Source organism: Hyperoodon ampullatus, assembly GCF_949752795.1.
Source record: "Hyperoodon ampullatus genome assembly, chromosome: 4".
Lineage (NCBI taxonomy): Eukaryota > Metazoa > Chordata > Mammalia > Artiodactyla > Ziphiidae > Hyperoodon > Hyperoodon ampullatus.
This window is the reverse complement of record NC_136917.1, coordinates 112,829,512-112,960,441: the sequence shown is the minus strand read 5'-3', so window position 1 is coordinate 112,960,441 and position 130,930 is coordinate 112,829,512. Positions and strand designations below refer to the sequence as shown.

Sequence of the window (130,930 nt, the reverse complement as noted above, 5' to 3'; positions counted from 1 at the left end):
AAAAGGGGAATTGGGTAAGATAGTGAAAAAAAAAGTCCTGACAGCTCCTTGGCATAACATGCAAAAATGCTCTCTGTGTACATGAACTATCATCTACCTTGCAAGAACACTATGGAAAAAAGTAAGCCTTCACCATTTTAACACAAATTAGGCCCTCGTAGTCAGAATCCCGGCATCCTCAGGCAACCAGAATGTGGCCTTGAGTTTGGACATGAGGAAGATCATTTCCTGGATAATAAGGAGAAGAGATGTCACAAAGAATTTTAGTTTGTATCCATGAACTATCCTGGAGCTGGATCCTATTTAGTATAAAATTAAATGAGGCTATCAATTGGATTATCTGGTGTCACCTGCTAGTTCTTCTCTAGTTTACTTTGGACCTTTCCTCATGGGCTCTTTTCTAATTCCATTTTCTCTGCACACCCTTTTACATGTCAGGGCTTTCCAGGGCTCTGGTCCTGTAATCCTCACCCTCTGTTTGATTTCATCTACTCATGGCTTCACCAATAGCCTGTTTTCTGGTAACTTTCAAATTCATTTCTTCAGCCTACACTTCTCTCCCAAGCTTCAGATCCATGAGGCTTCTGGAGAAGTACCTCAAACTCACCAGATCCAAACGGAATTTATCTTTCTTCAAACCCAATCTGGAAACCTAGAAGTCCTCGACCGTTACCAAGTCCTGCAATGTCTACTGCTAGTGGATACATTTTCCCAGGCCACAACTAGAGTGTGCAAAGAATATAATTTTGTTCTAAAATACATTCTGCATAGCAGCAGAAACATTGTTTTTGTCAATTCAACATAAATGCAGCCAATCAGAGTTTCCCTTCTACCACCTCCTCCCTGCAGTTACAATTAAGTTTCACCTCGTATCAAGCGCTTGGGGGGGGCTTGGAGAGTATGGGTCCTTGCTCTTTATCCACTTCTGTTGATGCTGCATTTGCTTACATGGCTGGGTTCCCTCTGGCCCTCGTCACTGGCATGTTTCTGTACCAGCATCCACTGAGATGTCCATCTGGTCGTTGGTGCCGGATCCACGCAGGTGACCCTCTGTCCCGATTCACTGGCTCCTTTGCCAGTGGCTTCTGTGCCTGCTAGAGGGTGAGGCAGGGGAACTTCTCAGCTGCTTCCTATGCCACCCTGGACCCCCAGGTAACTTCCAGGCAAAACTTGGAAACTGAGGCAGAGCTGTCTTCTGCACTTGGATCCTCCATCCTCTCTGGGGACTCACTTATTTGTCCCCCGAACTCTCACCTCAGGCAGTGTTGGTGGGAGGGCCAGTGCTCGGGGCTCCTTCTTGGTGATACTTGCCGCCCTCTCATTGTCTTGTTTTCCTTCCATTCCTCTTCCTTGACATGAGGAGGGAGGGTCTTTTTAAAAAAACCTCATTTGAGGGGAGAAATTCAAAAGGAGGGAGTTGACTCTCTCATTACTACAGTAACAACCCAATCCTGAGGGCCAGGGAAGAGGATGTTTTTGCTGTTGCCTGAACTGCTGAGAGTGCAGGGGAGGGAAAGGAACAATAAATGTCAGGAGAGGAAGAGAAACTAAAAATGTCAAAATATCACCCCAACACGTATCTCTTGAACATCTCATATTTAGTTCAGCTGTTTTTGCATCACTTCCTTTTTTTTTTTTTTTGTCTCTTACCTGGATTGCTACAATTGGGGGGGAAAAAAAAAAAAAAGCCACCCTGAACCCTGAATCTGGTCTTGCAGAACGTTTCTTTAACCCATTCTTTTCCCCAGCTTTACTGAGATATAATTGACATGTAACATTGTGTGAGTTTAAGGTGTACAACGTGATGATTGGATACATGTATATGTTGTGAAATGATCACCCGGATAGGGTTAGTTAACACCTCCATCACCTCACATAGTCTTGAATTCATTCTTGATACTGTGGCCAGAGTGACTTACTTTTTCTAAAATGTAAATCCAGTCCCATTACTTCCTTCCCCTGAGGTTTCAGTGGCTTTCCACTCCCTTTAGGAAGTGTCAGAACTGCAGAGAACACAAAACAAGGTCCCATCTGGAATCTGTCCACCGTTGTCTGCTCTGATGCTCCAAGCTAAGCCACTGGGCATTAAACTGAATTTGAGCACGTCTCTCTGTTCTTGTAATGAGCCTTTCTCCTCGGCTCTCCATCCGTTCACCTGATCTTCAAAGTGGACTGCTATTCATCTTTTACATTCAAATGCCACCTCCTCAATGACACTGACTATCTCCCCTCTCTGTATATTCCCCAGAAGCTATGCCTCCTTTCATGATAAGGTTAATGTCTTATTGCACTTACTGGCTAACATACATGCTTCTTCCTTCACTACAGTATAAGCTTCTTGAGGGTAGGGACTCTGTCTTATCATCTTTGTATTTCCAGGGCCCAGCACAGTCCCTTGTGACACTGCAGATGCTCAAAAAATCTTTCACTGAATGAATAGCCAAATGGCAGGGGATGGACCAGAAGCAAAGCCACCAATAAGGTGAAAAAAGGCTCCTGGCATAAGAGGGAGACAGTAGCTGGATACACCACAGTTTAAGCATCTCCTTATTTCTCCTTTCCTTTTGAAACTTATGTCCTTCTTCCCCACTTTGAAGGCTATAAAGCACAGCATTTTGGGTTTTAAACTGTCCTACACAGCCTTGGGGGTCCTCCAGGCATCCCCAGATGGTGGCCCTGTACAGTGGTTGGTGGACCAAGTCACTAAGCAAAGGTAAACATTTACACTAAGCATCTTCTCTAAGACAGTAAGCGTGTTCAGTCATGCAGCACATTTACTGATGACTACATCCAAAGCATGTTGCTGGTTGCTGCGTGTAGTGTCATTTAGAAAGATTTTCATCAAGACCGGTTAAAAATTTTTTGGAGTTTTAGTTTTTAGGAAAAGTTATTTATCCAGAGTTCATTCTGACTCCCCGGAGACACGAGAGGGACTATGGAACGTTTGATTTGATTAACTGAGTATTAATCAACTTGAATATCCCTAACACTTGAAAAAGTAGCATCAAGGTCAGAAAGAAGGGGGTAGAACAAAAAGTAAGAAAAAAATATGGAAATGCTTAAATAAACCATCATCCACCCATAAAATGTAATACTCTGAAGAAGCTAAAAAGCATGAGGTAGGTCTATGTGTACCAACTTGGACAGATCTTCCCAAGAGATTAGGTAAAAAAAAATAGCAAATTTATAACAAGACATACCATTTGATGAAAGTTATGTACTCCCTCCCCTCCAAACAACTAGTTATTTCTATAAGCACATATATGTTGTACATAAATGCATATAAAAATGCTGGAGGGACATACATGGAATAGATTACACTAGTAATTTCTAGGGCTGGAACTGAAAGATCAAGGGTGACAATTGCTTTATCTGTACTTTTAAAGACATTTGAAAAAGGAAAGCATACATGAACCACTTGCATAATTAAAATGAAAATAAAGGGGTCTTTTTTCTAAAAAAGGAGAGAAGCAGGGAGATAAGCATTCAAAGACATAATACCTTGGTGAAATGGAAAACGAACGATTTTTCTCATTAAGTGACAGATTGTTAAATATCGTGAGTTGATAAAGTTTTGTACCTGCCTTCTTACAAAAGGTCTGCCGTTCATAGTTCAGACACGACGGAGTGGGAAGGGAACACGATTAGCGGGCAGAGCACCTGTGTTCTACTCTTCCTTCTGCCTCTTACTTGGCCCATCACTTAATCGTGCTGAATCTCAGACTCTACAAAATCTATAAAATGGGGATAACAATAACACTTAGGTCATGACATTGCTGTGAAAATTTGTTGTGAGCTGTTGTGAGATGGCCACGTGCCATAGACGGTGACATTCCATTTTAGACTATTATATTGAACATGGGATTTTAATGCACAGAATATATTCTAAAATAAGGGCTCTGCCAAAGGAGACCAAGATTAATCACTACATAAGAAAAATATGAACAAAGGTGGTTGAAAAGTTAGAGTTTATTTGACAATTCACAAGTGATTTGCAAGTTTTATGGATTAGTTGGAGCCAAATTTGAAAACCAGTAGCTCCTCTTTTCTTCCTGGAATGTCTAACATGCTCTAATTTGTTGCCCAAGTAGTGCAAGCCGTGTCTACTCAAGGAATTCAAGCTAATTTTAACTTAAACTAGAAATAAAAATCAAATATACCACACAGCATTCTAAAACCAAATACAGAGAGTATTTTGTGGTTGTTGTCCTTGTTTGAGATAATTTCTACCAGAGATAATTTGCATACAGTTATCTGTTTATGAATCAGTATGAAAAAAAGAGTAAGGATCATTTAAGATAACAGAAATATTAACTCTCAAAACTTTCTATAGCAATGCAAACACAAACGCCATCTGGTCCTAGTGGTGAATTTAGTATCAAAATAACACATTTAAAAAGGTACATGTAATACACTTAAGCGTCTAGAACTTGACTTTGAGGTGAGGCAGCTGAGCCACAGAAAGATAATAAGCCAAGTTCTACTAGGAAACAGTGACCCCCACCCCTGTAACCTTTTAGAAATGACAGCCACCTGGAAAACCAATATATTAACAGAAAAAATGGTATGTAACATTTAATTTAATAAGTCAATAAGAAAAGTGAAGTTATTTTCATAAACAGCATTTGAGACTGGGTTTACAGAAGACAGACATTATCTTACGTAGACCCTATTTCCGTATTTTGTTTCAGTTGCACAGTATTGAAAAAGTCCTGATTCACATTAAGAAATGGTAGCAGTTCTTTAACAGCTCACCTTGAAATACCAAGGCGCTCTTCAGTTTACCAGAGATGGCTTTATTCTGGCATCTGCACAAAAAGAGTTAATCTGGTACTGATGTTTGCTGGATTTCAGTATTTTAAAATGTTATAAACTGCGTATCTGAGTTTGTTGGCTTTTAATTTTTACGTTCAAATGTATTTATCAAATATTAATGGTCTCAACAGAACACAGCTGGAATATCATTGCCTCAAGACATGAGTTGATTTGTTGATTTATTTATTTGCGTGTGAAATCTGGCTACTCTACTCTGTGCTTCCACGAGTCCCTCACTCTGTCTACTCACTGCTGTCGGTCATTCCTTCTGTCTCTTTCAGAAGCTCTTGTCCTGTACCTGGCTCAAAGTGACATTTTCATTTTGTAATCTCCCCATTTCTCATGCTCTCAATTACAATTATCAATACATATGCCGACAATTCCCAAATATCTATCTCCAGCTCATATTTTTCTCCTAAGCTCCAACTAGAACTACATTTCTACTTGGATATTCCATAGGCATCTTAAACTCAAAACAGATCTAACCCATCATTCATCTTGCTTTGTCTTGCCGCCACCAAAACTAACCCTTTCCCCATGTTGAATTCACTATCTGAGTAAATGGGATGGTAACACCTGGCTGTCCAACTCAAGAGATCTAGGAATCATCCTACGTTCTTCTCTTTTCTTTGCCATCTACTGATTCCACCAAGAAGCCCTACTCATTCTACCTCGCAATACTCTCTGAATCCATTTCACCTTTTCCATCCCAGTACAACCACCATAAAGCAGCTTCTCAACAGAGACTACTATGATTTGCAGAACTAACTAGACATTTAAACCATATATTTTAACACTATATCACTTCTTAACAACAACAAAAATCCTTCAATATCTCTAGATTTTCTTCAGAATAAATCCCAAATCTTTCATATGACTTACAAAGTCTTCCCTGATCTACCCTTCGCCTACTCCTCCATCACCATCTTTTGCCATATACCTTTCCCTAACACCCTGTATGTCAGTGCACTAACCCATTCTAACCTTCTAAATGTCTCAATGCTTTCATCCCTCTAAGCCTTTGCACACGACACATTCTCTACAATTCTCTCACACCCCTTCAACTAGCTAGCTCTTATTCCCCCACCCAAACTCAGCTAGGTATCATCTCTTCTGGAAAAGATTTCTTGACTCTTCTTCCCTCTGGGCTCCCTCATGCTAGTCCTCTTGATCAGAGTACTTATGCACTGTAAACTGTCTGTGTCCTGCATTGAAGTATGAGCTTCTCTTTTGTGTCTCTATTCCTGGGATATACCATGTGCTCAACAAATATTTTAGGTAAGACAACAGAAGCCATGACTTAAGAGGCCAATGGATCACTTACGGGCCTATTAACAAAATACTAACCCCACAACTGTGATTTCCCAATGAGAAGGCACCTTGCTCTATGAGTCTTTTTAATTAATTCAATTCAAACCCAACCCTTCCTTAAAAAGTTAAACATAGAATTACCATATGATCCAGCAATTCCACTCCTAGGTATATATTCAAAGAAATGAAAGCAGGACTCAAATATTTGTATATGAATGTTCACTGCAGAATTATTCACAATAGCCAAAACGTGGAAATGACCCAAATGTCCATCAATAGATAAATGGATAAACAAAATGTGGTATATCCATACAATGGAATATTCAACATTGAAAGGGAATGAAATTCTGACATAAGCCACAACATGGATAAACCTTGAAAACATTATGCTAAGTGAAATACACCAAATACAAAAAGACAAATATTATATGATTCCATTTAATTGAGGGCTACCACCCACCTAAAGAACCTAGGGCCATGAGTCACTTCTATGAATGATCTAATGGCCTGATCAGTCACAGAGGCCTTAACTTCTGTGGAAACAGAATTGACCACAAAGTTACCTAGTAGTGACTGCAAAACCCACATCCTGCTGAACTATTATTAAGTGTTGGAGGATGAGTTATACAGGTTTACCACTTATTTCATTAGGAAACTTAAGAGATAAATTGTCTTCCCAAGGCCTTTATAAACAGTTTGCTACTTAAATTTTATAGACTGAAATTCTGCATATGAAACTTACTTTCCTTGGATTATCTGAAGCCTGTAAGTTTAAAAAAACTGGGGAGTAAAACATATTGCATAAATATAACACCTGCAAACAAAGTATGACTTGCAACTGAATGATGACAAGCATTGTAAACACCAAAGGAGCCTGAAGGAAAAAGTTCAAGAAGAGCAAATATAAAATATATAGTTAAGAAGTGTCCTAACAGAGATATTCCAGACAGGCAAGCTCAAGGGAAAAACGGTACCAGCAACATGAGTAAGATCTCCACCTTCTGACAGTGGACTGGATGACCAGACTGACTGCTGTGGGAACATAGCAGGTATAATCATTTGAGCCTTTTCCCCTCATCCCCCCTCCAAAGGAAAACCCCTGGCAGGGACCCTATACATAGAAATGAAATGTCAAACAGTACAGTGCCTGTCACATAGCAGATATTCAACAAATACCCATTTCTATTCCATTTTATACTGAAGTTGTTGAGAAAGCATTTACTTCAAGTATGTCTGCTTTCTAGCCCTGTTTTCTGAAACAGTCGTTCCACTTAAGGTATAACAATCAAATAAGTCATATACACAAGTCATATAGATATGACTTACTATATATATATATATATATATACACACATATATATGCCTATATAGTAACATAGTTATAAAACACGGATAACAAGATAAAATCATGAATGTAGTTAGAAAAAATACCCACAAAAGAAATTTTTCTATATTACAGAAATGGGCTTAATTTTGGGGGGCACCCATTGTCATCTTAATTTGGTTTTATTAGGAGAAAACAGAGTAACATTTCTGTCCCTGGGCAGATCTGACGTGAAAATAATTGACAAAAGTAGGTCAGAATCCCATGGACTGGTGAGGTCTGAATGTTAGGTGTCTTATATTAGGTTATAAATCCTGACAGGCAATAATGACAAGATCTTCTGAAAGCCTTTGAAATTCACTAGGGCAGTCCCAACTTGTTTAGTTAAAAGCAGCAGCAAGGTAGGAAATAGAACTTCATGTGACTCTGGCTACCCTGATGTGTCTTAGATAAAAACTGAAGTCATCATGCTCCTACTCTTTTTGCTGGCTTTGTTTTCACAAAAAAATATCCTCTCCTTACCCACATACACTTCTGGTAGCCTTTGGAATGTGTCCTTTAATCTAAAAGATGAAAAGCGTACTTAAAGAGATCAACGAATTGACTAGAAATCTGTTGGGAGCTTATGGCCTTTCCCCTATTCTAGATACAATTTCTCTCCCTGGGTCACCTGTTTTTGGTAAAAATAACTCAATTCTTTTTTATCTAATATACTAAGCAGAAATCACTTGGCAGTGTAGTGCTGACTGAGTTTTTCCTTGGATAAAATTGTTAGCAACTTGTAGCTACTTTACTAGGTAATATCAATATATAAACAAAAAGAGAAAAACATTCATTTCTTTTAATTCATTAACTATGCTTACTTGTGTGACACCTATATATTGGTTTCCCATAGAGAAAAACTGCCATAAAAATTTAAGGTCCAATTTAACATGAATATTAGTTAAAAATACACTTTCACAATTTAGAGTAAGGTGAATGATACATCTGTTTCCATTCTAAAATGATCCTTTTCTAGTAATTTTTACAATATTTTCTCACATGAGAATTATCTTCTCAACCAATACTTATAGCATAGTATCCTACTTGAGAAAATTTTTTTAAATGTGTCATTCTCAACTACTTCTTACCTGAAAGTTTTCCTCTTTAAGATTTATATAAATTAATTGACTTCATGAATGATAAAGGAACAATGTTAAATATCCAGAAGAAAAAAGTTCAATGAAGACTATTTCATGGCTTCAAGCACTGAATATCAGGATGTTAAAATCATTTGATATCAAATAAACAAAAGGATTTCTTTAAAAAACAAGAAACCACTGCCACCAAACACATTTTCCCAAACAGCCTGCCTCGCATTCCAGAGCTGACAGAAAATCAGGTCTGCGAGGAGACAGCAGCTGAGCTGCATACTCCAGAGTTAAGTAAAAACATGGGAGGCCGGAGCACACATGTGAAAGAATACATTTAATTTTAACAAGGCAAAGAAATGAGTTTTAAAAGGTGGTGGTGGTTTAACTGAGTGTCTCTTTTAGTTCCACTTGAAAAAAAGGTGTAAGTTTTTCCTCTAACTGCTTCCCAACAGTTCAATGACAGCAAAACTTTAAATCTATGGTGGTGCTGGAGTTCTTCTATTAGGGACAGGAAGGATGCAACTTCATGAACTTTTTTTAATCTGCAGAAGGAAAGGGGGAGGAAAAAAAAGACAGAGAGAAAGAGAGAGAGAGAGAGAGAGAGGAGAAACAAAAACTAATTTTCCAGGCAGGGAAATACTTATAAAACCTTTTATGTCAAAGTTAGGATTTCACAACATAACACTAATGCAAAATCCAGTAGCACCTGTAAGATTTAAGTAAATGCTGCCATCACTTAAATGCTTTTTAAAAAGTATCTGTAAAAGACTGAAGGAAAAAAAGATACATTCTCCAGAGAACAACAAATGTATTTCAAAATAAAAACTGTATTTTTGTTTTTCTTTTTTTCAATTGTTTTTTTGTACAAGAATTCATAGTTATCATATAATAACTTACACACAATGGGATCAATCTCTGCTCTCCTTTTCTGTGTCACTTCAAGTCCACATGTTCAGGCTATAGTCCCCAACATTATTTTCTGATAAATATATTACCACAGTTTGATCTAAATATACATTATATAATACTTGTCTCTGGGAAAAATCAAATTTTAATATGCAAACTTTTACTTATATAATACAGAAATGAAGAAAACTACAGTAGGCACACAACCTAATTATGACTTGTAGATGATGATTTCTAGATACTCTCCTACTGTAAATGAATGTTTAAAATAGTCTTAATAAGAAAATTTTATTTATATGTGCACTTGTGTCCACCTTATCCCATATACTGTACACGTCTAATGACAATCTGGGAATTTAAAGGTGCAGCCCTCAAGAAATTGTTGAATCACTAAAAAAAGAAAAAATTAGACTCTATCGGAAAGGAAAAAACTCACAAAATTTCCAATTTTAGATTTCATGTCCATAGGAAAATATTAAAAATAATTTTCTGTATATACATATGAGTATATGTATATATTGAATTACAGATGTCTCATATATCAATACAATTCAAGTGGAGACATTTTGGTGAGTTATTTTCCCATTAAATGACAACTATGTCAAAATTTAAAAATATCTTATTACATCATTAAAATAATTCACTTACCATTTCAACAGCTTACCCTATTTTTTTTTGAATTTTTAAGTCTTCATAACCAAATTTCCTGATCCCTAGTGTTAAATCCCCTATTTAAATTAAAATCTGGTGCTCTGTTACTCAGAAACTGATGGATAAAATCACATATACTTCAAAATTCCATCAATCAAATAAATTTTATTACCTGATTTATCAGAGAAATAGCTCTGAGCTTGTGTACCTAAATTATCCTCCCTATTATAAACAGGTGAGGCAAATACCCTAAAATAGATGGAGGTAACTTACATGATATTATAGCACATATAATACAAGATGATTAAGTGTCTGATATAAACTTTTCAGAGACACCTGAAAACTCACTTTAGAAACTAACTTTAGAAACAAACCATTTATTTTTCACTCTAATATAAATTAATATGTATGTAAATACATACATACACATACATATATATAAAACAAAATTGTCTAGTGTTGATTAGCTGTTTGTGAGTGAAAAAATGGTTACAAATTGATTAACCAGCTTAATTCTGTACTTAACAATTCAACTGTTTTGGGGTACAAACAAAAAGTCAGTGCATTTGTAAACTCCATGGAGTCAGATACTCAAGCATACACTTTAAATAAGAACCCTCCTCAACATCACAAGCATTGGACAGCAAGAATATATGGACTCTTGATGCAGTTCCTACTCCATAAGCAGACTAGACAGCACTTGACTTACTTTTAAAACAGTTTCTTAAAAGAAATATATAAAGAAATGCATGTTTGCTAAAAGTCCTTTAAAATTACCTCAAAACAACATTAAATCCTGTTCACTGAGAAGAGCCTGCTGAATTGAATTCCTGTTTTGAAATGCCTAGTTAACAGTTTAGAATATTGCCTTGTGAGGATTGACTAGAGACGTGGTTGGTGTGAAGACCCAGACAGAGTACACGGCTCCAATCCCAATAGTCCTCTGATTGGTTGCTTGATGGAAATGGATCGCCTTTAAAATAGCTATACACCTTAAAATGATCTATAATAAACAGTTTCCCAACAACCATTATTATTTGTAAATTGAAATGCATTAATCATTCAGAAAAGATTTCTTGCAAAATATATAAATAAATGTAACTGCATATTCTGTAAATATACTTAACATTGCTAGACCAGACCGCCAGTGACGGGCTGCTGTATTTCAGTACTGTGTGTCAAATTTATTAGAAATTTAAAAAGAAAAATTTTGGAGGGACTCAGCTGCCTTCATTTAGTTGGCTTTAAAATGTGTAATAAAATGGGAGACAATATCTTCTCATAAATACATGGAATCAATATGGAAAAGTAAACTATACAGCAGACAAGATTAGAGAACACCAGAGTGTACCAGAGTGGTCACCAGAGTGAAATATCTTCCAGTATAAAAAAAGGGAAGAACTCTATACACCCAGTTATAGTAAGTATGTTTCAATTAAAGATGCAGCTCACTCTCACTCCTGGCAAGAATTAATTGGTAATGGCACTGCTGCCAGCAGTGCAAAAATATCCTGAGAAATTATTCAGATTACAACAAAAGACAGGGCTTTCATCACTAAGTTTTTGCACAAAACACAGCTTTAGATATCATAAATAAATTAATTTAAAAAGCAGATAACCTTCACTGTGTTGAACACAAAAAGGGGATATGACCCAGACATTTGTTAATTCTCCCATTGGCTAATATCAGAAAGAAAGATTGCATTAAGTGTCTGTTTATAACTTTCTAGTTAACTATGGCCAATAATATACATGGAGGTAATCTGTAGTTCAAGTTTTTCATCTCTTTTTCCCCAACTAGCTACAAGCTCAACTCTAAAATTTACACTGAAATATACAATTCCAATTTTCAAAAGATCCTCCTCCTGGACAAGGGATATTCAATTTTTTTGTGCAATCTTGATGCAGAGCCCAAACAGTCCTATGAAGAGAGACAGTATATTTTTTAATCAATTGGCACTGAAATTTAACTTTCCTTAGCTGCGTTCTAGTAGCTTGGCCAAGTTATCTCGTAATTCTGTTAGTTCAAAGATTTTTCCATCAAGAATTTCTAACAGTGTCTTCAGGTTATTGCGAAAAGCTTCTTGTTCATTCTGACTTTTCTCCAGACGTTGCTCCAAGTCAGACAGTTGTCCCTCCAGGTCTTTGTTCCGAATTTCTACTTCCTTTAGAAACAAAAGTGTGATATATATATGTGTGTCAGTTTAAGACTTAAGAAACAATATAACTTTTGTTATGACTAATATTGTGGTAGTTAATGCAGTTTGATAATTAGGATGACCTTCTGAGTCTCAATAAAATTTAAGGAGGTTTTTAGATTTTGCCATCTGAGAAATCCATGTGGTTTTATTGATTGGTTTGTTCATGAATACATCTGTCCCCCCAACATAAATTTCCTGACTGCTTGCTTTGTGCCAAGCAACACTAGTCTAGGCACTTCAAATACTGAGATCGGATGAAAACCCATTTTGTGGATTATCTCCGTCTCTTTTCTATTTCTGCCCATGTTCTTTTCCTCTGGCACAATTGTTAGCAATCTCAGATGAAAGCAGGCAGAGAAAAAGAGAGAAATTAATTTTTTCTCCTTATTGGAAATTTTGGAGAAAAATTTAGAGACGAAAAATGACTCAAATAAGGTTTTAGGATCCTCTGAATGTGTTAATTATTCTTTGTTTCGCCTCAATATCAAATGAATGCATATGGTAGAGAATATAGCTCACCTGCTAAAAACTGTAGTGAAGATATATAATAATTGTACACATAAGAGAATTATACAACTAACAATTCCAATATACTGCAGATTAAGGAAAGAAAAAAATGACAAAAGGGAAGTAAAAGTTCGTGACAACAAAAAAATTTTTAACTTTTTAAACAGAATAAAATCTGGCATACTTAAAAATTATTTAGAAGTTACTATATTATATCTGAAGGACAGTAGATTGTTTTTAAAAAATTATTGAAAGGCAATCTGGTAAACGTTAAATGGAAATAACAGAACACGAAGCAGCACACTGCAACGAGGCAAAAATTTGTATGCATGAGGACAAACAATGGGAATTAAAGTACACACAGAAAATAGGAAACAGTTCTGGTTGTTGGGATTATGAGCACTTCTTTCCAAAATGTATTTGTCCTATAATACCAGCAAAATTAAACTTTTGAGAAAAATAATTGGAAAATTGACTTGAATACATATAAGAATGTAACCATTGATTTAGCATTTTCAACACAAAGAAATATTCACATGTTTAACTAAGAGCAAAGCTCAAGCAAAAGGACACCACAGATGAGTCGAAGAGCCTGGGAAAATACAAAAAAAGGAAGAAAGCAGTTATAATGACTTATAAAGAAAGAATTTACGGAATTCCAATCTAATCTTAAAGTATTTACTGTTAGATGTTAACCAGGTATGTTTCTAATCTTTTTCCTTTGAATAATCTACAAGGTGAAGATAAGTAAACTGAGAGCAGATTCTGAAACCAATAAAATATTTATAAATTCAGAAGCCAAGTTCATGGAGGCTCTAAACTATGGGGGAGAAAACAGACCCTGGGATCAAATGTAAAAATTCCACTCATGATTGCACAGCATGCTCTCTTGCCTGCTTAAACAATAAGCTTAAGAGTACTGTAGAATGTTTCCAACTGTAAAAATAGACCAAACGTCATTCACTAGAAAACACCCACTTCACCAGGCACCGCCCAGTTTGCCCTCTAAAGCTGTCCTTAAAAATGAAAGGCTTCCTTGTTCTCCTTGCCAATCAATGAAACATCCAACCATTTTCAGTGGAAGCAAGCAAAACACCAAATTCCCTCAGCTATTAAAATTGAGCTGTTCTCTCCAGGAGTCTTGTGCTCTAAGCCATTTCTCTGATGGAGGAATTTCACTAGGCCCCTAACAAAAGGGATCCAATACAATGCTGTTGGTGCTGGTCTATTCTGAGGCAGAGAATAAGATCCCAGAGGAAGAACAGACAACCCAGGATCAGTATGAAGCAACCTGATGGTGGCATGTCCCAGTTTTCTACCTTCTGTCTATATTTTCCATCCCTTCTTCTTGACTTTTATTCTCCCTCCCAACTCATTCTTCTGCTTATTATCATTTTTGTGCTACTATTTCCCCTTCTCCTTTACCGATATGTGAGCATATGCCAGGGGCACCAAGATAAAGCACTAGGCCAGAATTTGCTAAATCCCTTTTGAGTGCTTTAAAAGGCAGTAACTGAAAGTATATAAATACAAATGCTCTGTATTTGTTAGATATAGAGTCTACAACACTACAGTGATTGAAAAAATGTAAACAATTATTACCGCCATCAATGGGACCAAGTCAGGTTATAAATTTAAATCTTGCATCATTTAATCTAAATAAAAGCTACAAAAAATTGTCTTTATTGATATCTGATTCACACCTTAAACTCTTAAAAGTAAAATAAATTATTGTTCTATTAGATTATTAACCTTCATATATAACATGACATAAATCATCAAAACAAGTATTAATAGTTCAACAGAAAAATGGGTAAAAGAAGAAGTTATTCAACAATTATTTACTGAGTGTCTTCTACATACTAGGCACTGAAGATAAAGTAGAAAATAAAGACAGGCCCTGTTTTGATGGAGCATGCATTCTAGAAGGAAGATACTGGTAACAAAGAAGTCAACAGAACAGACATCTGTGTAACCGAGGAAATCACTGTGCGCACTGAAATCTTTCAACCATCTTTCCAAACTGTGTAAACCAATAATAACAACAAATAAAATGACACGAATTCCACAACTTCAACTAGAAGAAAGAGAACAATACAAACTTCAAGTTACCTATAATTAGGAGATATAAGCACCAGTTTCTAGCAAAGATATTTCTCAAGTTCTTACTCTCTTCGCAGAGGGCAAGGCAGGGTTGTGGGGAAATGCACAGAAGAAGGAAGAGGAGAATGAAAGGCCTAAGAATGAACTCTAATAATCCAAAGAAAGAGAAAGACCACTGAAAGTGCCAAAATACTGGTGGAAAACAAAACGTCCTGGTAGACCAGAGCAGCCTACAAGAGGCAAATTCACAGTGTACAGGACACTCGAGAAGGCAACCTTGGAAAGACATACTTCTGAGAGTAAAAAGAAGAGAAAGGGACTTTGGGGATAGCTAATCATAAAATAAATGGTCCTTCCACTGGGAAATTCATTTAGAAAGTCCAAAAATTATGATATGGGCAAAGGTATACCAGGCAGGGGTTGTAATAGTGGTAGAAAAAGTGGCGAAGAAAGACACCTTTAATGCTAAAAGTGACAACACACCATGAAGATATAACAATTATGTTTATGTACCAAGAAACACAGTAGCCACCTTTATAAAGTAGAAACTACAGTAGGTCTAAGGAGACATAGAAAAAAATACACTGATAAGAGCTTTTAATGTTCCACTCTCAATATAGGACAGATCAAGAGGAACAATAACAAAAAAGGTAAGGATATAGAAGGCTTAAACTACAAAATCAATAAAGAGCATTCATAAAATTGATCATATGCTAGATTACACAAAAAAATCGGTAAATTATGCAAAGCAGAAATTACATAAACAAACCCTTGTGATCACAATGCAGTAAAACTAGAAATAAGTAACTAAATCATAAAACTAAAAGGCCCTTCCACAAGCAAATTAAAACACGTTCTTTTAAAGACTTCTAGCGTGAAAGAGAAATAAAACCAAAATTACAGAATTTCAAGAAATAATGATAATGGAAACACTGTCAGAATCTACTGGACACATTAAAGCAATGACCAGAGAAAAACCTATAGCCTTAAACACAAATAAATAAAAATGAAAATAAAGGAATTAAATTCCCTTCTCAAACTGCTAGAAAAAGAATAAAAAAGTAAACCAAAACAAAAGGCAGAAATAAAGGTAAAAGTAAAAATTCATTAGGTAGACGACAGAAAAAGAGTAACACTAATTAATAAGTCAAAATCTCCTTTCGCAAAAAGCTTAAAATAGACATATCATTACTTAAGAAAGAAAAGAAAAAAAAACTATATAAAATAAGAAATTATAAAAGTTCCCACTGAATATTTGAAAACCCAGATGTAAAGCTTAAACAGCCCAATATCTGCAGAAGAAATAGAGAGTAATCATGGAATTACTCCATAAAAAGCACCAGGCCCAGATGGTTTCAAGGGGAAGTTCTATTAAACTTTCAAAGACCAGACAGTTCCAATATGACATAAATTATTCCAGAGCATAGAAAATAAACAAAATCTTCCAAATTATCTTATGAAGCTAGTATAGCCTTGATACCTAAATCTTATAAATTCAGCCCCCACCTGAAAAAGGAAGAAAGTTACAGACCAATATTACAAATGAATATCATGTAAAAACTGTAAATAATAGGGAACAAAAATCTGGTACCACATTAACAAAATGATACACTACAGCTAGGTGGTATTTATTCTAGGAATGCAAATGTGGTTCAGTTTTAGAAAATCCATTAATAAAATAAACCATATTAATTGATCTGGGGAGAAAAACTATGATTATCTAGATAGATACTAAAAAAGCTATTAACAAAATTCACTCATTCATGGTAAAAACACTCAAGAAAATAGGAATAAGCCATTCTCATAATATGGTAAGATATGTATATTTTAGTGGTAAAGCCAGCATTTCAATTAATGGAAAAATATTAGAGGCATTTCCACAAAGATCAGGAACAAGATAAGTCTGTCACCTCCACTATTGTTTAACACTGTACCTGTATTTTTGGTTTGTTTGTTTACTCCTCAGTGCATGAGATCTTTTTTTTTTTTTTAACATCTTTATTGGAGTATAATTGCTTCACAGTGTTGTGTTAGTTTCTGCTGTAAAACAAAGTGAATCAGCTATATGCATACATATATCCCCATATCCCCTCCCTCTTGCATCTCCCTCCCTCCCACCCTCCCTATCCCACCACTCTAGGTGGTCACAAAGCACAGAGCTGATTTCCCTGTGCTGTGCAGCTGCTTGCCACTAGCTATCTATTTTACATTTGGTAGTGTATATATGTCCATTCCACTCTCTCACTGCATCCTACCTTACCCTTCCCCCTCTCGGTGTCCTCAAGTCAATTCTCTCTGTGTCTTTATTCCTGTCCTGCCCCTAGGTTCATCAGAACCATTTCTTTTTAGATTCCATATATATATGTTAGCATACATTATTTGTTTTTCTCTTTCTGACGTACTTCACTCTGTATGACAGACTCTAGGTTCATCCACCTCACTACAAATAACTGAATTTCGATTCTTTTTATGGCTGAGTAATATTCCATTCTATATATGTGCCACAGCTTCTTTATCCATTCATCTGTCGGTGGATACTTAGGCTGTTTCCATGTCCTGGCTATTGTAAATAGTGCTGCAGTGAACATTGTGGTACATGACTCTTTTTGAATTATGGTTTCCTCAGGGTACCTGCCCAGGAGTGGGATTGCTGGATCGTACTGTAGTTCTATTTTTAGTTTTTTAAGGAACCACCATTCTGTTCTCCATAGTGGCTGTATCAATTTACATTCCCACCAACAGTGCAAGAGGGTTCCCTTTTCTACACACCCTCTCCAGCATTTATTGTTTCTAGATTTTTTGATGATGGCCATTCTGACCAGTGTGAGATGATATCTCATTGTAGTTTTGATTTACATTTCTGTAATGATTAATGATCTGGAGCATTCTTTCACGTGTCTGTTGGCAATCTGTCTTTTTTGGAGAAATGCCTATGTAGATCTTCTGCCCATTTTTGGATTGGGTTTTTTGTTTTTTTAATATTGAGCTGCATGAGCTGCTTGTAAATTTTGGAGATTAATCCTTTGTCAGCTGCTTCATTTGCAAATATTTTCTCCCATTCTGAGGGTTGTCTTTTCATCTTTATGGTTTATGGTTATGGTTTATGGTTTCCTTTGCTGTGCAAAAGCTTTTAAGTTTCATTAGGTCCCATTTGTTTATTTTTGTTTTTATTTCCATTTCTCTAGGAGGTGGGTCAAAAAGGATCTTGCTGTGATTTATGTCAAACAGTGTTCTGCCTATGTTTTCCTCTAAGAGTTTGAGGGTGTCTGGCCTTACATTTAGGTCTTTAATCCATTTTGAGTTTATTTTTGTGTATGTTGTCAGAGAGTGTTCTAATTTCATTCTTTTACATGTAGCTGTCCAGTTTTCCCAGCACCACTTATTGAAGAGGCTGTCTTTTCTCCACTGTATATTCTTGCCTCCTTTATCAAAGATAAGGTGACCATAGGTAAGTGTGTTTATCTCTGGGATTTCTAACCTGTTCCATTGATCTATATTTCTGTTTCTGTGTCAGTACCACACTGCCTTGGTTACTGCAGCTTCGTAGTATAGTCTGAAGTCAGGGAGCCTGATTCCTCCAGCTCCGTTTTTTGTTCTCAAGATTGCTTTGGCTATTCGGGGTCTTTTGTGTTTCCATACAAATTGTGAAATTTTTTGTTCTAGTTTTGTGAAAAATGCCAGTGGTAGCTTGACAGGGTTGCGTTGAATCTGTAGATTGCTTTGGGTAGTACAGTCATTTTCACAATGTTGATTCTTCCAATCCAAGAACACACTATATCTCTCCACCTGTTTGTATCATCTTTAATTTCTTTCATCACTGTCTTATAATAAGTTTTCTGCATACAGGTCTTTTGTCTCCTTAGGTAGCTTTATTCCTAGGTATTTTATTCTCTTTGTTGCAATGGTAAATGGGAGTGTTTCCTTAATTTCTCTTTCAGATTTTTTATCATTAGTGTATAGGAATGCAAGAGATATCTGTGCATTAATTTTGTATCCTGCTACTTTATCAAATTCATTGATTAGCTCTAGTAGTTTTCTGGTAGCATCTTTAGGATTCTCTATGTATAACATCATGTCATCTGCAAACAGTGACAGTTTTACTTCTTTCCCGATTTGGATTCCTTTTATTTCTTTTTCTTCACTGATTGCTGTGGCTAAAACTTCCAAAATTACGTTGAATAATAGTGGTGAGTGTGGGCAACCTTGTCTTGTTCCTGAACTTAGTGGAAATGGTTTCAGTTTTTCACCACTGAGAATGATGTTGGCTATGGGTTTATCATATGTAGCCTTTATTATGTTGAGGTAGGTTCCCTCTGTGCCTACTTTCTGGAGAGTTTTTATCATAAATGGGTGTTGAATTTTGTCAAAAGCTTTTTCTGCATCTCTTGAGATGATCATATGGTTTTTCTCCTTCAATTTGTTAATATGGTGTATCACATTGATTGATTTGCATATATTGAAGAATCCTTGCATTCCTGGGATAAACCCCACTTGACGTGGCATATGATCCTTTTAATGTACTGTTGGATTCTGTTTGCTAGTATTTTGTTGAGGATTTCTTCATCTATGTTCAACAGTGATATAGGCCTGTAGTTTTTTTTCTTTGTGACATCTTTGTCTGGTTTTGGTATCAGGGTGATGGTGGCCTCGTAGAGAATGAGTTTGGGAGTGTTCCTCCCTCTGATATATTTTGGAAGAGTTTGAGAAGGATAAGTGTTAGCTCTTCTCAAAATGTTTGATAGAATTCGCCTGTGAAGCCATCTGGTCTTGTGCTTTTGTTTGTTGGAAGATTTTTAATCACAGTCTCAATTTCAGTGCTTGTGATTGGTCTGTTTATATTTTCTATTTCTTCCTGGTTCAGTCTCCGAAGTTGTGCTTTTCTAAGAATGTGTCCATTTCTTCCAGGTTGTCCATTTTATTGGCATAGAGTTGCTTGAAATAATCTCTCACGATCCTTTCTTTTTCTGCAATGTCAGTTGTTGCTTCTCCTTTTTCATTTCTAATTCTATTGATGAGTCTTCTCCCTTTCTTTCTTGATGAGTCTGGATAATGGATTATCATTTTGTTTATCTTCTCAAAGAACCAGCTTTTAGTTTTATTGATCTTGCTATCGTTTCCTTCATTTCTTTTTCATTTATTTCTGATCTGATCTTTATGATTCCTTTCCTTCTGCTAACTTTGGGTATTTTTGTTCTTTCTCTAATTGCTTTAGGTGTAAGGTTAGGTTGTTTGAGATGTTTCTTGTTTATTGAGGTAGGATTGTATTGCTATAAACTTCCCTCTTAGAACTGCTTTTGCTGCATCCCATAGGTTTTGGGTCGTCATGTTTTCATTGTCATTTCTTTCTAGGAATTTTTTGATTTCCTTAGTCATCTCTTGGTTATTAAGCAGTGTATTGTTTAGCCTCTATGTGTTTGTATTTTTTACAGGTTTTTTCCTGTAATTGATATCTAGTCTCATAGTGTTTTGGTTGGAAAAGACACTTGACACGATTTCAATTTTCTTAAATTTACCAAGGCTTGATTTGTGACCCAAGATATGATCTATCCTGGAGAATGTTCCATGAGCCCTTGAGAAGAAAGTGTATTCTGTTGTTTTGGGATGGAATGTCCTATAAATATCAGTTAAGCCCATCTTGTTTCATGTGTCATTTAAAGCTTGTGTTTCCTTATTTACTTTCATTTTGGATGATCTGTCCATTGGTGAAAGTGGGGTGTTAAAGTCCCCTACTATGATTGTGTTACTGTCGAATTCCCCTTTTATGGCTGTTAGCATTTGCCTTATGTATTGAGGTGTTCCTATGTTGGGTGCATAAATATTTACAGTTGTTATATCTTCTTCTTGGATTGATCCCTTGATCATTATGTAGTGTCCTTCGTTGTCTCCTGTAATAGTCTTTATTTTAAAGTCTATTTTCTCTGATATGAGAATTGCTACTCCAGCTTTCTTCTGATTTCCATTTGCATGGAATATCTTTTTCCATCCCCTCACTTTCAGTCTGTATGTGTCCCTAGGTCTGAAGTGGGTCTCTTGTAGACAGCATATGTATGGGTCCTGTTTTTGTATACATTCAGCCAGTCTATGTCTTTTGGTTGGAGCATTTAATCCATTTACATTTTTTTTTTTTTTTTTTTTTTGCAGTACGCAGGCCTCTCACTGCTGTGGCCTCTCCTGTTGCGGAGCACAGGCTCCGGACGCGCAGGCTCAGTGGCCATGGCTCACAGGCCCAGCCGCTCCGCGGCATGTGGGATCTTCCCGGACCGGGGCACGAACCCGTGTCCCCCACATCGGCAGGCGGACTCCCAACCACTGCACCACCAGGGAAGCCCAATCCATTTACATTTAAGGTAATTATCAATATGTATGTTCCTATTACCAGTTTCTTAATTTTGGGGGTTTGTTATTGTAGGTCTTTTCCTTCTGTTGTGTTTCCTGCCTAGAGAAGTTCCTTTAGCATTTGTTGTAAGGCTGGTTTGGTGGTGCTGAATTCTCTTAGCTTTTGCTTATCTGTAAAGGTTTTAATTTCTCCTTCGACTCTGAATGAGATCCTTGCTGGGTAGAGTAATCTTGGTTGTAGGTTTTTCCCCTTCATCACTTTAAATATGTCCTGCCAGTCCCTTCTGGCTTGCAGAGTTTCTGCTGAAAGATCAGCTGTTAACCTTATGGGGATTCCCTTGTATGTTATTTGTTGTTTTTCCCTTGCTGCTTTTAATATTTTTTCTTTGTATTTAATTTTTTATAGTTTGATTAATATGTGTCTCGGTGTGTTTCTCTTTGGGTTTATCCTGCATGGTACTCTCTGTGCTTCCTGGACCTGATTGACTATTTCCTTTCCCATGTTAGGAAAGTTTTCTACTATAATCTCTTCAAATATTTTCCCAGACCCTTTCTTTTTCTCTTCTTCTTCTGGGACCCCTATAATTCAAACGTTGGTGTGTTTAATGTTGTTTCAGAAGTCTCTGAGACTGTCCTCAATTCTTTTCATTCTTTTTTCTTTATTCTGCTCCCTGGCAGTTATTTCTACCATTTTATCTTCTAGCTCACTTATCCATTCTTCTGCCTAGTTATTCTGTTATTGATTCCTTCCAGAGTATTTTTAATGTCAGTATTTGTGTTGTTCATCACTGTTTGTTTGCTCTTTAGTTCTTCTAGATCCTTGTTAAATGTTTCTTGTATTTTTTCCATACTGTTTCCGAGATTTTGGATCATCTTTACTATCATTACTCTGAATTCTTTTTCAGGAAGGTTGTCTATTTTGTCTTATTTATTTGGTCTTGTAGTTTTTTACCTTGCTCCTTCATCTGTAACATTTTCTTTTGTCGTTTCATTTTTGTTTTTTTTTTGATGGGTGAGCCTGTATTCCTGTCTTACTGGTTGTTTGGTCTGAGATGTCCAGCATTGGAGTTTGCAATCAGTTGGAAAGAGCCAGATCTTGGTGCTGAGGTGTGGACCTCCGGGAGGCCTCACTCCAACTGATATTCCTTGGGGTCTGAGGTTCTCTGTTGGTCCAGCAGTTTGGACTTGGAGCTCCCACCACAGGAGCTTGGGCCCGATCTCCAGCCTGGGAACCAAGATCCTGCAAGCCAGTCACTGGGGGTTCCTCCCGTCCCTTTAGGTGTCCGTGGTCCCCCACTGGTGCCTGGTAGGTGACCTAGTTGTGAGGAGACGCGAATTCCGCGTCCTTCTAGTAGGCCATCTTGACTCCACCTCTGTACCTGTATTTTTTTTTTTTTTTTTTTTTTTTTTGTGGTACGCGGGCCTCTCACTGTCGTGGCCTCTCCCGTTGCAGAGCACAGGCTCCGGACGCGCAGGCTCAGCAGCCATGGCTCACGGGCCCAGCCGCTCCGCGGCATATGGGATCCTCCCAGACCGGGGCACGAACCCGTATCCCCTGCATCGGCAGGCGGACTCTCAACCACTGCGCCACCAGGGAGGCCCTGTACCTGTATTTTTAACAGGTGTAATTCAACAGGAAAAATCAACAGAGGCATAAGAACTGGAAGAAAAGAAGTAAAATTATTTCTATTTGCAGATTATATGTTAGTATACCTAGGAAATCTTAGAGAATAAATGGAATAAATGACAAAACTAGTTCAAACAATGAAATAATTTAGTAACGTAGAGGGATATAAAATTAGCCAACAGAATTCAACAGCTTTCATATATTGGGATGTCCAAAAAGCTCATTCCGGTTTTCTGTAACATCTTACGGAAAAACCCGAATGAACTTTTTGGCCAACCCAATATATAAACAATATTCAATTAAAAGATACGATAGTAGAGAAAACCCCATTTTCAATAGGAAAAAAGAAGATTAAATATTTACAAATAAACAAGAAACATGCCAAATTCACAACATGAAAACCCTAAAATGCTCCTGAAAAACACAAAAGTAGATGTGAACAAATAAGAAGACATCCCTTGTTCTTGGATAGGATGGAAACCACACTTCTGCTAAACTAGCATTATAAATTTTAAGCAATCCCAATGAAATTTTTTATAGAGCTAAACTTTTCATTGACACTAAAATTGGTACTAATGTTAATACTAAAATTTGTATGGAAAAATAAACATATAAGAATATACTAAAAAAACAATGAAAAAGGAATGCTATGAGGACTGATTGGCCTTATCAGATATTAAAACATACTGTAAAGCCTCTACAATTAAAGCAGTGTGGTACTAGGAATAGATAAGAGTGACTAGTAGAATAGAATAGGAAGTCCAGATATACACCAAAACACACATGGAAATTGAATATCTCAAATCTCTGGAAAAAAGGATAAAGTTTTAAATAAATGGTAGTGATAAGTAGATAGACATTTGGAAAAAGATAAAATTAGATCCATATCTCACACCACACAGAGAAGGAAGAACCGCAAATGACTCAGAGATATGAATGTAAAAAATGAAACCACAGAAGTACTAAAGGGAAATATTGATGGATTCCCATATGATTTGAGTTTGGAAAAGAGCTATCTAACTATGATTGACAACTAGAGCAATGAAAGAAAAGAATGATATATTTGACTACTACATAAAACAACACCACTATCTTACGCAAAGTCAAAAACATTGACAAACTGGGAGAAAATACTTGTAACATATAATTGCAGATATATAAAGAACTCTTGAAATTTGTGGAAGAAGGATCAAAAAAGGGCAAAGACAAGAATACACAATCTACATAGGTACAAAAAGATACCGAAATGGCCTTTAAGCTTATGAAGGATGTTTAATCTCACTCATAATATGGGATACACAAATTAAAACTATCATTTCACACCTATTATACATTGCCACAAGTTAAAAAAGTAAGAGAACACATTTTGTTGGTGAGGCTGTGGAGAAACATGCATTCTCTCACACTGATGATACAAGGGAAAACTGGCACAACTCATCATGGACAGGAATTTGACTACATGATCTTCTCACTTAGAAATCTCACTTCTAAGAGTCCACCCTGAAGATATACCTCCAACAATAACAAAACACCTATGCACAAGATTACTCATTATAGTACTGTTGCAAAATACTGGAAACAACCTAAATACCCATATAAAGGAGTGTGGTTGAAAAAACTATCACACATGCAAAGGAAGTACTATACAGCTAAAAAAAAAGAATGAACAAGGTCTCTATGAACTGACAGGACATAGAGTGATTTCCAGAACATACGTTAGATTAAAAAAAAGCAAAGTGCAGAAGAGTAGTCTAGATATGTTATCATTTGTATAGGAAAAAAAAGGGGAGGAAATTAAGAAAGAGACATATGTGTTCATTTGTGTAAAAAGAAACACAGAAAGGATAAACCAGAAACTAATGAGATTGGTTACCACAGGGGGCAGCTGGGAATGGGGGGCAAGTATGGGGGTAGACTGGATTGGACAGGATGACGTGTCCCTGAAGATATCTTCCTGAATAGTTCTGATTTTTAGAACCATGTTAATGTTTCATATGCTCTGTAAATGCATACAAATACAAAATAAAGAAGAATGGGGAAGAAAAAACTAAAATGGAATTATAATAAGATACAAATGAATATAAATGTGTTTCAAATGAATAACTAGCCAATTGAAAAGGGGGAGTGGAAGAACTAACCTAACTTTTGAACACAGGCTAAGGACAAAAAGAATACTGATCTCTAGTTAGTAGGGTTTTGTTGTTGTTGTTGTTTTGGCAGTGGTATGAATTAGAAACTACTTTCTGTGCTTTCAAGGACTAAGCAAGCAAATAAACATATTGTGGTTTCTTTTTTTGTGTTTTATTTATTTAACATCTTTATTGGAGTATAATTGCTTCACAATGGTGTGTTAGTTTCTGCTTTATAACAATATTGGGGAAAGGAGTTACTAACAGGAAAATGGGGAAGGCTAAAATGAACTCCATAGTACTGGACTGCAGTGGAAGGTATGAGTATGATTTCAGGTTTGTTTTTTTCAATATAGCTGTTGTAATGGACATAATGTGCTATGTGTGTACTTCTAGCCCTGATCATTAATAGGGCCTAGAAACAATGACATCTCAATAGTAAAAGGTGTATCTTGTGCCCAGAACTTGGTTTCTAAATGCCAAACTTTGCTAAAAGAAATTTTTCTTTGAAGAAATAGCTAATTTCAAGGCTGAAGCTGATAAATACAACTAGGAATATCTAGTTGAGTTAAAACATGAAGTTCTTTAAAAAATGATAGGGTCACATCCAAAGGACAGAGAAGCAGGATTAAAAAGGTTCCCACTTGCCAAATCTGGGACCATTTAAACAACAAAATAAATAGACATGACAACTGAATACAACTTGTGATCCTGGAATGAATCCTGGACCAGAAAAACAATTTTTAAAATTTTGTTATAAAGAGGACTATTAGGACAATTATGGGAATTTGAATAAAGTCTTTAGATAATTTCTTGATTTTGATGGTTATCAAAGAGACTGTCCTACTCTTAGAAAAAACACATTGAAGAGATTGTCCTACTGAGTGAAGTCAGACAGAGAAAGACAAATATCATATGATATTGCTTATATGTGGAATCTAAAAAAATGGTACAAATGAACTTATTTACAAAACAGAAATAGAGTCACAGACGTGGAAAACAAACGTATGGTTACCAAAGGGGAAAGGGGGTCAATAAACTGGGAGGCTGGGAGTGACGTATACACACTACTCTCTACAAAATAGATAGTAAGAGCCCACTGTATAGCACATGGAGCTCTACTCAGTACTCTGTCATGACCTATATGGAAAATAATCTAAAAAAGAGTGGATATGTATATTATAACTGACTCACTTTGCTGTACAGCAGAAACTAACACATTGTAAATCAACTATACTCCAATAAAATTAATTTAAAAATTAAATATGAAAAAAAAGAAAATATACATTAACGTGTTTAGCGGCAAAGGGATAGCATATTTGGAACTTATTCTCAAACATTTAGAAAAAAAATATGAATATATACAGAGAGAGTTCCATAATGATAAAACAAATATGGCAAAGATGTTAACATCTGGGGGATGTGGGTGAAAGGTACATGAAAAATCTTTGTCTTATTCATGCAACTTTTCTGTAAGTGTGAAATTTCTTCAAAATAAAAAGTTTAAAAATAAATTTAAAAATCAAGATCATTGGGACTTCCCTGGTGGTTGAGAATCCTCCTTCCAATGCAGGGGATGCGGGTTTGATCCCTGGTTAGGAAACTAAGATCCCACAGGCCGCAACTACTGAGCCTGTGCACCACAACTAGAGAGCCACGTGCCACAACTACAGAGCCCACGCGCTCTGGAGCCCGCGCACTCTGGAGCCTGCGCACCACAACTACAGAGAAGCCCACATGTTACAATGAAAGATCCTGCATGCCACAACTACGACCCGATGCAGCCATAAATAAATAAATAAATAGATATTTTAAAAATTAAAAAAAAACAAGATCTTTTCATATGGTAATAACTGCTACAAGGAAAATAAGACACGGTAATATTATAAAGAGTACTGGGGGAGGGGGCGTGGCGGCCTGCAAAGTAGTGCTTAAATTGGGAAATCAGAGAAATTAACATGTGAGCCAAGATGTAAATTACGTTGGAAACCAGTGCATTTGAAGATATGGGGGCTCAGACCTCCAGGCAAGGATACGCCAGGTACTCTAAGGTGAAAATGTACTTGGTGCCTTCAAGATACAGAAAGATGACAATAAGCATATGGAAGACTCGTAGTCAAAAAAATGATAATACTAAAAAAATAGTAAGCTACCCCTTTGTTCCTTATCAGAAAGCAAAGATGGGAGGAGACCAATATCCAGAGGGTATCCTGCTGTTCCTGACATCAATTTCTCAGCATAAGTAATTTTTTTTTTTTTTTTTTTGCGGTACGCGGGCCTCTCACTGCTGCGGCCTCTCCCGCTGCGGAGCACAGGCTCCGGACGCGCAGGCTCAGCGGCCATGGCTCACGGGCCCAGCCGCTCGGCAGCATGTGGGATCTTCCCGGACCGGGGCACGAACCTGTGTCCCCTGCATCGGCAGGCGGACTCTCAACCACTGCGCCACCAGGGAAGCCCTCAGCATAAGTAATTTAAAAACATTGACAACTAGTAATTCTTCTTAAAAAGCTCATCTTAAAGAAATAATGAGAAAGGCAAGGATTATGTAAAAAGATTCATTATGACATTATTTATTATAGCTAACATGGAAAACAAATAACCATCCCTGTAAGAATGTTGGAAGAAAATTATGGTATATCTATATAGGAGAACACTATACAGCCATATAACATATGCAGCTTATGACATAATGTTAAGTTAGGAAAGTAAGACAACAAATTGGTACCTATATGTCTCACATAAAGAAAAAGTTATCCAAAGAAACACTAGGGGAAGAAAACTCTAAACACTTTGCCTTAGGATGATGGGATTATGGGGTTTTTTCCCCTGCTAAATTACATTTTTCTAAATTTTTTACAATGAGCATATGTTACATTGACATTTGAGGAAAAAAACACTTGCAAATTGGAAAAATCATATCATACTATTTTTAATTTACCCATAACTACAAATTTTTTATCCATATCCATACCTACAATCCAAATCCATGCACTGCAATTTCAAAGTTCCTCTACCATTCCAAATATTTAATGATCCCAATTTTTTGGACTGAATTTATGAATGGAGGTTCAAGAGTGTTGGAACTTTTGACAAGCAGATGTTTAGGTGGGAGGGGCCAGGCTATAAAGGAGGAACTTTCTTCAAATTGGAAAAAATACAAGTTATTTCTGTGGCTTGGCCTTTTAGAATTCACCCTTAGGTTTTCTGAAAGTTTCCCTGTCCTATTCCAGGTAGGCTGTCTTGATAAGTATTTCTGATATTCAGTGCAAGAACAGGTAAGAATTAACAGTCACAATTCTAGGTGCCAACTGTAAGATTCAATTACTGCTCAATCAATGATGAAATACATTTAGAAGCTTGATATGAATAAATCATTTCTCAGTTTCTCTGGGACAATGTAAATGTATACATAACTGAAAAAAAATTTCCCAAGAATTGTTAGGGATGGCTTGGATGCTTGGCTGCTGAAACAGTGTGGTAATGCAGAAAGAACAGAGATTTTAGATTCAAAACAAATCTAGGCTTCACTACTTTCTAAGTGCTTTAACTAAACTTGTTAACACCTCTAAACTGCGGCCTTCTCTTTGAAAATGGGGATACCACGCCTATTACTGTGAGAGTTAGAGCTAATATATATAAGTGCTTAGTAACTGCCTGTATCAAAGCAAGTAATTAAACAATGGGAGCCAAACCAAAACAAAAGACAAAACTAGCCTGCATTTCCCCCATTTCTTCCAGCCCTGATTACATGCTTCATATTTTAATTCTACACCAAGGTTTTCTCAACTTTGGCACTCTTGAAATTTTGGCTGGATAATTCAATGTTCAGTAGCAACCTTGGCTTCAATTTACTAAATATCAATTCCACTACCCTAGCTGCGAAAATCAAAAATATCTCCACAGGGCTTCCCTGGTGGCGCGGTGGTTGAGAGTCCGCCTGCCGATGCAGGGGACGCAGGTTCGTGCCCCGGTCCAGGAAGATCCCACATGCCGTGGAGCGGCTGGGCCCGTAAGCCATGGCCGCTGAGCCTGTGCGTCCGGAGCCTGTGCTCCGCAACGGGAGAGGCCACAACAGTGAGAGGCCCACATACCGCAAAAAAACAAAACAAAACAAAAAAAAAAAAAATAAATAAAAAAAAAATATATATCTCCACACACTGCTGAATGTCCCCTGGGGCACAAAACTACCCCCAGTTGAGAACCACTAATCTACACAAATGGTTAATTATAGGAACACTGTTTAATAGGGCAGACCAAAACAAGCAACTTCATTTTTCCCAGACTGCTGAAAGTCAGTGATGGGAGAGAAAGAAGGAAATATCTCATTTCATATAAAGAAACTGTTTGTTTTATGAAGGGTCTCTGTTACAGAATGTGCTCATTTAAATGTAGGTTGGACAAGTTAACTTATCCAAGCCTTGGTTTCCTCATATGACTGTTCTATGGATTAAATGCATAATATAAGTAAAGCACAGTATCTGGTACATAATAAGCACTCAATAAATGTTGTTCATTCTTATAATAATCTAGGTACTCTTTCCAATCCTAGGCTTTCAGGTCCTACTTATCATCCTTTGTCCCAAATTCATCACTTTATACATACATTTATAACTACTCCAAGCCCTGAAGTGGTCCTAACCCTTCTTGAGGTCATGGGGTATAAGAAAAATGCCTGAGCTGGCAGCAGGAGATTTTGGTTGTAATTTTGAGAAATCTTCCCCAACCAAGGCTGATTACCACTGACAAAGGATATGTATATGTGAATTAGAGTCAGGAAGCATACTATTTATGCAGAGAAAAGTGAGTAAAATTAGTTAGGGCAAAGAAAGAAAAAGAACACTACCTTGATTTCCATTAGGGCACAACTACTGCTGTAATTCATACATTAGTTCAGAGTGAAAAAACATGAGCAGAATTCCAAAACTGAATATAATCCATCTGAGAAATTTTCTTTAAGTTCAGAGTACTTTTTATGTTAAAAAGTAGACATTTCTAAAATAATTTACTAAAGACAATTTATAAAATGACCGTCTATGATGATAAGCTATGTAGATGAAGTTATCAAGTAATTTTTGAAAAATCAATGATCAGGCATGAATCAGAAGTCCTGGAAAAGAAAAGTGACCAATAACCTATAAAATGGAGTTGCAGAAAAAAAGTCATTACTAAGTGAAAGAATGATTGATGACTCTCATTTATGCAGAAATGAATAAAAAATTTTATTATAGCTCACCTGTAGTTTCTGAGTCAAAGAGTCCCTCTGTTCTTGTAGTTCTCTGGCATTATCAATTTCTTGTTTTAATCTTTCTATTTCCTAGAAAAAGTAGAGCAATGTCTTTAACAATATTTTAACTATATCAAGGAAAGAGAAGGCCTTATTTTTCCCTGAAATTATTGTCCCAGTCCTTAGAAAAAAGATGACTTAAAAAACATTCCTTTATACTGATTTCAAGGGGTAAATTCATCTTTATGGGTATGTTGTCTAGTACAGCATAATCTTAAGCAACAAATCAGCTTGGTTGCTTTGGTACAGCACTGCTTAGAAACAGCAGTCTGAACATTTTAAGGTTGCTTCAAGCTTTGTGGATATAATTCTTTCCTGGGATATTAAACCTTTTGACTGGAAACTAGACAAAGGAACAGCTTGTAAAATTCATTTAACTTCTAATGGTTTTCTGTTGTTTGTATGAATGCAATTCTCATTACAGAAGGCAAGAGGCAGTATCTCAGTCTGACTGCCTCACTGTAGTTCATAACAGACACAGGGATGGGAAAAATATGAACAAGCTTAATATCACTCAAGAAAAATTTCATCCTAAAAACACCCCACAACCCGACCTTACTGCATAAAGTACCTTTAAATCTGACATAGACTGTAATGTTTTTACACATATTTTAGTGAGATTACAGACAAGTGAGAAGTAGCAAATACCTCTTCCTTCACTTTCAGCGTCTCTTCCAATTCTTGTATTGTCTGATTTAATTCTGTCTTATGGGTATGTACTGCATTTGCTTGACTACTAACACATTCAAGCTCAGTAACCTAAAATTAAATGAGAACACAGATTAAATTACACAATTTCAAAGGATTTCTTGCTGAAGACATATAAGTCCCTGATAGGTGACTAATGAATTTTGAATCAATATATCAAAATTAATTTTGAGAAATATTGACAGGGTAGAATGAATAGAATTGATTCTTTAAAAATATCAATTTAGGGGACTTCTCTGGTGGCACAGTGGTTAAGAATCCTCCTGTCAATGCAGGGGACACGGGTTCCACCTCTGGTCCGGGAAGATCCCACATGCCATGGAGCAACTAACCCCTGTGCCACAACTACTGAGCCTGCACTCTAGAGCCCGAGAGCCACAACTACTGAGCCTGTGTGCTGCAACTACTGAAGCCCATGCGCCTAGAGCCCGTGCTCCGCAACAAGAGAAGCCACCACGATGAGAGGCCCGCGCACCACAACAAAGAGTAGCCCCCGCCTGCTGCAACTAGAGGAAGCCTGCATGCAGCAACGAAGACCCAACGCAGCCAAAAATAAATAAAATTGAAAAATTAAAAAAAAAATCAATTTAGGACCAAGGAAAAAGAACAAAGGAAATAATTAGACCTGGTCATGAAAAGGTTAGGAAAACTTAAATTAAGTGATTAATGACAGTAGAGAACCCCTGTAACGAAAGTCTTCTTTAAAAATTTCTTCTGAAAACAAATTCAAAATCAGCCATCTGCCCTCCATCTGTAGCCTTCAAATTAAATATGGGTTCTGAAAACTGGCCTTGCAGAAGTGAAAAAGTTTTCAAGGACATTTCTAAAATGTAAAGGAATCTGGAAGAAAAGATATGTTTAAAATACAACTTAAATCATTTGATACTAGAATATCTTCATATCAATTTGTTCTTAGAGCAAAAGAGAACAGTTCTCTACTCAATACAAATTTACTGAGGGTCCAGAGAGCAACATAACTTCTAATGTGCACTTGCTATTTTTTGAGAGAGCAGAGAACGGCATTATCCTTATAAGTTATACCATCCAAAAACAGTCAAAATAGACAGAAGTCAACGTAAACACACACACACCTTATCAAAGCTCTCTACACATTTCAGGATCTCATACATTTTGATTGACTAGAATATAATAAATTGTAGACTACTAAGGAAACAGCAAATCTCTCTCCCTCACATTTTCCAAGTATTGAATTAACCCCCATATTCTGTCACTCTACCTCTCATATCACTTTCTTGCTTTCTATTCATGCTCTAATAGCCTTGTGCAGACCCTTATCATCCAGGTGTAAACAAAAACAATGACCTGCCAGTGGACCTAATTATATCCTTTGTCTATTTTTATCTCTTCTGCAAACTGCTAATATCCATCTTTCATTGTGTGACTGTCCCATTAAAAGCCTTTCAATGGCTCATCTTTTTCATAGCATCAAATCTAAACTCTCAGGTCCTCCATAAGCTAGTCACAAACTACTTAAACATCTCATTGCCCAAGACACCGAGTTATGCACTTTCAGCTAAAAGCAGGCAAATCTCCCTGTCCTAAGAACAAACCATGCTTATATCCATCTTGTTGACTTAACTAGAATGTCTTCTCTTACCTTTGAAAACCATTCAAAACTAACCAAACCCTCAACTCTCAGCTCAGAATGCACTTCTCTAGAAAGCCATTCCTATCTACTCAAGTGCTCAAGGCTCTCCTGACCTCTGGTCCACAACACTGAACATCTGTTCAAAAATCGTGGGAATTATTTCTCTATTGTTTAATATATATTAGTTTTCTTTGCTCAATTAGGTAGTATATTCCTCATGAGGAGTTCTAGTTTTGATGATGATGGAGTAGCTTTTACTGGATCACCTTTCCCTCAGATAACAATTGCAAATCATGGGCAAAATGTAAACATCAACTGTTAGAAGGCCCTGGTGAATGACCAAATTGGGGCAAAAGACTGAAAGAAAGCATCATACTGGGTGAGATACACATTTACACATCTTTTTGCCTGAAGGCACTGTGCAGTCTGGCTGAGTTGCTTGACTAGAACTCAAGCAAAAACCTGAGATCTTATTTTCTCAAGGAGTCTGAGGAGTTGGGGATGCCTCAGAACAGCTTAAGCAACTAGAAATTCAGGGAACTGTATGAAAAAATGACCTCTAAAAAGCATATAGAAAGCCCTTAAATCTTTGGCTGACTTCTGAACTGAACATGTAAAAGTAGGAATCCAAGGAGTTCAGCGGTATAGGAGAGAAGCTAGAAGGCTGAAAGAGCTAAGCCGTGGTAGTGCTCACCACAGAGAAGACACTTTGAGGTTAGAGTCCCACCAAAGTAGGTCTTAGCAAGCACCTTAAGCTTCCCACTGAAACCCCAGAAGGGTTATGCCTTAGAAATAAAGATTTTCCAGGACTCAAGGATTCACCCTAGAATTAAGAACAAAACGGAAATAAACCAACTAGTAAAGCATAAGTCTATACCTCCCAAACTTCAAAGTACAGTCAGCCCTCCATACCCACAGTGGCTGTGAAACCTGTGGATACAAAGGGACGAATGTACTATGCCATTTTATATAAGGGACTTGAGTACTTGTGGATATTGGTATCCAGGAGGTGGTTGGTGGGGGTGGGGGGGGTCCTGGAACCAATCCCCCTCAGATACCAAGGGATGACTAAACAAGTCATTTAGCTGCTCGCTGAAACAAAATTCAACTCTGAATATTCAGAGAGAGATAACAGAATCTATGGGCTCTATAACATCATCTCATTTAACATATCCAATATACAACCAAAAATGACTAGACATGTGAGGAAATAGGAAAACACAACCTGTAGTAAAGACAAAATATATATGTATATATATTTATAAATATATATAAAAAATGCTAAAGGAGGTTACTCAGGCTGAAGGGAAATGGTACCTGATGGAAATGCAGACCTACAGGAAGGAAAGAAGAGTACTGGAGATTATAATTATGTGAGTAAATAAAAATACTTTGTTTCTTAAATTCTTTAAAATTCAATTGACTACTTAAAGCAAAAATTCCTCAAGGGCAGGGAATACATAAAAAGGATAGCTCCTCAATGAATGTTTTTTGGATTATGAATCAGTTGTCCTAAGTTAATTTTTTTTATTGTGGTAAAAAACAATAAAAAACACAGTAAAAGTTTATCATCTTAACCATTTTTAAATGTACAGTTCAGTAGTGTTAAGTATATTCACATTGTTGTGAAACAGATCTCTAGAGCTTTTCATCTTGCAAAATGGAAACACTATATTCATTAAATAACAACTTCCCTCTTTCCCCCTCATGAGTTGACTTTTATACTTAGGATAGAATGGTGTTTACTCAGGGTTCTTACTCTCCCTCCTGTCTCTACTCAACTTCTATCTTACTTCCTTGGTCATCCTGGTCCACTAAGTACACTCCTCAAACTGTGCTGTAAGTCCATTTCCTCTTGTCTGTGGGGTTCACTTCTTTGGCAGCTGTTTGAAAAACAGAAACTAGTGGCATCTGCTTCCTACCGGGTGAATGCATATGCTTTGAATAAAATAATTCTTTATTAAGTAATTGTTTAGTCTTCTGATATTAATGGTATTGCGATGTCTGATTTTTCTTTTACTGCCCCATATTTGTATTGTTACCAACTTTTATAAAGAATTTTCTACCTGTATTTTTCAAATTTACTGTTGTTTCTTTAAGAAACAACAATAAAATAAAATAATAAAAGCATTATCATTAACTCTGGAATTACATGTCAATTCAGTATCTCAATTTTCACAGGTATTACAGAGTCTATGTTATTATTCCTATTTTATAGATGAGACTACTGAGTAGAAAGTGGGGAACAACTTACCAAAGGTCAGACAGCTAATAAGTGGCACAACAGGAATTTGAAATCAGGTATTTGGACTCCAAAAGCTGCATATTCTTCATTCCCATTAAACTGCAGAAAATATTTTTCTTAACCAATAAACATATAATACAAACCATATATATGTTTTGATAACCAACAAAAATCTCCATAAGATGTTCCTGTGCTGAATCTACATGTAAATTTCCTCTGATCAAGAAAATCTGTTAGCCATAAATCCTTACCAATAGCAGTCCTGAACTTACCCGTTTGTGCAGACGTTCTGCTTCCTCTTGATATGCAGCAAGTTGCTGTTTCCATTGTTTCACATTGGCAGTGGACTCCAAGAGGGCTGCAGTGAGTTTGGCATTATTTCCTTTGAGGGTAGCCAGTTCAGCCTCCCAATGTTTGCTGATTGCTGAACTAAAATAAAAGAAAATTCTGTCCATTATGCTGAATATTGTTACATTGAAGAGACAGCAGTACTCACTTCTATTATTTGGTTTATAACCCATGAATGTTTCAAAAACAACCCAAAAAGAATAAAAACACAAATATTTCACTGAAATGTTCCTAGTGAATAAAACCTACCAAGTAAAGAAATATAAAAGCTACCAAAGTAGAAGGCTTAATATGGAAGAGTTCCCTTCTTTATGTCAGATACAAGTATCTACAGAAGAGATTCTACCCATCCTCTTTTGAGGAATAAACATTATATCTTGAAAAATATCTATAAACAAAACCTAACAACGTACTATATTTTTTAACAGCGTCAAAGCCCGAAGTACAATTTCATTCCTTAATATAAAACATATGAGGATGCTTCAATGTTAATAAGTTCTGGAACATGTAATACAGTATTTCTTTTGAAATTGTTGATTTACGTCATCTTATTCAGAATTTTTAAATGCCCCAAATACAAAATTTGCTGTAATAAATTGAATTCAGGTCATATGATAGGCTAGACCTAGAAACTGGTTCTAAAAACTTAACTTCTGATAGAATTCCAGTGTCACTTATAGAACAAAACTAAAGCAATCACCTTTTTCCTCATTTAATGTTCTACTTGATAAGTTACCCAGAGTTAAGTATCTCAACCAAGATAATTTTCTATTACAAAGACAATTCCATTAGGTGAGAAGACCCCTCTCTTGATAATTCCTTCTTAACTTTCCAATGAAGAAAGAATTACCTCATTTGAAAGAAAAAGATGGTTTCTCTTTCTCATTATTGAACAGTTTATTCCTATTAGTGAAATTCTACTAACTTCATCCCATTAACTAGTGATGATAATAGCTTTCTTTAATCAGCATTTTGGGTTTTAAAAAGTCATTTGCATCACAGAGCAAATGTTTTGGTGGATTGATATTTTATAGTAATCTTAATATATATTGTATAAAAGAAAGCATCATTTCAATCATGAAGATTTCTAGAGCTCATCACCAGTAAGAAGACATATCAGCATAACAAGATCATTTCTGTGGCATTCTTCCCAAAAATGCATAGCCATCATTAAAATTTTGAAAAAACATCATATATATTCTACAAAATAACTGATTGGCACAATTCAAAAGTGTCAGAAAAAGGTAAGTTTGAGAAACAGAATGGAGGAGACTAAGAAGAAATAATTAAATGCAATGTGGGATCCTGGATGGGTTCCTAGAACAGAAAAGGGACACTGGTGAAAACTGAGATCTGTAGTTTAGTTAGTAGCATTATATCAATATTAATTTCCTGATTTTGATAATTATATTATGGTTACGTAAGATGTTAACATGAAGACAAGCTGGATGAGGGTATATAAGGATTCTCTGTACAGTTTTTGCAATTTTTCTGTAAGTCTAAAATCAGTTTTAAATGAAAAGTTAAAAAATTTTCTAAAGTTTACAGAAAAAACTTCATCAACCATGAAAGGACAAAATCAAACAATAAGTTAAGCTATTAATTTAACAATCCATTTCTATCCTTAAAAGGAAAGCTCTTTCCATTTCTTCTTTTGTGGAATGATTTTCCAGGTTCAGATTTTCTGAGTAAACCATGCACCAATTCACCTGCCCTAACTGAATTATAGATTTTTAAACCATCTACCAATTTTTTCTGCTACAGATGTTAGTTTTATTTAAATGGACTCTATAATCTGACAACAAAAATATTACTGAACTAATTTAAACACTTGATACATGCAAATATCAAACCTCTTAAAAATTAAAGAGCAGAAAAAATGATTTTGAATATTTCTAAAACACATTTGTTGAAAATTTCACAATTATAAATAAGATTACTGTCTTTATAAAAGGAAAAAGAACAAAAATGAGAGTGCTTTATTTTTTATTTCTCTAGGTTTTATCTTACAATCTGTATGTAGCAAAGTCCATTAAGAATTTGAGAACTCAGCCTACATCACAATTATTTCAGTCATTATTTGTGTATTGTCCAAATGTTAGCCGCTAGCTGCATGTGGCCATTTACATTTAAATTGCTCAGAATTAAAGTAAAAAATTCAGCTTCTCAGTCCCTTTGGGCACATTTCATATGCTCAACAGCCACACATGACTAGTGGCTACCATACTGGACAGCAAAGATACAGAACTTTTCATCATCACAGAAAGTTCTACTGGACAGTACTGTCCTAGATGATCTCTACATTTCTGGTTTTTTTCCCAATTCTTTGCATTATGGGCTGAATTGTGTCTGCTCACGAATGAATGTGTTAAAATACTAACCCCCAGTACCTCAAGATATGAGTATATTTGAAGACAGGGTCTTAAAAGAAGTAATTAAGTTAAATGGGGTAATTAGAGTGATCCCTGATCCAATATGACTGGTGTCCTTATAAGAAGATGAATTAGAACACAGACATACACTGAGGAAGGTCATGTGAAGACACTGGAAGAAAGCATCTGTAAGCCAAGGAGAGGTCTCAGGAGAAACAACCCTATCAACACCTTGATCTTCAGACTTCCAGCCTACAGAAAATAAATGTCTATTGTTTAAGCCACCCAGACTGTGGTGTGTGTTAGGGCAGCCCTAGCAAACAAATTAATACTACATATGACTTAAAAAAAAACCCACTATATATCTGTAATATTACGATTTATAATAAACATACATTTTGGTCTTTGTCCATGGTTCCTAGTTCAACAGTTCCCCAAACCCTTAGACTTTCCTAAGTAATAGAGCAATGGGAGCATCTTTTTTATAATATTTGGTCTTTTGTCCTTGGTTCCTGAAACTGATACAGAGCCATAAAGGTGAAATGTGTCTTGTTATTCATAATAAGCCCTGTTCAGCCACAAGTAAGTTTATGTTAATGAGGTGACTTGGGGAAACCCCTAAAGATGGGGGGACTGGCTGCTAAGGGAATCAACCATGAGAACAGAGTTGGAACTTTCAGTCCCAATCCTTGATTTCCAGGGAGGGAAGAGGGGCTGCAGACTGAGTCAATGACTAATGGCCAATGAGTTAATCAATTATGTCTACATAATGGAGCCTCCATAAAAACCCAAAAGGATGAGGTTTGGAGAGCTTCCATGTCAGTGAACCAGAATGCATTCACATACCACTGTGCTGGGCCCCAAACTTCACAGTGACAGAAGTTCCAGGGATCCTTGGGTGAGGGAAGAGGCCACCACTGTGGAAAAGCCACAAAGCATGGTCAGGATTCTTTTCCTCTATGGAAACAAAGCCTTAAATCACTGGGAGAAGGGGAGAAACTCTTGTTACCCCCCACCCTCCCAGACACAGATGAAGACCCATGATGGCTACGGGAAAAGCAGGGAATAAAACTCTATAACCCTGTGAAAAGAACAAAAAACAGTCCTAGACTACTGGAGGTCCTAGACCCTTAGAGGTCTCCAACCCTGGGGGATGGGGCAGGAAACTCCTGCATAAGACTGTTAGATTTACAAGGATGAATGTCTGCTACTTGGAGGGGTACAGGATCACTGAGAGAACCCCACCCTGATACCCCAGGACAGAGGGCCTGCCCAAGATTGAGGCTGGACAAGGACAATAGAGAAACCTACCCTATCCCCTACCACCAAGCTGATAGCAGCCTTCTACTGGGGAGAGGTCAAGAGACAGACCCCCTCTGAGGCAAAGGTACACAGAAAAGACCAAAAGCTGAGGGTGGAGTAGAAACAGTAAGAAAACCTTCCAGCAACCCAAACCCAACTCTAAGCACATAGTAATGCTAGACATGTTTAAAGCCTGTGATGTACTCATGGTAACCACAGCAACAACAAATTCCAAATCCAGGTCAACCCCTGAATAAACCAGCTTAACCTTCCCACTAACAATCTAGCAGAAGAGTCAGGCCCATCTCCAGGAGTAAATACTATTTATCTTTATTGAATGCCTTACTTTTGGCATTCAATAAAAAATTATAAGACATACCAAAAAGTAAGGGAAAAAACCTACTGCCAAGAGAGAAAGCAGTCAACGGAGTCACACCCATAGATGACCACAATGTAGTATTTATCAAACAAGGAATGTAAAATAGCTATGCTAAAGGTTTTAATGGAAAAGGAGGACACCCTGTATCATCAGATGTTGAATTTCAACAGAGATGGAAACTATAAGAGTCAAATGGAAATGCTAGAAGTAAAGAACATGATAATAGAGATGAAGAATTCTTCTGACAAGCTCATCAGTAAACGTGACATGGCTGCATAAAATTCAGTGAACTTGAAACCAAACAGAAATTAGCCAAACTGAAACACAAATAGAAAAAAGAATGAAAAAAGAAACAAGGTATTCAAGATGTGGGGTAATATCAAACTGTTCAACAAATGTGTAGCTGGAATCCCAAAAGGAGAAGAGAGAAAAAGGCAGAAGAAATATATATATATATATATATATATATTTTTTTTTTGCTGTACACGGGCCTCTCACTGTTGTGGCCTCTCCCGTTGTGGAGCACAGGCTCTGGACGCGCAGGCTCAGCAGCCATGGCTCACGGGCCTAGCCGCTCCGCGGCATGTGGGATCTTCCTGGACTGGGGCACGAACCCGTGTCCCCTGCATCGGCAGGCGGACTCTCAACCACTGCGCCACCAGGGAAGCCCCAAGAGAAGAAATATTTTGAAGAGAATCTGCCTAAGAATTTTCAAAAAATAATAAAAGACATTAAACCTCAGATCCAAAAAACTCAAAAACATGTAACATATAGAAGAACAAAAGTAACAATTACAGTAGGTTTCTGATCACAAACTAAGTAATTCAAAAGACAATGGAGTGACAGTCATGAAAGAAAACAATTCTCAGCTCAGAATTCTACACACAACAAAAATACCTCTCTAAATGAAAGTGAAATAAAGAGTTTTTCAGACAAACAACAGATGAGAGAATTCATTAACAGCAGACATACACTATAAGAAATATTAAAGAAAGTTCTTCAGGTGAAAGATTATGATACAAGAGCAAAATCTGGATCTCCAAGGGAGAGAGGAAAGACAGGAAAATATCTGAAAATGATTAAAATGAAGATAGTTATAAAGGGTCTAAGACAATCCAAAGGAGAAAGAATAGTCTTTTAAACAAATGGTGCTGAAACAACTGGATAACCACATACAAAAGGAAAAACAAAGAATCTTGACTCATATCTCATATTCAATACAAAAATTAACTCAAAATATAAAACTATAAACTTCTAGAAGAAACCATAGGAGAAAATGTTTGTCTCCCTCAGTTAGGCAAAGGTTTCTTAGATACAACACCAAAAGGATGATCCATTTTAAAAAACTGAGAAAAGGGATTTTATAAAAATTGAAACGTTCTCTTTGAAAGACACTATTTAAAAATGAAAAGAGATTCTGGAATGCAAGAGTGGATCAACAAAGCAAAAATCAATATAGCATACCACATTAACAGAATGAAGGGGAAAAAAACCATGTAATCATCTCAATTGATGTAAAAAAGGCACTTGACAAATTTCAACATCCTCTTGTGATTTTTCAAAACCCTCAATAAACTAGGAATAGAAAGAAACTACCTAACATAATAAAGTCCATGTAAGAAAAGCACATAGCTAGTATCAGACTCAAAGGTGAAAGACTGAAGCCTTTTCCTTTAAGACCAGAAGCAAGAGAAGGATAACTATTTCACCACTTTAAATTCAATATGATACAGGAAGTCCCAGCCAGAGGAATTAGGCAAGAAAAATAAATAAAAGGCATTTAAATTGGAAAGGAAGAAATGAAATTATCTCTGTTGCAGATGACATGATCTTATATGTGGATAACCCTAAAGATTCCACAAAAAAAGCTGTTAGAACTAACAGATGAGTTCAGCAAAGTTGCAGAATACAAAAATCAGCACACAAAAACTAGTTGTGATTCTATATACATGGAACAATCTGCAAAGGAAATTAAGAAAACAATTCTGTTCACAATAGTATTAAATAGGATAAATTACTTAGGAATAAACTTAACCAAGAAGGTGAAAGACCTGTACAATGAAAACTATAAAATGTTGCTGAATGAAATTAAAGAAGACACAAATAAACAGAAAGACATACCATGTAGACGGACTGGAAGATTTAATATTGTGAAGATGTCAATACAACCCAAAGTGATCTACAAATTCAATGTAATCCCTATCAAAATCCCAACAGTGCTTTTTGGAGAAATAGAAAAATCCATCCTAAAGTTCATATGGCACCTCAAGAAACTCTGAACAGATAAAACAATCTTGAAAAAGAAGAACAAAGTTAGAGGTCTCACATTTCCTGATTTCAAATGTATTATAAAGCTACAGTAATTAAAATAATGTGGTATTGACATAAAGGCAGACATATAGACCAAAGGAACAGAGAGTCCAGAAATAAACCCTCACATATGTGGTCAAATGATTTTCACATACATGGTTGCCATGGCCATTCAATGAGGAAACGACAGTTTTTTTCAACAAATGGTGCTGGGAAAACTGGATATCCACATGCAAAAGAATGAACTTAGTTCTGTGTCTCACACCATATGCAAAAATTAACTAAAAATGGATCAAGCATAGGAGCAAAAACTATAAAACCCTTAAGAAGAAAACATATGTGAAAAGCTTCATGACATTGGACTTACAATGATTTCTTGGATATATCACAGAAAGCACAGGTAATAAAAGAAAAAAATAGATACAGCTGGAGTATGGCAAAATTTAAAACTTCTGTGCATCAAAGGATACAATCAAGAGAGTTAAAAGGCAACCCACAAATTGGAAAAGATATTTGCAAATCATATATCCAGAATATATGAAGAATTCCTACAACTCAACAACAAAAAACAAGCAGCCTGATCAAAACATGGGCAAAGGACTAGAATAAATATTTCTCCAAAGAAGATACACAAACGGCCAGTAAGCACTTGAAAAGATGCTCAACATTGCTAATCATTAGGGAAATGCAAATCAAATTCAAAATGAAATACTACCTTACACCCATTTGGATGGCTACTGTCAAAAAAACAGAAAATAACAAGTGTTGGTGAGAATATGAAGAAATTGGAACCCTTGTGCACTGTTGGTGGGAATGGGGCAGTTGCCGTGGAAAACGGTATGGCAGTCCCTCAAAAAATTGAGAATAGAATAACCATATGATCCAGTAATTCCACTTCTTGGTAAATATCTAAAATATATTTGCATAACAATGTTCATAGCAGTATCATTCAAGATAGTTAAAAGGTAGAAGCAACCCAAGAATCCACTGATGCATGGATAAACAAAATGTAGTAAATACATCATACATACAGTGGAGTATTACTGAGCCTTAAAATGGAAGGAAATTGGGACTTCCCTGGGGGCACAGTGGTTAAGAATCCACCTGCCAATGCAGGGGACACGGGTTCGAGCCCTGGTCCAGGAAGATCCCACATGTCGCAGAGCAACTAGGCTCAGGCACCACAGCTACTGAGCCTGCGTGCTGCAACTACTGAAGCCCACGTGCCTAGAGCCCGCACTTTGCAGCAAGAGAAGCCACTGCAATGAGAAGCCCACACACTGCAACGAAGAGTAGCTCTCACTTGCCGCAACTAGAGAAAGCCCGCGCGCAGCAATGAAGACCCAACACAGCCAAATCAAACAAACAAACAAAAACTTTAAAAAAAAAAAAAAAGGAAGGAAATTCTTATACATACTACGACATGGAGAAACCCAGAGGACATTATGCTAAGTGAAATAAATTAGTCACAAAAAGACAAACGCTATATGATTCCACCTATATAAGTTAGCTAGAGTAGTCAGATTCGTAGAGACAAAAAGTAGCAGGGTAGTTTCCAGGTGCTAGCGGGAAGAGAAGAATGGATAATTTTTGTTTAAAGGGTATATAATGTGTCAGTTTTGCAAGATGAAGGAGTTCTATAGATTGGTTCCACAACAACATGAATATACTTAACAATACTGAACTGTACACTTAAAAATGGTTAAGATGATAAATTTTATGTTATATATATTTTATCCCAGTTTTTTTAAAAAGAAAAAAAAGGCTACATACTGTATGATTCCATTCTTTCTTTAATGTATGATTCCATTTATACGACATTAGGGAAAAGGCAAAACTATAGCGACAGAAAACAGATCACTGGTTGCTAGGAGCTGGGGGTAATGGGGAGAGGCTGACTACAAAAGAGCAGGAGTGAATTTTGGGGGGTGATTGAACCCTTCTTTACCTTGAATGTGTTGATGTGTACACAACTGTACAAATTTGTCAAACCTCATAAAACTGTACAGTAGAAAAGGTGAATTTTACTATACATAAATTATACTTCAAATAAAAATATCACACAACTAAAAGAAAAAAAAGTCTATCAAAGCACTCCTCGATACTCTTTCTATGACTTGTAGGATTACAAATAATAGGAGCTCTGGAAAGTCAGGTCTTCTTAAAATGGGTAGAATGGTCTCTAAGCTGCTCCACTCATGTCTGTATTTGTTGGCATAGGAAGAGACTGGGTGGGCAGGAAACAGAACAGCTGTGACACATAATAAGAGAGTTGAAAATTAAAAGGAAGGAGATGAGGGCAACTGGAGATGGTGATAAGAAGTAGATAGGAGAAATAGGGTTAGAGAAGCAGAGATATACACAAAGGAAAGGAATGGGACATAGACAAGGTATAATTAAAATTGATTTGGGCAGGAAAAAATTAAAACAATGCCTCTGGAACAGGAAAGAAAAAGATGAACAAAGTTTTGATATACTATAGCTTGTTTACTTCATATCCCTGAACATGTTTTGAACCTCTAATGTATTAAGTAGTGATGTCTGGCCACAGATAAGCTGATCAATGGATTCCCATTAACCTTTTTCTTATTTCCTCTGCAGAGCCCAAAGTACTGCTGATTGCACTAAAAAACAAATGTTGAAAAAACTGTCATATCAAATACTTTTACGCATGTTGCACAAGAGTACAGTAAACTATAACAATTTGAGACTTAATAGTGCCGAAATGAATACTACAGCAGAGCAGTTCAATGCTAAGTTTTTGTTTCTGTATTTTTTTATACTTGGTTCCAAGGTAAATAAATATGTGTTGTTACGGCTATTTTGCCGTAACATATCAACTAAAATTTCATCTTTGTTGGTAAATCTGAATCTTTCAGAACATTCTTGCTTCCTGTACTTAATGAGCTGCTCCTCTAATAATCTGTCTTTCTAGAGCACAACTTTGGAAATAAAATGTTTTTGATTTTGGTCAATCTGCCCTGTTTTCTCTCTACAGCTTCTTTAGATATTCCTTTCACCATCCAGTATATTAGAATACCTTTCACAATTTCAGTTTATAATGAATTCTAGAGTGTCCTGAAGGAAGTTCCACACGTGAGCTATCTCAGACGTGTTCAGCCCTTACATATAATGTTAAATACTTGGCACACTTTCGCAAGTTTGCAAAAACAATGTTCCTTGCTTTAGTCTACAACTCTAAGGTATCATGTTCCTGATTTTTAGCGGTAATGAATACCTTGGGATTAATTCTGATACCAACATTTTAAGTTAGCATTTTGCATTTCAGAACACTTGTTTTTTTTAAAAAATATTGGGATTCTCTGGCTACTAATTTGGTCCTTTTTTACAGGTACAGTTTTGATAGTTTCACATTAACTGTTTGCAAAGAAATTGCTTAGCTGGAGACACTGGTGAGTCAGAAGATATACTGAAATACAACTATGATCTCATGTCTGAATGCTGGAGTAAAGGGCAAAATAATTCTTTATTCTTGTGACTGTTTGGTAGAGTTTCCCTTCAAAAAGGACCAGCTGATTTCCTGTTGGCTTGAGGTCTAGAAGTCAGATGAAGGAGTTCAAAACACTCCAAAAACATCATTTGAAAGGTTCCTTAAACTGGAATTTTACTGTTTTCCTTCATCTAATGTCAGAGTTCTGCAAGAAAGTAGTAAACTTCATTAAATTAGTTACATAAAATCTAGAAGAAAAAGTACTTCAAAAGTACTATCTAACAAATAGACTGTCTAACAAAATAAGAATCTTATGCACAAACAATGCACTTATTTAACCTGTGGAGTGAATCCTCTATGTGAATGGTCAGTTATAGCATTGAAGAAAGATGCCTCTCTCCCATGCCTCCAGGGCCCAGGATCCACCATCAGAGTCTCTGGAATGGTAGCCCCTTGTATTGATATATATTTCCTAATAAGCATGTTAATTATGTAGAACTGTGAAAAATATCCAGATAAGCTTTTAAAAGAGGATTTAAGATTAGGTTGCAATAGGCTTACTTCTTGACATTAATCTTGGTAGTGAGGTCACTCCCTAACTATGAAAGTAAGAGGGCTGATGTGAGCATCCCACAATACTGCCTTGCCTCAGGACCTGCCTGCTGGTTTCTCTCCTCACTCCCTCTCCACACCTGTGGATGCAGTTGCAGCCACCATGGCGTTCAACCTGTTTGTGTGCCACTTCTGGGCTATGTGCTCTCATGCCCGCCTATTGGCCCCAAGCTAGTGCCACTGAGAAACTAAGGCCTTCTTCAACAGTTTGGATCGAAATTTGTTTTTCTTAATACAATGTAAGCTATCCTTTTAGAGCAAAGAAATACCTCTTAAATGAAAACAGTAATTTTGCATTGTGTATAAACGGTATTTAAAGAACCTAGTATACTAAGAATTTTTCTACTAGATATGGCTGAAAGTCCCAATTTGCCTAAATGCTTAACAAGGTGCCTCTCAAAGCTGATTGGAATTCTGGCAACTTCCTTATCTTTATGCTTATCCTTGGAGCCTTCTTATCAGATGTTCCCTTTGCTCTGTTCCTTACCCTCCTCTTGGCACCTGCTTCTAAAAGCTGCCTCCTCTGACCATTGCTTTCAATGTTTGCCTTGTTAATCTCCCAAATTTAACTTTCCAGCTCAGATTCCTTCCCTGCCTCACAATCCATTATCTTTGCACAGAGCCTGGTGTATCTGGATTAACATACAATATAGAAAGTGATCACTACTGGTAAACAGATGAAGATATGTTTGCCAATAAAGTTTTAAAGACAGCCTTGTTGTGAACTGGAAATCACATGGTTATAATTGGGAAACAGTTTTTAGAAGTGAAATGGAATTTAAGTATTAAAGCTTTTAATAAACAGTGGTTTGGAAGAAAATCTCAGAGATAAGAGTAAAGTCGTTTTTAAAGCAACACTGTATCACTAATGTTACTGACAGCCCCAAAAGATGATACTGGGTTGAAAAACTGGACATAAATTATAGAATCAGAAAGTGAATTGAAGAGTTGGACTCTGAATATGATGAAATTATAGGAACATCTTAAACCATTTATTTTACATATATTACGTATGTACAAAAGTGTTACATAGATATATTAATATCTATGTTTAAATATACCTGAAAGAGCTGTTATAGTCAGTTTAATTGACAATGTTTTTTCTTGGTAGTATATAAATAATAGTGTGTCTTATCAAAGGCATCTGGAGATAAACTACAGAATTTTCCTTAGTTCTGGTAAAGAAACTGAAATACCACTGACTTTTCTAGGAAGTTATGAAATTAATCTGAAGCAAATTACTTCCAAATGTATAATGCATGTCTGTATCAGTCTATAGATAGAAATTTCTAAGTTGTGAAGAATTCTGTTAAAAGTACACATTAAGCAAGAACCAACTGTGAAACAGTGATTAAAAGTATAGTCTCAGATACACTGAAAACTAATACAATGTTATATGTCAATTGTATCTCAATTTAAAAAAGGCACAGGCTCAGGACTCTGTTGTTGACATGGTTCAAATCATGGCTCTAGCCATTTGCTAGTAATAGGACTTTGGGCATGTTATCTAATCTCACGGGGTCTCAGCTTCCTCATCTGTAAAATTAGGATTAATACTAACTCTCCTCATTAATTTTGAGGAATAAACAGCCCAAATAAAAGTACCCTTGAAGAAAGCACCTAACTGTCAGATGTTAGTGCCTTTTGTACATGTACAGGCAATAAAGAATCCAGAAAGAATCTTCAGTAAGCTATAAAGCTAAAAAGATTTAACATTAAATATTTTAAGGGAGATATTTTTGATTAGTGATATAAATAACTTAAGCAGATAAAATTCAAGTGAAGCCACATCAGGTGTGCACTCCATGATTTCTGCTGTCACCCTTAGGTAAAATAGATGTATTATTTATAAGTTTAAACCTTTGGTGTAGACCTCAGAATAAATTTATCAAGCTAATATGAAGAAGTGAGAAAATAAGTTAACAAAAATGATTCTCATGAAGTGGTAAGGTTGCTTTCTGATTGTGAGGGGTGAGAAGAGAAGGTGAAATCTGAATTTGAACTATGCTATGTTTACCTCATAAAAACATAATGCAATTCAATGCAGAGTTTCCCATTTGACTTTAGAGGACACAGAAAGTCTAGCCCTAGGACTGTTTTTATTCACTAAAATGGAGGGACCCATAAACCCACTAAAAAGAGGCCCTTAGAAATCCCCTACCACCCATAACTGTGCTCCTAGCAGCAATGGAAGCATATCTATGTGCTAGAGTAGCTTTCACTGGAGATGGCTTCATACTATAGTATCTGCTAACATCTGCACACAGCCTGCCTGGCACAGTAATGTCTGTGGTCTCTGCCATGTGCCTTAAAGTACCTATGGTCAAGGAATGGAGATACAAGGTGAAGGGACCAGGGAGGTCCCAATTTCATTTTCCCTTTTTTCTCTCACTGCAACTCCCTACCTCTTCGACCTCTAAAACCTTTAAAGAGATTCCCTTTGAAAATGTAAAGCACCCTATTCTCTTTAAAGTAAAGTAGGCGTGGATACCAACTTCTTGCTCAAAGATATTTATTTGTGAAAGGCTCTAACTACTTTATAGGTGTTTAAAATATTTTAATGTAAATCATACTTCCCCTACCATCAGTGAATTTGAGAGGGTTGGATGCTGGATGTAAGGGAAGGGAGAAAAAGCTATTTAGTGGGCCTACTGCTAGTTCATAAATGAGAAAAGAAAAGAGTTTACTCAAGGTGATACTGTGAATTGTGCATCTACTGCCTTCAGGAAAGTCAATAATTGTGTTGGTTTCCCTCTTATAAAAACTGGTCAGTGACTAAAAACTTTCTTTGGAAATTTATTCAGAGAATGATGTTCGATTATCCTATTGGGGAGATGTCTTCAGGGAAACAATCTTACATACTAAGAATTATGTTCCTCTTATCTCTTATGAATATACATCTATCTTGTACAAAGAGTGAGATCAATTAATATTGAGGCTGTTCTTTTATTTACAGGGTAATAGCATTATAATCATCATACTTTATTCAAGACAGAAATTAATATTTTTATCTGTCCATCCATAATTTGATTGAGTTTTAGAGGCTAAGATGCCTCTGTTTCCTTGCAAAGTAGGTCACTTAAAGAAAATCCATGCTAAAAGTTGTTCAGCACAATATTTAGTATTGTTGGGGAAAAACAAAATAAATAAAATAGAAATCTCGCTCAGTACTAGCAGAATGGAAAAGATGCTATTAACAGAGATTTTGCAAAAGCTAAAATTGAGTAGAAATATATGGATAATTTTACAGTAAAATCTGTTTTCCAATTTCTTGTCATGAAAACTTTTCACTTTTTTTTAGAAACCAATTGTAATTAATAATTTAATTGACCATTACTTAATACTCAGAATCAGAGAACTTTTGCATTTCAGTTTAAATTTGTTTTTAAAGGTAAGGCCAGAGTCAAAAGACATAACTTCAAATTACTTAAAAGTTTGAGTTGTAGAATGAACAAAATTTTACTTGCAACTATCATTGTTTTTTAGTTGAGGCAGATCATCATTACTAACTTCATTTATTTAATGTATATGTGAGCTATGTAAATAATATGCAAAGGTAAAGGCCCTGACCAGAAGTATTATGCAAACGAACTTTAAAAAGGGGGAGATGATAAGTGAATATACCTCAGAATTAATAATAGTTTAGTCTACTACTGATTGATGGGCTATTAACAAGACAGGCTTTTTTGGTTTTCCCTCTGAAGCCTGCCTGCTCAGCCTGGATGGAAGCCAAAATAACTCCAAGAACCAACTTTATTGGCCAAGTTGATGAAGACTGGCTGTACTCCAACTGCAGATTAGTTCTGCCAGAGTCACCACTTTAGCAATAGAAAGATGATACAACTGAAATCACTGTCAGCAGGATACGTGCTTTGTGTTGTTTTTCTAGTAACAGTGACAGATTTGAACATAACCATCCCACAAATTTAAGTTTCCCTTTTGCTCTAACACCTCTTCTGTCATCTGTGACTTGGAAAGAGTTTTTGTTTGTGTGAAGCTATCACATATGCTGTCAACATCAGGGACGTGGGCTTCATTTATACCAAGCTTAAGTAACTGAATTAACTAACTCAGACTATTGAATCCAAATGCTGTAACGGATGGGGACTTTCTGCCTTCTATATAGCAGCAACAGAGCTAAAACTTGAATTAAGACTCCTGCCTTAAGGTTTTTCCAACTAAACCATAAAGCCTTTTCTCACGTGTGCGCCTCTGCTCTATTATTTATCACAATAGACTATACGCAATCATATGTAAGGGTGTTGAGAGTGCCATGCAGGTGACTATTTTCCAACTAGCTTAAAATGTGGATTAATAAAAATAATTATCAGATTATACTAATTTAAACAGATTAAGTTTGGATTAAACAGATTAAACAGATTTAAGTTATTGCTCCAAAGGTCTTCGACATCATAGCAAAATTTGCTAAACATATTTTTAAATGGAGAATGGTTACAAGTATGGATTGACTAATAAAGCAGGATCTCTATACTTCTTTTTGAGGATATGAAAACAATAGACATCCATATCACTAAATAACTCAAAATCAAAAGACTTTATATTATAGAGATGGATGACTTGTTTTATTTACATTTACATGTAAAAGCAAATAATTTTATAAAACATATAAATGTGAATATCTGCATAATTACTTTAAGGGCCTTCTATTACTATTTGCTATGCTGTTTTCTACAAATGAGAGCAGAGTCTACTAAATCTAGGCTCTTAGCACTAAAATATGCTTTGAGGTTTACTTGGTTTATAACAGCCTTTGGAAAATAACCCCAAATAACTACATATCCCAAGCTTCAGAGGAGCTTCTATCATATATATTAGTTTGCCCATGTTAGTGAAGTCCTTATGTAAATATTTTATGAGCTTGCAATGACTGATTTTTTTTTTGCCTTTCAATTAGTTAAGTTATATCTCTATGATTGTTACTGATTCATAAAAAACAAGTTAAAGGCTTAGGATCCCAGGGTCACTGCAGCATTATTCACAATAGCCAAAATATGGAAACAACCTAAGTGTCCATCAATAGAGGAATAAAGATGTGGTATACACACAATGAAATATTATTCAGCCACCAGAAGGAAGTACCTCCTGCCAGCTGCAACAACATTGGATGGGCCTTAAGGGCGTTTATGCTAAGTGAAATAAGTCTGACAGAGAAAGACAAAAACTATATGCCAGCAGTCCCCAACCTTTTTGGCACCAGGGACCAGTTTCATGGAAGACAATTTTTCCACGGAAGGTGGGTGGGGGGCGGGGACGGTGGTGGTTCAGACGGTAATGCGAGCCAAGGTTCAGGCGGAAACGCAAGCGATGGGGAGCGACAGGGAGCGACGGGGAGCAGCCGATGAAGCTTTGCCCGCTCACCCGCCCACTGCGCACCTCCTGCTGTGCGGCCGGGCTCCTAAAAGGCCGAAGACCAGTAGTGGTCCAAGGCCCGGGGGTTGGGGACCCCTGCTATATTCTATCACTTATATGTGGAATCTAAAAAAGCCAAACGCAAGAAACAGAGACTGCAATGGCAGTTACCAGGGGATGGGGTTGGGGAAAAGGAATCGAGATGTTGGTCAAAGAGTGCAAACTTCCAGGTAGTAGATGCATAAGTTCTGGGGATCTAATGTACAGCAAAGTGATTACAGTTAATAATACTGTATTATATACTTGAAAGTTGCTAAGAGTAGATCTTAAATGTTCTCACCACAAAAAAAAGAAATGGTAATTATGTAACCTGACACAGGTGTTAGCTAACACAATCATCTGCAATATATAAATGCACCAAATCAACACATTGTACATCTTAAACTTATACAATGTTATACAGCAATTATATCTCAAGCTGGAAAAAAAAATACTTAGGAGAAACTCTATGCAAATATAGATCTGGAAAGCTAGCTTCCGTGCTGAGTTTTTTCAAGAATTATATTAAAATGACATGACTTGTGGCAGCTAACTTCATAGGCAACTTAAAAATGTTAATCTTTTGAGAGTATAAATACTCTTTCAGATGCATTTTTGTAAAACTGAACAGAGAAATTCAAGAAGGAAGACAAGCCTATTTTAGATTCCATTTACTGATACCACTTAACACTAAATAGATGTATATGATATTTTTCTCGTCCTCAAAGGAATTTCTACCTTAATTGTAGAAAAAAAATTATAATACATAAGGAACAATTAATCAGTCACTTGAGTCAACAAACGTTTTTTGCACACCTACTATGTGTCAAGCACTCTACCAGACAATGTGAATTTAAGGATAAATAATCATGGCTATTGTTCTCAAATGGTTTACAAGCTCGTGGAGTAGAAACACCTTTATCTTTTCGTATTTCCTTGCTCTCAGAGCTGCAGAGTGAAAAAACCCTCTCTTTTCTTCCATCCCAGTTTTTCTCTACAGATTCCTTCCGTTGTCACTACCAAGACCTCAGATAAGGACGGCACTAAACACGCAAGGGCTTCAAGGTGAAGGCAGGCACCCCTCCTTCTGCCTGGAGTGCTCCTCCCCCAGTCTTCTAGGTGGTTTCTATTCTCTGGAAGATGACTGATAAGTGATCCCTCAAGGAGGCCTCCTCTTCTGATCTAGACAGACTACTACCTGCCCTCTCCCTCTCCCTTTAATCTCCTCTTACATGATACTTTTCATAACAGTAATTATACATTTATTTCTTTTTCTTGCTCCCCCCACTTAAGCTTAAACACCATGAGAACAGAGATGTTTGCCTTGTGCACTGATGTATTCACAGTACCTGGCACTCAAATATGTCAAAAAGAGTATAAAGGGAAGCATGAGATCAGAGAGTATTGAAGTAGCTATGAAGACAGCTGGGGCTCTTTGGGGCTTGCAGAGTACTCCATGAATCACTACCTCTGCAGCATCATCATCACCACCAAATATATATTCTATTGCCTCACAAAGCTCCTTGAGGGCAATCTTAGTCCCTTTGTCCTGGCACACAGACACGCTCAATAAATGATTTTGAACGAATGAGTATTAAAAAGGACCTATACATGGATAACTTCCAGAAACAGCTAGTCATGTTTATTTTGACCACGCTTTTGCATGTGGCTCATGGTAATTTTTACATATATAATGGGTTAGCTAAATGATTTCTAATCCATGTGATTATATATGTATATATATATATAGACATCTAAAAACACTCCACAAAGAGAATTGTGCTTTCCAGGTGCTCCTCACCTCTGGACACATCTTTAGAATTACTGGTGTATAGTAGAGCTATTTTTAACCTCTTTACCTTCTAATAAAATTTAGAATCTAATTTTGAACTATTCGGGGCCTATGACCATATTTTGTAGAATACCTCTGAAGCTATTTGCAAGTTTCAACTTGCTGCTCCTAAGAAATGACGTTTGCTATGAGACCCTCTCTAGATGCTATTAAGTTGCCATACCCTTACATGCAAATCTGAGAACTCTTAGGACAAGTGTTCCAAATGTTTGTTCATGCCATGATGGTTTTGGAAACATAAAGGTGAGCTCTAAGCTAATTAAAACCATTAGCCAGCTACTTAGTAAACACCCAGATTGTATTCTTAACTATATTACTAGATCAACAGACTAAAGAGCAAAGAAAGCGTATAATGTGTAAGTTTACTATGACACTAATATAAATTACCTAAATCTAAGATTCCCTAATGATTTTCCTTTGCTTGAAGCTATATAATCAAGAATACTATGACTATACACATATACAAGCACACATGATAAACTATTAAAATACTTGTCAATGTAAATAACTCTAAAATCAATATGACCATGCTGACTTAACCAAAATATATAATACATTCTCAAAGGAATTAAATGCCTACAGACCTACCACTTACTGGTGAATTTCAACCACATATTTAAAAAATATTGTGTCAAACAACAAATGAATTTTGTTAATTATCATCTTTTTCAACTTTGGTCTCCACATGGGCTTAAAATTTCTTCAGGATAAACTGGAAAAAGACTGGGGCAGAGAAGCAGAGGGTTAGAGTCAAAATCTAATTCTGATATCTATAGATTTTAGAAAAATTCCCTAATCTCCTTACACCTCAGATTTTTTTTTGCTGGAAAATGAAGAAAGTGTATCTGTTCTTCTTCTCATGAGACAATTGTAAAATAAAACGAGTAGAGATAAAACTATAAAAAAAGTAAAAAGTATATGTATATACTCATCTAAGGCCCTTTAATAAATAGACTTCCATACACACCATAACACCTAATCTTTAGAAGCACTAAGGATAGTGCACATAGCCTAGCATTGAGAGTTCTGAACTGAAATAAACTGACTATTATAAGGTGAAAATGGATAAGTAATAATAATCTATTGTATAGCACAAGGGAACTCTTCTCAATACTCTGTAATGACCTATACGGGAAAAGAATCTAAAAAAGGCTGGATATATGTATATTTATAACTGATTCACTTTGCTGTACAGCAGAAACTAACACAACACCGTAAATGGACTATACTCCAATAAAATTTTTTTAAAAAGCAAACAAACACAAGATGATCTCTTGAGGAAGAAAATAAAGGAAGAAGAAACACAAAGATGATTTTTCCCTCAATTGGTATCACTGAACTTCAGTGAATTAAAAGCAAGGACTATTCTCCCCTCGCCTTTTTGGGCATAATGCTTTCTACAAATTAGTTTAGAAGTTGTATTAAACTGTGAGGTACGATTCACAGATGAGACATCAAACAACACTATTTGAAGTGCTAAATGCCTACACTATTATTTCCCGCTGTAGCAATATATTATTAAATTTTTACATCTTACTTTCTCAAAGGACAGCATATCCGACCTCACCATTTTCCATTGGTTAATACCATGTTTCAAAATGAGCCACTACATAAAGCAAGTTTCTTTCAGTTTGCTGTTTATGATTTGATACTGCTAAAATCCATTCCCAAGTATAGAAGATTTACTTGTCATTATGGGTTTCAATCTGTAAGTCTAGTTATTAGGTAGTATTATAGTTCAGAAATTCATCCCATTATAATAATCCAATCCAGGACATTACAATACTATGCTATCTCCTGTGCTAGTGCTCTAATTTTAAACGAAAATTATTATCATTGAAAAGTAATAACTGATGGATCACACATTTTGAATCCACAATGTCATCTGGAAGGAATTTAAATAATTTTAACTATGTGTGCACATAATGCAAAAGCATAAGACACTTCTTTTTCCTAATGTTCTACTTAAAGACAGAGATGGCTAATTTGACTTATGTAGTATAATTTTTTATGTAGCACAGTAACATATCAAAGTACTTAATGATTATAAACTCAGTACTAAATCTCACACCCAGCCACAGAACACTGCGAGAGGACATCTTATTTCCTGGATTAAAGGCAGGATCACTTCAAGATAATCAAGAGAAAGGACCTTATAAATCATTACTCACCCCCACCCCTCCACTTTTACTTAATAGATGAGGAAACCAGCTCAGAGTGATTAAGTAATTTGCCTGAAAGAATACTACTGGTGGCATAACCAGAAGAACCCAAGTTCACCTTTTTAATTTTGAGAGGTATATGATGGTAAGAGCATGTTTTATTTTTAGAGACCAACAAAATAATCACAAAACCATTATACTATTCACATTTCCTCCCAGGAAATTATTCTCTCTAGAATTATGTCAGGCTCAGGATGTATTTTATAAACTGTTCCCATAATAAAATGGACACTGATACAAGGTAGCCCTTCTAAGTTTTAAACATCAGAAAAAGAATACTGTTAAGGTAATGACTAATGTGGTTATATTTCTTCATTATTTCTGAAGCACATGTTCACCAACTTTAATATTTGCTTTCTATGATAGATTGGTTAGAAGAACACACATACTATATTAGATGCTATCATATTTGAGGGGAAAAGAAAGCACTCTCTACTTTTCTTAATCAAAAAATAACTTCTCAGTGTTTTTGATGTTTAAAAAATCAGTATGGGAAAGAGAAACCAGGTTCAGGATTATTCTTAAAGGAGTTTATTTTTATTAATGCTTATACATAAAATTTATGAATAATTTCATAATTATCCTCAAACTAGCTGCATACACAGTGTTTTTCTCATTATTATGAGGTTAGAATTTCCAAAATATTATTCTCCCTGCAGTATTCAAACATATCAGCATTAAACTGGATAAAGAGGAATACACTATGAACCAATGTATATGATTCATATCGGTAGTTGATATGAACATATGTATAAAATGCTTAAATGAGGGCAAATTATAAAATGTTGAAAAGAGGGATAAACCAAGTTAGCCAAAGAAAGGCCCCTCAACAGTCACCTCCCTATACAAGTTAAAGAAACTAATAATTTAAACAACATGAGTGAGTGAATTTTGTGGTATATGTGACAGTAGGGAGCAGTAGGATCTCTGGTAAAATGAAGCATACAAAGTTCATCTAAAGCCATTAAATTTTTTTAAAGTGAGGCATTCAAAAAATATGGTATTCTGGTTTCAAATTCTTTCTTGATACTAACACACTTAACCCAGGACTACGTCCATCCCCATTTTTAAAGCATACAGAATAAGTTATAAAACACACATTTAAATAATACGGTAATTTAGAAAAGATTTTCTAAATTATTTGTTTACAAATGCCAGATTATACGGCTGACTCCAAAGATTCACTTTGAATTGTCTTTTGATACTATACACAGTGAAAACAAAGCAGCAGAAAGTAGACGTTTGATAGCAATTTAAAAAACCTCACTCTGGGAGTCATTATCTCATAATTCACACACTATATCTAAGTTTGATTTGCAAAATCGGGCTGGTTGATTTATTTGGAAGAGAATATGTTATACAATTACTTTCTAAAATATGTTATGAAAATGAAATTGTATAAATGAAATCAAATTCTGCAGGCTAAAAAGTTTTTTCTAGGCATGAATTTTAGCTAATATTTAAACATTTTTCCTTTACTTAATAAGGCAAATTTCCTTTATAACCCTTTTTGCTGTGATGTGAAGCAAGTACTTATCAAATCTCTATTCCTATACTAATCCTATTTTTAATGAAAATGCTACTAAAATTTCACCTCTATCTAATTAATAACACAGAGTTTTACTCAAAACCCAAATTCTGGGCACCTCTCTATAACTTTTTCCCTTAAATTATATCTATTTCATTGTATTTTTCATTTTCTATTCATTAGAAATTGATGAATTGGGTTACCTTTCATCTCTCTAAGACATATGAGTAATTAAATCTCAACTAAATAAAAGGGGAAAACAGACACTTTTACTTTAGCTTTTCTTTAATTATACTTGTATAAAAGCTCTTCATTGAAAAAAAAAATCAATGCAACATTTCATTCAGTTAAATTATTTACAAGGATGCTCAGTGATAAATCAAATACAACTTCATTATCTTTCTTCCATTTTAATAACCTAATATCCATTTATAACTATAGGAAAGCACTTGTAAATTTTAAAATAAAATATTATGATTGTAGAAACTACCAACAAAGAGACAGTCGAGTTATAAATTCTACACTTTTCTTAGAAACATTTAAAACTTGCCTCACAACATCCCTGTGAGGTGGGGAGTTAAGTGTTGTCATATGACGACAAAAGAAAAGGACTAAGAAATGAGTATCAGATTACATGTAGGAAAATAACTACATTAAAGTCTTAAGAGGAACAGCATCTATGAACCACTTCTACTTTGAAGTCCAGGAAAATTAGGTTGCTTATTTTTTTTCACTATCTTTATCAGGAATAATAGCTATTTTGATTTTTAAGAAACAGAAAATTTTCTCCATCAAGGGCTTTTAAGACTTCTGAAAATTAACTGGAGCAAGTATAATAGCATTTTGCCAAAGGAATGAAACACAAGATGCCATGCCAAGTCATTTTTTTTTTCTGCTACTCAGAGATATCTTAAATGCTATCTAGGCATAGTGAGGAACTGATACATTTCAGTATCTTCCTTATAGGTACTAATTCTTTTGGCTCTTCAAAGTTAAATCTGTGAAGACTGGGTTTTTTTAAAGTGTCATGTTTCTTCCATGTCAGTTACTCTCTCTTGGTCAGGGTCTACTTGCATCTTTTCAATTAGGATAAACTGCAGATCCTCTTCTTCCATGGAAATGGTGACTCCACTACGTTCCAAAACTAGAGGTGGTCACAGAAGTCATCTACCAAGGAAAACTGGTTGCTTCCGCAGTAGGAAAAAAATCCAAATTGGAGGACTGATCTTTTCTGACTTTCAAAAAAAGTAAAAGTACCCTATCCAGCAGGTATAAGGATGTAAGGATGTAAGGAAGTAAGGAGTCCAGGTTTTCCATAAAAAGAAAAAACGTTCAAACAGAAATTTTTCTTAAAGTGGGAAGCGGGGAAAAGGGAAATGAGTTCATTTAGGTATGTGATTTTTCTTCTTTATTGTTTCTGCCCAAGATACCTATTTCTCTCCAAAAAACCAAAATGTGATATATGTCTAGTACTAGTTAAGGGCTTGACACCTAGTAGGTCCTGTGGATTGTGAGACCTGTAGCTAAAGTACATCTCCTTTGCTATGGAAACGAAGACTTTCTGACAATATGTAATAATGACAGAATGGCTTAGCTACACCTTTTAAAAGAAGTTGAAAAGGTATGGCTACTATACAATAGCAGTGTTTGTGCACTCAGATAATACCCAATGATGTGTTTCTTCCTGTAATTTAACAAATTACTAATATTCATTCTCTATATCTCTAGAGAAAAAACAATCTATTATTTCATAGAGCCAGAGAGGCTTCAGGTCATCTCTTTAATAATAAGTTAGCTTGTGAGTAAAGCATACCCTGAAATGATCCAATTACAAAAAACTATTAACCCAAAGGATCATATATACTTTCTAAAGTCACTTTTGCTAAAACGCTTTTCCATAAACCTCATGTTATAGACGCCAAAGCAGCTATGAAGGAAATCTCTCTACATAACTGTGTCTAAGGTTTTATATTAAGTATCATGGAGAAATTTTATTGTTAAAAATTTTAAATTAATAAAAAAAACTGTGGTTCCCCTGGTAAAAAAAAACCTGACTAAATTTACCCAGTGACTTAATTTTCTACTTTGTATGCAAAGGCAGGCTTTAAAATGTCCTGTGGCTGATTATAACATGCTTATGTTGCTTAAAGGTTAATGTACAACTCTGCTGAAAACTCTTTTAGACTATATGCATCCAGAAACACAACTCCTTCATGGTAAACTAGGTAGAACACTATTGGCGTAAAACAAGTACTGATCACGTAACTGATCATTTAAAATAATCATCAGCTAACATTTCTATAATGCAATAAGGAAAAAATGCAGGATTAGCCTTTTCAAGAGTAATATTTACACTAGAAATCAGAGTTATTTGCAATGAATAACTTAATATGTGTATTTCTATTCATATTTAATAAGGACATGCTTTATATTCATTGAAATAATGCTATGATTTATCCAGTATCATTTTTAAAAGACTATTTACATTCTTTCTCTTCTTAAAAAAAAGGGCATTTTAATCAGTTGTTTTCTCTTAATTAAAAAATATGAAGAAAAAAGTCAACTATATCACTTACAAAATCAGATAAGAAGTAAATGGACCACCATTCCCACTGTCTATAAAAGCTGCTTCACATATTCTGGAGATAAAAAGATAGAAAACTGGAAGGTTTCATATTTTTAGATAGGAAAACTGAAGCCTGGTGATAAGCTTTTAAAAATTAATGACAGTTTTATAAGGAAAATTCTTCCCCTCAAATCGAGTTCTTTTTTTCCTTTAAACTATCAAAAATGGTACAAATGAACCTATTTACAAAACAGAAACTGAGTCACAGATATAGAAAACAAACTTATGGTTACCAAGGGGGCAGCGGGGGAGGGATAAATTGGGAGATTGGGGTGGACATATACACACTACTGTATATAAAATAGATAACTAATAAGAACCTACTGTATAGCACAGGGAACTCTATTCATTACTCTGTAATGACCTATATGGGAATAGAATCTAAAAAAGAGTGGATATATGTATATGTATAACTGACTCACTTTGCTGTACAGCAGAAACTAACACAACATTGTAAATAAACTATACTCCAATAAAAAAATTAATTTAAAAAAATTACCTTTTAAAAACAATTCCATGTAAGGAAAGCATATGGCTACATTTGTCAAAGCATAGTTTCCTAAAGCTACCAATTGAGGGGAGGTAATCATAAACCAATCAGAATAAATATTAATGGAAAAAACACTAAAAAACTAGGAATATAGGGGAACTTCCTCAACATCATAAGGAGCGTCTACGAAAAGCCACAACTAATAGCATACCTAACGATGAAAGACTGAAAGCTTTCCCCCTAAGATCAGGAACAAGAAGAAGATGTCCACTCTTATCACGTCTATTCAGCATTGTACTGAAGGTTTTAGACAGGGCAATTAGTCAAGAAAATGAAATAAAAGACATCAAGAATGGAAAGAAAGAAGTAAAATTATCTCTACTTGCAGATGACATGATTTTCTATATAGAAAATCTTAAGGAAGCTACGAGAAAACTATTAAGACTAGTGAGTTTAGCAAGTTTTTAGGCCACAATATCACTCTACAAAATCAACTGTATTTCTAGATACAGCATGACAATTAGAAAATAAGATTAAGAAACAATTCCACTAATAACAGCATCAAAAAGAATGCTTAGCGGGGGCTTCCCTGGTGGCGCAGTGGTTGAGAGTCCGCCTGCCAATGCAGGGGACACGGGTTCGTGTCCAGGAAGATCCCACATGCCGCGGAGTGGCTGGGCCCGTCAGCTATGGCCGCTGAGCCTGCACGTCTGGAGCCTGTGCTCCGCAACGGGAGAGGCCACAACAGTGAGAGGCCCGCGTACCGCAAAAAAAAAAAAAAAAAAAGAAACAAAACAAAAGAATGCTTAGGAATAAATTTAACAAAAGAAGTGCAAAACTTATACTCTGAAAACTAAACAACACCGTTGAAAGAAACTGAAGAGCTAAGTGGGAAAACATCACATGTTCATGAATTGACAGACTTAACATTATTAAGATGGCCATCCAAATTTTTCTATAGATTCAATGGAGTTCCTATCAGAATCCCAACTGATTTCTTTACAGAAATTCACAAGCTGATCCAAAAATCACATGGAAATCCTAGGGACTCAGAACAGTCAGAATAATCTTAAATCTTAAAAAAGGAAGGATAAAATTGGAGAACTCACATCCCCAATTTCAAAACTTACTACAAAGCTACAATAATGAAGAATGGCATGAGGACAGATCAATGGGATAGAACTGAGAGTTCAGATATAAACATTTATGGTCAACTGATTTTTGACAAGGATGCCAAGAGAACTCAATGGGAAAAGAACAGTCTTTTCATCAAATGATGCTGGGATAACTGGATATCCACATGCAAAAGAATAACGTTGGGTCTCTATCCTACATCATATACAAAAATACTCAAAATTGGCCAGATCTAAACATAAGAGCTAAAATCACAGGACTCTCAAGGAAAACAGGTGTAAATCTTTATGCCCATGGATTAGGCAATGGTTTCTTAGATATGACACCAAAAGCACAAGCAACAAAAGAAAAAAAAAGATAAATGGGACTTAATTAAAATTAACAGCTTTTGTGTTGCAAAGAACACCATCAAGAAAGTGAAAAAGACAACCCACAGAATTGGATAAAATATCTGCAAATCATTTATCCAATAAGGAGTTAACATCTAGAATATGTAAGTAATTACAACTCAACAACAAAGAGACAAACAACCCAATTAAAAATGGGCAAAGGATCTGAGTAGCCACTTCTCCAAAGAAGATATGCAAGTGGACAATAAGTAAATGAAAAGATGGTCAACATTAGCCATCAAGGAAATACAAATCAAAACCACAATGAGATACCACATCACACCTATGAAGATGGCTATAATAAAAAAGAGATAGTAACGTGTTGATGATGATGTGGAGAAACTGGAACACTTATATATCACTGGTGGGAATTTAAAATGGTACAGCTGCTTTGCAAAACAGTCTGGCAGTTCCTCCCAAAGGTTAACCATAGAATTACCATATGACCTAGCAATTCCACTACTAGGTATATACGTGGAGAACTGAAAACGTATGTCCACACAAAAACTCGTACACAAATGCTCACAGCAGCATTATTCATAACAATAGTGGAACTTCCAGAAAGTGGAAACAATCCAAATGTTTATCAACTGATGAGTGGGTTAATAGAATATTATTCAGCCATAAAAGGAAATGAAGTATTGACACATTCTACAACATAGATAAAACTTGAAAACACATCCTAAGAAACTAGTTGTAAAAGACCACATATTATGTGATTCCATTTATACACAATGTCCAAAACAGACAAATCTGCAGAGACAGAAAGTAGATTAGTGGTTGCCTAGGACTGGGGGAGGCAGGAAGTGTGTGAAGGGAAATAGGGAAGTGACGGCTAACTGGTACAGGCATTGGGGGGGAGGTAATGAAAGTGTTCTAAGGTTGACTGTGGTGATGGTTGCAGAAACTCTGTTGTACAATTTTGGTTTTACCAAATATCACTGAATTATACACTTTAAACAGGTGAATTGTCTCGTATGTGAATTGTATTTCAATAAAACTGTTATTAACAATAATAATGGGAATATTAATAGCTAAGTAGACCCCGTTAGAATTAAAAAGGTAAACTAATTATTCTTTATTTCAGTATCTTTTTTAGTCCTGCCTAGTATATGGTATGTTTTTGATGCTAATGATCAAGTCGCACCAATTTATTTACCCCTTTCTGTCATCTCAGTAACAGTAAGAGCATATACATTTTTTTATGCAACACATTTATTCCTTATCTCTTACATGCCTAAATGACTAGAAACAATATGGGCTACCAAGAAATACTGGTACCAATATAACCAATATAATTCTAATATTGTACCAATACAACTCAACAAGGCTTAGCCGGAAGCTAAGACTCTAGCAGGGGAATTTGGCAAGTGGTGTTAAATATGTGTTCAACAATGATTAAAAACTGAGACGTCGAGTATCGGAAAGGTCATACAGAAAACAAACCCTCTTGGAGTTTAGTAGAAGGAGAGCTGCCACAACCAGGATGGACCCTAATGACCACTGACTCTGGAGTCCTTTCTGGTCTTATCTAGCCATCAGCAAATAGTGATGCTGAATACCTCTTCCCTGGACTTGCTTCCATTTCTGTAAAATGAAGTAGCTGGACTATTAATCGTGGAGGTTCCTTCTATCTCCAAAGTTCTAATATCAACATTTAGACTTCAATTTAGACCAGCGTCAAAAAGATTAACTGTTTTGTCTACAATGAATATACGGCTAATCTAAACTGTTAAAGGAAAATGGCAAACTGATAAACAAATGAAAGTAAAATTTACACGTATTTCAATGGTTTAGTTGTATTCACATTTTACATACTCTACAAGGACGATAGTCCCTGGAACAGGACTACTTTCAATACGTTTCAATGAATTACTTGTCAGCTTATTTCCTTGTGAAATGTGTTATCCCACAAAGCAAGAGTTGGTCTCCATCTTTACTTCTGCCAAATGTACATGGTACAATTCTCAATTTCAAAAAATCTGTAGTCCCTAAATTCACTTCTTTGAGTCAAATAGTAAGTACTTGTGCTGAACTTTATAAGAGATGATATTTTTAGAAACACAGTTTGTTTCTAACTGGTTTTAAAAACACAGAATATAAATACTGCCTAATTTCACAGAAAATACATCATTGAATTACTCTGCACTGCTTTTGAAATAAGAAAAATTATTCTCAAGAAAGGGATGAAAAATGATTCTATTACATTGAAAATGCACATTTTAGTATCTTTCACATTATTAGGTACTTAATAACAGTTTATTAATAACACTATCTTTAACATTTCTTTACACAAACTACGAAATTTTGAAGAAAATTAGACTAAGTCAGTTAAACTCAAGTCTTAAGTTTGACAAGAGTGACTGCTTTTCAAAGAATATAACTAGTTTTACATTTTAACTTCAAGGTCTTATGAAACTGTAGGTGTAACTTTAGCTAAGTGAAGCACCGCACCAAAGGCATTCAGAGCATATACTCAATTTCTGTGAGGGAAATTGTTTCCTTCATATGTTTAATGAATGTCTACTGTACTAAGCACCAGTGATACAAATGAATAAAGCACAATCCTTGTTCCAGGAGAGACTGAAAAGCTAATGTTAACCTGTATATGTCGGTTTAGAGGCAAAAGGGATTTAATAGAGGAGATACAATTCAGTCTGAGGACATGAAAGAGAGCATACTGGAGGAGATGATGCTGGACCTTATGAGGATATACCAGGGTTCACCAGTTGGTGATCAAGTTAGAGGCAGAGGTGGGGTGCAAGGAAGTATGGAGTGTGTGTGTGTGTGGGGGGTGTACGCAGCCACTCTAAAGAGAAGGGAGAACACATTGCAAAAACGAGGGAGCAAAGACTTGCAGCTGAGCAATACCATGGTTGCTTGGTTGTAAGTAGTTACAAGCAAATGCAAGTAACTACTACAGAATCACAAAGTGATGAGGCTGGGGAAGCCTCATCTGATGATCATGGATTGGTCTACATACTTCATGCCACTGAAATATTTTAAGGAGAAAAGTGACATGGTCAGATTTTTGTGTTTGAGAGTAGTAATAACACCTATCAGAGTAATATGTCACCAAAGAGCAAATATCCAGGATTCCAAATCTGCAAATCATATCCTCCCAAATACCACCACCAAGAATTTAATAAGGCATCATGCTAACGGATATTACTAGCTGGGAATTTGCTTAAAATCCTTACCTTGGGCTAAACCATATGTAAATCACAAAGATTTCTTTTGAAAGTCTAAGCTAGAAACCAGATGGGTCATCTAATCCTCATCTCTCTGTTTGGCCTTATTTTTTAAAAACTTTAGTATCTCCAGATGAACCGTGTACATTCCACCTTACCACAGACCTCACAATTCCATACCGTCATATACATCACAAACTTCACACATTTATGTGACTTGCTTGGCCTCTGCCTACATTCACTACTTCATCTTGTCCCTTACTATTCTAGTAAGAGGAAAGATAGAAAGCCAAATCCAAAGGAAGATTATTTTTCCTTAAGTCCTAGAGCAGAACTGTTATCACACACCTCCCTTCCAATGGAAGCCCCACTATGGTCTTCTAAGAACAGAAATGGAGGAAAAAAGAATTTTTAGAAGCCCTCCATGGGGAAAAGGTCATAATTAACCTAAGATCAATCTGTTCCACTGTGAATGATCACAGCTCTAACTTCAAGCCAATCATCCTGAAAATAGAAATTAACAATCACTAGGGATGGACTGGCGAAAATTCTTCCCATTAATTACAATGGTAAGGCAGAGAAGAAGGGCAAGGGACCGATCCCTATTGAAGGTGGGTTAGTAATGTCCTTATCTCATACGAACAGTATTTTTCTTCTTGCAAATAGTCCATATTAAGTGATAATTCCCAACAAAATGCATTAGCAAATTTTTATATTTTCTTCAAAATCTTTTAGAAGACATTAAAATAGAATAAAAATTAGTTCTTAAAAACTTAAAACAGGGCTTCCCTGGTGGCGCAGTGGTTGAGAGTCCGCCTGCCGAGGCGGGGGATACGGGTTCGTGCCCCGGTCCGGGAAGATCCCACATGCCACGGAGCGGCTGGGCCCGTGAGCCATGGCCGCTGAGCCTGCGCGTCCGGAGCCTGTGCTCCGCAACGGGAGAGGCCACAACAGTGAGAGGCCCACGTACCGCAAAAAAAAAAAAAAAAAAAAAAAACAGCAAAAAAACCCTTAAAACAGGAAATTTAAGTATACATACATAAAAACCTAATAAACAGTCTTGGTCACTAAACTGTATTTTTTATTGTGTCTTATTAAAAAATACATGAATTGCTTCTTAGTTCCCAGACAATGCAGACCTACATATACTGCCAAATTACCACAGCACCTCTTACAAAACGCTATCTGTTCACATTTATGGTACAGGAAATTCTGACATCTCCAAATTGTTTAGTTGCGATCTCTCACAAATTGTCTTGGTCTTCAAATTAATTTTTAAAAACGAATTCTAATTTTGAGGTTCGATGGTAGAGGAATAACAATATTCAAGTCAATTGTAACTAATAATAAGGGGAATCCTACAAGTTAAATTTTTCATCTGCAACTTTATCAATGATAAGGCACTTCTTGTGAAATCAACCCCAGCTTTATACAGTTTTATTCAAACAAGAGTTTTCCACAGAAATTATTTCTATTTTCCTTCATAACTATAATCTTAGAAGTTTTGCTTACTATCCATAAAAAAGAGAGACAAATGGCACAGCTGTGGAGAATATAGTACCCCAGAGCTCTTAATAGTCATTCAGTTTTTTCCTGTTTGTATCATCTTCAAAGCACATACAAAATATATTTGATTCGAGATAAAACACTGCTTGTTTTTTTAACATATAACTAAAATGGTGTGTATATTTTCCAATGAAATTTAATTTTTGAGATTACAAAAATCCCTAATCACAGTTTTAAAGTAGTAGCTTTTGGAAACTCTGATAATAAATGAAGAAATTAATCTATTAAATACAAATGGAATAAACCCACCCAAACTATGGTAAAATTGTAGTTATACTGCTTTAAAGCAAAATCAACATACTAAGGAGTGATGATTCTACACATATCCTTTAATGAATATCTGTTGGAAACACACAAAGTGGCAGAAAAAAAAATCTCTTTAACAGAATAGAAGATACATGCAGAACCCCCAAAACGCATAAATTCTAGCAGCACCATGAGAATACATTATCTAAACTTTAGAAGAATTTAAATATAATTGGTGCTCAAAACAGCCTATTCTCCATTAAGATAATCAAACTTTTGAAAATTTATCAGTACAAAAATAGCTTCACGAACTACTGCTGTATACACATATCTGCTTTCAACTCTCAAAAATAGGATAACAGCAGTTATTTATCAATATATCACTATATATCTGAGGATCATAAATTCACAATGAACAAAATTAAAAGTTTCAGTTTTCAGTATATTTCATATTACATTCTAACGGCACTGGGAAACTATAAAATTAACTATTTCCAAGAGAATTTTAGATAGTTTTAAATCTTTTTTAAAAATCCTAGAATTTATTAAGAAATAACAAGTAAATTCCAGACAGCTGATGCTATGAAGCAAATCCCTCCTGGAATGAGAGCACAAAACTTTCCTCCATATATATATAAATACTATCAAGCATATAGTAGTTATTTTTTTTAGTATACAGATGACCCTTGAACAATGCAGGGAGTTAGGGGTGCCAACCCTCCGTGCAGACAAAAAGCCGTGCATAACTTTACAGGTAGTCCTCTGTATCCGTGGTTCCACATCCACGGATTCAACCAACTACGGATTCTGTAATACCGTAATATTTACTATCGAAAGAAATCCACTCATGAGTGGACCCTCGCAGTTCAAACCTGTGTTGTTCAAGGGTCAACCATATAGCTAATCTAAGACTACAGTCTCAAAGGATGCCCTGAACACTTCAGTGGGTCGGAGTGTACACCTGTTCAGTCCCAAAAGGATATTATCATTTAGGTTAAAAAAATAGTTTTTAAGAAAAAATAGCAATTTAGATAAAATTTATTACCATTTCCCCAAAGAAATTAGTAAACATTTTCAGCCTCATAATCTTCCTATTTTATACATCTCTAGACTTTTCAAAGCATTTAAATAAATATACTAAAAAAAGTGTTAATTTATCTAAACTTATTCAATGAGAATGTTTTTGCATAGTTTATAACAAGGACACAACACAGTACTATATAGCACTTGACTAAGCATTGAGAAGTCCATACATTTTAAAATTTAGTTCAGCAGTGTAATTTTTACAAAAACAAAGAAAAGAGTAAATAAAGGTAACTCTATAATGCCAATGAGTTAGATGGAATATAAAATGTTGTACTAGCTTAGTAAATAAGTTTTTAAAAAGTTCAAAAGTAATTTTAAAAAAGTATTTGTGGATGAAATTATATGTCTGGAATTTGCTCTAAAAATAATACAAAAGTGGAAGAGTGGGTAGGATTAGAAAAGAAACAAGCCTGGCCAGTTTTTCCTAAATGTTGAAGCTGGGAGACGTGCTCATGGGAGTTCACTATAGTATTATCTCTTTCAAATATACGGGAAAATTTGTGTTAGTTTAAAGACTAACAAACAAATCTTGCTTTTCTATTTAAAGTTAAGTAATACTTTTTAAAAAATAAATAAAGTTTACAGAGAGTAAATAAACCAAATGAAAACACATTACTAAATTTTCAGGACCAAATGAAAATCAGGGTTTTCTTTTGGTATGTTAATTAATGAATTAATAAGATTTAGGTATAAAATTTAAATTTTAAGAAGAGCACAAGCTGGCTTGCTAAGTAGCTATTACTACAATCAACTCAATCAACTTGACTGACTAAATCATTGTTCCCTATATCCTTCCATCTTTAAAAGAAAAAACAAAAACCACACAGATATTCTAGTGATTTTGCTCCTAATTTAGCAATAAAACGGTATCAACCAGAACATAGGAATGTTGGCAAAGTATTTTTTTTCCTATTCATTCTTTTCTGTTGAAGTAAGTACTAAGGAAGAAAGACAAAAATAAATAGTATAAGTAAGCCTTAAAAACATAGATTTTAAATGTTCTCTGCCATGGGAAAAAAGGATAGTGTATCAAGTTTAAACATTTGTGAGTTTCAGATTTGAATAGAAATTATTTTAATATTCTTTGTGTCTCTCATTAATGAAACACTGACCTTATTTCTATATAGTTCTCCCAAAATAGAAACAGTTATTAACTTCCTGACACAACAATGTGCTTGTTTTGGGGATTAGACTAAAATGCACTATCAACTAACTGGCAGTACATAGTAGGGTCAAAAGAGCTGAGCTGTAGTTCTAAAGCTGTTACTAATGAACTGTATGACCTAGGACAAATCACCTAACTTCTGGGATGTGTCAAAGGCCCATGCTTTCAAACTTTGACGTTTTACCCTATAATCCAGCCCACACTTAAATATGTATGTTACTGAAACACAATTTCATCTCTTAATGTGGGTTTTATCCTGGTGTTTCTTATTTCATTTTATATTTCATTTTTTTCAGAATGCCATGAAAAACCTAAGTTGATTTCAAACCACTGCAGTTTGAAAAATCCTAGATTACACCATCTCTGAGGTCCCCTCTGTTATTTTGAGGTTCTAACATTAGCTGTAAAATACTCAATTTTCTATCTCAGGTAGAAATCTTAATTTCAATCAAGTAACTAGGAGAATATTCATTGATACTGATTGATGTAAAAACAAGTTCAGAGAATAAGTCTTCTAAAATCCTATGCTAAAGTGTTTTTTAAATAATAAGAAAACTGTAAGATTATATAATGCCTTTAACGTAATTAAAAGCTTAAATTGACCTGTTAAATTTCATTTTCAGAACTCAAATATCTCCTTGGTTAATCTATATATTCCAGTAGTCAAAGAAGCTGTACCTTCACATCAAAGAAAGTAAACTCCTATTTGACTCCCACAAACAGAGAAAATCAATAGATGACCAATCACAGTTAATAACTCCAAACACTAAGGATTAGCAAAATAATAAACTCAGAAAATTTTAGGTGCATAAAGTAAACTAGAAATAGCTTTTACAAATGATAAATACAAAAGTTCTTATTTCATAATGCTAGAGTATCCAATGCACGTCTCGTTTAAGTGTTAGCCAAAGAAATCAAGTTTATAATTATGTTCAGTGTAGTTACATCTATTTATTAATTGGACGTGTTAAATATAATAGGAAAGAAATTTTTGCCTCCCTCAACACAAATATTTTTAAAACTGCATATGAATCACATTGCTCTTTAGTAATAACTGCGTATTTTAAAAACCAGTATGGTTTACAAATCAATGTAAACATATGGTCTTCAGATTGGAAGAACCAAAAATGTTCACGTGTTCAGTCATTTTTTAGCTATAGAAAAGAGAATACACTTATACTGCAATAGTTAAAGCATTACCTCTATGAAAATTCTAAAATATGCCTAACTCTTTTATGCAAAATTATTACCATTTTTAGGAACAAATTAGAATGGCCACATAGTCAAAAAAAGAGTTTTTCCCCATTCATTCCAAAAAAAATCTTAACAAATTCCTCTTCTTCCTCAGCCTGACTATGAGGTCCCTCAATGTTAGTCTCTAATAAGTTTAGTCCTGTGCCCCAATATTCAACCAATAAAATCAAAATTAAAATTCTCATGAAAAAGAGAGTTTGGAATATTTCACTTCACAATTCTTCTGAATATGCTAAAGAATTTGATCTTTTTGAACTGGTCCAAAGAGATGCACAACAAAGGAAAACATTTTTCTGAATTTTAATTAAAATTATCTAGGTCAAAAGTTTCCAAAGAAGGATAAAAATTAACTTTAAGACAATGACTGAGAGGTATTTGTTTACATTTACAGTTTCATAGACCTCCTTACATCCTAAAAATACCACAATATGGCCAATAATTAATGTAACTGGTTTTGAACATATTTAGGATAAATTGCATCTTTTTAAAGTATCAAATTCTTTAAAATTCAGAAGCATGTGAAGATTTATCTCCTGTTAGTTGGTGTGCAAAAATGAACCTGACATTAACATTAACAGGTCCATGCTGGAAGTTACACCAATAACTTGTTTTCTTCTTTGAAATAATACAGTGAGATCACCTCTAAGACTGGCAAAGCTTAATTTCAGAATAGGAAACCTATTTTTAAAAAAAAATTTTTATAACCCTCAAGAACATACATGAAAATGGAAACCAGGTTAACAAAGAGGGCCTTTTAGGGGCTGGGTTAAGAAATAAGTAAAAGAGATTTGCAATAATATGTTGTTTCACTGAAAAACAATTTGTACTATAATTAGCTCAGTAGCCCTTTTTCTATAAAGGTAATGGAAATGTCCACTCCAGTCCATCTAGGCAACTATAAATTATTAAAACTTTTCTGAGGTTAACAGTTAAAAAAAAAAGTCTGACCTGTAATTTTCACTCAGGTTGTAACTTTGCAAGATTTATCTGAAACCAATTAAGTTTCTACACATTTTACTTAATCATGATGGTTGAACTGAATCTGTACCTATGTGAAAATGGCAATGCATTCTGAGTCGGTTCAGGCCTTGGCTCTGAGTTCTGGGTCACATCAGGTGTTCTTTCATCATCTGTCCCATTGATACTTTCTGGTGTTAAAGGAGACTGAAGATCCCCTCCTGCTGATTCCTTTAAAAAAAAAAAAAAAGGAGTGGGGATAAAAATGTGTTACACTTTTGTTAAAATACACAAGATCATCTAAAAGTTAAAACTGACTCTGATGTATGCTTACTTATGAAATATAGTTATATTTCAATTGAAATTGGAGTCAGAGACGTAAAAATGAAATTTGAAGGAGAAAAAATTTTAAAGAAGCAATGCACAAGAAAACTAACTGAAACAGTACAATTTAAAAATGTAAACATAACACAATTTAGAAATGCAGTTTCAAAGAACTGAAAAACTTTTAGGTTATATAAGCAATTAATTGGTTAAAATAAGATATTCAACTAATTACTTGAGAAGAAAAAGAAGATGGGACAAAAATGCAAGAAGATTTTATATTTTATTTGGGAGGGTAGGAAGAGAAAGGGAACGAAATCTTCAACAAGTCAATTTTTTTGATCTGCCATAGCTTTCAATTCCAAGAGACATTTAGAAAAGTAACTGGAAATATTTCTATAACACATTATATATAATGTATTTCAGCTTTTCTTGCCTGCTACTCATAATGAAATTATTTCTCTTTGCAATATTTCCTGTCCTATTTCTATCAAGGTAAATTTAGTTTATCCCACTGGAAAATAGATGGGATTTAAAACAAAGGTCACTCTGATACCTACTCTTACGACTGCCATCATCAGATTATCAAAATTTGATATTAGAAGTCAGAATGAGGGGTCATTTGATAACCCTAGTAACCAGAGGAGGTCCTAGCACCACATTGTTAAAGAGCAGCTTGACAGACCCCTTGCAATCTCTGACCAATAAAACTTCACAATATAACATCAGTGTCCAATAGGGGAGTAGTTGGGGATAGTCATAATTTGTCAACTTGAAAGAATATAAGATTTCCTCAAATAAAAATAAGAAGAATATGTGTAATATAGGAAAATGCTTGTAACTAGAAAAAAGAAGACAATATAAGGAGATATCTAGATTATGATAATTTATATACTTTACATAAAAATTATTGCACGTGAAGAAGCACTAGAAAGAAATATGGAAAATATTGATATTAATGTGGTGAGACCAGCTTCCTTTTTTGGGGTTTCTGGTTTTATACTGCTGTATGTGTTTTATTTTACATTTAAATATTTTAACTAATAGTACCATAGTGCTATAAATTATACAAGCTATCAAAGATCAAAAGACTACTTTCTTGATTCCACATCCTCACTTAACTATTTTTCAATTATTAATGGAACCTCTAGCTTGACCTTTAATTTCATTCTTTTAAAATCTTTCCACTGGGGCTTCCCTGGTGGTGCAGTGGTTGAGAATCCGCCTGCCGATGCAGGGGACACGGGTTCGTGCTCCGGTCTGGGCAGATCCCACATGTCGCGGAGTGGCTGGGCCCATGAGCCATGGCCACTGAGCCTGCACGTCCAGAACCTGTGCTCCACAACGGGAGAGGCCACAACAGTGAGAGGCCTGCGTATTGCAAAAAAAAAAAAAAAAAATCTTTCCTCTGAATCTACTGTTTCTATTAACTGATAGTGTATGAATAGTTTGTAGTATACTGTGAAAACATGAAATTTTGTTTTGCGACAAAGTCAAATCCTACTGAGGGAATAGTATCAAAAATGACTATCTCTAGATCAATTATGGACCATGTCAATCAGCTTGAAAAAGTTTAAGCAGCCAGTAAGAGACCATGAGGTATTCATATTTGGTTTCAATAAATCGGGTAATTTTTTCACCAAGAAAGGCCAAACTAAAATAATCAAGGTTGACTGTCCAATCAACTAAACAGTAAGTTGGCCAAGACCTAATTCAGTGGAAATGATAACAGAAAAAATTACCTTGTTAACCTGAAAGGGCATAACCAGTATTAGCAACTAAGGATTTGTTGGTTGATAAGAGTGTGAGGGCCAAAAGTAGATTAGGATTAAAAGAAAGAGCCAGAGGAGGAGTAGTGTGATTTCTGGTTCTTATTACTTTCTGGGGTGAAATAAGAAAGATTATGAGGCATGGGTGTTGGGGAGGCTATAACTGTTGATGCTACTGAAGTAGACTCTTCTTAGAGACAAGCTAAGAAGGAGAGAAGGAAGAAAGGGATAGAGGTTGCAACAATTCCAGCATCTCAACAGGGCAAGCTTTTCTTCTGAAAGCTCGAATATTAGCTATATTTAACAAAAGGCATATTGAAATTACCCTAGACACTATACCTAAAATGAAAACAAAAGCCCAAAGCATGTTTCATTTTTAAGGATGTTTAAAAAAATTAACATTTGCTCAAGAGAACAAGAAATAGTTCTAACAGTACATAAGGGAAATGAAACTCCTTTGCCTTCTAACTACTCCAATTAGGTAGCCACACAGGTAGCCAAAAGTGTTGTGTGAAACCTTCTAGAAATTTTACATATGCTAAAAATAGCACTGTGAAACTAGTTTTATTTAACATATTCCAAACATCTAGTTGTTTTTTAGTTTAAATTTTGTGTAATTTCCTAAACATTCCACTTTAGTGATTCCTTAAAAACCCTAACTTTCATAAAACCTACATTTTATATCTTTAAATCAAACATTAAAATAAAAGGCATGGAGGTATATCTGTTAGACTACAAACTTTTGAGAAAGTAGGATAATTCCTCTTTAGAAAGAGATTCCTAAACTAATATGGCTAGCTACTCCTATGGTAAATGTTTAAGGAAAAAATTATCACATAATATATTCTTTGATCACAGTTGATAAAAAAATAAGTGTAAAATATAAATAAAAACTGAGATTTAATCAACTTCTATCATCTCTCCATCCTTATTTTGAGAAAATAAAACACATCTCACTGTTTCTGGGAAATTTCCCTCACACCCCACACCAAAACAAAAAATCTGAAAAAGAAAAATAACAGTCAAATTGAAAAAAAAGTTTGCATATTAAAATGTGAGAGTATCAAGGAAGCAAAAACTAACACATGTGACCACACTATAAAAAAGGAACCTGAGCAATGATGTAAGATTCAGAAAGTGCTTAAGAATTCTCTCTACTCATTTATGAAGTGGCAAGAAAGCCCTCCCGCAAAAAGCAAAAAGCTCCAGAAATATCTTGAATCACATGGAAAAGAAATGATGTTGGCCCTCACTCCAGGCCAGGCCTTCAGGGTGGTGTCACCAGCCTACTCTCAGGTGTATGTGCCATAGAAGGAGGATGGGGTGTCAAGGGTTAGCTCTACTTAAAGAAAAAAAACTCAGGAAATTGCAGACAATCAATTATTGGTATGATTTATGTAAGAAAGATTGATAATAAAACAAAAGCCTTCAGCTTTAAATCAAAATACTGGTGAACAAATGAAACATAATATTATTGAATTTTAATTTATAAATGTAAAAGAATCTTTTTTTTTAAAAAAAGTCTTTACATTAACTGACTTTTTTTTAAAGATCTTTTTTTTTTAATTTTTTTTTTGTTGTGTTGGGTCTTCGTTTCTGTGCGAGGGCTTTCTCTAGTTGTGGCAAGCGGGGGCCACTCTTCATCGCGGTGCGCGGGCCTCTCAACTGATTTTTTAGATTAACTCATCAACTACTGGTTTTGATTCCAACAGATAAGAGGGCTTATGCTGTACAACCTCCTATCCTCCCAACCTGTCCCACTCCCTTTCCACCTGCTCTTCAACCTCATAAAGACTTACATCCTCTTGGCCCTCTGCTATTATGCTAGTTGTCAGGCTCAACCTGGCTTTATTTCTCTCCATACCCAGCCTGCAATAGAAAGTCAATCACCTTAATTATATTCTCAGTAGCATCATCCCAACTTCCGGGCTTCCTTACCTTCCACACCTTCCACAACACCCATCTTGCCAATTTCTAATTCATATTATCATTCCCTATTCTCATGTGCCCAAGCTACCAAATGCTATAGGAGAAAATACGTTAAATATGCTGGTTAGTGTCATGAAAATAATTTTGAGCTCTGACTTCAATTATGCTCTTGAAGTGATAAGTATTCTTAGTTTTACTTATTCCCACTTGACTCTTCTTTTTCTTTACCTAACAGCAGTCTCAAACCTCTGTTCAAGCTTTCTCTTTCTTCGATTGTCCTTCTTCTCAGAGAATGATCTAACTCTCCTTCACAGAAAAAATGGAAATAAATTGGCATAGACTTCCTCGATCTCCCACCTATCTGCATCTAAATCTGTTTTTATCCTTCCCTCCTGTCTCAAATCAAGTGGCTAATTTGTTTCCACCCTTCCCTCTCATATTACCCTCTTCTGCACAATGCTCCATCAGTGATCCCTTCCTTCTCATCTCTTTTTCCTTCTCTAACTCCTTCCTTCCATTTAAGAACACAGTCCAGTCACCCCCACACATACCTTCCAGAAAAAAAATTCTTAGCTCCATATCCTCCTGAGATTATCACGCTAACCCTTTTTCTCCTCATACAAGAGAACCAAATATTTGTTACCTTATTCTTATTACTAAGCATTTTGGCCTCAAGAATAACCTAAAGTCACTAACTATCTCCTTTCATTCTAGAAAGTGCTTCACATTGCCCTTCCTTCCCAACAGTCCCTGTATTTACAAGTGGACTCCACTTTGTTAGGTTGAAAGTCCTCTTAAAGTCTCAACCTAGTGGAACTCTGCTCCCTGCACTGCCAAGTCGTTGTCTCCAACTTAAAATGCTCTTCTCTTGACTTCTGTGCTAACATTCTCTGCTGGTTCATTTCCTACTTCTGTGTTTTTCCCTGTATCTCCCTCAAATTCCTTAAGTGACCATCTTTTTTTAAATTATTATTAATTAATTAATTATTTTTAAATTTTGGCTGTGTTGGGTCTTTGTTGGGGGAGTGCATGCGGGGAGTGGGTGCTATTTTTCATTGTGGCACACAGGCTCCTCATTGCAGTGGCTTCTCTTGTTGCGGAGCACAGGCTCTAGGTGCATGGGCTTCAGTAGCTGTGGCGCACGGGTGTAGTTGCTCCGCGGCATGTGGGATCCTCCCGGACCAGGGCTTGAACCCGTGTCCCCTGCATTGACAAGCGGATTCTTAACCACTGTGCCACTAGGGAAGTCCCTTTAAGTGACAATCTTTAAGTGACAATTTTTGACCCTTGTCTCTCCTGTCTTTCCATCCTATTTTTTTCTGGATGATATCATTCTCACCTACATCTTTAACTATTACTCATTTGTTGATGAGTAATTTGTTCCAATTCCAAATTTCTAACTACACACTATTCACCTGTATGTCCAATAGGATTGAAATTAATTCTCTGAAGTAGATATCCTCCTTTGAAGTTCATGCTACAAACCAAGAATAGAAGTTTCAGAAACATCTAACTTAATATCTTACTTTACTATTCTCCCTTGCCTTCACTATTTCCTCAATTCTTACATTTCCTCCAAGTTCAGTCAAGTTCACCATTATGTCTATTCCCTCCCTCTCTATTTTCACTGCCAATAACTAGTAGGTAAACCCAATAGAGAAACAGATAAATACTCCATTGGGACAAGTAACAGGATTAAAGACACATATTTCCACTGTCCTTACTTTGGAGAGCAAAAAAAATATCCAGAGAACTCTAGTGAAACTTTCCTGAAGTTGTAAAAGTTGTTCTCGTGGTATTTGGTTCAGTAAAACCACACTTGTTATATGATACTAAGAAGGCATCATATTAATGTATAGGCATTCACTAATTCTAATGGTATATTTGTGGGCTAGATATATAAATAATATAGTTTACGATAGTAACAGTTGGCTACTGCAGACCACTTTTCAAAAAATCCATTTATAGCAGGATAATCTAAAACATTTGAGATTTACTGCACTTGAAATGTCCTTAGAAATGACAATAGTTCAAACCTCTGACCTTACAGATTCAAGAACCATGGCCAAAGAGATCAACTGACTTTCATAGGATCAAATAGCTAGTCACAGAGAGCCTAATAATCACTTACAATAAACCAGTGCCATTGGGTAAATATAATTTATCGTTAAAAGGAACATTTTAAAAATTATGGTATTTATAACAAAGCTAAATAAACTTTATTTTTCTCTGAAAACACACACACACACACATATAATCCATTTTTTCTATAAAGTGAATTCTAAAAAATCTTGAGGAAAAGGTTTAGACATACTAAATATAAATCAAGATAGCTACTACAATATATTTAATGCTATACAACCTGATATCTTAAATGGAAAAAAAAAGCCCATGACTTTTGTTTGGCTACAAACAAGTGATGGAGTAAATAGATTTTACTCAATTTAAAAGTCTCAGTCAACTGACAGCTAAAAATTATTTTTTTTCTAAACTCCAATGAAGAAAAATGTGGATTAAATGATCATATAGCCCCTTTTTCTTCAATCCATATTCTGAGGAAAGTGCCTAACAAGTTAACTGAAATACAGTATTTTTAAAACCGTGAACTATGTAAGAAATTTCAAGTTTAAAGTCAATCATCTCTCTTGATTTTATATCAAATTGACTGTTTAAAATATTCCCATGGAAACATGAGAACATAAGATCTCCAACAGAGGAAAAGTTCTAAATTAATGTCTGTTATTTAAAGAGAGATGCGAAAGAAACTGACAACTAATATGTGATTCAAAGTATTCCTAGAGATATTACCACCTTGATGAAGACAACATGAAGATTAACTGATATGACCATATATTTATATCAAGTATACAACATTAGCTCAAGAGTCTAAGAGGGAATTGGCCAACTTTGTTCTAAATGCCAAACTCCTTTTATCACAAGTCTTTAGGGAGATGGAATGGTTTGTCTACAGCACTATTTCTTAAAGTCTGATTCCCCAGGTCAACAGCCATCAACATCTCTTGGAAACCTGTTAGAAATGCAAATTCTCAGGTCCCATCTCAGCCCTTCTAAATCAGAAATGCTAAGGTTGGGACTCAGCAATTTGTCTTTTAACATGTCTTCCAGGGGCTTCTGATATAGGCTTTATTCAATTAAGGCATCTGTATTTTTCTAAATAACTATGTCAAGGCTTTACATCATCATCTTCACCATTACAGCCACATTGGAAACTCAGCTGTTAACATTTATTAAGCCTTTACTATATGCTAAGCACTTTGTAATCCTTATTTAATTCTCACAATAACTTTGTAAGAAAATATCATCCTTATTCCCATTTTATGGACTAAAGAAAATACTAACATGCCTAAGTTCAGAAAACTAAAAAAGGTTAGAGCCCAGATCAAAGCCAAGCTCTAGAGTCTACATTATTGCCATTATTGTATGACAGTGTCAACATGACATTGCCATTATCATACTTATTCCACCCAACAATCCTGTAAGGTAAGTAATATAATACTCATGCTGCAGATGTATAAACAGACTTGGGTTAAGCAATTTTTCCAAGATCACATAGAGGCAGAAAAAGAATTTATGTCTAAGTTTGTTTGACTTGAAAATACATGCGCCTAACTGGTCTGCTATACCACCTCGAATAAAAGCGAAAGCTATGACCAACTCAGTGTCTACTATTATCAATTATCCCATTTAATCTCTCTACCCCCTTTGCTGAATTCCTGAGTAACATTCTAGTCTTCAGGCAGAGTGTTAATTTAGTAGATTGGGTTAAACCAGTGAGAATCAAGCTGTGCTTTCTAGCTGAATAGAATCAAGAGTGGCCAAAGGTCATACAATTCGAGTCAAAACAGAAATAGTAATGACCTCTGTAAGGGACTGTCATTAAAAAAAAAAAGAAAGGAGAGGAAGGAGAAATGAAAATACAATTTTCCCCCTATTTCTCTGGCTCTGTAAATTAACAATCAGACCTCAAATATTTTAAAAAGATAAAGTAAGGTCAGTATATTTTGGCTCTCAAATACTAATGAACTTAAGACATTTCTTTATTCTTTATATTTCACAGCACTTTCCAAATACAAACATCTTTGATATATTCCTTTGATGAAAGTAAAGGCTTAAAGACATTCCTTCCACCAAAGAGAAGCAGGTATCTTAGCAGCAACTTGTAACACTTTATGACCAATTAAACAAAAACAAGTTATGATTAGAGAAGCAGGAACTAAGCACAAGGGCAAAGTGTAAACCATTACAATTTTACTGGAGTTTTTTCAGTATTCTCTTATTGAATGTGTTATAGCATCCTCCTGTGACACTAGAATCATTCACCTGAGGAACTGGAGCTCCCAACGTGTACTGGTACTGAATTTTAAATAGGCTTTTATGCTTAAAAGCATCACTACTTTATCACAGCACTTAGGGAGATAGATTCGAGGGAAGTTTCAAAATGATCATTCTTGTTATTCCAGGTCACTGCAAGTACAGAGGAGGTATCATGGAGCTTTGGCTTCAATCCAGAGTACGCCTTTAGTCTATGAGGAAACATGTACTTTAAGCATACTCAACGGAACTCTTCTTTCCTCTGAAAACACTCAAAACTATTTATACCAGTAGGGTTTACCAAATAGAGTTGGGTGCCAGGGGTGGGGAGGAAGGTGAAGAGCAAAATATTCTCTAAAATGTTCCAATCATTTGGCTAGTCACAGAATTCCAAGGCAATTACTACTTACTCACTTAATAAAGTTTTATGTAAATCAGCTACTACTGACATATTCCACAGAAACATTGGTAATATCCAATCCTACCTTTTATAAAATCTCCTAAGTACACTTCAAAAACAAACAATTACTCTAGAGAAGAACCCAGCATAAAGCTGAACCTTACTCTTAAGATGACAATTGAAATAAAGATTAACTTTAGAAAAGTCTATTATTAAAAAGCTGAAAATTACTGGCTTTCTATGAGTGATATTATTACATTAAAACCTTTGTGAAAGTACTGAAATGTAACTATTTAATGAATTTTATTTGGAGATGTAATTAATTTCCAACTGAAGAAAGACTACAATGGACAAGTAATAGGTATTAACTCATTTGTTAAAGGAAAAAGGGATGCTTTTTCTTTTCTTTTTCTTTATTTATTTTTTATTGGAGTATAGTTGCTTTACAATATTGTGTTAGTTTCTCCTGTACAGCAAAGTGAATCAGCTATACGTATACATATATCCCCTTTTTTTGGATTTCCTGCTCATTTAGGTCACCAAAGAGCATTGAGTAGAGTTTCCTGTGCTATACAGTAGGTTCTCATTAGTTATACATTTTATACATGGTATCAATCCCAATCTCAAAAAGGGATACTTTTTTAAAACCTACAACCTTTGGGTCTCAGTGCTGAGATGTAAAATGTCCCAACTGTCAGATTTAAACACACCTTAAAATCAGGTAGAACAAACTATATTGTTTATATATTTTTATTTTCTGTATATTGTGATGTTTTGACATCTTAAAAAACCTTTCTGGCTAGCCAATTCTTAGAGATAGCAGGGGGCTAAGGTGGGAGCATGGCTTTGATATGCAAATTAACCACTCCAGGCCATACCTCCTCTATCCGGCCCCTCCATCCCAGGAGACAATATTCCTCTGCCTTAATCATCCAAGGAGCCCGATACCAGGCAACTAGGAACTAACTCTATAGTTTACAGCCCACTGAAATCATTCAGACTAGCCAGTCCTAAACTGTTCACCCTGCCCTGCCATTCCCAACAGAAACCCCAATACAGGCTCTAGCCTTGGTGTTCCCCTGTACTCTTGCTTTCTGCCCTCTGACCACCCTGAGGCATCCCTGGTGCCCCCCCAGAGGTGTGTCCTGCCTCCTGTTTCTAGGACCTGTGAGGACAATAAACTTTTGTTTTCCCAAGCCTCTCCTATGTCTTCTCTTGAGGGGCTGCACCCGACTGACCATCACAGAACACAGAATACAAACAACAGTGCAATCTATGTTTTTTATATACAATTGTTTTTAAGTTGTATGCACATTAAAAAACTGAGTTTTAATTACTAAACAGATTTTTCCCCCTGAGATTCTTGTACACATTGGTATATAGGAAAAAAAACCCTTTCTCCACTAGTATGGATTAACTGAAGGGTGCATTTCTATGTCTACTTTGGAATCCAATCACCTTAATTTTGCCATTATTTTCCTAAACTTATCTCTGGCATAAAGGATACCATCTAAAATGAACAAGGCTTATAAGTAAGAATAGAAATTAGATACCCACCTGTGAAGGTGTACTGGTAAGTTCCATCTTTTCTTGTGATTTCTCCTTGGCTAGTCGAGCAGCTTCTTTAAATTCCTGAAACTTTTCTGCAAACTGAATGTAGAAAGACTATATACATTAATCAAATAAAAATAGGTCTTAATGCCCACTTTTATCTTAGTTGTCTTCCATTTTATGGAATAACTGACTCTTACACAGCAACTTAGCCCTCAAATCAATTACATGCATAATATGAAAATGACAGAAAAATAAACCTAATATCAAACATTTGTGCACTATAAAGTACTCTGACAGATCTCATTAAAAAAAATCATGATAAAACTAAGTTAGAATTTGGTTTCAGCTAGCTTAGTTTTGTCTCTCCTTGGTTGTTCAGATATACTTTACTAAGACCAAGGTGTGGGGTACAGGTTGGGAGTGGAATCAGTAAAGATGGGCATACTATGTTTGTTTCTCATGGAGAAAACTAAATCGCTTAAGTGTCCACCCCTAATCATCTCTGTATCTGGAGCATGCTTTTAACTTTTACTAGAATATAAACTCTTGTATTATGTAAGGCATTTTATTTGCAGCAGTACAAACAGCAACGTTTACTACTGTCACTAACTGACATTACTAAAACTTCATTTCCAAAGATTCCTAAACAGCTAATGCACAGCAGCAGAAAGGAAAATCAGGACGCCACAAAGGTCTTTAAGATTGGTAACAATTTAAAAAAATTACTTTATGTGAAATGCTAACTCTTAGGAACCCATGGTAACCAAATAAATGTCATGGCCACAAACAGTACCTATTTATGAACTGGAAGTGGAAACTAGTCTGCCACTGTTCTCAGAGAGAATAAGGCAAGGCTACAAAATAACCAAATTAAAAAAATCTAAAATCTTTGTGCAACTGAAAACATCTGTTATAGCTAGCAATAAAAATATGAAATTATAGGTCCCTCTTCGAACCCCATAAGCCAACCCTGATTTCATTGCCATCTTGAGAAGGAAAGCTTTGTAAGGAAAGGCTCATGATACTCTGACCTGCCAATAGGGAGACGGAGGAGGGCCAAAATTAAAGTTGTCATTATTACAACTTTCCTTCTTAAACCTTGTTACCCCCACCGACAACTTGTAGATCAGGAAACTGAATCTGTATTATTATACTTATCTAATTAAAGAGAATATCTCATTACTGTAAAAAAAAAAAAAAGTCTGAATATAGAGCTAAAAAGGTCTCATTCACATTGTTGGAATTGAAATAAAAGCAAAACCATAATTAATTTCTCTTTATGTAATTTGAAATAATACACAAAGTTTTTCTTACACTAATTTGGCATTCCAAAGTAGTTAATGTTTAAAGTTCTTCTCAACTTCATAAAGACCCATGCTGTTGCTAATTTTTATAGGTTTAGGTTTCTATGATAACAAAATACAACTTGATAAGCACTCTAACAATCCAAGCATAGTTGGAATTTTTCTCGTACATCAACCTTAGGAGACCACAAATTTCTTTCAATGCTGCTGCTCTCTCACATTTTGAGAGTACCTTGCCTAGAATTGCCTTCAGAGCCTTCTCCAAACTCTTACAGTGTTTCATTTCATGTATGATTTTAGTGACAAAACAAGCCAGACTATTTACATGCTTGCTTCACTTATGTAAAAGATTATGTACTCCTTTGGGTCCCTTATAGTTTACAAAGCACCGACATTAATCTTCAAGGTAGCTTGGAAAATAAGTCATGATTTTGTGATCTTTGGACCAAAACATTCTGAAGAGACGGATCATAAGCTCTTAGAGCCAAGTCTAGTGAATAAACAAACTAGAGTTGGCTCCAGGAGCTACTGAGTTGTTTCCTAATGGTTAATCCACCCTCACAATACAATACTAGAATTCGCTACCAGTCAGTTTGGTCAAAAGCATATGCTAACTTTAAAGAGGAAAAATAAAATTCTTTAACTATAAAAGCTATTCTCAGAAAAAAGATCAGATAAGAGGAGACAATATGATTGACAGAATTTAATAAACTATTTCTTTGCCATGTTAGCTATTTGCCCAGTAACTTGAAAGATGTAGTAAAAAAACAACAACAACTTAATATAGTCAAAATTACTTAGGCTCAAAAATCATTTCATGCAGGTTTGAGAAATTAATCCACAATTTAGTTCCTTTGTTGTCAAGAAATTCAGCAAGTGTAATATAATTATAGTTTTACTGTTTTTGCTATAGGCTTTAATAGACAATTTCAAAAGAAAATTTCCAAAAAGGTTCTGAGTAACGGCAAAAATATTAGAATAAATGTGTAATTTCCTAAGGGGATTGTTTATGGAGGGACAATGCTTAACTCGATGCCTGTGTCCCTGCTATGTTGAAATACTTTAAGTCTAAAACTTATAACTTTACCACAGCTCAAGAAATATATTTAGAGAATATAATGGGTGTAAGAGAAATGAAATCAGTTAACACTTGTTTGTTTTAATCATCTTACAGAGCATGACTTATAATCATCAAGACAAAAGTTAAAATAGTTGTAAAATTGAGCTTTCAACTCTAATTTATATCAAAAAGATAACAAAAGCACTTGAAAACAACAGTGTTAAGGAAAGTTTACAACTAAAACAAAAGAAAGATTATTTTAACTACTGAACTATCTAATTATAACTTCAAGTCAATAAATATTCACAAAAGTGTAAGATTTTTTAAAAGAAATAATTTTTAAGAATCTCAATGATTTCTATAACGAACAGCTTAGGTTTCACCTAAGTATTAACGGTGTATATCTAACAACAGCCTGATTACCCTGCACTTGAGCTATTTCAACTCTCAAGCCATCAGATCCTATGTATACCAAATCATACATAAAATATGGTTCAAATGTAGGGTTATTCTTTTAACTGAATGCTTCAAACAGAGACGTTTTAAGCATAACTCTTTGGGTCTGGTGAGCATCAAATGTGAAGGGAAAAGTGAGTAATCCTCATCTCCTTGATCATCTTGTTATCCTGAGATTGTTTCCTTTTCCTTATAAACTCTTTCTTTGTGACATCCACAAGAACTCAAGATGCTGCTGGTATGAACACTGCATGGCTTTTGTTTATATGCAGGAAAACTGTTTTATTTCCAGTATTTAGCCTGGTGATGCTCTGTATTTTATCAGCCGTTCTAGCCACAGTAGTTTATTTGGTCAGTTCCGAGAACTCCTCATGGTGTCTCTTAGATCTTACTCTGTGTTGCATCAGAGAGCTCAGAGTAATTCTCACCCAGACAAAGCACCACTTTCCTAAACAGTAACTTATATGTGCCTGCTATTATGTCTGAAATATCACTATCAGCTTGAGTTTTCACAATTCAGAAGCGTTTGGTGTCTACCTATCTTACAGAACATCAACCAAAGGTGTTAACTCCCAAGCAAAGTCCTTTCTGAAGTGATAATTCCCACATTTTATTTCCTATCATACCTAGTTAACCACAAAAACCCTCCTCAATCAATGGTGACTGTTTTTAATGTATACAATGTTTCCAACCGACAGTGGGATCCACTGATCTCTCACTTCTTGCTCTGCTGTCACTACAGTCGTTCTGAAAATGATTATCAAAGAAATTTCTCCTACATTTTATACTCTCCATTTTCTATTATATATTTAAGACATCTGACTTGAAGATGTAGATTTCCACTCAGATCTTATGATTTAACTTACTTTCGAAAGATGATGCTCAGAGGAGAACCCCAGTCCATAAACAGTGTTTGCCCTGCTATCAGCCCACTGGCCAAACTTCTGAGATGTTTTAGTAAATGTCATGTTTGGGGTGATGGTGCTGTTAATTATTGCCTGAAAAATAAAACAAATATGAGTAACCAGCCAAAAATTCGCAAATAGGCATTTAAGTACAGGACTATTCAGATACATAAAAACTCAGGACTCCTACTGAGCCACAATGTTAAATATATAAAGAGAGTTAGAGAAACAGTTTTTTTTTTGCGGTACGCGGGCTTCTCACTGCTGTGGCCTCTCCCGTTGCGGAGCACAGGCTCCGGATGCGCAGGCTCAGCGGCCATGGCGCATGGACCCAGCCGCTCCGCAGCATGTGGGATCTTCCCAGACCGGGGAACGAACCCGTGTCCCCTGCATCGGCAGGCAGACTCTCAACCACTGCGCCACCAGGGAAGCCCCGAGAAACAGTTTTTAACATTATAAGTGACTGTGGCAATATGGTAATAATAGAACTATAAATATAATGGCACTCTACCATAAATTTCAATACTTTACAAGCAAAGTAAGTTTTCCTGTGATGCAAAAACTTTTAAAGAGTTTTTAATGTGGTCAGTGTCTTCTCTTTGAACATTTAGGATCAAAATCTATGAATTTTGGATGATATTCACTGGAAGCAAGTAGGTTTTAATAGTTGTTTATTTAAAAGTAAGGTCCCCCTCTCCAAAGAATCTTTCGAAAATGAAGGCAGCGATAGAACAAATTTTCTATTTGATCATTATTTTCTAAAATCCATCAACAAGAATTTTCTTAAAGCCAACTTACCTGAAATATACTGTGGTACAGAAAAGACTTTCAATCCTTTAGTAAGTTTTCCTTTACTCAAGAGAAAAACAAACCCTTAAGTATATACTTTGCTTCTTTACATATAAAGTGGTATAAAATCATGGTAATGAGAATCACTATCACTTCTGTTTATAACAGTTTCTTAGAAAACTAGTCTTTTAGTACTTTATTAAATATTAACTTTGCTGATCACTTTAATAAACTTCAACTACTCTTTAACACATTAATTTCAGTTCGTTCATCCCCTCTGCCAGTACTGTTAAGGTGTAGATTCAGTTTTAGTTAAGCAGTCTAATGACTCTGTAACTGAGATTGAGATTACAAAGTGATCCCAGTAATAATAGAAATAGATACGTTATCAAACCCATAAGCAGTTATTTGGTGAACTATTAAGTGTGGAATAAGAATCAAGCCTTCCAGAACAAAGCTAAATCTGTACACCTCATGAACAACAGTATAAACGTAAATATTTATGAGCTATGCAGGTATTGATGAAGTTATAATGAATGCATGACATTTGTCCTACTAAAGTAGACAGTAAGAGAGTGGTGGCTTGCCTTCTCTCACAGACAGTAGACATGTTATCTGTTGTTACATGAGAGCCCTTATTCTCTATAAGCATTTTCACCTCTAACAAAATTTATACACTAATATACTGCCTTACCCTTTGGTTCAAAAGCTGTTTTTCCTGGCATGTCATTTTAGATCCTGTAAAATGTAGCTAACAACTGCTCTAACATGCAGGGTTGTCATCAAATGAAAGATTGAGTGGGAAAGAATATACTAACGAATGGTAAGGACTCGTTTGGATATGCAACTTTTCACGTGTGCAAATACTTACTAAATGCCAAGCACAACTCTAGGAACTTTAGATACAACAGTGAGAAGCAACGTAACTGTGGATTACATTCTAGAGCAAGAAGAGTCAGTCATTGAACAAATAAACAAGTAGCTGACCAATGAAATTTCAGAGAGTGGTAAGTGCTGTGAAGACCATAGACCAGGATGGGATCAAGACTGAGAGGCAGGAAGGCAAGGGCTGGCCAGCACTAGTTTAGATTTGGTGGTCCTTGAGTGTTCCCTGAGGAGGGTGCATGTACATGTGAGCTGGGATCTGAGTGTTTCCAAGGAGAGATGGGCATCTTACAGCTGACCCTAACAACTCTCACATAGTGAGGCGACCACAGGCTTTATAAGGCATGTAAAAGGTGTGACTCATGAGCTGCTGGTCACTGACCTTCTGGTTTGGCTATTTCAGACTAACTTCTTTCTGCTTTTATGTTTAAGAGTTCCATTTTAATCCCCATTCTGAACCTTTCCTTGTCTCCATATGACTTGTTTTGGGATTCTTTAATCAGTGAATAAAACTTTAAAATAATAGATGATTCTGCACTTAAAATTATTTATTAGAATTCTTAAAATAGAATGCTACTATAAATCAATTTTAAAAAAATTTTTAGTTCTTTAAAATAAATATGTCTCTCAATCCCATAGTTCTTGTCTTTTCAAGGAAAAGAAGTAGAAATGCTGTGTCATTACCAACCATATAGTGCTCTGATCCTGGCCCTTGGCCATACTGATGTCTCTGCAGCAGGATTAGAAAACCTTCAAGCAAACTTGACACGCACAGAAAAGGCCTTAAGTGAGAACAAATGGATGTTTTCTAATCAGGGGCACCTAAGGTTTTCCCAACTCATCATGTTGTGAAGAAATAGAAGTGAGGGTGGGGAAAAGAAACTCACCCATTTAGCTGCATCAAATAAACCACTATTGCTTACCAAAAAACTACTCCTGCAGGAAACTGCAATAGTTAATAGCATCAGTTTAGAAAAGTAACTAGAAAATGGAAAATGTGATAGAAGATATAACTCCAGTACAGAGAGTAGATTTTATTAAAAGAAACAAAAAAACTTTTTCACAAGAGTTATATAAGAGCCTAATAATTACAAGCTACAAAGTATATTCAAAAATGGAAATGACAGAAGCAATAGTTCATACTGCTTCAGGAGAAAAACACATGAGGATTATTTAATCACAATGGACTTGGGCCTACTTTACTTTTATGTATCATTTAACTGCCCTCTCTAATAAAACCACATCTTATCCATGGTTTGGGCCAAGAGAGAAATACAAATTACAGAGAATTGAAGGTTCAAGTCAGGGAAAAGAAACAAATTAACACTCTAGGGTCTGAGATTATAATAATTAATATCTGTTAATTTCACTAAACAGTTATAAAATGTGGCAAAATTATTCTTCATTAAATAAAGCTTCAGAGAAATGAACTATTGCTATTTCCCAAGTCCTATAAATCCTGAGTAAAAATGAAAAGAGGATCGATTATTCAAATAAATACATGTTAGTCACTTATGTACAAGACAAAGTGCAAATAGCCCCTGGGGTCCTATAATCCAGTTAAGGAGATAAGGAATGAGCACATAGAAAAAACAGACTGAAAGTTCAGCATTAAATTAAATTATCTTTTATTCCCCCAAACCACTAGGCAATACATAATTAAAAGCTGGGGGCTTCCCTGGTGGTGCAGTGGTTGAGAATCTGCCTGCTAATGCACGGGACACGGGTTCGAGCCCTGGTCTGGGAGGATCCCACATGCCGCAGAGCAACTAGGCCCGTGAGCCACAACTACTGAGCCTGCGTGTCTGGAGCCTGTGCTCCGCAACAAGAGAGGCCACAATAGTGAGAGACTGGCGCGCTGCAATAGTGAGAGGCCCGTGCACCGCGATGAAGAATGGCCCCCGCTTGCCGCAACTAATGAAAGCCCTCGCACAGAAACGAAGACCCAACACAGCAAAAATAAATTAATTAATTAATAAACTCCTACTCCCAACATCTTAAAAAAAAATCTGAATAATATGAATAATAACAATAGCAAGTAAGTGTTTGTATAGTGATTACTATACACGCTTTAAGTGCTTTTGCCTAAATTAATTTACTTAATCTTCACAATAATCCCACGGTGTAATGATGTAGTTATTTACATTAGTTCTTTTTTACAGATGAGAAAACTGAGACATGAAGACATTAAATATCTTGCTCTAGGTCACATGGCTAGTAAGTATTAAAGTAAAAATTCAAACCAGATGGTCCAGCTTCAGAGTCTGTGGTCTTAACTCTACACTGAACTGTGAAAATTTCCTAGGAATTATCTACATGTATTATTCAAAATTCCTTGAGGAAAAAATGGAACTTCCCCCCTATTGAAGGGTATACTCCACCAGGCACTGAGGTAACTAAGTGCTTTGTAGATACTAACTCAATCCTTACAACTACTACTGAGGTGAGAACAATGAAGCTCAGAGAAGTAAACACATAATTTGCCCCAAATCAAAAACTTCATAGATGGTAGAATTGAGATAGAAACCCAGGCAGTCCATGCTCGTAAACATTTTACTATCTGCCTCTCCTAACAAATAAAAACAGGTCTTGTCCATACGCTTCTCTTCTGAATAATGGATGTCAGCTTTATTATTGAATACTGAACTTAATATTGAAAGACTTCCTATGATTTAGGGGTTTTTGAACTGCCTACTAGACTATAGAAGTATATCTGGGGCTTCCCTGGTGGCGCAGTGGTTGAGAGTCCGCCTGCCGATGCAGGGGATACGGGTTCGTGCCCCGGTCCGGGAAGATCCCACATGCCGCGGAGCGGCTAGGCCCGTGAGCCATGGCCGCTGAGCCTGCGCGTCCGGAGCCTGTGCTCCGCAACGGGAGAGGCCACAACAGTGAGAGGCCCGTGTACCACAAAAAAAAAAAAAAAAAAAAGAAGTATATCTGAAAAGAAGTCTAGTTCCTCACTAGATAACATGCTCCAAGAGTAGAAACTGTGTCCATCCTGTTGAAAACTATATTCCTAGCACCTAACACAGTGCCTGACACAACAGATATGCAATGAATATTTATCAAATAAACTGATTTCAAATTTGTAGAATATTTTGGTATGTAACTCAATATATATATAAGGTGGTTAATCTAAGTAATTTAGGGGATGAAAAAGTTGTTACCCTAAAAATGATCAATTTTGTTTTTTTTTGTTTTTTTTTGTTTGTTTGTTTTTTTGCAGTACGCGGGCCTCTCACTGTTGTGGCCTCTCCCGTTGCGGAGCACAGGCTCCGGACGCACAGGCTCAGCAGCCATGGCTCACGGGCCCAGCCGCTCCGCGGCATGTGGGATCCTCCCGGACCGGGGCACGAACCCGTGTCCCCTGCATCAGCAGGCAGACTCTCAGCCACTGCGCCACCAGGGAAGCCCCAATTTTGTTTTTTAAAAGGTAAGTTTTTAAAGCTCAAAAGAAAATATTTTATTTTAATGAAGATAAAAATCTTCTGAATAAAACTGAAGTGTATACTATATAAAGCAAAACAGCAAGTTTATTTAATGTAAATGTAACTTACCTTTGAGCCATCTAAACTGATTATCCTATACACGTTTCTTGTGCTGTCATAGAAATAAGACACAGTAACTGCGTGCTTGCTGGTGGGTACCCAGTTCTTCTTTGTGTTTGGGTCGATCTGGAAGACATGAGCTCGAGTGCTGAAGATGGGTTGTTCCCTGTAGGGGAGAAAACAAAATGACAGGATGAAAGCAGCCACTTTTATTCCACTGGACAACAGAACATGAAAACTGTATGATTCCACTTACCCAAAAATTCCCACATCCTTGAAAATAAGAGAAACTTTCTTTTAAATTTGAATACTCAGTATTATAACATTCTTTAAAACAATTACAGTCAATCCTTATTATTTGAAGATTCTGTATCTGTGATTTTGCCTACTCAGTAAAATGCATTTGTAACCCCAAAATCCATACTTGAGGTACTTCCTTGGTCTTTTCCAGTGACCTGACATGTACCTTTCCACCTGAGGTTGATCAGGGTAGCACTCTGCCTTCTTGTCTCAGCTCTCATACTATAAACAAGTGTTCTTTTTGCAATCTGTTTAGCACCATGAAGTCTGCATTTTTGTGCTTTTTGTTGGTGCTTTCACTGTTTCAAATGGCCCCCAAGCACAGTGCTGAGTGCTGTCTGTTCCTAGATGTAAGCAGACTGTGACGTGCCTCATGGAGAAAAAATGTTACATAAGTTTTGTTCAGGCATGAGTTACAGTGCTTTTGGCCATGAGTTCAATGGTAATGAATCAACAATATATATTAAATAGGGTGTCTTTAGATAGAAACATACATCAAACAAGGTTATTATTGATTGGCTGATGAAAATGTTGTGACCAGAGGCTCACAGGAATCTAACCCTGTGTTTCCCTCTGAACAATGGTTCAACACTCATTAATTCAGTGTTTGTGGTGCCTTTATAAAACAAAACCACTGCAAATAATTAGAACTGACGATATGCTGTTTAAATACAAGTATCTTATATGTGACTCTCACTAAGTTAAAAGTTTTTACACCCATTTATAACTACATTATTCTGGTAACAGGTAAAGAATTTACTGGGAAAGTTTACTTTCAATATAATCTCTACTATACTGAAAAATATAAGGAAAACAAAGTAGCCCATCATCACAGTATCTTTTACTTAGATCAAGTAAGGCCTTAAAGATAAATGAGGTTTTTAAAATTATAATTTCAAGAACCAAAACTTATCAAAAATGTATATTCAAAATATGATCATTACAGATTTCTTTTACAGTCTGAAAAAACAAGCATGAGATGATCTGTATGTGATAGAAGCATTATAAGGCAAATTCTTCCAAGTTCTCAGTAAGAATTCTCTTGTAAAGAGCATTTACCAAAAATTTTTTTGGAGTCCAAATGTTTCTTTCATTTACATAACACCTTTCTTTCCTAAATCAGCTTAAGGTCCTAAAGAGACTTTTAACTGGTATTATATATATAATGTTAAAATTAATTAAGTTTAAATTTTTTAATTTTAAAGAATTAAAAATGTTTTCCAATTTTAAATTTAAAGAAGGGAAAAGAGAGTATGGAAAAGAGTGAAATTAGAAAACAGGCAAGGCAAATTTTGGTCTTTGGCAAAATGATTCTTCGGATTAATAATAATGGGCTGGGTGTCACATATGTCTCCTATGATTTACTTTAGCCCTTAGAGAGCTATTAGGAAAGGGAGGTACCTTCCCTGTATGTAACTGGGCTCTTCCCAGTTTCATTTCTGGAAACCACCATAACAACTGTTCTTATTAAAGAATCACTTTTGAAAGGAAGTGAGTGATACATTTTATGCCCCTCCCTAAAAAATGAAGCAGAAAGTCATCACTTCTGGCTTAACTGCCATTATACATGGGTTCATTCAGCAAATAATTATTAATAATCTGGCAAGGCGCTATGCCAGGATGCAGAATTCTTCCAAATTAGGAGTAGGCCCTGTTCATTCCCTTTCCCCATCCTCAATCCTTGACTTTCACAGTAAGGCTGGTGCTACATTTGGGTTATCGTCCAAAAGCCCTGCAACCTCTGCTTTTCTTTTTTTTCACCTTTTAATTAAAGTTCAGTGACTGTAGCTAGTTCCAATTCACAGGGAAATTCATTCACACAAAATGCTATTTTTTAAGACACATAAGGAAGGGAAGTGGGCCATTCTTGGCTCTATTGACTTGATAATATTTTTTTCATTTGACAGGGGATAAATTTCTAGATAGTGTAGGCTGATAATTATAAGCATGTGTTCTAATAAATGTATTTTCCAAAAACGTAAAACTGTTAAGACAATGATATTGCTTTTGCAAGCCTTATATGACCAATCATCAAATCCTTATTCAATGGAAATGCGATGTTTTGAGTCCAATAAATATTTTCCACACCACATTAATTCACACAGTGTAATGAGTTGCACAATTATTCCACACAATTTAATTCCATTCTAAATAAAAACCTTTAGGGTAAACTAGCTATTTTACAAGCAAATGACGTCTGACATCAACTAAATATGCTGTTTTCTTCAATTCTTTTCTGAATAGCTGATTTCTTAAAGAAAGTTATAGTTCATTCAAAGAAAAAAAAAGTTGTAGTTCAAGATCTCTGTGGTTAAAGGCCTAGCCATCAACATCTGGATGATAAAGACTAGGGAAATAATTTTACAGCTGATACACAGGGAAGAGAATTCCTAGAAGTAACGAGGATGTTACTATGTCTGTCAGGGCATATAAGCAGATGATTCACCCTTTTATGGAATATCTACTACATGGTAAAAACAGAGAGAGATGGTCTTTGCCCTTGAAAAGTTCAGTCTGGTGAGGGAAGACAGATATGTTAAACAAATAAAATGCTCTTCACCATGATAGAGTCTCTGAAAATAAGTGGGTAAAGGCTACTGTGGAGAAACTGATGCCTAAGTCTGAAACCATGGCACAGTGGTTAGAGGGCATAGTACTTAGGCATGTGTAGCAAGAACCTCAGTGAGTACGTGTGCCTTTGAAGAATGAGGCTAGAGATAGAGAGAGAAGCCAGTTCATGAGGGTACCCGCTGGAAACTACTGAGAGATGTAAATAGGAACAGCTTTGCATTTTAGAAAGATAAATTTAGTAGCACTGAAAAAGGTGGGTTGAAGGGAAACAACACTGGACATAGGGACACTAGTCAGAACCTTACAAAGGATCCCAAGTATTAAAAAAATTAAAAGAATAGGAGGTTAGGGAGTGGAATGAAGACATGAGGAGGGGCTAAAGGTAAATTTAGAAAGTAGAATCAATAAGATAAAGTAACAGTTTGGATGTAGGGCAGTGGTTTATCAAACAGGGGTGAGTCGTCTCCCAGGGGACATTTTACAATGTCTGGAGACATTTTGGGTGGTCACAACGGAGGGAGATTGCTACTGGCTTCTAGTGGGAAGAAGCCAGGGGTGTTGCTGAACATCTACAATGCACAGGACAGCCTCCTACAACAAAAAACTATCCAGCCAAAAATGTCAACAGTGTCAAGGTTAAGAAATCATGATGTAGGAGATGGAGGAATCTGAGTCTTCTGGGTTTCTGGTCTGGGTGACTGAAAAGAAGACAGTGCCACTAGGCAGTATGGTAAACAGAAAATAAAGTCTGGAACAGGGGGGATGGTGAGGGAAAGGATGAGCTCAGTTTTGACCAAGTTCTGATGCCTACAGGGTTTGCATGTAAAACTGTCAGGAAGGGAACTTAAAATGTTAGTTTGGAGCTCAGTAGAGAAAACCAGGCTGGAGTGAAAAGTTTTGGGAATCATCAAGAGAGCTTATCACTAGTCTGTTTAAGGTACATTTCAACACTAAGCATGTGGAAAAACGTCATTTTAGAGAAAAGCTGTAGAAGCAGCTTAAAGGATCTGAAAAGCATCTGACACTGATTATCCCAAGTGTTCAAGTGCTAATACTTTTTCAAATAAACTGGATGGCGCTCATAAATAAAGGTTAGACACACTACTTCCTTTATAACAATTCACACAAAACTAACTGCATCAAATACCAGCATTTTCCAAAGTATATTCTATGGAACGAAAGTCCTAGAATTGAGTGTTCCATACTTATATAAGTTCTGCAAACACCTACGTGTTCTACTCTGAAACATTTATAATGCCCGTTAATATATTAAAGGTTCTGAGAAGTCCTGCAGTAAAGAAACCCATTTAACCCTGAATAACCCAGCATGCAGCAAAGTGATCTGATCCTAGAAATCTTTTTCACATAACACAGTAACATCTCATAGGACTTACATTTATCACCACAATATGAGAATCAAAAGATAAATTTTGAGGTAAACACATCTCACTGAAAGCCAATCTGTATATTCTACCATCTTTATTGACCTTACTGTTACTAGAATATATATATATATATATATATATATATATATATATATATATATATGTATATGGCATAATACAAAATTGAGGCCTTAGTCATGACTACAGTATTATTTCTTAAACAGATATAATGACACAAAGTAATTCTCCTAAGAAATTAAACATTAATCTAAAAATCAATTTTGAAAGCAAATAGATTTTTGCATGAAATGCTTTAAACTAGCTTAGAGAAACAAAACTAAACACAGAACACACAGAGACAGACACACACACACTTTAATCCTAGAGAATCATCTACTTTGTAACTTCTTACATCAATAGTCAAGACGGGACTTCCCTGGTGGTGCAGTAGTTAAGAATCCGCCTGCCAATGCAGGGAACACGGGTTCGAGACCTGCTCCAGGAAGATCCCACATGCCATGGAGCAACTAAGCCCATGCGCCACAACTACTGAGCCTGTGCTCTAGAGCCCATGAGCCACAACCACTGAGCCCACGTACCACAACTACTGAAGCCCGCCTGCCTACAGCCTGTGCTCCTCAACAAGAGAAGCCACTGCAATGAGAAGCCCACGCACCACAATGAAGAGTAGCCTCCACTCGCCGCAACTAGAGAAAGCCCGCATGCAGCAACGAAGACCCAATGCAACCAAAAAGAAAGAAAGAAAAATTAAAAAAAAAAAAGTCAAGGCAATGAGTAGCTCAAATGACCTTACAGTTAGAAGGTTACTGAAGTGTTTTCCAGAAGGTTCGTAAAATAATTCTAGGAAGTTGGTATAAGAAGAATTCTGAAGGTCTTAACCGTGGGCTAAAACTCTGTAAAAGTATTGATACTACATACATAGCAAAGCGGATATGAAGAAAGTTATGGTTTCAAACAATTACCAGACTTTCCACTTAATTTTCCAAAAGAAAGTAGCCTGGCAGAGGTTAAAGGTATAAGGTAGATGATACCTTCCACTAAGAGTTTGACATTGCTACAGACACTGCTGGCTGACTATCCGCCAACTATTCCTTCTGGCTCCTTCCTAACACACCTCACATGTTGTTCTCTACCCTCCTCCACATGACTGTGAGCTTCACTAAGATCATCAATGCAATCCCATTCTCCTTGCCAGAAGTCTGCTTAGGAAGGGACCTCTGAAGCAGTTCTGGCTAATGAGATAACCAGGGAAAGTTTGCTGGAAGCTTCTGGGTACACTCACAAAAAGATACGCACATAAGGGCTTCCCTGGTGGCGCAGTGGTTGAGAGTCCGCCTGCCAATGCAGGGGACACGGGTTCGTGCCCCGGTCCGGGAGGATCCCACATGCCGCGGAGCGGCTAGGCCCGTGAGCCATGGCCACTGAGCCTGCGTGGCTGGAGCCTGTGCTCTGCAACGCAAGAGGCCACAACAGTGAGAGGCCCGTGTACCGCAAAAAATAAATAAATAAATAAATAAATAAGATACACACATAAGAAGGGACGGTCTCTTAAATAACGTTGTGTTTGCAGTGACATTCGGACCTGAAGAGTCATCTTAGGACCTTGAGGGCAGCTAACCTGAGAACAAAGCCAACACTGTGAACAAGAGCAGATGGAAAAACCAGGAATCTGTTTCCTTGATTATGTCATTGAATCGATGACTCAGCCTCTAGGCTTTTTATGTGATAAAACAAGTTTCCTAGTTGTTCCAAGCAGTTGTCATTTTAAAAAATTACACAAATAATAATTGAGGAAAGAGGTATACATATAATAAATTCTGCAATAATGTGCTCCCCAATAAAATGTGATTGGTGGTCTTCCAGTTCTCCTGGCTAGCTAGCACACACTGGTCATTCACTAACTTTGTAACACAGATCCACATACAATTAGATTTTTAGGGCCCCATTTAATACTGTAGAGGTAATCAATGGAAAAATTTATAAGGCTAACTGATTGAGATGGGTGGAAGAAACATGGAAATCATAAAAGTTCATTATCAATTGACTTTCTGCTATAAGGATTTAATATCCAAGTCTTTTAATCAAGAAACAGCAGTATAACAGCGTGTTAGAGATATGCAGACAACTACCAAGAGAAATAAAAATGGGAATTTGTAATAGCAGTTGCCTGGGGGGACAGGGCTAGATGAAGGACAAGATGAGATAGGAAACTAGTACTTGTCTTTACAAACCTTTAAGTACTATTTAACTTTTAAAACTTGTTCTAGTACTAAAAGATTTTCTTAAGTGCCACAGTGTAGGAAGCTACACTTATATCACAGTTAATGCTGAGAGAAGAATGCTTTAGGGGCCACTTTTGAAGACTGCCAAAGAACCATAGAATAAGTGACAATTTTTAATAGCTTGGAACTCAACTAACTTAACAGGACATCATCTGAAAGCATTCTTATTATTCATAAAGAGGAATAAAGGGAAAGTAAGACAGGAGCAGAAATTCCAAATGTGTCCAACTATGGCTCTGGAAGTGCTGAAGGTATGTCCACTTCCTTCCTTCATTAGAAGTAAATACACAGGAAGTAAGACAAAAAACATTCTACCTTTAGCTTGGTTTTTGGAGTTTGAAGTGGGAAGAGAAGCGGGACAATACGTGTTAAGGCCAAAAGGACATGGGCAAGGTTGAGACAAGGAGTGGATGGACACAAATGACCATTTAACCTCAAATGCAATGCCTGAAGAATTTAGTCTCAGTGCCATTATGAGCTGGCACAGCGTGTCTTCAGACAAGCTGGAGCTCAAGCACTGGAATGTCCTCAAAAGAACTGTCCTGTACTAGTTAATAATATAAAGTGTAATTCCACTGGATTATCAGGTAATTGGTTTACTTCCCCTATCCCACCATCCAGCTCTACTCTCCCAGCACACGCCTGTAACAAAAATCTTACTGACTAAAACAGCTGTTTTGATGCGGCTCAAAGATTATGACTGCATATTATCAGCTATGTATTTCTATTACCATGTTATGTGTTTAACAGGTGATTACTTATCCATTTTGAATTTTCTTTAAAACAAACAAATAACACATGCTTCCTCTGAGGCAAGCAAAGCTTTATCCGACTAATGGCTACCCCACACATAGTTGTACCACAAGAGCGCCACCTAGTGATGAACCAAAAACATAGCAGGTGTTTGTTTAAACTTCCAAGTTACTATACAGAAAAAATAAAATCGTAAAGGAGATTGCTATAACATAGGTATACAGACTTAAAATGTGACACCAACAACTACAGAACGTCTTTTCTGGAAGAATTCTTAAAAAGTGTATGATCTGAATTCCTTGGTCTTTAAACTGGTTAATTACACATTCAAACGAAAGATTTTTTAAGAAAATCATTGTATCATAACAATTGCGCATCAGAAATATCTTCATGACATCAGGTATTTGACTTAATTAGCATATCTGAAGAAAATATAATCAAATAAATTAAAAACTTCAATCTGGAGTTTAAGATTACTAAATTATAAAACTGTATTTCAAACAGTAACAACATTGTTTATACTCCTTATATACAGCCTTCATTTTAAGTCTTTTTTTTTTTTCTCAGTCTCAGTCCTTTCATTAAGGCACAGCACTAGTTATTAAAAGGGATTACAGTACTTATTTACGTTGGGCACTTTAATCAGTAGCTACATTTAAAAGATCAAAGGAATATGTTCAAATTCATAGGAAAGAGCAAGTAAACCCACTCAATGTATATATTTAAGCAACATCTTCAGTACTCAAAGGACCTGGCTTGCTAGGTCCTTTGAGTATTGACTTCCAAGTGGCATCATCTCTGCCCCACTCCCCCTTTTAAAACTCTATTTATTTCAGATAAAATACTTGGTGTTTTAAAATATATGAGGACATATTCCTGGTAACTCAGTTACATTTAAAATTAGTACTGTACTTTCAATTTCACTAGACTTTAAACATTCTTCTTTTCCCAGTTGATTTCCACTAAATAAAGCTATATTCTGAGAACTCACAGTATACACTAGGGAAATCTAAGGAAAATAGCCTCTTGTTAATGAGAATTTAATTCTTGTTAATATATATGGCACATTCCTAAAAATCCAAAATAAGTAATTTTCTAGTAGACATCCAATTCCTAGAAACTTTTTAAGTGAATTAAATGTTAAAAGATTATTTAAGTTCTAATACCAACAATACTTCAAGGAACAATAATACTCTTAGGTACTCTTTTCCTTTACACTTAGTTCAAACTAACCAAGTGAATATGCAATCCATATTCTATCTGAACAAGCAAATACTCTAAAAAATAAACTTATGATTGAAGAGAAAGATCCAAAGGTATTTTGGCAAAATACTGAACAGAAAGATCCAAAGGTATTTTGGCAAAATATTAACATTTGCTACATTTGAATAGTGGTTGCATAGATGTTACATTATTCCCTGTATTACTATGAATATTTTTAATTGTGCAAAACAAACAATAAAACCGCACACCATTTCTCTAGAATTCTTATTAACACTGAGAAATCTGACTAAATCAGCCACATTTTATTTTATGCATATGTAGATCTTTTTTTTTTAACTGCTGTGCAAAAGTTGGCACTATGATCAGAACTGTACTATCCAACACGGTGACTACTGAGCATCTGTAATGTGGCTAGGTCAATTGAGAAAGTGAATTAGTTTATTTGATACTCAAGTAAGTCAGTTACTGAAATACTTTTAAGCATGTATGGAACAACTTGGATATGTGAGTCTACTGTTTCAAATGTAACTTTTATGAAATTTAAATTCAGATCAAGTATTTTTGATAAAAATTTTAGCATCCAAACTGAGAGGTGCTCTAAGTGCAAAATACACAGTGGATAGCATGAAAAAAGAATGTAAAATCTGAATCTCTTTACATATGTTAAAAATATTATGGATATACAGTTGACCCTTGAACATGGATTTGAACTGTGCAGGTCTACTTACACACGGATTTTTTCCAATAAAGATATTAGAAAATTTTTTGCAGATTATACAACAGTTTGAAAAAACTCGCAGACAAACCACATAGCCTAGGAAAATTGAAAAAATAAGAAAGTTAGGTATGTCATGAATGCATAAAATATATGTAGACACTGGTCTATCCTCACATAGGTATAAGGTGAGTAATATTTAATATAAAATTAATAATAAGGGCTTCCCTGGTGGTGCAGTAGTTGAGAATCTGCCTGCTAATGCAGGCGACACGGGTTCGAGCCCTGGTCTGGGAGGATCCCACATGCCGCAGAGCAACTAGGCCCGTGAGCCACAACTACTGAGCCTGCGCGTCTGGAGCCTGTGCTCCACAACGAGAGAGGCCCGCGCACCGCGATGAAGAGTGGCCCCCGCTTGCCACAACTAGAGAAAGCCCTCGCACAGAAACGAAGACCCAACACAGCACAAATAAATAAATTAATTAATAAACTCCTACCCCCAACATCTTCTAAAAAAAAAAATTAGTTTTCTGTTTTTTAACTTTGCTTTCAAAGAATTACATTACCGTACAGTATGCCCCTCTCTCTGATAATTGGAGAAACTGTGTATCAGCCTATCATCACAGGTAAGCAGTTTAAAAAAAAGTAATGGGGCTTCCCTGGTGGCGCAGTGGTTGAGAGTCCGCCTGCCGATGCAGGGGACACGGGTTCATGCCCCGGTCCGGGAAGATCCCACATGCCACGGAGCGGCTGGGCCTGTGATCCATGGCCGCTGAGCCTGCGCGTCTGGAGCCTGTGCTCCGTAATGGGAGAGGCCACAACAGTGAGAGGCCCGCGTACCGCAAAAAAAAAAAAAAAAAAGTAACGGCGGTCTGGTGGTTAAAACTCCATGCTTCCAATGCAGGGGCTGAGGGTTCGATCCCTGGTGGGGGAATTAAGATCCCGCATGCCACTCGGCGTGGCCAAAAAAAAAAAAAAAAAAAGTAACAATGTTTCTAATACTGTATTATGAATATGACTGTAATACTGTATGCCATAAAAATTTTATAATAATTCATTCATTAGTGTATAGGCTAGGCTACTGTGAAGCAATTGTATTATTAACACTAGGCTACCATAAAGCCATCACATTGTTGCCTCTTCGTTATCAATGCATGAATTGTTACACCTGTAAATAAAAATGAATTTCTTTTTCACATTATCACTTTTGATGTCTACTGTTAGCAATATATGTAACATCTATACTGTTTTGTATCATATAAGACAATATCGATGTAGGTACTGACAGGTGATTTCTCTTGTAAACAGATGATATATACTTAATGATATTGATAAATACAATACTGTAAATGTATTTTCACTTCCTTATGATTTTCTTAATGATGTTTTATTTTGTCTAGCTTATTGTATTATAAGAATACACTATATAATACATATAGCATATAAAATATGTGTTAACCAACTATTAATGTTACTGGTAACAGTACTGGTCAATAATAGGATATCAGTAGTTAGGTTTTGGGTGCATCAGAAGTTATAAGAAGATTTTTGACTGCGTGGGAGGTTGGTCCCCCTAACCCCAGCACTGTTCAAGGGTCAACTGTATTGTCAACATATATTAAAATTTATTTTACCTTTTAGAAACTGTAAATTGAAAATTACATGTATTACTCATCCTGTATTTCAAGTGGAAAATACTGGACAATTTTTGTAGCCACTTCCTTACTGATAGACATATAGGTTGTTCCAATTTCTGCACTATTACAAACAATGCCCCTGTATGTTCACTTGTGTACACATGCAAGAGAGATACTAGAAGCTGAATTCCTGGTCACGGGGTATGCATCATAGCATATTTCCGTATTGCTTCTCACAACACATGTATCAGTTTATACTTTAATAGTCTAATATTATTTCCTCCCAACACTTGGTAAGGTCCAAGTAATTTATGCCAACTTGATGGGCATGAAATGGTATTTCACCATTGCTGAATTCGCACATCCCTGATTACTAGTGAGGCTAAGGAGGTCTTCATATATTTCTGGGCCATTTGAGCCCAAAAGAGTTCTACCCTTATTCCCAAGGGTAGAATAAAACCCTATTTTAGCTGCAGAGAGTGAAAAGACTAGAATCCAAAGTCATCACTCAAACTATATGCATGGAAACATCTCAAATATACAATTCTAACCACATGTTAGAATTTAGGTGATCTTAATTAAAGTGAACACCCACTAACATAGAGAAAGGCAGAGTTGTTTATTTTTCTAAATCTGATGACATTTAATGTTTAAAAATCAATATAGTATAGATATAGCATACATATTCTGCTATTTTTCAAAGGTAAATTACAGTTCTTTGGTATAAAATTTAGTTTTCATATTCTTGTACCAAATTGTTTCTGACATGCCTTAAAATTTTCTCCTTTGTGGAGGGGCGAGTAGGAGAATGGTAAATGTGTATTAGTCAAACTTTTAACTTAGAGTCATGAAAAAATTTTTCTGTCTTAGCATCAAAAAATAATTTTAACAGATAAAACATATTTAATGTTAAACTAGAGGTCAAAAGTAACAACACAGGGCTTCCCTGGTGGCGCAGTGGTTGAGAGTCCGCCTGCTGATGCAGGGGACGCGGGTTCGTGCCCCGGTCTGGGAAGATCCCACATGCCGTGGAGCGGCTGGGCCCGTGAGCCATGGCCGCTGAGCCTGCGCGTCCGGAGCCTGTGCTCTGCAACGGGAGAGGCCACAACAGTGAGAAGCCCGCGTACCGCAAAAAAAAAAAAGTAACAACACAATTCTCTTCTCAAATACATTAAACTCCTGGATGCTTTCCAAATAGTAAACGCCACCAGTCCATTCCCACTCTGTTTCTCTCTGCAATTCTCATTCCAACAGCCCTCAAGCTTGGAAGTGATTCTCACTTTCACCTATCAAGTTTCCTCTAGTCACAGCTAATAATTAGATTTATCTCTTTTCTGAGTGGTCCTCAAGTAGTTTAGCTACAAGTCCTACCAATGAACAGCATCTGGTATTTTATGCATGGTCGCCACACATTCCCAGTATCTCAGGATTACCTAGCTTTCATACTATTTTATTTTTCCATTGAAAAAGGCTGTATTAAATATAACTAAATGTGATTTATGGTTTCCATTTTTGTTGGCTTTTCAGGCAACAAAAATTATAGGCAAAACTATCAGATGCTGTGTCCCAATTTGGGGTTTTGCAAATACAATCAATCCCTGTGATTATGTGGCATTTTGCTCAAATGCATTAGATCTATTACACAACAACTGTGTTAACAATTCAGTCATTATGGTATCACAAAAGCCCAAACAAACACATTTTCTGACTGTGAAGTTATTTAACATTTTTCACTGACCAAAAATTTGATTCAACAGTACAGTAAGCTAGATTTGGTTGTTTGTTTCCTCTTTAGCTTTTCTGAAAATGAATTTAGTAGAGGTAAAGGGAGGCTGATTTCTGAGCTACCTGGAAGAGATAATCACTAAAGATAAAAGAGCACCTGACAAGATATAGTACTCCAGAGCTTATGAGAGTGTTTTTCAAACACTGGGTCATAACCCAGAGGGTTATAATTAACTTAATGGGCATTTTAAGCAATGAATGAGAATGTAAAACATCAGACTGTATCACACTTGGTAAAGGTATATGTATCATTTCATGAAACTTTTGGCTACATATTTATATATGCTTGTCACAAAGTAGGATGTCTTTTTTTTTTTTTTTTTCTACTGTGGATCAAAAAGTTTAAAAACCTAGAGATAAAAAATGCTTTTATTTAATGTTCATGAAAACTCTGTGAAGCAGGTATAAAACACCCATTTCATAGTACAAAAGCGTAGGTCCTAAGTGACTTATCCAAAGTCACACAGCTAGAAAATGATATAATAAGCATATTTTTTTAAAAATGCAAATGGAAATGACATTCAAGCTCACTAGGAATCAAAGAACTGCAAATTAAAACCACGAGTTATCATTTTTTCGCCTGTCAAAACAGGAAATCTTTTTTTTTTTTTAATGAAAAAATTCAATGTTAGAGTTTAAGGAAATCTGACACTTTCAGAAACACCTAGTGGGGGTATAAATTAGTAAAGGCTTTCCGAAAACACTTTGACAATGCATATCAAAAGCTTTAAACTTCTGTGCATATCCTTTGACACAGCAATTCCATTCTAGGAACTTACCTTAAGGAAATAATATATATATATGCAGAGATTTAGCTATAGGGATGTATCACCACTCTGTTTATGATAAGCAAAGATTGTAAATTAAAACATCTAATGATGTAAGATCAAATAAATCATGGTAGATCCACATAACGGAATCCTATGTAGCCATTAAAAAACAAAGTTCCAGAATATTCAGTGACATAAGGTGTCCAATATAGTAAGTGAAAAGAGTTTATGTAAAACTGTTAACACAGCACAATTCAATTTTTGTTTAATTTATCTACAGTTGAATCCCGAACAACGTGAGGGTTAAGGGCACCAATACTCTGAGCAGTCAAAAACCCAAGTACAACTTTACAGTCGGCTCTCTGTATCCTTGGATTCAACCAACCTTAGATCGTGCAGTATCGTGATATGTATCTAGCAAAAAAATATCCAAGCATAAGCGGACCTCCGCAGCGCAAACCCGTGTTGTTCAAGGGTCAACTGTATATTCAGAGAAAAAAATCCACAAAGATATACTTATATTCTGCCCTTTCCCTGCCTTGCCTTTTCCCAACACAGAAACCAGAGTGATCCTTCTAAAAACTGAAGCTAGTATTAAAATACTCCAGGAAAAAAAAAGGGGGGCGAGAGGTTAGGATAAACCAAGTAAGGCAAAATGAGGTTGCTACTGAAGTGGGTGGGAAAATGGTGGTATAGGAGACAGTATTTTCTACTTTTTTGTATGTCTAAAAAATTTCATAATATAGAGTTTTAAAGTAATAAAACCTAAACCAGGTGGAGCATTGCTCAAAACCCTCCAATGGCTTCCCATCTCACTCATAGTAAAAGCCAAAGTCCTTACAATGGTCTAAAGACCTGCCATCAGTGTTTCTCAACCCTGGCTGCATTACAAACACCTGGCCCCAAGCCCTAGAATCACTGGTCTGGTGGGCAGCCCCGCTTCCAAGGTGATTCTCACGTGGAATCACCTCTCAGGAGCAAAGACCACTATAGGATAGGACCCCTGTTCCCTCTCCAACCTTTCTGTAGCTTACTGTTTTAATTTTTATTGGAGTATAGTTGATTTACAATGTTGTGTTTCAAGTGTAGAGCAAAGTAAATCAGTTATACCTATACATATATTCACTCTTTCTTTTTTTTAGATTCTTTTCCCATATAGGCCATTACAAAGTATTGAGTAGAGTTCCCTGTGCTATACAGCAGGCTCTTATTAGTTATCTACTTTATACATAGTAGTATGTATATGTCAATCCCAATCTCCCAATTTATCCCTCCTCCCCCTTACCCGCTGGTAACCATAAGTTTGTCTTCTACATCTGTGACTCTACTTCTGTTTTGTACATAAGTTCATTCATACCCTTTTTTTTTTAGATTCCACATATAAGTGATATCATATGATATTTGTCTTTCTCTGTCTGACTTACTTCACTCCATATGACAATCTCTAGGTCCATCCATGTTGCTGCAAATGGCATTATTTTGTTCTTTTTTATGGCTGAGTAATATTCGAAAAGATACATGCACTCCAGTGTTCACTGCAGCACTATTTACAATAGCCAGAACATGGAAGCAACCTAAGTGTCCATCAACAGAGGAATGGATAAAGAAGATGTGGCACATACATACAATGGAATATTACTCAGCCATGAAAAAGAACAAAATGCCATTTGCTTACTGTTTTTTGCCCAGCCACAATGGCCCTCCTTGTTTCTCAAACAATGCCAAGCACCCCCTACCTCAGGGCCTTTGCCTGAAGCACTCTTTCCCCTCAGATCTGTCTAGAATCTCCCTTTGCCTCCTTCAGGTGTTTGCTCAAATGTTACTTTCGCAGTGAGGCCTTCCTGGTTGCCCTAAAGACTGTAGCCCCTTCCTCTCCTCTCCCAGGACTTCCCTATCCCCCTTCTTTTACTGTTCCCCACTGCACTTATCACCATCTGACATACAACATATTTTCTTATTTATTATCCCTCTCCCCCAGCTAAAGTGTTGTCTCCTTAAGGGCAAGGATTTTGCCATTTTTAATCAGGGCTGTGTTCCCAGCAACTCAAACACCTGGCACATATTAAGCACCCAGAAAATACTTAATAAATAAATGAATAAATGATTATATACCAAGACATTTAGAGTTGGTGGTGGTGGGATTACAAATGACTTATTTTTTCTTATCTCAACTTTTCAATATGTGAACATGTACTATATTTATAAGAAAAAAATTTGAGCAAACAATTTTAATGCAATGTATTTCCTTGCTTTAAAAAAACAGTTAGTGGAATGTTATCTCCGTGATTACACAAATAAATAGCTATGTAAACATCCAGTGAGCTTTAGATTTGTGCACTTTACTGAATATATGCCTTAATTTTTTAAAAAACTGAATGACAGTTAAAAATATTACAGCCTGAGTGATAATGAATTCATCTGGCAAACAGAGATTTGGAGACACTCTTGCCTGTGGAATACTTCCTACAAATCATCCACAAATCTCCACTGAGGCAAGTTTTTTCATCAACTAGGTCTCCTCAGAATCCTCTTTATGGTGTGCAACAATACCTAGAGTTATCCTATACAACAATAATCTAAAACTATTTGTGTGCCTTTAATTGTGAACCAGCAAGCTCGTCCTAAGAAATCCTGTAAAATATCAACTCTAAGAAAGCCAATCATCTAAACCTGGAGAAAGTTCCCTAACTGGTTCTCCAGCTAACAAAGCATAGAAGATGATGATGGATTAACTAAACATTAAGTACAAATATTAGCTGAACCAACTGATAAATAGAAAAGTATAAATTCTAATAAAGCCTTTGTGTTTCGCAGACATTCCACACTATCTAAGTGGATAATAACAGAACCTGGATTAAGGTTGCCTCATCCAACTATTCAGTGACCATTTAGGAACCAGTTCTCTTCAGTTCTTCTATAAAAGTCTAAAACCTGGATTCTGGACAAAGTGGTAAAATCTACTCTTAAATCTTTCCTACTCAAACATAGCCTCTCATCATGTGAAGAAGAGCTCTAGAGCCTCAATTGAATGCTCTTTTTGAGACATTTGAGAAAAAACAAGTTAGCCTTATTTCTCAAGAAGAGAGCAGTGGTCAAACAGCACATGAGCATGGCATGTCATCCTACAACAATTTTACATCACGGTAATAAAAAAAATCATATCAAAAATAAATATGGCTAGACTATGGAGAAAAATGCAAAGTTTATATGAATTTATAAGCTAGGCCATAACACTTTAAAAAAAAAATCAACACCTTCCTATCCCCAGTATCCTAAATGCATTCATTCTTTTCTACTATTTTTTACTTTGGTAGAAATATCAAAAGTATTTGTTGAGTCATTTGTAGTGATGTGGATGCACCTAGAGTCTGTCATACAGAGTGAAGTCAGAAAGAAAAAAACAAATACCGTATATTAACACATATATATGGCATCTAGAAAAATGGTACCGATAAACCTAGTGGTCGGGCAGGAATAGAGATGCAGACGTAGAGAACAAACTTGTGGACATGGGAGGGGAAGGGGAGGGTGGGATGAATTGAGAGAGTAGCATTGACATATATACACTACCATGTGTAAAATAGGTAGCTAGTGAGAAGCTGCTGCATAGCACAGGGAGATCAGCTCCATGCTTTGTGACGACCTAGAGGGGTGGGATGAGGAGGGTGGGAGGGAGGCCCAAGAAGGAGGGGATATGGGAATATAGGTATACATATAGCTGATTCACTTTGTTGTACAGCAGAAACTAACACAACATTGTAAAGCAATTATAATTGAATAAAGATTTTAAAAAAAACCCTGCTAACAATTATAAATTCTCCAAGACTAATCTTTCCCTCCCCCTATATTATTGATAAAGTCAGAAGGCAAATTTCTGCTTATCGCAATTCCTTAGAAGAAAGCCTTCATAGAATTAAGATTTAAAGTTCTCCCTTGAATCTCTTAATAGACTAACAACAAACTCCCTTTGGATCCCCATATTATTCAGTATTTCATATGACAGTGCTAGGGAAAAATTTGTCTGCTTGCTGTTATGCCGAAACAAGACTACAACTCAACACACTTCTCACTCATTTGTCAAGAAGCTCAGCCATGTTCTGTTTTCCACTAATACTGATCTTATCTCAGGTGTCTGCTGTATCTACTCATATTTCTTTTCAACACTGTATCTTTAACCATCCTGTTTTACCTTGTTCCTGATTTTACAAATTACTGGAAATTCTCTGTAGTAACTGAAAGATTACAGAACTAATATAATAAAAACTGAATAGCTTAAACACTAGTTATTGAATTTTAAAAAGTAATAGTGACAAAAAAGTTGAGTTTTTAACCTTTTGCAGTTGGAATGATATAACATCTTAACCGTTTCCCTTTTATAAATCAATAAGCATACAACTTCCATCATTTGTGCCAAAGGAAGAGATCCGTAGATTGGATAACTCAAACTAAGAAATTCAAATATGGCACTCTTAAGCCTGAAAGCAAAAGCTTAAACTTACAAAATGGATACGTGGTAAATTCTTTGGTTATAATTAACATTTTTGAGAGCTTACCATATGGTCACTGTTATAAGCACTACGCCTGCGTTATTTAATCCTCTCAACCTGTGTGAGGTAGTTACTATTAACACTCTTTTGCAGATGAGGAACCTGGGGCATAGAGAGGGTATGTAATTTGCTCAAGATGACACATGGTAGAGCCAGCACACAAACACGGCCTGGCTCCAGAGCCCACATCTTTATCCTATACTGACTCCTTGGATGGGAAAAGAGTTCTTTTGCCAGGTAAACCTGAGTTCACTGATGTAACCAAACTCTTGCCTGGCCCTTGAGCTGAAATTTTGTTGACAGAAGTGGGATAGTATAGCTAGACAACTATGCCTACTATGCATGTTAAGCACTGTTAAGAGTACTTAAGTGTTTTCATGGGATATATGTATGTGCACTGGCACCACTTACCTTTTACTTGTATTTTGAAAATAATTTGTATTATAACACTTTATTGGAATGATAGTGTGGCTTGGAAGAATCCAAAAACTTACTTTTAGTCATGCCAATTATCATAGTTCTTGAGCTTTCCTTCTGCAAGGGAAGATAACCCTCTGATCTGTATTTTGATACAATGATTTCACCTCTGTAACAAAATACAATAATAACAATAACAACAATAACAATAATAGTGTTAGCCTGTCTGTGAAAACATTGGTCTTTGAGACTAGAAGTTACTAATTCCAATGTATCTTATATCTGCTTCAGACATTAACTAGGTTTCATCACACAGGGCATTTCTGAAAAGGATTACATGACAGGAATAATATGCATATTTTGATGAAAGAGGAGCTATACACTTGTGAAGATACTTTCTACTTTCTCCTTGTTGTTTTTCCTGTCTTGATTTGGTTTCTTTCTGGCAGAAAGCATCTAAGAATTTAATTCTTCCAGCATTTTATTGAACACTTCACCTCTGATAAAGAAGTTTTTCCAGAAAAGTGTTTCCCTTTAGTTTTAAAAATGTAATTCCCTAACTAGTTGTACTTTATACTTTCTGTAAAAGCTGTCTGAACCATTACAGAATTCCTACACACACATGCACGCACACACACACACAGTCAGAAAGGTTAGATTACATAAAAACAAGTTTTATAAAGTGGGCTGTATGAACTACTTTAGGAAATACTTTTAAACAATCTTTTTCTCATCAGTCATCACAACTAAATATCTGTGACGTGGACATAGAAAAAAAACATACTTCACTAGGTGAAATTGTAAATAATCAATGTAAAATGGGAGAGCAACAGAAGACTTCAGTAAATTGATAGATCTTTTAAACGTAGGGCTGCAAAAAAAAATTATACCATTTGAAAAATAGGATTTATTGATATCCTCTTTAAATAATTGTGGAAGGTTTAATAATTGCCCCCAAAGATATCCAGCTCTTAATACCCAGAACCTGTGAATGTTACCTTGTTCGTAAACAGGATTTTGCAGCTGTGATTAAGACTCCTTAGATGGAGAGATTCTTCTGGATTATGCTGGTGGACCCGAAATGTAACCACAATTGTCCTTATAAGAAGGTGGCAGAGGGAGATTTAAGTAAAGAAGAAGCTTATGTGACAAAAGAAGAGTCAGGGAGACTGGAAGATGCTACACTGATGGCTTTGAAATGGAAGAAGAGGCCATGAACCATGAATACAAGGAATGCAGCTCTAGAAAGTGGAAAAGGCAAGAAGACCTTTCTCCCCTAGAGCTTCCTGAGGGACTGCAGCCTTGTTGACACCTTGGTTTTACCCCTGTGAAACTGATTTTGGACTTCTGACATCTAGAACTGTAAGAGAATAAATGTGTGTTATCTTAATACCAACTTTGTGGTAATTTGTTACAGCAGACATAGGAAACTAATACACTAATAGACGGTACAAATCTTCAGTTAAAATCTATTAACCCTCTGCCATTTACAGAATTAATTTATTCTAAACTATGTTAAAAATAAGTTTCTCATCATATATCTCAAATAATATATGTTTACTTAATAGGGATAGAATAACTGAAAAAATAGCATAAAATCTTAATAGAAGCAAATTTGAATGTATTAAAGCAATTTTAGGCAAGTTGCCAACTGGGTATTTTCAACTGCAGGTAATTTGATGAAAATTAAAGCTCAAGAATAACTCTTGCCATGGGAAGAGTTACAATAATTGTTCAAGAGTAACAAGAGTAGTTGAGTAGTGACTATTTTTCTCCCATTTCAAACCAACATGTGATTCAAAAGCAGCACTGTTGCAAAATGAAACAGCTAAAAGAAGAAAAGGTAGAGGAAGAAAGTAACATTTTGTTGAATTCCTATTACATGTAAATAACTTATATAAATTCTCATTTCCATCTCAAAACAACTCTAAGATATAAAAGAAGTTAGATTAAAAACAAACAAACAAACAAACAAACAAAAAAGGACTTGGAGGAAGGGATAGTTTAAATAATTGGCCAAAGGTCACAGCCAGTACTGGTATCTCTAGGATTCAAATCCAAGACCAATTGCAAAGCCCAGGACTTTTCACTACTCCCAAATAAGAGAATGTTGTCTGGCAATGAAAACTAGACTTAAGTTTCTTTCTTCTTCATTTCTGAATTACTCACCAACTGATTCAAAATCTCATAAGTTATAAATCTTTGTTATTGTCATGCTAACAAATACGTTTTACTTCCTCATTCCCTCTGAGATGAGTGTTATAACTACACAAGTTATTATCTCTGTATAAATATTAGAAAATATCCTGCTTCTTTCATTAGGCCCTTCTACAAGAATATTTAAAATACAAAAATATTCAGCACTCAATAAACTAAAATTCTAAATATCTAACACTCAGAGAATTAAATCCATAAAGAACAGAAAAATCAGTCAACAGAAACAGACCCAGAAACGATACAGATGATAGGACTAGTAGACAAGAACATTAAGATAGTTATTATAATGACAGTCCACATGTTCAAGAAGGCAGAGGAAAGCATAAGCATTTTAGGGAGAGACTTGAAGATATATAAAAGCCCCAAATCAGTTTTCTGGAGATGAAAAACATACTGGATGAAATTAACAGCAAATTAAACACTGCCAAAGGAAAGAAAACTAATTTGAAGATACAGAAATAGAAACTACTCAAAATAAAGCACAGAGAAAAAACCCACAAAAATAGAGTATCAATGTAATTATTATGGAACAACTTCAAGTAGCCTAATATACATGCAATTGAAATTCTCAAAGATTGGAAGAATGGAAAAAAATATTTGAAGAAATTATGGTTGGAAAATTTACAAACTGGATAATATCCTAAAGCCACAAACCCAAAAAGCTTGACAAATGTGAAGCACAAAGAAACATGAAAAAAAACTTCACCAAGGGACATCATAATTAAATTGCTTAAAACCAATGATAAAGAGAAAACCTTAAACATAATCTCAGGATTGTGGGGCACATTACATACAGAGGAACAAAGGAAAAATGATAGCAGATTTCTCATTGGAAATAACACAAGCCAGAAGACAGTGAAACAACATCTTAAAAGTATGAAAAGAAAAACTCATCAAGAATTCTCTGCCCAATAAAAACATATTTCAAAAATGAAAGTGAGGGCTTCCCTGGTGGCGCAGTGGTTGAGAGTCCGCCTGCCGATGCAGGGAACATGGGTTCGTGCCCTGGTCCGGGAAGATCCCAAATACCACGGAGCGGCTGGGCCCGTGAGCCATGGCTGCTGAGCCTGCACATCCGGAGCCTGTGCTCCGCAACGGGAGAGGCCACAACAGTGAGAGGCACACGTACCGCAAAAAAAAAAAAAAAAAGAAAGTGAATTTAGGGTGATGAAAATATCTTAGAACTAGACAGAGGCGATGTTTACATAACCTTGTGAATGTGCTAAATGCTATATGCTTTAAAATAGTTAATGGTTACTTTCATGTAACCATGAGGATTCCACATGCTGCGGAGCAACTAAGTCCGTGCGCCACAACTACAGAGCCTGTCCTCTAGAGCCCACGAGCCACAACTACTGAAGCCCGTGCACCTAAAGCCCATGCTCTGCAGCAAGAGAAGTCACCGCAATGAGAAGCCCGTGCACTGCAACGAAGAGTAGGCCCTGCTCATCATAACTAGAGAAAGCCCATGCACAGCAATGAAGACCCAATGCAGCCAAAAATAGATTAATAAAATAAATTTTATGAACATAATTAAGTAAAAATAATAACAATTTATTTTGAGGGTTATGTTATTAGTAGAAGTAAAATGTATAACAATAGCACAAACACTATACTATTGTAAGGTTCTTATTATATGTGAAGAGATATAATACCACCTGAAGGTAGAGTGTGATGAGTACATACTACAAACACTAAAGAGTCACTAAACAACAACAAAACATATTTAGAGGTATAGTTAGTAAGCCAACATAGTAAATAAAAGGAATTATAAAATATACTCAAGTAAGTATGCCAAAACAAGGCAAAAGAGCATGAAGAGAAGGGAACAAAGAATAGATGGGACAAACTGCAAACAAGTAAGATGGTAGACTCAAACCCAAATAATATCAATAATCATATTAAATGTATATGGTCTACACACCCCAATTAAAAGGCAGAGACTGTCATACTGGATATAAAGGAACACCTAACCATATGATGTTTATAAGAAAATCATTTTAAAAATCATTTAAAATATAAAGACACATGTAGGTTAAAAGTAAAAGTAATCATAAAGTCTACTCCCATCCCCAGATTGCAAGCTCCAAGAGTCTGTTCACCCTTCTGTCTCTAACACTCAGCAACTGGCATGCTATGTTTATTAACTAATAAAAGCCTTTCGAATTTATGAAAACTTCTACCTCACCTAACTATTCCCAGGCCACAATATCTGAGGCACCAACAGCTGTTTTTCTTGCTGTTATCTATATCTCACTTCGAAAAGTCTATTCTCTCTTTCCTACCCAGTCTCCTGGGGGCTGAGAAACCTGGAACCTAATCTTGTTAGATCTGTGCCAAAAGTAAAAGAACACTGTTTCTGAGTGAGGGTCGGGTTAGCTTTTCTTGAATAAAGTACATCTATTTGGCTGCTCCCTGAGAGTAGTGAGTATTTCTTTGTCAGACCAGCTAGAAGCCTTTTGCCATGAACTGGATCCTAGAGGAATAGGGGAATAGAAAATAGACTTGTGGGTTTAGGTTTAAAAGTACAGGGAGAATAGTAGGAATTCAGCCGTTCAAACTGCTTCCTCCTCCTACCTCCTCTCCCTCACAAAATTTATATATGTGTTTCTCCTCTACCCCATCCTCACCCTAAGCTAACGGTAGGAGATGAACTCTGAGGAGTTAAAGGACTGACTCCTGGTGTTTCTGTATCTCTGTTCCATTCTTCCAACAAAGTTTGGAATATGCTATTGCTAATGAAAATGTGATATATGATGCTTACATTTGTAAGTTACAAAGAATACATTTTAACATTTCAAAGGATTCTAGGCAAGGTACTGGGTATATAACAGGCCTTAACCTTCCTGGACTTAAAGAGATAATTACCAACTGTGATCAGTATTGCCAAAGAAAATAGAGAGCTGCGGGAAAGAGAGTGCACATCAGGAACGGAGGAAGAGATTTAGATTGGATAGTTAGCTAACGAGTGGGAATCAGAGTGATAATAGTGTTTCATAGGCTCAGACAATAGCATGTGTGTGACAAAATGCATTTTCCAAAGATGGCTGCAACATAACTCCTGTCCCTCTTCTAGAACCATGTCATCCGCCTATCAGGAGGTGGAGTTTATGTCCACTTCCCTTAAATCTGAATGGACCTTTGTGATTGCTAGACCAAAACAATGAGGCCAGAGTGACGCTGTATGACTTCTGAGACCAGGTGGTAATAAGCCATCCAGCTTTCAGCCAGGTTCTTGTAGGGCACTCACTCTTCAAACTTGACCATGATGCAGCAAGGAAAGCTAAACAGCCTGCGGAGAAGAACCAAGGTCCCTGGCTGAGTTCACAGTCAAGAGCCAACACTATCCTGCCAGCCATATGAATGACCCATTTAAAAGTAGATCTTGCAGCCCCCAGTTGAGCCACCCCAGACAGTGCCACATAGAGCAGATATGAGCTGTCCTCACCAAGCTCTACCCAACTTGCTATTGGTGAGCTAGATAAATGATACTGTTGTTTTAGGCCACTAAATTTTGAGTGGTTTGTTATGTAGCAAGAGATAATCAGAACAATGTGGATATATCTTGAGGCTGGCAAGAGCTTGGCAGTTCCAGAAACTGAAAAATACAGTGTGGCTGCAACACAGAGAGAGAGAGAACACCAGCACCAGCACCAACCAACAGTTAATATTTGGTATTTATTATTTTGTATGGCATTGTTTTAAGTGATTTATATGTATTATTTTATCATTAGAATCCTATTGCATATACTCTTAAAACACTGACTTTAAAATATGGGGAAACCAAGGCACAGAGCAGTTAAAATGACTTGCCCAAGATCACACACTCAGGCAGTCTACTACAAGAGCCTATGCTATGAATAAAGGCGTACTTCTGCTCAAAGGACAGAATGGCATAACATGAGGTGTAGAAAGGCAGATCAAGCCCAGGTTATGCAGATCTTCACAGAATGGGTGGAAGTTCAGGTGTTAGTTTATGAGTAATGGGATACTACTGAAGAGTTTTAAGCAGGGTAGTACATGATCTAACTAATACTTAAAAGATCATTCTGGCTGCATATGAAAAACAAATTAGAAGAAAGGCAATAATGTTTGACAGCAAGGTACTCCTTGAGAATAAAATTAGAAATAACCAAAATATAATGGTTTCACTGAAAAAATATAATTGATGGATCAAGTTGATAATACTGAGCCCCATGATCAACGTTCATATACAAAAAGAGAACTGCCAAGACACTGCTATGTGCCTTCTGGTATAATGCAACAGACAGGAAGTAAACCACAACCACCTATGACATATTCTTGGGGGAAAAATTTCAAACCTGAATCCAATCAAGCCTAGACCTAGCCACAAGTTTACCAAAGATAGGAGAACAGAGGAACAAGTTAAACAACACCGTGAGGATATTGCCTGCCAAATCCAGAATATGTAAAATTCTAGATGACAAATTTGATAAATAAACAGCAAGAAAGGAAGGAGGCTGTTATAGATTAAAAGAAACCCAAGAAATGTATCAACCAAGTGCAATGTGTGAAACATGTCTGGAAGCTGATTTGAACAATTCAATGATTTAAAAAGACTGATGAGGTAATTGGGGAGCTCTGATCACCGATTAGATGTTAAGAAATTATTAGTGGGATTTTTTGGTATGATGATAGCATTGTACATATTTTTAAAACATAGTCCTATTTCTTAGTGATACATACTTAATATTTACAGGTAAAATTATATAATTTCTAGAATTTGCTTTAAAATAATGTGGAGAGGGACAGGCAGTATAGATGAAACAATATGTGCCATATGTTAATAACTGTTGAAGCTGGATGATGGATGCATAGGGGTTAATTATACAAATCTCTTTAGGTTTTTGTACGCCTACAACTTCTCCTAATACAAAATTTAAATTTTAAAAATTTAGGAGTCTATCTAAGCTCCCCTAATCCAACCAAAGCGAGGCTGTAAACTCAGGCAGAAATGACAGGCTAATGACTAAGTATGAAACCTCCAAGTGTTTTGCTTTTTCCTTCAAGAATATGCAACACAAAAGCAGATAACTTGTAAGAACAGGCGATTCATGAGAGGTGGTTAGGCAGTGCCCCTAGCACTCTCTGGGAGTGAGGGGGTCCCAAGAATCCCAGTGGCAGGTGAAGATTGATTCATGAGACTACTGTAGCACTAAACAGCCAATCAGTTACCTTTACTTGTCAAGCAACCTCCTGATTGCAAGGGTTCCACTGTGGCATTTTTTTCTATGGGAGAGGATGCATTTCTAATGACTTATTAATAAATTGCCATTCTAGTTTATTTATCAGTCGCTTTTAAGTTTTCGTAGTGTAAATCAGTCCATAGAGCCCAAAATCAGACATCCTAAATAAATAACTAGTAAGCCAAAAACCCCAGACTTTACAATCTGATAACCACACCAAAATATTGTCAACTCTTCACCACAGAACTTCCTCTATGTTATTATAAATCCTGCACATAGTAATAGAGCTATTACTAAGATCTGCACATTTATAATAAATAGAAAATAAATTTCAAAATGGAATAGTTACCATTTACTGAGTGGCTATTAGTACATCAAGCACTAGATCCTTTGGATACATTTTACTACCTAAATCTTCAATCTGGATGGAGCACATACTATTTCCATTTTACAGATGAAGAGAAGGATGTAAGTGAGCTATTGAAGATCACAAAGCCAAGTTGAGGATGAAGCCAGAATTCAAACCTAGATTTGAGGCTAAACCAAAGAGCTTCTTAAATTGTTGTAGGCTAAATAGATTCTTGTGGGTTTTCATGGTTACCAGACCCAAAATATAATCTCTGTGAGTACATGTTTAATAATTTGAGTACCTAGTGAATGCCAGGCATTCGATTAAGAGCTATGGGGAATGGAACCACATACACATCCTATTCTCAGAGAGGTTTCAACTAGAAAAAATTTTTTTCTAATAGAAGATAATTATTTAAGAGTACAAAGTGATAAATGCCACAGGAGAGGCATAAAGTGCTAAGAGGATTCAGAAAAGGGAGAGATTTCAAAATTTCAAAATACAAGAAATGTATAAACTTGTTAAACAACCGATTTTTAGGTTGGCTTGTACTAATGGATGGAGCACTGAGTGGTGTATGTTTCTTTCTAGAGGAAAGAACACAAGGCCAAGCAATAGAAGGCTAGGCTCTACCACCATCTAACATTGGGACTTTGGGCAAAGCCCTCACCTGCTTCACTTAAAAATAACATAGGTACCGACTTACAAGGTTATTTCTGCATCTGAAAACAAAGGGAAACAAAACATTAATTTAAAAAAAAACAGGCAGAATATCTCTAAGGTTCTTTCCTCCATCTACATGAAAACTCTACTTGAAAAAGTTAATATACTACTTTAATTTTTAACTTACATTCAAGTTAGACCCAACATTCAGTTACTAAAAGAGGAAAAACAGGCCCTCTGGGGTCAAACAAGTATTTCAACTGCATAAATGCAACACTTTGATGTGAACTGAAATTTCACTCTGCTGCTTAAAGTCCTCCAGGGTCCCATGACCTCTGCAGACAGACCCATGGAGGGGACATACGAAGCCCCCTAGCATAACTTGACTTGTAGCCCCTAACAGTAACTGGCTAGGAAAGGAGACTATTTGCACTTTTATACTCAGCCTCTGGGGCAGCTAAAGGGTGTAGAGGAACATATTCTTGAACACCTGTCATGTGCCAAGCAGTGCAGATACAATTTACATAAAAATGTGATCTCATGAGGACTGGAATTTTTGTCTACTATGTTCCCTGCAATATTCCCAGCACTTGAAAAAGTGCTGGGTGCACGGTGGACACTCAATAAACATGTTACTTGAATTAATAGACAAGGCAGTTCCTGCCCTCATGACACTTATGGTCTAAACTAATGCTATTATAAGGATTTAGAAACATATTTTTAGGTAATAAGTATGAGTATGTTTTATTCTTTTGTTTTTTTACTTAACTGTTCCTATATTAAACTCTAATCTGAGTAATTTAATAATATCTGACTTTAAAGATTCTTGTAATTGGTGAACATGTCTAATAAGAAAGACCTAATCAGATATTTAAATAATCTTCTGTAGACCTATTAAGATGACCAACAAGATGGCTTAACTATACAGAAGAGTTTTCATAAAAATAGTTGTATGTGCATCTTATAAAATTAATTACAGAATAGGTGATTATTCCTATCACATATAATATTTAAACCTCAACTTCCTTACTGAGGATGAATATTTTCATGGTTCCATCAAGGCCCCCCAAATCAGGATATTTCAAGATAATCAATGAAATTAGAACATTAAACAGCTTAAGTTCTTTGGATATAAAATATAGGAGGAAGGGGTTTTTTAATGGGTATTTTATTAGAAGGCGATAAAGTCTAAAATCTTATCTTTGGCTTTCAGTAACACTAGAACTTAAAAAATGTTTTTCATGTTCTTTATTTAGAAGTCAAAAAAACACAAAACTTAGTTTTAATACCAGAAATGTAACTGTATAAAAACTATAGTTATAATAACTGTGATTTATTAAGTAGTTTCTATTGCCACATGTTTTAACAACTTGTTTATATTTGATCTTTTAACCTTCATAATTCTATCCCCATTTTACAGATGAGGCAACGGAGATATACAAAACTTAAGTAACCTGCCCAAGATCACAGAGCTAAGAGGATCAATAATTTAAATGCAGCCACTGGCTGGTTCAAGAGACCTCATTTGATTTCTAAACTGCTCTGCCTGTATTATGCTATGCTATTCTATATCACAGCTAGAGTTTCTGCAGCCTAAATCCATCTCACGAGGTTAAATTAAAAAAAAAAAACTTTAAAAAATGGTGCCAGTTCCATCAATTTAGAGCTTGATGGTGAAATTAAACTTTATAGAACAAAAGCTGAAGTAAAATTTATTTCACTTCAAAGTCTCTGTCTCTTAACTGATTCTAACTACTACAAAAAAGAAAAATGCTGTTCAATTTACTAGTTAAGACTTATTCCTCCAACATGAAAGTCCCCATAAAAAAGAAAATGCTATCCAAGCTGTCATGATAGTGAAATTAGAATTAGCCAAGGAGTACAGGTACTTTGAATGACTAGAAAGAAAACAAAGCCCACCCATCCAAGAAGACTAAGAATATTTACATTTATCAAGAGTAAGAAAGACAGGGTAAGTTAAAGTTGCAAAACTGCTTCCAAAATAGTAATACCATACTAAGTTCTCGATAGGCATCAGAGCAATGTTCGAGTGCTTACGCCAATCAATTAACCTCTGTGACTTTCCCCAGTATGACAGAAGAAAAAATTCAGTAAAGGACCCCTCTACACTCTGGTTCCCCATGAGTGCATGTGTGTTGTGTGTGGCGTGTGTACAGGGCACAAGTGAGGAATGGGAGATAAATATTAAATAGAGCCTCAGAACTCAGGAGAGCTCCAGGACATGCCATAGGACTAGGTTCCAGGATGCTTCCCACAGAAAAGGCTTCAAATGTTAAGAAACTGGTGCCATTCTGGCAAACTTAATACTTACTAGGTTGGTTTCCTAAGATAAGAATGTTCTCTACAGAAGGAAAAGGGGCATATGTAAATAACTCTAAACAGAACACCACCAAAATTGGACATACCTCTTTTGTGCTTAATTTTTAGCAGAATGGAGGCCAAGAAAGCCCTTCTAAGACACGGTTCTCTGCTTCTCAGGTACAGGAGCAACCTGGATTTAGACTGTTTCCACAACAGGAGCACCAAAACCTGTGCTTTAACCTCAGGTGGGCCCTGCAAGCTCCTCACTGTTCATGGCCGGTAATCTCTCCCATTCTTCACCTCTCTTCCCAAGGCTCTGACCAACCTTCATCCTCTACACCAGGGGTCCGCAACCCCCGGGCCGCGGAATGGTACCGGTCCGCGGCCTGTTAGGAACCGGGCCACACAGCAGGAGGTGAGCGGTGGATGAGTGAGTGAAGCTTCATCTGTCGCTCCCCGTCGTTCCCCAGCGCTCGCATTACTGCCCGAACCACATCCCTCCCCCAACCCCATGGAAAAACTGTCTTCCACAAAACCAGTCCCCCATGCCACAAAGGGTGGGGACCGCGGCTCTACACTCTCAGAAGATGGCCTTGTCTTTCATCATTTTCTGGAATACATGCCCATGAAGGCAAGGCTCTTTGTTCACAGATGTAGCTCATATACTTAGAATAGTGCCTGAGGCATAGTAGGCATTTAGAATAAATATTTGTTTATTACATGAATCAGGGAATGAATTGAGGAAATGGAGTCCCCCAGCTAAGGAACTCCCTCCCAGTCTCCTGCCCTTTAACCTACAAACTTAACCCAATCATATCCTTCCATACATACATCGCTCCAGTCTACAAGGAAGATACGCCTCCTATTTAAGGTTAACTATTTCTCCTGTGCTCCAGATTGCACTCTCTCCCATCTCCTTTCTCAGTAATTATCCCTCTGTACTCTAATTTTTAAATACCCCTAGCTATGGATTCCTTTCTCGGGGCCTAAAAAGAATGCTTAGTCCCATTTTGAAAACAAAACCACAACAATTTCTTGAACTCTAGAGCCTGCTGAAGCTGAACTCTACAGCTTGCTGAAGCTACACTCTATTCCAGAGAAGCTTAGTCTTAAAGGAGAAGCCTACACTTATGGTCCCTGCTTCCTCATCCTTCATTAGCACCATCACCTGGTGGCAATTTGGCTTCCATCCCAGGCTGCTCAAACTTCTCAAGGTAAGGTCGTTAAAGGACCACTACTTACCCAACCTAATAGATACTTTTTGCCTCATGTGATGTTTCTGCTACATTTGATCCTGGCTACTCAATTCTGGAAACTCCCTTTCTTGGCTTTTTGACACTGTTCTCTCACTGTTCTAGCCTGACAGCTCTCTCAGCTTCTTTGCTGCCCCTTAAATGACTATTCCCCCAGAGAGGCCTGATCTGCCCTTTTCTATAAATATCCTGAGTGAGCTCATCCACATTCAAAGTTTCAACCACTACGTATATATTCTAATGATTCCCAAAACTCTATCATCAGCCTAGTTCTCTTTTCCTGAATTCCAGACCTGGATACCCAACTATGAGACATTCCCACATAGTTGGCCATAAATACATCAATTTTTACTCAATTTGTCATCTCACCTCACTGCAAACTTGCTTTTCTCCTTGTTCCCTATCTCAACTAATGGCTGACCAAGCCAATCTCCTTACCCCTCTATATCAACAGAGTTCATTTTCAACGCCTATAGATAGTACTACTTAAATCTCTTTTGACTTCAGCCCATGTTCTACTCTACCTTAATTCAAGCCATTATTCTTGATTAAGCTGCTGCCATTAACCTATTACACAATTAAATTTGAGGATCTCCAAGACCCCCCCTCATTTCTCTCTCATATACACACACCCCTCCTCCAAGTCTAAAACTTCGTCCCATATTGTAACCTGAGTAGTTAATCTAAAACACAAGCATGGTATTAACTCTACCAGCTTAAAATTGTTCCTTTGCTCACCACTATGTAAAGCAATGGCCTCTAAAGTGGGGTACAGGAATAAGTTATTTTCTCCTCTTTCATTTCTATTTTTATGTTTTATAATATATATGTATGTGCGTTTACACACACACAGTAGGACATGCAACTTATAAATATACACATATGAAGGAGTATGCTCAACATCTTTCATTGATATGGGTGCCACAAAAACATGTGGAGACCACTAATCTACAGAAAGTACAATCCTCTAACATGACACAGCCATCATCTAGCCCTGGACTAACTTTCTAGCCAAATCTACTTTTATATTATATCTGAGTTATGCCAAACTACCTTAAACTTTCTAACTAGCATATGCCACCTTTGAAGCTGTACCTTTGCCACTCCCCTGCCCAAAATACCCTAACAACCTCCTCACACATTTTCCCTCTCCTCACTGGCCCCCCCTGGCCCTCATCAACTCTTGTTTGTTCTTTAATGCTCCAAACAAACATAACTGGCTATGTGAAGCTTTATCTGACCTTCCCAGGTAGAGGAGGGCACTTCCTTCTCTGTGCTGGCAAATACAACATACATCTCTGTTACAGCACTTAAGTCACAGTAATGTAATTTCTTGTTTAAATGACTGTCTACTCATCTTTGTATTGCCAGCGCCTAGCGTGACTCATGACACAAATAAAGTGCTTAATGTTTGTTACAAGTGCTCAAGAGGCACAGTGCTAAGGAACAAACTGTAGCAACACCTTAGCTACCTGACAGTTGAGAGAGTAAGTGCTCTGCTTTGCTGAGGTTTGGGCTGATGATCAACTTTAACTTTTAAATTTTAAGATGTGGGTACATCATGCACTGAGTTTTCCGGTCAAGTCAGAGGGATTTTTAGAAAGTCAACACTTCATCATCCACCAAATGCTAATCAATTAACCATCAACAGTGTCAACACATTCTGAAAGATGCCTTATATAAATTCAAAAGCTAAGGCTCAGTGATTCGGGTCAAACATGGCAAATTAATTGCACACATATATCTTCCGTTTCTGAAACTACACTAAAATGAAAGTGAAGGGAAAAAGAAGGTATAAACCCATAAACCCAAAGAACAGAAGTGACTCCACTGTGTAATTTTAATACAATTTTGAAAGAAGTATTTTGGAAGAAGGAACAGTACGTGACTTGGCAAAGCCAAGGAAACTGTATGGTGCCTGCAAAAAGGGAACTAAAGAGTGAACAACTTGCTGGCCAGAATTCAGAGGCAAAGGAACTGCAGGAGAGGGTGTGAGGTATGGGACTGTTGGGGAGTTGATCCAAAGTTTAAGTAACAGAACAATGAGAGCTCCCTTCCCCCCTTCCCACCCTCCGTAGTCAAGCAACTACCTTTACCAATAGCAGAAAACAAGGATGAAGAATTAAGAGAAAGGCTGCAAACCCTCCCCTTCATGGTTTTCAGTTTACAGCAGGTAATATGTCTCCTGGGTATATAATGGTATATACTTTGCTCTCAGAATGCCAAGAGGTATATATACATTGGAAGATTGTTCTCTAGAGTGAACAGTCTCAAAGAAAAGACCTACAATCTCAGAGAACAGATCTCTACTTACTGACACCTGGAAATCACCCAAGAAAATGGCCTGTTCACCACCTAAATGCCTAACACGAAGCCCACCAGTGACAGGACTCACTGGGTCACAGAGAGCTTCTAACCGGCTTTTTAGTATCTTACTCTTACACACAGCTCAGGATTACCAGATATTCCAGGAAAGTTTCCATCATGAAAGAAGAAACTAAACAAACAAAAAAGGAACACAAAAGAAAATTTAGGGAACAGAAAACAAAACTTCAAAACACTATAAGTGTCCTCAAATTGATGACATATTGAGAAAGACCTGGAAATTTAAAATTATGTGAAAATTAAAAATCCAATAAAAGTATTCGAAGATGAAGTCAAGGAAATTTCCTTAGAAGGCAGAATAAAAAGAAAAAAACTGGTAGATAAGACAAAAAGAAGGTTACCATCCAACTAATAGGTCATAAAGAGAAAAAAATGTATGAAATGATATTTTTTAAAAATAGAAGAAAATCTCCCAAACTTAGGGAAGTTGACAGGCTGATATGGTCCAGCAGTGACCAAAAGAACAACTTAAAAAAAAAAAAACATACAAACAAAAAGCACCACACCACATCATCATGAAATTTTTGAACAGCAGAGAAAAAAAATAAATCCTAAAACATTCCAAAGTGGGGTAAGAGTAACACATGAAGGAATAGGCATCAGAAACAAGCAGGCTTCAACAGGAACACTGGAAACTAGAAGACTATAGATCAGTGCCTTCACAGTAATGAGAGAAAATTACTTCCTGTCTAGAGATCTAGCCTCAATTGAGGGGGAGGGCACTTTCACATATGTCTCAAAAAAGTTATCTCCTACCTAGTCATTTTCAGGTAACTACAGGAAAAGGAGATTCAGTAAAACAAAAGGATAAATGAAGAAAACAAACAGTGTCCAGGAAACAGGAGATATGATGCCTCCCCACCCACCCCCCAAAAAAATTAAGGGAAAGTCTAGTATGAGGACTACATAATACGACTAAAGAGTAACCAGTCCATAGTGGAGCAGGAATGCAGAGGACTACAGATTTTTAAAAGTTAAAAAAAAAAAATGGAATGGACATACTGATACTTGAGCATTTGGAAAATATCCATAGGTATTTGGTGTGGTGCAGCAGGCAGAATTCTAAGATGGCCCCTAGATTACTGCCCCCTGGTGGGCATTTTCTGCATAAAACTCTCACCTTCAGTATGGGTAGAAGGGTTGAATATGATGGGATGTCACACAGGTAATTAGGTCACTAATCAGTTGATTTTCAACTAATCAAAAGGGAGGGTACCCTGGGTGGCCCTGACTTATTCAGGCGAGTCCTTCAGAAGAAGATGAAGCACCAGAGAGGGGCTCCTCCTGTTGGCCTTGAAGTCACAGCCACTTTGAGTTCTATAGCTGCAAGGAAATGAATTCAGCCAACAACCACATGAGCTTTGAGGGAGATGCTGATCCACAGATAAGACTCTAGTCCCAGCTGCCACCTTGACTGCTGCTGCCTTGTGATACCCTGAGCAGAAGACCCCGTTAAGGTGCCTGGATTCCTGACTCACAGAAACTGAGATAAATGGGTGTTGTTTTAAAGCCACTAAAATTACGGTGATTTGTCACACAGCAACAGAAAACTAATAAGATAGCATGTGGACAAACTTAAGGATAGCTAAACAGGATAAACAACTTAGAAGGAAATCATACTTCCTCCAAAAGCATAAAAACTTCAGGAGTCAGACTTCCCTGGTGGCACGGTGGTTAAGAATCCACCTGCCAGTGCAGGGGACACGGGTTTGAGCCCTGGTCCGGGAAGATCCCACATGCCGCGGAGCAACTAAGCCCGTGCGCCACAACTACTGAGCCTGCGCTCCAGAACCCGCGAGCCACAACTACTGAGCCCGCGCGCCTAGAGCCCGTGCTCTACGACGAGAAGCCTGCGCACTGCAATGAAGAGTAGCCCCTGCTCGCTGCAACTAGAGAAAGCCCGCACGCAGCAACGAAGACCCAACGCCGCTAAAAATAAAAATAAATTTTAAAAAATCACAAAAAAAACTTCAGAAGTCAAAGCAGTGTCAGGTAGTTTAAAAATAATACATTCCGAAATGCTAGAAAGCAGAAGTCACTCTGAAGAAAGGGGCGTTAACTGGTAAGTACTGCTGGAGGTAATCAGGTTTAAAGAGATAGAGATCAGTTTCAAGTTGTCCTGGATCTTTTAGCTTATAAACAGTAGATAAAAGGTTCAATCAGGGTTTCCCCCTTTAGTTCAAATTTATAACGTTTTGCAATTTGCAAGCAGAGAAAAGAAAGCTTCAAGAATCATCGAGGCTTCTGAATGGACAGAAGTTTCTCATACGTAAGCTTCGTTTTTCAAATGCCATGACTCTCTAAGTAAGGTCCTTGGACCAACATCAACATCACCTGAGAAGTTATTGGAACAGCAAATTCGTGGGCCTCACTCCCAGACCTACTGAATCAAAAACGTGGGTTGAAGTCCAGCAATCTGTGTTTTTAACAAGCCCTCTAGGTGATTCTGATGCAAATTCAAATTTGAGAACCACTAATCTAGTGTGAATTTCTGCCGCTACCCGGCTATGCTCTGGTCTTCCTTCTTGAGACAAGAGTTAAAGCATTTCCAAACCTACTGTATCCAACCTAGATCAAAGTATCACAGTCACTAACACATGGTAGGAGCTCAAAAAGTGCCAAATAAATAAGAGACTGGGCTTCAGGTGTATTTCTTTCACCAGAGGGTTTTTAGAACCCTGGCTATGAATGCCTTCAGGCAGGACATGCTCTCTTCACTTTCCCACAGTCCCCACCAATCCTTATTGTCTTCTACCTTATATATTCACACATTTTTCTGCCCAGCCAATGATAGCATTAGAGTTTGGGACCTCTGGGGGTAAAGATTCAGAAAGAATAACAATTTTAAATCTGGATACAATAAGGCCCAGCTGTCTCTTACGAATTCTAGGGAATCAAACAACTTACAGCTGTTGCATGATGATTCAGAAATTGTACTGTATGCCACAAGTGATCCTTCCACTTGTGGGTCTCATGGTCCAACATTAAGCTCTAGGAAAAGTGTTTCAAGATAACATCTTAAGCATTCTTTTTCTGGTCTGAAGTCTTCAGAGAAGTAGACCCTGCGCTTCCTCACATATTCTTGAGGCTCATGTGTCCAGTAACTACAAGAGCAGTTAACAGGGCTTTGACTGATGGAATCTACACTGTAGAATCAACTTTGGAAACTATACAAAACACATGTAATAACATTTCAATTCATTTATGAGAAAGACGTCAATGTATTTAAAATATAATGCACTGAGCAGACACTGATGACGCTAAAATTAGAATGCACTTTCTTTCAGTACCATTGAAAAGGAAAACAACATCCATTTAGTTAAAACTCACTATCAAGACACTAAGCTTACATTAAATTAGAATTTTTTTTTAACTATGAGGGGTTAGAAACCCCCCTATAAATGAGTCTCTGTATATGTGAGCATCCATTTAGGATCCCCTGAGCTAATGGAACCCCAAGGAGCTGGAGATCTAGCACATGTTCTGCCCCTGCATGACCTCCCCTAGTCACATTTTCCTTTTGAGCTCTGGCTCCAAAAAAAGTGGGGATTAGTACTAACATTCTGAACTACTCCTTACACTTAAACAAGAAACCATTTTTGCTATCATTGGTGTAATTACTTTAGCCAATTTTGAAAAGAAAAATAAAATTTGAGATAAACAAGCTAACATTGATACAAACACATAAGTATCTATGTATATGTAGGAACAGTGACTGATCCTGATAACTCTGTACTGTAGATATTAGTACTTTTTAATACCTTCACTCTTTAAACCCAAGAGAAGTTCTAAAACTTAATACATTAATCACAGAGAAACTTAAAGATTCAGAAAGACTCAACAAAATTTCACAATCGTATGTCCCAGAAGGAAACATGGTAGCACTTTAATGAATTTCCTTCAAATCTTTTTATGCATGTACAGATGTATTTTATATAGTTGAGAATATACAGTTTTGCATCCTGGTTTCTAATCGACCACTGCACCATCTTTGAAAATATTTTTCAGTCTAGCTTTGTACCGTATGACTAGCCTACAGTTTACCCACAGATCATATGCTAATTACTCCACATATACTAATATGCCACCAAGTAAAACTAAGTAGCAATATTGCCATTAATGTCTTATTACCCTCACATTAACAGAGGCATAGCAATAAATATCAATTTAGCATTAAAAAATAGTAAATGAAAGCAACAATAAAAATAGACAACTAAAATCCTATACATTTTCAGTTGAGTAGGGAAAAAAGGCAGCCTGCAAGATCCAGAACTTTTTTTTTAATCAACAGAACCTCAAGGAAGATGAGTTGAAGGGTGATTTGTGAGTCTTCCCATTCAGCTGAATATATACAGATCCCTGGCAAAACAGAGTACACAAGAGTAGGTGGAATCCTCATTCTGTAAACATCTTGGGAGCTGGCAGGGAGATTAAGCAAAGCACATGAATTTTAATGTTAAAAGTCATATGACAGAGATTCATAACTACAGAGGACAGAAAACAGCAGTTTTACAAGATAAGCAAAAAGAAAGCACAGAAACGTAAAAGGATAAGCTAAGCACACTCAAATATTACAGTTGGTTCAAAATAATTGTCCTACCTAAGTTTAGTCACGTACAGACTTACCTTCCAAAAAGGAACACGGACAGAAATTTTCTAATATGAGTACTTTGAGCTCTTTGATAGTCAAATCCACTTAAGATAATTTCGTAGCGACCATTACTAAGAGCCTAATTGGGGAAACTGAAAGTAACTAGGGCAGAAAATTCCAACTCACAGAAAAGCCTTATTCAAAATAACCGTCTTAAACTTCTTAAATGAACAGAAGGAAGGCAACACTACTTAAGATTGAGGCATGCTTAAATGTAAAGGTTAAAGGATCCAACAATTTACCAAGAAAATTTATCAGAAAAATAATTGGTACATCCCACTTATACCCAACTGCTAGGAATCAGCATTTTCTATACACTAAGAATGGGGTCTAATTCCCCAGATCCTTTCAACTTACACTGCACGTGTGTGCTCTGCTACGACCTAGGTGGTTAGGAAACACGCTGTATGGTACTCAGAGAGATACGTACCAGAGCTGTGGCTCTCTATCTCCGCCCTCCTACTAAAGACAGGGACAAATGAGGAGCAAGCCCTTCTATGGGTGGGGCGGGGGTCAAGAACACTCTCCTCCACAGCCCTCTGGACCCTGAGGCATGTAGACACATGGATCCAAATGTGCCCATAGACATGACATCATAAACATGACTTAAAACAACCTAATAAAGGAATAAAAGCTGTTTGGTATCTGTGATCCCTCAGCACACTTTTTTGTTTGTGTTTAATTTCTGTCTAACTCTTGTCTGGTCATTTCACAAAAAGTCCTCAATTCTTAAAACTACTCTGCCTTGAGGAACTGGTGCCAACTCTTTTCAAAGATAACACGGAAATGCTTCATGTTTTATGGAAGAACATCAGAAGAAAATGTCCATAAAGCAAAGCAATTTTTTAAAAAACTAATATTAGGTGTTAAAAGATTAAAGTGACTTTTCAAAAGCTAGAGAAAGTGCAAAGGTAAACTGTACTATGAAGAGAAAGTATTGGCTAGACTGCTAATTTTTCGGATTTTATAATTTTATTTTCTGATACAAAAAAGAAAACAATGACGCTTTGCCTTCTTCCAGTAGCCTATCTTAAAAAAGATAATTATGTGTAAATGAAATTCAGATCTTAACTAAGTCAAATGCTTGTTTTACATATCTAAAATTGTTTTAGCTACACAAGAGCCATACTGGGTTCACAATTAATCATGGTTGGGGGGAAACCTCATGAGAAAGAATAGTTTGTTTCTTTTCTTTTGCAAGGTCACTAAAAAGTAATTTAGGGACTTCCCTGGTGGCTCAGTGGTTGGGAATCTGCCTGCCAGGACACGGGTTCGATCCCTGGTCCAGGAAGATCACACGTGCCACGGAGCAACTAAGCCCGTGCGCCACAACTACTGAGCCCGTGAGACGCAACTGCTGAGGCTCGCATGCCTGGAGCCCGTGCTCTGTGACAAGAGAAGCCACTGCGATGAGAAGCCCACACACTGCAGTGAAGAGTAGCCCCTGCTTGCCGAGAAAGCTGGCGAGCAGCAACAAAGACTGAACGCAGCCAAAAAAAACAAGTAATTTAGTTTTGAACCTGTAAAAGTAATTCTAAATTATACCTACCAGAGAAGTGAGATTTTTTAAAACTTTTAAAAACAAGATGAGAAATAAATAAAATACAAGTGGAGGGTAATGACAAGGCACACAAAAAGGTAACATATACATGTGATTAATTTCAACTGCTTCCCTAAAAAATGTTGCTTAAAACAAGCAGCACTGATTCTCATCAATTTCATCTTTTTTTTTCAAATCAGATATTTTATTAGGGAGCACAGAAATAACTAATGTGTTAGACTTATGATGGATGAAGAAAGGAAAATCAAACTGCAATTAAGAGCACAAGTTCACTGATAAATCTCTCTTTTAACAGTGTGATAATGGATGTCCTAATTTTATAGTATACAGAGATATGTTGTGAAAATTAAGACTTTTTAACCTAAAAGTAAGATTCAGTTCTATATGATTACACATGTTAAAGACCACTGAATGATTAGCCTTTAAAAAGTTTTACTTACTCTTGCAATGCCCATTCAATAAGATTGGAAATTTTTATCTCAATTCCTGTAATGTATATAAATGCTGCTTATCACATGGAGATTCTTTCGAAATGAAGATACTTAATGAGCATGAAACATTATGTTGCTCAAAAAGCACTCAGCTTTTCAAACCTTAACAGAGAAGTCTTTTTGATTTCTAGGAAGATCTCAATCATTCCACAAACATAATGAATCTCGTAAACTATAGGGTCACTTTACTGTATAAGCCATGGGTTATTACAAATATGCAACACAAACAAGAAACTGCACATTTCACTCAACTAAACAGATCCTAACTGAGAAATAAAGCTACTTAAAATGCCTTATACTCAGTCATTTAAAAATTATATCAGGAAACACCTAAATATTTGGAACTCATTTTCCCTACTCTTCTATCCAGTGAGTTGGATTAATCTTAAATAACAAAACAAAGCAATGGAGTAACTAAAAATAAATATTTCAACTAAACACCATAGGTCTGGAAAAACAAACAAACACACTGCAGAAGGGATGTTGGACCTTCTGAGATTTTAACCACCTTTTCATCTGAGACATTTAATCACTTAAAACTAAACTGAGTTTACAACTAAGTACAAACACACTTTTGTCAGTCCCTTAACTGCCATGAATTCCATTTCGGGTAATTATCCTAGATCAACTTCTAAGCTATAAACTCCCTAAGGGAAGAAGCACATGTTACTGGTCTCTGTATCAGCAGTACTGAGCTGCTGTACATGCCACATGATAGGGGTTCAAACCTGGTAAAAGGAACAAATAATTAAGACTTCCATCTAACTTTCCTGATGTTAGAAATGATTGAGTGGTTGCCTTTGCAACAAAGCCCATTCAGATTGCAGTGCATGCTGGATCAAGATTTCTGCATTTTAGCTAAAGTCCCCGGAGAGCAGCACCCAGTAGCATGGGGCAGAAAGAGGTGTCAGCTTCCTCTCCCAGCAAAGAAGCGACTTGGTTCAGGTTGCAATGAGGCAGCACCCACTTCCATGCTTCAGGAAGTTATCTGAGGAAAGGTGGAGAAGAGGGTTTCCAGAGGCGCCCACAGGCAGGTGAGATAAATCACAAACAGCGTTATCAACCTCATTTGCAGGGAAAGTCACGTTTTAAAAATTACTCTTAATGAGGGGGGGGAGGGAATATTCCCTTGTTGAGATCACTAAGTTGCCAATATGAGCTAAGTAAAACAAAAGGTAGCATGAAAAAAAAGAAAAAGGTAGCATGAAATACCTCACTGAAGTTATGTGATTTCTATTGCCTACTCTAATCATTCCAAAATAGCTCCTGACTCACTGCTCTCCTTAGGAGATACTACTTGGAGGACTGGGGGGTCATACCTAACAAGGGCTCCTCGCTGGGGCCCGGAAGTTTTCCTAGACTTTACCTTACATACCTGCTCTCATTTTTAG

The 130,930-nt window shown here is 36.3% G+C and overlaps 1 protein-coding gene across 1 annotated transcript; it reads right to left on the bottom strand.

The window, feature by feature from the left end:
- Nucleotides 1–12,116: 12,116 nt before the first annotated feature.
- On the bottom strand, nucleotides 12,117–130,144 carry HOMER1 (homer scaffold protein 1; the record flags this gene model as incomplete). Its single annotated transcript, XM_079701601.1, has 10 exons — nucleotides 12,117–12,305; nucleotides 30,277–30,357; nucleotides 30,976–31,086; nucleotides 35,162–35,318; nucleotides 70,870–71,009; nucleotides 81,090–81,182; nucleotides 84,773–84,904; nucleotides 90,043–90,199; nucleotides 127,463–127,566; nucleotides 130,112–130,144. 10 exons carry the CDS (start codon nucleotides 130,142–130,144, stop codon nucleotides 12,117–12,119), a joined length of 1,197 nt encoding a protein of 398 aa, XP_079557727.1.
- Between the last annotated feature and the right edge of the window lie 786 nt (nucleotides 130,145–130,930).